This window comes from Papaver somniferum, chromosome 3 (assembly GCF_003573695.1).
Source record: "Papaver somniferum cultivar HN1 chromosome 3, ASM357369v1, whole genome shotgun sequence".
NCBI lineage: Eukaryota > Viridiplantae > Streptophyta > Magnoliopsida > Ranunculales > Papaveraceae > Papaver > Papaver somniferum.
Genome location: NC_039360.1, coordinates 14640688 through 14784866, shown reverse-complemented (window position 1 = coordinate 14784866; position 144179 = coordinate 14640688). Strand labels below are relative to the sequence as shown.

Sequence of the window (144179 nt, the reverse complement as noted above, 5' to 3'; positions counted from 1 at the left end):
CTTTGGTTGCACATCTCTCCGAAGAAAGTCCTGATCCAGAAGATTTTGCGGACATTCCATCATCAGAGCAGTTGGAGGAATTTCGAACTTTGACGAGGTTGAAGCAAGAACCTGCAAAAGATGAATAGAAATTCATCAAGAGGTTCCGCACTCAGGCAAGTCTAATTCATTCCATGTCTATGTCATTTATTTACTCACATGCTATCCTAGCATGAGGACTCAATCCTACTACTCTGCTATTGAAGACGAATGGTAGCTTCACCGTATTAGTATTTTACCAAGTGATTGAATCTGACATTTCTCCGAATCGAGCACTTAGACATTCATTACTGAGATGATGTCCAATCATGGCAAAGAACACTTTGGGAGTTTCTTCATAGCCTTGCAGGAGTGTTCATGTGTGCCACAAAATCAGAAATCTCTGATGTCTGCACAAGTGTTGAATCCCACTACCGCAACGAAAGGAATGATGAATCAACAGAAGATAGTTGGGGCCGAGACGATCAAACCTAAGACATGCTCAAGGGATATAACGCTTCAACGCTCAAGCATCAAAGAAGCCTTCAAATTGTACTCCCAATCAAAGAGTACACCTTCGATAATGGCGCATCTGGCTTCAGCACAAATATCTCGACGATCATTGAACATCAAGACGATCAAAGTGTAAATGAACTACAATCGATAAGTCTTTACTATCCCATGATAAGACTTCTGAAGTAGATGCAACATCATTCATCAATGGATGCTACAAACTCCTTCAACATACACCGGGGACTTGATCTTATCGGATAAATCGATCCAAATCTATTTCAATAAATGATGTCTACATAACAAGCTATTGCAGACTGATGTGATTCCATGAAACTTCATCAACGGAACCTCTCTACATCACAAACCTTGCACGACCAAGGAACTTTTTCTCCTCACCTCCAGAATTGAGACTGCCGCTGCTATCTGCCACAACAACATCGATTCCCTGACGAAGCCACTGTGGAAAACTTGGGTTGAAATCCTAGTACACATTCATCTTACGAATGCTCAACTCACCAATCAGTTCGTGCATATAAAGGAGGATCAATGACTATGTCGATAATCTACCCTTTTCGATCTCTGGAGCAACTCCAACTATAGTATCGGCATCAACAAGGATACGTGGAGGAACTCCATTCATGGTCTCGGCATCAACAAGGATACGTGGAGGAACTCCATTCATGGTCTCAGCATCAACAAGAACGTCTGGAGAAAATTCAGTCGTGATCTCAGCATCAACAACGGTCTCAGGAGCAACATCCTCATAACAGGGCTTCATCAAGTAACCATTCTCTAAAGTGTTACACGTGAAGCGGACTTATCCAAGAACTCATGATTCATATCAAGATGTGTAGACATTATAACATGTTCACTTGAAAGTCTTCCCAAAGCTTACATGACTGACGGGCACAATCCAAAGTCTTCTACAAGATGTTCTATCACCTCTACAAATGAGATACAACATAATTCAGGCCATGGGTTTACAAAAACATACCAATAGGTGAGGAATGGGACAATGCTTTCTCAAAGAAAGATGTTCGTTAATGTCTCTTCTACAATATACCAAAAGGGCGTATCAATAGGACATACGAGATGAAAGATATGGCCTTTACCGTCAGGTCTACGAAATCTGAAAATTTTGTACGGGATTACAAATTACAAATGTGCACGCTTCGTTGGCTGACCTCTACAACTCCAATTTGAGTGATTCTTTTCTCATGCGATAAATCAGTCTCTTAGATTCAAAAGTTAGGGTTAAACATCAAATTCCGACGTCGTATGAGGTTCCTACAGCTTCCAGATCATACAACATGCAAGCATCAATTCTTAGACGGGATTCATCACTTCCACGGTCGATCGGTGTCCACCAGGTCTTTCCACTAAGTCCTTCATCACGGTACCCCCAACTTCGACCACCTAGGTCTTTACATCAATTTTTCTACCTGGGTCCTCTATCTAGGTCTTACCAGAAGAAGGGAAAACGAAAAGGAGAGATTTAACAAAATACTGGGGACTGACGTTCTGCTGGTCATGGCGATCAGTTTCACAGTCCAAGACTCGTGGCACCAGACTCTCATGTGTTTATCATTCATCATAGAAGGAATGCTACCACCGGTACATGCAACCATGTTCATTATATTACCCCCCTTTTGAGAGCAACCTCAATTATGGTCCCGTGACCAGGGTTTCAGAAGTGATGTTTCTACGACTGACAGAAACAAGATGGCACTGCAAGCACCATGTTCATGTATCAATCAAGGGGTCCTGATCTCAAATGAATCAATGACATTAAAACCCTTCACCTACCGTTCAAGACACATGCGAATGGTCTAAAGGCACAACATGAGTGTTTTATAACAAGCTCGTCTGAGATGATTTTATACTGTCCCGCACAAAGAAGCATTCTGGGAGAAATTGGTGAATAATCTAGGTATGGGTCATATACCATTCTCTTTGTATGGATGTCATCTACAACATATCCAAAATTCACAGCAATTGGAGAAAAGAGCAAAAAGATGTGGCCAAAACTTTGGACTAAATGACAACTAAAAAATTTCTGAAAACCTCCTGGAAGTTTACTGTTTCGTCGGTTTCGGTCCGTAAACGTGCTCAAAATCTTAAAAGCATCTATGTTAAAGCTTGGAAATTTTCTAAGGATGAAGAACATGGGTAGATCACAAAATTCTGACATCGGACGAAGATTCTACAGCATTTTCAATGAAGACCTAACTTCTGAATTTTCTGATGACGAATTATGACGAAATTCTTTATTCATCCATGTCAGGAGCTACACCATCAACGCAAGACCGCACTTCATCTTCATCTTCATCTTATAGTCTCACTTGCTGAAGTCGACGGTGTTTCTGCTGATGAGATATGAGCTTTTCATCTTCAACTCTTTTCTTCTGTGACATTTCATCACGTCTCTGCTTTCTCTCCACATCTGCTAATACCAAGAAAGCATATATCTTAGCACGGAAGACTCCCAGGTGATCTAGAGACATACAATGTATCAGCTTTCCAGCGTCTTTGAAAGGTTGATTCACCTTGGCATAAACATCTGCAAAAGTCTTCATCTTTGACTTGATATTTCTGGAAAGTTCCCCGGAAGAACTAGAAGGGTGGTTGTAACTGGAAGTCACCATTATCTGAGGCGAAATACATGGAGTCATGGATATACCAGTAACAAACACGCAACAAAAATGGTAACCATCCAACTCTTACCTATTTACAATTTCACTAGTTATAGAGTGATTATAACGTCAGAATTTCGAAAAATTGCGAGTTCCTTCAAACCTGCAAAGACGAGCATAATTCATTATTTAAAATCATGACTTGATTTTCATAAAACCATGAATGACACTGGTTTTTCAAAAACTGAACCGACGTACATTCTACAATTGTGAAAACTCACATACAGACATTATTTCACCATGTATGTCTACTTTCAACACTTGTTCAAAATCAAAACATTGATTTTACAAAAAATATATTTTAACGTGAAACTCACGTAAATTTGATATATATATATATATATATATATATATATATATATATATATATATATATATATATATATATATATTATTTTCTCCCTCGCACGAACATTCGTCTTTGAAACGAGAGTATATTTTCAAAGATTTCTGAAAGCTCGAAGATAAAAAAAATTTCATGAAACCTCATAAACAAAATTTTTATTACTGACAGACACACGTCTATTCAAAGGAAAAAAAAGAAAACTTTTCTCTCGTACGAGCATCCACCTTTGAAACGAGAGTTTATTCCATTTTGTGAAGTCTCACATATTTAAAAAATAAAAATTTTGGTTTTCGTGAAAACTCATAGACAAAGTTTTTATTATTAGACTCGGGTCTATTTTTGTTTGTTTCTTAAACTAACAAACAAATGAACGTCTGTTCTTAAAACAAGGATTTCCTTTTGGTGGTCGGGCCGCAAACGTTAAACCGACCAAAACAGGACGACCGATCGTCCAAATCAGTAGTGTATCTTCTCTCTATATTCGCGAGATGACACTTTATCTTACTGTCAGATCCTTACCTGAGCATTTGCTCGTACATGACACCATTGGAGCAAATCGAGGATTCTGAAAATACCTTTGTACGACCGAGTTTAACAGCTTATCTCGTCGACTGGAAAATCACCATCTAATGCTTACTGCAGAACAAGACTGTCCCTCACTAAGTAGGGGACTTAATATTGATGGTGGATTTTCGACAAAGGTCAAAATCGTAAAATCATGATACTACATGTTTCTGACACGACTTCAGGAACGCATGTGATGATTCATATTTTATGATCCGTGAACCGTTTCACGAATTCTGAGTGAGTGAGCGTTCCTCTCAGAGCCATGATGAACATGTTTCTCTAAAGGCCTCCCCGGCTGAGCGTTCGATGATGCACATTTCATCATGCCCTCTATATAGAATAACATAATTGGGCGGTCCTCTAGATATAATTGTTTGTCAGTGGGATCAACGCCTTCAGGACGTCGGCGATACTCGTTATTTCCTGACTACATAGAGAGACCCCCTCTACATAGAAGAACGATTGGGCGGTTCTCTGGACATAATTGTTTGTCAAAGGGTTTAACGCCTTCAGGACGTCGGCGATACTCGTTGTTCCTTGACTATGTATAGAGACCGTGTATAGATTTAGGCGGCTCTTTGGACATAATTGTTTGCTGGAGGGCTAAACGCCTTGAGGACACCAACGCTGCATGTTGTTTCCTGACTATGCACTCTTCAGAACGAGTATGATGCTTCAACTATCTCATATCTCGATTCTACAATAGATTATTTCTACCGTGACATTCACCGACTGAATTCCTAGAAAATAATCTATTTTATCTCATTACTCTGTTCCATGGCTATCCCCGGCTGATTCCATGGATTAGTAATAGATAACCATTTTATCTCATTACTCTGTTCCCTGAATCCCCCGGTTGGATTCATGGTGTTAGAGCATAGCTCGGTCGACCTCGCATGTGTTGTTATATCAAGCATTTTTGACAATGTTAGTGATCAAAACTATGAGTCTTGATTTCTAGTCTACATAGCTAAGTCTCGGACTAGGATAGAAAAGTGTAGTTCAGATCAAGGACTTCATGGTGATTCATCATACAACGACGAAGATCTACCCAAGGAACCGTGGAACTTCATCAATAAAAAGGTATGTGGAAACTTGAACTTATCTACCACTCAAAAGTCTATCTATTTTATCTCCTACTTCTTATGAGACAAAAAGTCGTATGCTATATAGACTGGATCATACACATTTGACATTTCGAGTTGAGTATTCACTACTTATCTTTTTCTCGAAATCGTGTGTTGGTAAAGCGTTTCGCTTTGATCAAGTTTATCTTCACCTAGTGACGAAAGTCATGAAAAGTTTTAATTACTTTGAGAATTGCTCTGACGTGAAACGGTCTGTGAATAATAGCTATATAACGTCCTCTGAGAATGTCTCAATGATTGAAATGAGAGTTTAGATTACATAACCATGTATTCCTTAATCTGAAGTTTTCGAACTTTATTGATTGAGAGAAACCGGAGGAATTGGCTTTGCCAAGTCCGCAAACCCAGTCCGCGAACTGACGGAAGTTCTCTTACCGAGAATTTCTGCTGGGATTTTCCAACAACTCGTTTGCGTGTTTAGTCCGTGAACTCAGTCCACAAACCTAGTCCGCGAACTTGCGGAAGTCTCTTTGCCGAGATTTTCAGCTGAGTTTGGAAAACTCTGCCGGTTACCTTAAGTCCGCGAACTTGTTTGTGAGCTTAAGTGGTTATGATCTAAAGATGTGCTCTGAACATGAAACTTAAATTACTACAGAATGCTTTATGCAAACCGTGGCTATAAAGTTCATGAGCCGATTCATCGAATCGAATCATCTTTGTTTCAATTGTGTCTTGTGTAGTTACATAAGATCTCATAGCAATTGAATAACTCTCTAACTAGTTCATTTGAGTCAATTGAACTAGTTATGGTGAAGAAGAACTAGGTTAATATGAAATGCTCATATGGTTAACCTTTTGGGTTACTATGTTGAACCAACATACACATACACGTTTGGGAATGGTTTTCACAAACCCAGTAAACGTCTACCTAAGTGTGTGTGACAAGCTAAGTTTTCGATCTAACGGTTGAGAAATATTAGCTTGAATCTAAATCAGGTTTTCATCTAAAGGTGAATATGGATTGCTTTGTAACTTAGGAAAAACCCTGATTTGAAGGTTATATATAGGAGACATCTAGCGTTGGGGAAAAATAATCCCCACACGTCTATGTGATACTAGTGCGCTCTCTAGAGTCGATTCTCCTTTAACCTTTGTTTTTCTTCTCTAAAACCAGGTTAACGACTTAAAGACTTCATTGGGATTGTGAAGCCAGACCGATACTACTTTTATCGTAGTTGTGTGATCTGATCTTGCATCTTCTATCGTACGAGTACAATCTTTTATTGGCTTGATATCGTGAGATTTCTCCGATAGGCAAGATAAAGAAGTCACAAACATCTTCGTCTCACTGTTTGTGATTCCTCGACAAACCGCTTGTGTAGTCAAGAAGGATTGTTGAGAGGTGATTGATTAATCTAGGCTGTTCTTCCGGAATATAAGACCGGATTATTAATTGGTTCATGTTCACCTTGATTTTATATCTTAAGACGGAACAAAAACCTAGGGTTTTTCTATGGGAGACAGATTTATCCTTTGATAGACTTTTCTATGTGAGACAGATTTGTTTATTATCAAGTCTGCGATTTTGGGTTGCAGCAACTCTTAGTTGTGGGTGAGATCAGCTAAGGGAATCAAGTGCGCAGTATCCAGCTGGGATCAGAGGCGTAGGAGTATAACTGTACCTTGAATTAGTGGGATACTGATTGGGGTTCAACTATAGTCCAGTCCAAAGTTAGTTTGGAGCAGGCTAGTGTCTGTAGTGACTTAATACAGTGTGTATTCAATCTGGACTAGGTCCCGGGGTTTTTCTGCATTTGTGGTTTCCTCGTTAACAAAATTTCTGGTGTCTGTGTTATTTCTTTTCCGCATTATATTTTTATATAATTAAAATAATACAGGTTATGCGTTAAAGATCATCAATTGGAAATCCAACCTTTGTTTGTTGATTTATATTGATTGATCCTTGGACATTGGTCTTTGGTACCGTCCAAGTTATCTCTCTTTGATAAAGACCCACAGATTTCCATTTGCTTGAGTAAAGATCAAATCGAGAGATTGAGATATAAACTCTTTGATATATATTTTTATTGATTGAGTCTAACTGTCTAGTTGATTCTCATAAAAAGTATATTGGAGTTTGTCCATACAGATTGCTAAGCGAAATATTGGGTGGTGTTGTTAGACTCCCGCTTTTTCAATTGGTATCAGAGCAGGCAAACACGTTAAAGACCTTATAAGTCTGTGTTTGTAGCGATCTGATTATGGACGAGTCTATCTCTAATAACGTACCAGTTTAGAAATTACCAGATGATTCTAAAATCTTAGATTTACCTGAGAGAACTGTCATATCTAAGTCAATATCCAAATATTCTCTTGATGTAAAAACTGTTGATTGGGAAACTCTCCTAGAAGAACAGTTGGATGAACTTTCCGATGAAGGTGATTCTTTTTTTTTCCTCAATCAATGTAAATTTTATTAGCTATGATCAAAACTGAAGAGATACAAAAATTTGTAAAGGTTATGTTACAAAAATGAAACTTTAACTAAATTTGTAGTAAGCTTGGAATGGGGATTCTAGTCTAATAGAACTACAATCTGTATAATTTTTAACAATGCCCCTGTTTAGATCACTTTCTTCTTTTGCCATTTGGTCAGTAGAGAAGTTGGTTTCCCTGTAGCTATGTGTAAACTCAATGCTTCTGATGCTGTCAGTAATTATGTTCCATCGTGCAGTAAGAAACCATGGCAAGTTATTATTTTGAAATGCAAGAATAGCAGCTTTTGAATCAGATTGAAATATTACCTCACTGTGACAATTTTTTATAGCCCATTCACCTGCACATATAATGGCCATCAACTCTGCAAAGTAGTTTGTTGCAACACCAAGGCCTCCTGCAACTGTTATCAAGAATTCACCAATCCCTCCATTTATATCTGCAAAGCCATACCCATCTGCCCCTGGATTTCCTTTACTAGCACCATCACAACATATTAGAATCTTGGGTAATTCAGGAAGGGAAAAGTAGACTTCTATAATGTTGCTGCTGTAAGTTTGTCTATACTTGATACCAAAGAAGCTCAGTATTTGCAGATCATATGCTTCATTCTTCATTTGGCCCTTGAATCTGTGTTCATATTCTCTTACAAGAAAAATGATTTTGTACTTTATAAGTTCTTCTCTCTCAGATTCCTCCTCAAACACCAATCTGTTTCTGATAAACCAGATTTCTCTAAGAATGATAAAAGTTGTTGCTATCCACAGTTCTTGAATTACTGAACTCTTATTTTTTTTCCATAACAAAAATATCTTGAAAAGAAGATGGAATCTTAAACATAAAGATATCACAGATCCAGTACCATATTTTAAGACTGTAAGAACAGCTCCACAGAACATGCTCTAAGTCTTCTTCTTCTTTGTTGCATAGAGAACATCTAGAGGCCAATTGAAAAACTTTTGTTTTGAGCTTGAAGTCAGTTGCACATATACCTCTAAAACTTTTCCACACATTGCTGGCAATTGTAGGGTGCACACACGCTTTCCAAATTTTTTTGTAAGAACTAGAAACAGGGAATTTACCTCTAATGCAATTAATTGCAGAAGCAACTGTATATTTGCCAGATAGGGAGCCACTCCATATGAAACTTGCTTGGAAACTCCAAAATGGAAATGAGGAATGGGCTCTGTTTTTTCAAGCAAAGTTCAAAATGAAAAATGGTGCATGGATCACTTACCATAAGCAGTCTTCTATTTGGCCAGGGCTGAAATTGGTCTTAATTGATGTCACTGCCAATTCAAGATGGGTGGTAGGAGATGGAGAAGACATTTCTGTGTGGAATGACACATGGATCAAAGACAAAGCTTTAGGAACTCTATTTCCAGAAGATACTTATATACAGTCTCATCAAAAGCAGAAAGTCAGCTCTCTTATCATCAATAATGAATGGCACAACTTATCATTTTGAACTTTGATGAATGTGATTCAGATATTGATAGAGATGTTGATGAGGAAGTCTCAGAGTATGTTAAGTTTTTGGATTCGTGGAATATGAAGAAGATTACAACTTCTCATGTCACACCTCTTCTGACTCCTCTCTGTCGAGAAAACAAGAAATTGAGAAGATGTTACGCATGTGTTTATTTTTCGAATCGTTCTACCGACTCGATCCTCAAGGATTCTGAGGAAAACCTACGTATGAAGTCACTTTAATGTGATAATGTTTATCAAAAGTACTTTTTGTTAGAAGAGAAACTTGTAGAATCTGAAGCAAGGTTTAACTTCCAGCAAACAAATTTTGACGACAGAGAAAGCGCTTATCTCACTCGAGAAAAACGCCTTGAGGCTGATTTAGCTGCTGCTCTTGATGAAATCAAGATGTTGGAAGATGACTTGAAAAAGTTCAATACTAGTTCAAGCAAATTAACCACTATGCTAGGAGCAAGTAAAAATCATCGTGATACACGAGGATTGGGCTATAAGGGAATAGATGCTCCAAGTACTAGCAAAGAGGTAAAATTTGTCAAGGCTAGTGATTCTTCTCAACAAAAGGTTTCCACTGATGGCAAAAGTGAAATACCTTCTCCGGCAGTTAAGGTTCAAAAGAGCAAAGTTTATCAACCTCCAAAGTTAGCATACACGGGTCGAGGTAAGAACATTCCTTATGTTTGCCACTATTGCGGAAATAAAGGTCACCTGAAAAGGAGATGTCTTTTCCGTATAAGGAATGAGAAACTTCATGATGTTATCGTTTGGGCATCACAAGAAGTTGTGAAACCGAGATCATATGTTAATACTGATCCTCTTAACGTTACAGGTTATAATTGTCCAACCTTTAGGAAAAGGAATCAGTGCTATGATAGACCTAGATTTGCCTTTAAATGTCGTACGAATCCTTTTCATAATCGTAATGGTTATCAAAATGATAACTTCGTAAAGACGAAGACAAGACCCGATGCTCCCAATTAGAGAAAGACTAACTTGTAAAAGAATAGTCAATCCAATTCTCTTCCAAGAATTCTAGAAGAGAGTGATGGGAAGAAGGTTCCGACTGTTCCTAAACGCACTCAGAAGTGGATACCGAAGAAAAACAATGATGTTTTGAGAGTGAAAAGGAATGATCTTCCAGAAAACTCCATGACTATGGAAAAGGCAGTATCTATGATGTTGGAACTTAACAAGTTTTTTGGAAAAATGGAATTGGATGTGAAAGGTTCTAAAAGTGATCTCTTTCATGATAATCCAAAGGTCACTTGTGGTGAGAAAAACTTTGTTCACCCCAACGCAACTTGATTGTGTTGGAAGTGCATCCTCGCCAAGGAATGCCCTGCTTTGTATACGGTGAGGGAAGCACAAGAATTGGGGCACACAGATTATGTTCGGTAAGGCGGTAGAATTCGAATGGATTCATCTAAAAAGGTATGTCAATAAACTTGAGAAAGATTTGTACTTTTATTTTCTTAGAATACTTATAATAATCTTGTTTATCGTTCATTTCTACCTAACTTGATCTCTGTTTAAGGTTCTTAAATGTTTAGGTTTGAAAATAATAGTTCGGGATGTTTGGACTACATGGTATACATACCAAGTATGCATAACAACATTCAAAATCAAAATCTAGGGGTTTAAGTTCGCAAACCCGTATGCATACTTGACGTCGATATTCGGTAAACTTTTTTTGGACGTAACTTCTTCGCCCGAACTCGGATTTACCTCATTCTTTTTGCATTCTCTTCCTTATTGAATTCCCTTCAAAATGTAGATGAGAATTGTTGAATTTGGATGAGTTAATATTGGTCTTTGTCCTGTCTCTTTTTTTTTTAGTGTTTGCTCCGTTTCGTTGCACTTGTTCTATTCTCTTGGACTTGGGCACTGGGATTCTTGGAGAAATCCTATTCTAAGCTATTTTGTGGCTGTTACAAGAGTGATGTTGGTAAATCACAAAGAAGGAAGTTCGAGAATGAGTAGTAGTTCACATTGCTATATATTCTTGAGTGTTCACAATCATCTCATGTGAACTACAGTGCATAGTCGTCAATGACTTTGTATGTTCTTATTTGTTAAGGAAATCTTTTTATACGCTTTTGGTAACCACTTTTGGTATAAATCCATGCGAAAAAGATTGATTCTACCTTCTAAGGGCAAAGATTGTTATTGCAGTATTAATCTATTTTGAAGTATAGCAATATTTTTATGGGATATGTATTGTTTGCGTCCGTGAACTTGAAGGTCCCATATTGTGTCAAAAGTAAAGTCGTTCATAAATTGATATTCGTGATGAAAGGGCGAATGAACTTTTGACAATTACAAAAGTTATGCCTATGCATTGATTTGTTTGATGGAAAATATGATGAAATCTTTTGTTTGACAAAGATAAAGTCTATTATGTCGTTATGCAAATAGTGATGGAAAATAGAATAGATACTTGTATGTTATACACGGTATTGATCTTCATTGATTCACTTTGTTATGTTTTACCGTGAAGGCTCCATTGTGTATCTTATATTGAGCACCTTACAACTATGTCGATTAATATTTGCCTTGTTGGTTGTTCCATGAGATGCTATATGTTGAGAATTCTTGAACTAAATTAATCATCTTGATTGGTTATTTAGTTATTTGCTTCGAAAGTCTTCTTTTGTCGAGCAACACTTTTGAAAATTAAATTGATTACCTTCGTGATTAGTTTGGTTGTTTGTATTACAATTAGATTAATTATAGGTTCTCTTGTAATTAGTCTAGTTGAGTTTTCATATATTCCACAAGTTCTTGTGTTGAGTATATGAACGACTATACTAACTATGTTCTATTGGTTGATGTAGTCGTATATTCCGTAAGGTTTTCCTTATGTTGAGTATGTGAACAATTAAGTTAGTCATGTCCGTATGATTACCTTAGTCGTAGCTCCGTAAGTTTACTTATGTTGAGCACAATCAATTAAATTGATCACTTTTGTGGTTTGATTTAGTTGCGTATTCCAATTAAATTAATCATGGGTTTACTTGTGATTAATTTGATTGAGTTTTGGATATAGAAAATCATTTTCCTATGGTTTTTGGTGTCCAATTAAAAATCCTTCTTTTCCTTCGAAATTAAGGTCGCTCTGTTGTTCTCCCGGGAATGACATCAAATGAGGGAGAGTTCTTTTGAACTTGTGCTTAATGGTAATATCTTGCGGGGTGTGCTGCTGTGAAATTTTATAGGTGTTATCTTGTATCTTAAAACTCCTTGATGAATGCATTTAGCTTCGGCTTTATGATTGCCTCTAAATTAAGTTGGTATGTATTTTTCTTTTAGTCTATGAAATGTCTCTTGTGGAAATCTCATTATGATCCCGTTCTTTTACCTTTGCCAATTTTATTGACAAAAAGGGGGAGAAATAATGTAGTTCACACTACAAATACATATGGTTTTCGGATCATTGTATAAGGGGGAGTGGTTTCCATGATCGAGAGGGAGTATTGACTAAGGGGGAGTGATACATATCACCATAGTATTGTTGTTAAAGTAGTGATGCAATTGGACTTTGATGTTACATAATGATACTATGACACTGTATAATAATGATCGAGAATCTCGATTTCTCTCATTGTTATAGCTACGGATCTTCAACAACGGTGGTGCTAAACTTACAACCTTTGGGATCATTGGAGTACTTAGAAGGACGAAGATTTCAAGAAACGTTGAAGATTAGACTACGGAATAGGAGCCACTAAAGTTTATATTTTTGTATTCCATATGTATTAATAGTTTTGTCACTAAAATTGACAAAGGGAGAGATTGTTAGATCATAGCTCGGTCGACCTCGCATGCGTTTCTATATCAAGCATGTTTGTAAATGTTAGTGATCGAAACTATGAGTCTTGATTTATAGTCTACATAGCTAAGTCTCGGACTAGGATAAAAAAGTGTAGTTGAGCTCAAGGACTTCATGGTGATTCATCACACAACAACGAAGATCTACTCAAGGAACCGTGGAACTTCATCAACAAAAAGGTATGTGGAGACTTGAACTTATCTATCACTCAAAAGTCTATCTATTCTATCTCCTACTTCTTATGAGACAAAAAGTTGTATACTATATAGAGTGGATCGAACTGAGTATTCACTACTTATCTTTTTCTCGAAATCGTGTGTTGGTAAAGCGTTTCGCTTTGATCAAGTTTATCTTCACCTAGTGATGAAAGTCATGAAAAGTTTCAATTACTTTGAGAATTGCTCTGACGTGAAACGGTCTGTGAATAACGGCTATATAACGTCCTCTGAGAATGTCTCAATGATTGGAACGAGAGCTTAGATTACATAACCATGTATTCCTTAATCCGAAGTTTTTGAACTTTGTTGATTGAGAGAAACCAGAGGAATTGGCTTTGCCAAGTCTGCAAACCCAGTCCGCGAACTGACGAAGTTCTCTTACCGAGAATTTCTGCTGGGATTTTCCAAAAACTCGTTTGCGTGTTTAGTCAGCGAACTCAGTGCGCAAACCTAGTCCGAGAACTGGCGGATGTCTCTTTGCCGAGATTTTCTGCTGAGTTTTGAAAACTCTGTCGGTTGCCTTAAGTCCGCGAACTTGTTTGTGAGCTTAAGTGGTTATGATCTAAATATGTGCTCTGAACATGAAACTTAAATTACTAAGGAATGATTTATGCAAACCGTGGCTATAAAGTTCATGAGCCGATTCATCGAATCGAATCATCTTTGTTTCAATTGTGTCTTGTGTAGTTACATAAGATCTCATAGCAATTGAACAACTCTCTACCTAGTTCATTTGAGTCAATTGAACTAGTTATGGTGAAGAAGAACTAGGTTAATATGAAATGCTCATATGGCTAACCTTTTGGGTTACTATGTTGAACCAACATACACGTACACGTTTGGGCATGGTTTTCACAGACCCAGTAAACGTCTACCCAAGTGTGTGTGACAAGCTAAGTTTTCGATCTAATGGTTCAGAAATATTAGCTTGAATCTAAATCAGGTTTTCATCTAACAGTGAATATGGATTGCTTTGTAACTAAGGCAAAACCCTGATTTGAAGGCTATATATAGGAGACATCTAGCATTGGGCAAAACTAGTCCCCATACGTCTGTGTGATACTAGTGCGCTCGCTAGAGTAGATTCTCCTTTAACCTTTGGTTTTCTTCCAAAAACCAGGTTAACGACTTAAAGACTTCATTGGGATTGTGAAGCCAGACCGATACTACTTTTATCGTAGTTGTGTGATCTGATCTTGGATCTTCTATCGTACGAGTACAATCTTTGATTGGCTTGAGATCGTGAGAGTTCTCCGATATGCAAGATAAATAAGTCACAAACATCTTCGTCTCACTGTTTGTGATTCCTCGATAAACCGCTTGTGTAGTCAAGAAGGATTGTTGAGAGGTGATTGATTAATCTAGGTTGTTCTTCGGGAATATAAGACCGGATTATCAATTGGTTCATGTTCACCTTGATTTTATATCTTAAGACGGAACAAAAACCTAGGGTTTTTCTGTGGGAGACAGATTTATCCTTTGATAGACTTTTCTGTGAGACAGATTTGTTTATTATCAAGTCTGCGATTTTGGGTTGCAACAACTCTTAGTTGTGGGTGAGATCAGCTAAGAGAATCAAGTGTGCAGTATCCTGCTGGGATCATAGGCGTAGGAGTACAACGGTACCTTGAATTAGTGGGAGACTCATTGGGGTTCAACTATAGTCCAGTCCGAAGTTAGGTTGGAGTAGGCTAGTGTCTGTAGCGGCTTAATACAGTGTGTATTCAATCTGGACTAGGTCCCGGGGTTTTTCTGCATTTGCGGTTTTCTCGTTAACAAAATTTCTGGTGTTTGTGTTATTTCTTTTCCACATTATATTTTTATATAATTGAAATAATACAGGTTGTGCGTTAAATATCATCAATTGGAAATCCAACCTTTGGTTGTTGATTTATATTGATTGATCCTTGGACATTGGTCTTTGGTACCGTCCAAGTTATCTCTCTTTGATAAAGACTCACAGATTTCTATTTGCTTGAGTAAAGATCAAATCGAGAGATTGAGATATAAACTCTTTGATATATCTTTTTATTGATTGAGTCTAACTGTCTAGTTGATTCTCATAAAAAGTATATTGAAGTTTGTCCATACAGATTGCTAAGCGAAATATTGGGTGGTGTTGTTAGACCCCCGCTTTTTCACATGGATTAGTAATAGATATTCTATTCATTGTTATTACTTCGTTTTATGAACCATTCTCCGCTGAATTCCATGAATTAGTAATAATTACTCAACAACCGGGCATCTGGACTGTCACCGAGTAAGCCCCAAGAAAATGGTGCAAGTGTACTCAACAATGATGCACGAACGAGCACCCAAATGCACGACCGGGCATTTGAAATTATGGAAAAACGAGGAATCATACACAAAATAGTAGAGAGAAAATAATAAAAAAATATAAAAAAGAGGCGCCTAGGAACGGGCCCATCGGTCGGCCGTTATGCCCCCTTGGCTGATCCCCCACGCCTCTTCCTTTATTTTTTCTTATTTTGTTATTTTCATGAACTCATGATGACTCCTTCATTCGAGCAACTTTCCTTGTTTGAGCAAAACTCACGGTTTCTCCATATTTTTACGGTTTCATGAAAAATAATAAAAATAGGGAAGGTGTCGTGGGACCTGGATACCTAGACGGCCGGCCATGCCCTAGCCGTGGCCGGTCCCACACCTTGCAATCCTTTGTTTTCATAATTATTATTTCCCTCATCTCATGAAACTCCTCCGTTTGAGCAAAAATCATGGTTTCTTCATATTTTCTCAAATATTGCTCAAACCATGAAAAGGCCAAAAAGTCAAATGGTCACATGACCAACTAGGCTACTCACGTCAAATATTAAAATATTATTATTTTAATATTCTCAAAATTTTGATGAAACGAGCAAAGTTTTACTTGCTCATTCGAGCAAAAATCAAGAATTTCAGTCAAAGATCAAACTCTTCTGAAAATCCAAAATATTGCTCAAACGCATATCAGAAAATACCAAAACTCTCAAGATTGAGATACATGCATTATGGTGACATGGGCATGCTTCCTTGACCTACCAAGGACGTTCCTAAGGCTCGCAAAGAGCCGATCCCACACATTTTCATGATTTTGACCTAATTTGCTCAATTGCTCATATTGGGTCCAAACTCTTTTCAACCAACTTGGAATTTGCTCAAATTACCAACAGATGGTCCCACGACCACCAAGGGCCGGTCTCATGCCATCTTGGTTGGTCCCTCACTTCTCCATAATTAGGTTTTATCACCTAATGCCCAGACGAGCACTATTCTAATAAATGATCAACACCAGCATTTGATTATTCTTTCACCAACCAGTCAACTAAGGACTCTGGTGCACTTAATCGAGCATTTGGGCACTACATGGCCGTCCATCATCCCGTGTGGTCGGTCCCTCCTTCACTCAGTGACCTGTTTTCAGCAATTCATCAATTGACGAACAATTGATCAAAATTACAGTTTCGAACAAACGCTCCACAAATCATCATTTTGAGCAGGTCAAACACTAATAATTTTATGTTGATCCAGTAATCAAAATCCAGAGTAATTATATAATATTTCGTAGGCTACCAATATTTTAATTAACATTTTATTGGGTCACGTTACCAATAATTCGCCGAATTGAGCAATACTTGCTTAGTTGCTCGAATATTGATCCAACTATCAATATTCAGTAATTCGTCGATGTAGATGGGGCAAAACGATTTGCTGGTTTTTACGGAATTAAGGAGACGACCGTACGGAGGAGACTCCTTGAACCGAGCGAAATGTTCAACCTCACATAGATGCACTGCAAGAAGGGAGTGCATTGAATTCGAGAGATCAATCTGTAGTACTCCGACCTAAACCAAGACAATGGCCGTTCCAGAGTAAATTCGGTCACAAGAGAGGATGGGTAGATCTGTAGGAGGGAAGCTGAGAAATGTGTGAAATCAATGGTAATCAAAGATTGTAGATGTGTTATGTATTCTGAATAAGATAAGTTCTGAATGATTGAATCTCTGTTGAGAGTGATTACTCAGATGTTGAGTTGTTAATATCGTGTTGTCTGTTTGACGTCAGATTCTTGTATATTCAATCATGATTCCGAGACTTATTTATATTGCTATAGTTGTAGACACCATGATCCCATGAAGTGTGACAGTTGATGGAATCAAAGAGTGGGGAAATGGAAATCGTGTTTGAAACCAGTTTCTCATCGTGCGGAGACTTGGTCGATTTTCCATCCACTAATTTGTTAACTCCTTCAACTGATTGCACGACTTGCTCACATTCCATCGTGTGTATGAACACACGTGCCGTAGACCGCCAGACCAAAACCCTAGTTAATATCCACCCATGTGACAAGATTGACGTCTCGTGGTGTAATTAGTCAGTTGTTTGACTTCATGACTTCATGGGACGATGAGTCCATGTATTTGCTGAGTTAAACATGATTTTGCAAAATGTTCTGAGACTCATGAATTGAACGTGTCTGTTGAGACATAGGTATAATTCTCACGTTGATAGTTGAGGCGAGCAAGTATTGCTCATTCGATAAATTGTTGAAAATTGGGGGTTGAACCAATATTACTTGGTTTGAGCAAATATTGCTCATCTGAGCAAGTGTTGCTCGTCTGATGAATTATTGGTAGCATGACCAAAATAAAACATTAATTAGAATACTGATAGTTGAACCGAGTATAATAAAATGATGATCATGAGATCGTCGCAAAATTATTAGCGTTCGAATCTGGAATTATGATTCTTGGATTCAGAAACCCTAATTTGATCAATTGATGACTAATTTAATGGTTTATTGAAAATTCAACCATGGAATGAAGGAGGGACCCGCTACATGGGATCATGGATCGACCATGTAGCGCCCATATGCTCGAGTTAGCAATTACCAAGATCTCTTGAAGAGTTGGTGAAAGAATGATCAGATGTTGGTTCAATCATTCCTCATATAATGCTCGTCTGAGCCTTAGGTGATAAAACCTAATTAATTATGAAGAGGTGAGGTACCGACCAAGGGGTCATGAAACCGGCCCTGGATGGTCACGGGATCGAATGACGATCACTCTATGAAAATTCCAAAATTATTTGGAGGGGTTTTGGACCTAATATGTGCAATTAGGTCAAATCATGAAAATACGTGGGACCGGCTCCTTGCGAGCCAAAGAGCCAACCTTGGTCGGTCAAGGTAACATGCTCACCTCGTCAAAACGTCTGTATATCTCAATCCTGAGAATTTTGGTATTTTTTGGCGTGCGTTTGAGCAACCATTTGAGAAAATATGACAAAATCAGGGTTTTGCTGAAAATGAGGAAACTTCATGAGACGAAGGAAAATAATTATAAAATGAAGGAATGATAAAGCGTGAGACCACTGAGGTCAAGGCATGGCCGACCGGTCAGTGACCACGGTCCCATGGTGCCTTTATATTATTTTTCATGATTTTATGAAAATATCATGAAATCAAGGAGTTTGTTGAAATTAAGGAGTTTCCTTGAAGTGAAGGAGTTTCCATGGGATCAAGGAAACAAATAATATTAAAATAATAAAATAAGGGCATGTGGGACCGGCTTTGAGCATGGTCGTCCGGCTGGGGCCCGGTCACGTGTGTTTCCTTAATTTTATGTAATGTTTGTGTATTATTTCCATGATTTGAAGGAATTTTCATAATTTGAGAGAAATACCATGAAATCAAGGAATTTCATGGGATCAAGGAAACTTAAAATAATAATAATAAAATAAAGGGACGTGTGGGACCGGCTAGGGCATGGCCGGCCGACAGGGACCCGGTCCCACGAGTTTCCCTAATTTTATATTATATTTTTCATGATTTTATGAAAATACCACGAGATTAAGGAATTTTCATGAGATTAAGGAAATATTAATTAAATAATAAGGAACCATGAGGTGTGGGGCCGGATGGGATCAAGGCATGGACGGTTGGCCAATAAACACGGCCCCACAACATTTTTCTCAATTTTACATTATTTCCTTGGTGCGAAGGGAACACCATGAAACTGAGGAGTTTCCTCAAAACGAAGGATATTTGTTCAAATGAAAGGATTTTCATAAGATCAAGGAAAATAACAAAAATATGATAAAATATAAAACTAGCGTGGGACTGGCCACGACACGGCCGGCCGGCTAGTGGACCCAGTCCCCCAGCGCCTTGGTCAATATTTTATTATTTATTATTTTCTTTCCTATTTTGCATAGGTTCATCGTTTCGTTGTATTTTGAAATACTCGTTCGTGCGTTCAGGTGATTGTTAGTGCATCATCGTCGAATACACTTGCACCTTTTGAGTCGGGTCTTACTCGAAGGTAACTCAGACGCCCGTACGTTGAATATTTATTACTAACCCATGGAATTCTGCTGGGAAGAACCATAGATTGAAGTAACGAAATATTACGAAAATATTTGAATATTTTCAGAAATTCAGTGGATGAATCCAAGAATTTAGGAATAATTAATTGATGGCTCTATACTACTACGATCGTCTAGGAGCATTAATTATTCTGAGCGTCATGAGCTAGTTGAAGCGTCATATCCTTTATATAGTTAGGGAAAACTGTTGTTTGTATCCTGAACACGTTATTGCTCTATTCTAGAAGGCAAGCTGTCTAGGAGCCGTCCAATCTCGTGATTCTATATAGAAGTAATTACTGAACTGTTCAGTATTCATGAGATATGTCGTTGCCTAGCCGAGAGACTACATATATGCATGTACTCTGAGAGACAGTATTCTCAGTCAGAGATTCGACGAGAGACCCGTGTCTCGATACTCGTGTCTGATTGCTGGATCAGAAGTTCATATAATTATGGGTTTACGATTTTAGCCTTTGTCGAAAATCCACCATCTACATTAAGTCCCTTGCTTAGTGAGGAACAGTCGTGTTCCTCAGTCAGCATTAAATGGTGATTTTCCGGTTATAACAATATAAGTAATTGAACTTAGTCATAAGTTAAAACGTTACCGGATTTTGATAGTACGAGCAAACCACGACTTGAATGAAGATCCCAGTGGCATGATAGAGCATCGTTCGAGGAGCATAAATTGGTGTTGAACCGCTGATTTGGACGATGAGACCTTGGTCGTTTAGGATTCGCGGGCCGGGCCAATAAAGAAATCCTTGTGAAATTAGGTTTTGGAAATAAAATTTGATATAAAAGGGAATTAATACCCTTTTTTTTTACTTCACCTAAACCGACCACCACCTTCATCACGCCTTCATCACCTTCACACCAGGGAGGAAGAAAATTTTCGCCGGAGTTTCCAGCGCCGCCGACCATCGCCGCCACCGGCCGGCGCCGACCAAGCACGGAATTTTTTTTTTGTTGAAGTTCATAAGATTTCCATGAAGTGATCATGATTGGGTTATATATACATGTGCATATATATGAGTGTGAGTTTTGTTGAAAAACCCCTTTTTCTTTGAAAACGTATGTTCATTTGATCGTTAGTTTGAGAAACTAATAAAAATCCCTGATTTAGGAGAGATTTTTTTAAACATAGTCCTAGGTCCAGTGATAAAACTTTGTTTATGACCTTTCATGAGAACCAAGGTTTTATCATAAAAGGAGTGAACTTTCACCAAACCGAAATAAATCCTCGTTTTAAAGAATGACGATAGCACGAAAAAAAAAGTTTTTTTTTTATATATAGACTTGTGTCCAGTGATAAAATTTTGTTTACGAGCTTTCATGGAAATCAAAACTTTATCTTATAAGGTGTGAGCTTTCACAAAAATTGAAATAAACCTTCGTTTTAAAGACGGACGATGATACGAAGGAAAAGATTTTTTTTATATAAGATCGTGATCTATCTACGAAAAATATCTTTGTATACAAAACCGTGACATGCTCACGGATTATTTTTTTTGCGTGTATCACTCACAAAAATAAAAAATGTGAGTTATTGTTCATGTTTTTGTAAACATATATTTTCAAAAACCCAAGTTTGATTTTGAGTAATATTCAAAGTAAACAATTATTTATGATGAAATAATGTTTTAGTTTTCATAATTCCATGGTGAATGTTCACAAAGTAGAAATGTTCATGGTTTTATGGAAATCTGAGTTTCGTTCGTTTTTTGTAGGTTTCGAAGAGACGAACGATTTTTGAGGTGTTTAACTCTCGCATTACTATCACTATTGTTAGTGGAATCGTGAAAAGGTAAGAGTTAAGAATTACCATTTTGTAGATGCTAGTATTTCCATTTGCATGATTCCATCATCTTGTTGAATTTCATATCTGGATGTTGTACTGAAGTAGAACGTAGTGTGAATTTTACAGCTACTCCGCAAAGATGTCCAACTCCCAGGCTAATGACGCTTCGAGAGATAAGATGTGTGTTGATGATGATATCTCCAGAAATGAAACATGTATAGATGAGACTTCCGTTGGCGAAGAAGAGGATGAATCCCCTGGAATTAAGAATGTCCAGAATGTGGATGATGCATTTTTTGAGGTTCAGAAGGAAGCTGAAAAACATCTCAAATCTTCAGTGTATCGTCTTCTGATAAATCCCAGAAATGTTACTCAGAAGAAATTGGTGACTCCTAAGACAGTGATCCGGTTTTTCCTTGAACGAGGGATCTTCTTTGCATCAATCATAGAGTTTAAGCTTTCTCTACGACCTTTGGAAAAATTCTCTGGATGGGAAAGACATATGTTGGGTTTCCCTCATGTCAGGGCTATGCTCGATCTGGCGCAAGTGACGAGAGCTATTCAGGCTTATGGAGACTTATTCATTTTTCATGATGCGATAGGTATTGTGGATCTACTTGCTCGTTGGTGTATTCCCACTCACACCTTCATATGTAGATGGGGAGAGTTTACCATTACCTTAGAGGATGTGGCTGCTTTGATGCATCTCCCAATCACGGGGAATCTCCCTGGGGATCTTTCAGATGAGGAGACTGCAGTTTCTAACATCTTGACAGCTACAATGGAGGAAGTGAATAAGGCGTCTGGAAGTAAAGGATGCTATGCTCACTGGTTAACACGCTGGTGGACAAAAGACGAGGTTTCTGATAGTCTCATCGACGGTATGTTACTCATTGCTGCTTTCTTATGTTTATGGCTGTCCAGAGACATATTTGAAGACAGTGGAAACTTGTTGAAGCCCTTTGTGATACCCTTGGCTATCAAGATGGCTCAAGGTGAGCAACTTCCGATAGGTATCTTATTCCTGGGTTCTTTGTATTCTAACTTGGACTCCTTGATAATAGACTCCAGCGTGTAGAATGGCTTTATGAAGATTGAGTGCTATGCCAACACGATGTTTCTTCAAGCTTTGATGTGGGAACACTTCAATAACTATGCACCTATTCCACGTAATATTTTGCAAGGACCGAATGCTGATGCTCGTCACATCTTCTCTAAGAAAGATAATACCAGGATCATGCGCTGGTCTACAGAGCATCCCTGGTCTAAATCACGCCTCATTGATGTGTTAGATGATGAATCTGAGTTCAACTTCCGCCCGTGGGTGTCAGTTCCTGCTTATGTTTCTCAGCCGACAACTTTCAATACTGGAGAGAGTGTGGTTCTGACGTCTGGTGCGAATCTGAATGATAGCGAGTTGCACCCCCGGTCATTTGCAATCGGCCATGTATGGAGAGTTTTCAGTGGAGGAATATAACATTGATAGGACGACTCGACAGATGGGTATGGATCAGTGTGTTCCAATTATACGGAGAAGGAAGCCATCAATTGAGCAGCTTAAGACTCATTTGGACCATACTCATGTGGAAGGAAGTAATTACTGGTTTCCTTGCTCCGAGAGATTTGCGTATGTAACTACAGGTTATGTAGACTTTTGGGATCAACAACTTGAGCGGTTGCATAAATTCGTGATGGTTGGTCAGCCTCCAGTGAAGGATCCCCCTTCTACTTAGATGATTTCTGGTCGACCAAGATTGAAGTATCTCTCTGGTGATAAACGAAAATCGTCTCCAGGATTTTCTCAGGTATGTTTCTTCATATAATCTTCATGAAATTATGATAATTGTATTCTAATTATGTTACTGAATTTTACCACAGGACGGTCGTAATGTAAGACCTCGAATCCGTGTAGATTTCTCAGAAACTGAAGCGATTGTTCACGGCGGAGAAGGAAGGAAAAAAAGTTATAAGCTGTTACCTAATACCGTAAAGCCCCCAGTTGGTTCTTTGGTGAGTTCTTAGTATTTCCCTTGTTGTGACTTTTTCTCGCCCGCATTATTAGGATCATGAAACCAATGTTGTTATTCCGTTGCAGAATTTTACTCCATCAAGTATCGACGGTCTTCGGTTTTCTGCTACTAAGCAAACAATTCCTGATTTGAGCGATGAAGAAGAAGCCGTAAGTATTTCTTCGCATATTCAATTATGATGCTTTATAGGTAAAACGTTGATTGTTGAGGATGTATCCAGGAGGATGTCGTCATGGAGACGGAGAGTGCTGATACCCGAACATCCTATGAGAATAGAGACGAAAGCACTTCCAAAGATTCGGAGCCGAATAGAAGTAATGAGCCTTTTGTCATTAACACGGACAATCCCAAGTAAGTACATGTCCTGTATCCTCTTCATAGAAGTATGAAAGTGCTGATTTGTGAATGAATGAATGAGAATACATGTGTATACACGAAAAACTTAGTCGAAATTCGTCGTCAGAAAATTTAGAACTCAGTGTTTTAGCAAAAACGCCGTAAAACCTTCATATGGAGTCGGATTTTCATGATCTGCATATGCATATTCAAGCCCAGAAAATTTCCAAGCTTTAGCATTGAAGCTTTTTAAGTTTTGAGCACGTTCAGGGCCTGAAAAAGGCGAAGACAGTAAACTTCCAGGAGACTTTCAGAACTTTTCAGATGGTATGTTGCTCAATGTTTTGACCACATCTCCTTTATTGTTCATCGGATTGTCATGAAATTTTGACACGATGTATAGGACATCCATACGAAAAGAATGGTATATAAACCATCCTCATATTCCTTGTATATTGCTCCCAGTTAGTCTTTTAGTACAGAGCAGAGTACAGGTTTTCAGACGAGGTTACCGTAAAACGTATTTTCATGACTTTCATGCTATTTGCTCGTGTCTTGGGTGTATAATGATGAACTTTGATGATGTTGCATTTCATATATACTGTACTTTATAATCTCACTTGGTTTCATGCTTAAATGAGTCTAACCTCATGTAATCTTCGTATTAGGTGTCAAATACCCGAAGTTAAGGATATTGAAACCAATGAGGATAACTCGAACTGACCTGGAGTTATTGATGAAGAGTCAACCATCCCTTCACTTCAAGTCCATGAGAAGGTTGTCACTGAAGTTATGGAAAACCATATTGTTGCTGCTTCAGTGATAGAAGAAACCGAAACACCAGTAGTAAATACTGAAGAAACTGTTGCCCCGATTGTAGAAGTTGCTCCAGTAATTGAGAACCGTATAGTGGTGCATGAATATCCAAGTGCAGGAGTTTCTTTTGATCCTCCATTTGATGCTTCACTCCCGTATTATGAACTAGTTGGTGGATTCAGCGTTCCCATTGGATATGCATGCTTGTACGAGAAATTATGGAAGAAGTTTGGTCATCTGATTATTGACATGGATCCTGGACGTGCTTATGATTTAACAATGCAAGTAGGTATTAACTTGCGTGTCGTAAGTGATATATGCACTAGGGCCAGAAATACTGTGACTCCAGATATACTCTTTGATTGGGAGTTTAACTTGGAGAATTCAGAAAGACTTGGCTTCAATGTGAAGTGGTTCGTAAGAAAATGAATGCTATCAAGGACTCATGTGAGAACAACATACCCTTTCCCAATGATGCTATGATGGAGAAAGAAGAAAAGATTGCCAGACTGGCTGAAGAGTTGAACAAGGAGAAGGCGGCTTTGCAGGTCTTGAAGAATGCAGAGGAGCGCAAATCCTGTTTTGCTGATTTTCTTTGATTTCCCTTTCATAATCTCTTGAACTTCTGAATTTCTGAGAGATGTGAGGTTTTTATTTGGGTTTTGATATTAGCTGGTTTTGGATTGGTAGATGGTTAAGGATTTTCTTTTGGATTTGATAGAGATTTTCTTTAAGAAATATGAACTGAATTTTGATAAATTGTTGAATTCAAATATTGATTGCAAGTATTGCAAACTTTTTAGAGGAATTGAAATACAATGAAAGAAAATCCTAAATGCCAAATCCAGACGCCATGAATGCTCAAACTCCCAGTACCTCATATCCTAATAATTTCAGACGAACACTTTAAGCCAATTCTCATGAATTACTGGCAGGGCTATGCCGTCTGTGTTGATTAATTTGTAGTATCCTCCGGTTATGGATTTAGCAACCATAAATGGTCCTTCCCAATTAGAGTTTCTTGCAGAGTGAAGACCGCGTTGAACTGCTTTGAGAACCAGGTCTCCTTCATGAAATTTGTTAGGTTTGGTTGACCGCGCCTTGAATATCTTATGTTGATTCAGAATTCCTCGTGTGATGAGATTCCGTGGTTGTGGCACATATGGACACTCGTGCAGAAAGGAGTATCCTTCATAATGTCCATCATGCTTAACCACATCCTCCGCAATGAATCTTTTGATTGGATGATCAACTTGAAGAGATTTTGGACCCAACCATTGGGTGAAATATTTTTGTGGCGAGATTATCCACTCATAGCATTTTGCAATTACTAAATTGTTTGTGGAGTGAAGCCCTTGGACCAAATAAGCATATTTGAAAACTGACGATATGGGCACATGAGAAGTAATAAGACTTGCCTGAGTGCGAAATCTCTTGGCGAAAGCATTTGGATGTTCCTCAGGATTTTGTGTAAGTTATGTCAAGATTTGACCTCCTCCAGATACTCGAATGGTGAGATATCTTCTTTTTCTTCCTCCGAGTCAGAGGTTTCTTCAGCAGAGAGATGTGTAAGTGAAGGTGTCGGTGTCACCTTCCCATCATGAATCCATGTGCGTCCAAGAATCATATCATATCCTGGATCTTCTCGGATTATGTAAAACTTGGTCTCAGTGCAGACCAAATTTTCTTTGACTTTGAGGATGACGTGTCCATACGCATCTCTGGAAAATCCTTCGTGATCTCTGATTGCCATGGGGGCATGAGTAGCTTCCTGTCGAGTAATGCCAGCGGCTCTGAGAGTTTTCAAAAGGATGATGTTGACGGCAGTGCCGACATCAACAAATGCTCTCTTGAACTCGTTTCCTTTGATGTGCACTGTGGTGAGCAATCCCCAGTCATACATTTCTTTGTCCGTTGCTGGAGGCTCAGTGAGTGTCTCTTGAATCAACAGATGCTTGCCTGACATGATGTGGTTTAATGAAACAAACATGTATTTTCTTTGAGCTTTTGATAAGTATAGCAATTCGCAGACATGCTCAATTAAGGATTGAACTGCTTCTTTGACGGGAGGTTCAGAGATAGTAAAGGTTCTGATTGGAAGGGGGTTTCTGTGTACTCCTTCAGTCCCCAAGTTGAGTTCTCCCGATTCGACCTTTTCTTTAAATATGCGCTTCAAAGTTTTACAATCACTTGTGGGATGGCTGACAAATCTATGAAAGCGACAATACCGAGGATTTTCCATGGCCTCTTCAGTTGGTTCCTTCTTGACATACGACAACTTGATTGCACCATCTTGAATCCAGGCATCCAGCAATTCGATAACTTCTTCAATGGAGCAAGGGAAATCAGGTGCTTCTGGATCTTCCGTGTGTTGAGGAGGAGCTTGCATGTTATCCTTCTTTTGCGCCTTTAAAGGGGTCGAGGAAATATGCTTACGCTGTGGTTCAGCTTTCTGTTTGCTCCCTTCCGCGACAACATTTGTGGAAGGTTGAAGGTTGTATTGTTTGTTGATCAAACTTATGCTGCTGCCTCTAGCCTCTCGTGGTTCTTCAGCTTTTGCAGTCTTAGTCCTTTCTAATAGAGCAGGTGCAGTGGTTTCCGACCTCTTGGCTGCTTCATGGAGTTCTGAGAAAGTCTGAAACCTGAGATTCTCCAATAAAGCTATGTAGACTGGAATCATTCTGTTGATGCTTAAGTCCACAAGTTGTTGCTCCGTGATATTTGGATCATGGCAATCCAACGCTTGAACTCTGAACCTTTTCACATAATCGTTAGGATGTTCGTTGTTCTTTTGAAATATCCTTCCGAGATCAGATAGGGTAATTTGCTCTGAAACGAATAAATACTTCCTATAGAAAGCATTAACCATTTCTCCCCAACTGTTGATAGTTCCTGGTGCGATGTTGTTGCACCAGGTGTATGCTCTGCCTTTCAAGGATTTTGAAAATTCTTTGAGGCGAACAACATGGTTATGCTCATGTTCACCCAAAGCTTCCAGGAACCGAGAAACATGTTCCCGAGCATTGTCGGTTCCGTCGTACAAAGTAAAGGTTGGAGATATATAACCTTTTGGAAAAGGAATCCTTTGCGTAGCAGCAGGGTATGGAGGTTGGTGACGATGGACATGTGGGGTCTTGTCTTTTCCATGGTTCTCCAGAAGGCTTTCCAAATCTTCCCGAGTGATAAAGTTTGATGACTCCTTCGCTGAATCGTCCGCAGCTTTGCAGACTTCATCATCATCTATTGTGTGAATCGGAATTACCTCAGGATCAGCGTCTGAGGATTTTTCCTTCTCTTTTCCTTTTCCTTGGGTCTTCCCTGACATTGTATCAGTGAGAGCCTTCAGTTGATTAAATAGCTCCTTCTGTGTTGTAGCCATATCGGTTTGATTCTTTCCAAGAATCTTTTGCACTTTGATGAGATCAGCAATGGGTAGGTGGTGTATTTTCTCTGACTTCCTCAGGGTGTCGGCCGAACAAAGGATGACCCTCCGCGTTGACGTCAGGAGGAGTAACATTACCACTGTCATTGTTAGAGGCCGGAATCTTTCCCGGGATTTCCTCCTTGTCATTGTTGTTGCTAGTGCTAGCGTCGTTTGCGTTGGAACCTGTGACTAACCCAGACCTAAGACTAGCCATCTTGTGGAGTTGTGAGATTTCAACCGAGAGAATGATCTCTCACTGTGGTCGTCAATCTGTAGATGGGGAAAAACGATTTGCTGGTTTTTACGGAATTAAGGAGACGACCGTACGGAGGAGACTCCTTGAACCGAGCGAAATGTTCAACCTCACATAGATGCACTGCAAGAAGGGAGTGCATTGAATTCGAGAGATCAATCTGTAGTACTCCGACCTAAACCAAGACAATGGTCGTTCCAGAGTAAATTCGGTCACAAGAGAGGATGGGTCGATCTGTAGGAGGGAAGCTGAGAAATGTGTGGAATCAATGGTAATCAAAGATTGTAGATGTGTTATGTATTCTGAATAAGATAAGTTCTGAATGATTGAATCTCTGTTGAGAGTGATTACTCAGATGTTGAGTTGTTAATATCGTGTTGTCTGTTTGACGTCAGATTCTTGTATATTCAATCATGATTCCGAGACTTATTTATATTGCTGTAGTTGTAGACACCATGATCCCATGAAGTGTGACAGTTGATGGAATCAAAGAGTGGGGAAATGGAAATCGTGTTTGAAACCAGTTTCTCATCGTGCGGAGACTTGGTCGATTTTCCATCCACTAATTTGTTAACTCCTTCAACTGATTGCACGACTTGCTCACATTCCATCGTGTGTATGAACACACGTGCCGTAGACCGCCAGACCAAAACCCTAGTTAATATCCACCCATGTGACAAGATTGACGTCTCGTGGTGTAATTAGTCAGTTGTTAACTTCATGACTTCATGGGACGATGAGTCCATGTATTTGCTGAGTTAAACATGATTTTGCAAAATGTTCTGAGACTCATGAATTGAACGTGTCTGTTGAGACAGAGGTATAATTCTCACGTTGATAGTTGAGGCGAGCAAGTATTGCTCATTCGATAAATTGTTGAATATTGGGGGTTGAACCAATATTACTTGGTTTGAGCAAATATTGCTCATCTGAGCAAGTGTTGCTCGTCTGATGAATTATTGGTAGCATGACCAAAATAAAACATTAATTAGAATAATGATAGTTGAACCGAGTATAATAAAATGATGATCATGATATCGTCGCAAAATTATTAGCGTTTGAATCTGGAATTATGATTCTTGGACTCAGAAACCCTAATTTGATCAATTGATGACTAATTTAATGGTTTATTGAAAATTCAACCATGGAATGAAGGAGGGACCCGCTACATGGGATCAGGGATCGACCATGTAGCGCCCGTATGCTCGAGTTAGCGAATACCAAGATCTCTTGAAGAGTTGGTGAAAGAATGATCAGATGTTGGTTCAATCATTCCTCATATAATGCTCGTCTGAGCCTTAGGTGATAAAACCTAATTAATTATGAAGAGGTGAGGTACCGACCAAGGGGTCATGAAACCGGCCCTGGATGGTCACGGGATCGAATGACGATCACTCTATGAAAATTCCAAAATTATTTGGAGGGGTTTTGGACCTAATACATGCAATTAGGTCAAATCATGAAAATACGTGGGACCGGCTCCTTGCGAGCCAAAGATCCAACCTTGGTCGGTCAAGGTAACATGCTCACCTCGTCAAAACGTCTGTATATCTCAATCCTGAGAATTTTGGTATTTTTTGGCGTGCGCTTGAGCAACCATTTGAGAAAATATGACAAAATCAGGGTTTTGCTGAAAATGAGGAAACTTCATGAGACGAAGGAAAATAATTATAAAATGAAGGAATGATGAAGCGTGAGACCACTGAGGTCAAGGCATGGCCGACCGGTCAGTGACCACGGTCCCATGGTGCCTTTATATTATTTTTCATGATTTTATGAAAATATCATGAAATCAAGGAGTTTGTTGAAATTAAGGAGTTTCCTTGAAGTGAAGGAGTTTCCATGGGATCAAGGAAACAAATAATATTAAAATAATAAAATAAGGGCGTGTGGGACCGGCTTTGAGCATGGTCGTCCGGCTGGGGCCCGGTCACGTGTGTTTCCTTAATTTTATGTAATGTTTGTGTATTATTTCCATGATTTGAAGGAATTTTCATAATTTGAGAGAAATACCATGAAATCAAGGAATTTCATGGGATCAAGGAAACTTAAAATAATAATAATAAAATAAAGGGACGTGTGGGACCGGCTAGGGCATGGCCGGCCGACAGGGACCCGGTCCCACGAGTTTCCCTAATTTTATATTATATTTTTCATGATTTTATGAAAATACCACGAGATTAAGGAATTTTCATGAGATTAAGGAAATATTAATTAAATAATAAGGAACCATGAGGTGTGGGGCCGGCCGGGATCAAGGCATGGACGGTTGGCCAATAAACACGGCCCCACAACATTTTTCTCAATTTTACATTATTTCCTTGGTGCGAAGGGAACACCATGAAACTGAGGAGTTTCCTCAAAACGAAGGATATTTTTTCAAATGAAAGGATTTTCATAAGATCAAGGAAAATAACAAAAATATGATAAAATATAAAACTAGCGTGGGACTGGCCACGACACGGCCGGCCGGCTAGTGGGCCCAGTCCCCCAGCGCCTTGGTCAATATTTTATTATTTATTATTTTCTTTCCTATTTTGCATAGGTTCATCGTTTCGTTGTATTTTGAAATACTCGTTCGTGCGTTCAGGTGATTGTTAGTGCATCATCGTCGAATACACTTGCACCTTTTGAGTCGGGTCTTACTCGAAGGTAACTCAGACGCCCGTACGTTGAATATTTATTAATAACCCATGGAATTCTGCTGGGAAGAACCATAGATTGAAGTAACGAAATATTACGAAAATATTTGAATATTTTCAGAAATTCAGTGGATGAATCCAAGAATTTAGGAATAATTAGTTGATGGATCTACACTAGTATGATCGTCTAGGAGCATTAATTATTTTGAGCGACATGAGCTAGTTGAAGCGTCATATTCTTTATATAGTCAGGGAAAACTGTTGTTTGTATCCTGAAGACGTTATTGCTCTATACTAGCAGGAAAGTTGTCTAGGAGCCGTCCAATCTCGTGATTTTATATAGAAGTAATTACTGAAGTGTTCAGTATTCATGAGATATGTCGTTGCCTAGCCGAGAGACTACATATCTGCATGTACTCTGAGAGACGGTATTCTCAGTCAGAGATTCAATGAGAGACCCGTGTCTCGATACTCGCGTCTGATTGCTGGATCAGAAGTTATAATTATGGGTTTACGATTTTAGCCTTTGTCGAAAATCCACCATCTACAGTCGAGTTGAGCAATACTTGCTCATTTGCTCGAATATTGATCCAACTATCAATATTCGGTAATTCGTCGAATTGAGCAATACTTTCTCAGTTGCTCGAATATTGATCCAACTATCACTATTCAGTAATTCGTCGAATTGAACAATACTTGCTCAGTTGCTCGAATTTACAATATTTGCTCAGACGAGCAATATCCACATAAGAATTGTACGTCTGACATGTTCAATCCATGAATCACTGAGAATTCGTCACTCATGCTCAATTCAACAAAACTTAGACTCATTGTCTAATAAGTCAACGACTGACTAATCAAATACACTTCTTTTTTGCAGACTCCACGTTCATGAGACATCAATCACGTCACATGAGGGATCACAATTAGGTTTTTGGTTTGGCGGCCTACAACATGTGTGTTCATCCACGATGAGAAATGCGAGTAATTCGTGCAAACAGTTGAGGGAGTTATCAAAGTAGTGGTGGACGATCGACCAAGTCTCCACACGACATGGAACTGATTTTACCATGATCTCCCACTTTCCCACTCTTTCACTCAAGAAACCGTCACACTTACTGGGATCAATGTGTTCACTATTCTGACAATATAAATAAATTCTGAATCGATGAATAAGAACAACATCTGTCTACATAAAAATTTTCTCTCGATCAAAACTTATTCACGGAAATCAACACTCAGCAGTTCATCAATTTGCAGAAACCCACAATACATCCACAATCCTTGATCATCATTGATCTCACACACTTCTCAACTTCCCTCCTACAGATCAACCCATCTCCCTCTTGTGACCGAATTGACTATGGAACGACCATTGACTTGGTTTAGGCCGAAGACGTACAGATTAATCTCTCGAACTCAAAGCACCCCCGTGCAATGCATCTGTGTGAGGTTAAGCATTTTGCTCGGTTGAGGAGTCTTGTCGGAACCGTCGTCTCTTCACTTTTCTAAAAAACCAGCAAATCGTTTTTCCCCATCTACAGTAAGCTTGCTTCAACCAAGTTCATCTTATATTCTTGACGAAAGTCAAAAGATGATCATGTGAAAATCGCCGAGTAACATCTTACATGGTTTGTGTGATACAATCATTTGGTGTAGACTTGGAATGTTTCGATATGATTATTTCAATAACTTGAAAATTGCTTTGATGCTAATGGTGTGTGAAAACGACTTTTGTCATCCTATAAGAAAGTTTCAATGATTGAAATAGAGTTTAGAATACTTAACCATCATTGGGTTATAAAAATAGTGTGCATTCTTGCATGTATGTGATCCATGACCGGAACTAAAGTATGCATACCCGTATGCGTACTTGTAGTTGTGAAATTCCGTGTACCAAGTACACATACCGGTACGCATACTTGCGTAAGGTATAGGCCCGGGAATTTCTGCTGGGTTTTGGAAGTGTACTTAAGTATGTGTGCCCATTCGCATACTGGCAAACCCAAACTCAGACCGGCTACTTAGGTATGTGTACCCGTATGCATACTTGAGTGGTTAAAGTTCTTATACCGGTTGGCTCATGAACTAATGCATTTATATATTAAGGAATGCATTCTTTGCAAACCGTGGATATAATGTTGATGATTTTGCTTCAATTGTGTTCTTGTATACTTCTATGAGAATATAGTAATTGAACAACTATTTAGCTAGTTTCATTTGAGTCATTTGAACTAGTCATGGTTAAGATGAATAAGGTTGATATGAGAGTGTTCATATAGCTAACCTTGGTTAACTACTGTTGAGCCAACATGGTGTACACATTTAGGTACGGTTACTTAAACCTAAATGAGGGTACATTTCATTTGTGTATAACAAGCTAAGTTCGATCTAACAGTTGAAAGATATTAGCTTGAATCTAGTCAGATTTTCATCTAACGGTGAATATTGAATGCTTTGTTACCAAGATAACTTAGATTGCAAACCCTGATTTGAAAACTATATAAAAGAGAACTCTAACAATTGGGAAACCTAATCCACACACCTCTTGTGTGATACTAGTTGTATAATCTAGAGTCGATCCTCCTTTAACCTTAGGTTTTTCATGAAACCCTGTAGGTTAACGACTTAAAGACTTCATTGGGATTGTGAAGCAAGCCCAAACTATTTTCTCTGTAGTTGCGTGTTCTGATCTTACTTCTTCTATCGTGATTAAGTATTATCTTTTCTAAGATTTTCTTGAGATTTATCTCCGATAGGTAAGATTAAAAGTAGTCACAAACATCTTCGTCTCATCGTTTGTGATTCCACAATATCTTGTTTCGCTACCATACGATTAAGATTCTTGTGAGGTGATTGATAATACTAGGTTGTTCTTTGGGAATATAAGTCTGGTTTATCAATTGGTTCTTGTGCACCTTGATTTATCAAAAAACAGAACAAAACTCGTAGGTATTTCTGTGGGAGACAGATTTATCTATTCCAATAGACTTTTCTATGTGAGATAGATTTGTTTATCAAGTCTTCGACTTTGGGTCGTAGCAACTCGTTGTTGTGGGTGAGGTCAGCTAAGGGAATCAAGTGCGTAATATCCTGCTGGGATCAGAGACCTAAGGAGCACGATTGTACCTTGAATCAGTGTGAGATTGATTAGGTCAAGTACATTCCAGTCTGAAGTTCATTGGTAGTATGCTAGTGTTTGTAGCTGCTTAATACAGTGTGGTGTTCAAATATGGACTAGGTCTCCGGGTTTTTCTGCATTTACGGTTTTCCTCATTAACAAAATTTTGGTGTCTTTGTTATTTCTTTTCCGCATTATATTTTGTTATATAATTGAAATATCACAGGTTGTGTGTTGAATTGATCAATTGGTAAATCCAACCTTTGGTTGTTGATTGAAATTGATTGATCCTTGAACATTGGTATTTGGTATCGATCAAGTTACTTCTCTTAAGTTCAATCGGGCTCGCAAATTCCTATTTGCTGATTGCGGATTGGATTGAGCGAAAGAGATATACAACTCTTTGATATACTTTTCTCTAGATTGAGTCTAACTGTCTAGTTGATTCTCATGAAAGTATATTGGAATTTGTCTATTCAGATTGTCGAACGAAATATTGGGTGTGGTTGTTAGACCCCCGCTTTTTCAATACCTATAGGAGAATTTTGTAAACTAAATGGCATCATTCATGAAACTATTGTACCTTTTTCACCTGAGTCGAATGGAATAGCTGAAAGGAAAAACCGAACACTCATAGATATGGTGAACGCTACTGATAGGTGTCTAAAACACCGTGATATTTATCTATTGTTTATGCTTTCTTTGCGAGTTTTCGTATGAATTATGTATCTTATGTTTACTTTTGAGTGTTTAGATACTTTGGAGTCATCATGAACAAAAGAAGGAAAAATCATTCAATTGAAGCTAAAAGGAGCAAAGTCGTCACTTCGCAGGCGACTGATATTTGGAGCCTGCTAAAGTTGCAAGGTGGAAGCGGAGTCACCACTGGGTGGCCCATATCCATCAGTTGGGTGCTAATCCTTCTCATGTTATAACCTAGCAGAACTAGGTCTGGGTTCATTTAGCCGCGTTCAACATCAAGACCAATGTCCCAGCTGCCGGTTAATCAAGTTTTCTGGTGGATGTTGCCGTTAATACAGAGAAAAATCGTGGTTTGTTTTTGAGATCAAGAAGAACACAGAGAAGACAGAAATGGAAGAGATCGATGGGTTTTAGTAGCTGTTAAAGAAGCCAGAAAACACAGATGACGATGCAATGATGCAGTCGATGATTATTAATGAAATTGCTGGGATTTTGAAGTCAAGAGGGAGATGGACATTGGGTACAAACCAATTGGCAGAAGACTGAACTGTTGCCGTGGAATTTTAAGGAAGAATAGATGGGTTTGTTGGTGGATTTGAAGTTAGGGTTGGAGGTGAAGAGAAATTGATGGGGTCTTGCTTTGAATTTGAAGTTGACAGTGAATAGATGAAGAATATCAGAAGATCTGAAGAAGAAAAGATGAAATTGAAGACGGGTTATACTCGAAGTGAATTCTGACCCTGGTATCTGGCAGAAATTGAGATGATTTTGATATCGGTGGATGTTTACTGAGAATTCAAGAAACTGTTGCAGGTGGTTTGAGAAATGGGCACTGGTTATGCTAAGAGAGAAGATGAGATACAGGCCATGATGTTGCAACTGGTGGTGCCGTTGATATACAAGGGTAAGCTGCTACTCTTAACTGTTGGCGATGAAGAAGTGGAGATATTCCAAGGTTTGGTGGTATTGAAGATGAATCTGGTGATGATTTTTAGTGAGTTAGGAATGCATTGGTTGGTATGAATGCTTTGCAGGGGAGTTTGTGTAGCTGTTGAGTCTGGTAGTGCAATACTTAAAGTCGAGATGCACGACGATATCCAATGAGTTGCAGCTGCGATTGCAAATAAAGAGAATTAAGCTGTATTGATAGGATCCGGAGATGCCTATATGTAATAACCGCAATCGCACGATGTCTAGCTAGTATACAGAGGCAAGTACGGGTCGAATCCACAGGGAGCGGTTGAAATACTGATAATCAATATCTCTAATCAGAAACAAGAAATGATATTTTTGGATTTTTGGAATTAAGGATGAAATAATAAAATTAAACTAATAAAACGAATCCAATGCAAAAAACGGTAACCAGGGTTTTATTGGTATCCACCATTATTTATGTTGAACTATTGAAATGAAACATAATTATGAATACGTGTTCATTGTTCGTTCTATATACATCACATATTATATATATTAGAGTCGCAAACATCACTGGGACATCCTAAGCATGACACATCAAAAAATTAAACCTAAGCATGCACCATCAAATTGCGTTGGTGAGAAAATTACACAAAACTAAATATAGGTTCACGAGATTTATTTGGCTTTTCTAAGCATAACCCATCAAAGAAATTAACAAAGCATGGATCATCAAATAATAAGACAAACGTACTCGTAAAACTAATTTGTTATGCACAAAGGTTTTTAAAACCGGTGAGCAACAACTAATTTTCAATCAATCAATAAACTATAATCAAAAATTAATCTAATTCAAATCATAACGGTCCCTTGCTCAATTAATCAATCAAAGTAGCCTAATATCCCAAGTGGTTTCTACCATAAACCCTGATTACAAGGGGCTTAGCCAAAAATGACTTTCTCAAATACCATAAACAAATATATTAGAAATTCACTAGCTAATCGAAATGGAATTGGAAAACGAAAGAATGCAAACCCTTCTGCGTCCCGTCGTCGGCCTCCTCTTTTCCTCTCTGTCCCAGTTCACGGCTCTTGGCCGATCCCCCTTCCTTTCTCCAGCTTCTGTTTTCTTATATCTTTGTGTTGCGAAGAAACAAGACCTAGCCAATAATATCCAACCCGGTCCAATATCACTGAAACGGACGTGCAGATCCAGGCCTTTCAAATCCGTCCAACTCTGAACTCATCCATCGTGTCCGAGTGTGCCAAGAACCCCCTTCTTAATCATTCGAGAACCCACTGACTATCATCCTCTGCCAGAATCAACGGCTCAACCATCTTTTCTGTCACCTTCGTTCACCGGCAAACTCCAGCGAACCCCCATAACACTATCCAAAACAGTGAGTTTCGATATCTCACCTTGCTGCTGCCAAGTACGGTTGATTTCTCAAGCGCAGACTCTCTTCTCTCGGTGATATTCCTCTTTCTTCACAGGCATGTTGATGATATTACTTCATCATCTGCATCTTTAAGGCAACTGCAGCCTGACAACAACACTCGTGCAATTCTGGCCACTGCATCAACTTCTTCCTCACCGAATACCAACTCCACTCGAGCACAAACCATCATCACTGCCTACATCTGATTGCCGAGAGCTGCTACCATCGTTGTTGCTGTAATGAATGAACTCGAGAGAACGAACTCGAGCTAACCAAGAACGGACCCATTTCAGTTCGAATCCATTTTCATCACCTCCAAACTCCATTCTCTCTGGCTATCTCCACCAGCTCAAGCTCAAAACCAAACAAGTCGAGCTCCTATATCTCAATATATCAGTGCATGCATCTCAAGTAGTTCCAACCAGTACCAGTTCATCTTTAATCTCTACCCCATTTGACTCGAACAACAGCTTAATCTCAGTAAACAGTTCAATCACCCTGGAAACATAATCCCGTTTCACGACTACTCCATCCACATTCCCAACTGATCGTTTATCCAGCCACCACCAATCGATACTCCCTGAACTTCTAAGCCTGCACTGCTCGGACCACAACACCTGATTCAACTCTTTCACGTACGAATCAGTTCATCTACAAACATCTACGTTTCCTGTTAAAGTCACGCCCAAGATCGATCACAGAATCAACCCATTCATGCTTCGATGAGGGTAGTCCCAGCCACAGATTGGCTTGAATCTCTACCCCAATGGTTACTTGTATCACCAGTTCTTCTACATCTCATACCGATAAAATCCAACAACACCAGATGGATTCATGGCTTGCTTTCGTTTCTTCCATGTCCGATCTCATTCATCTTCTTATCTTCGTCGATGCCACCTGCAACCAACTCCATTTGATAACCACCAGCATCACTGCCTCTTTTTACATGCCGGAACATCTGTGCACCGGTAGTGTTAGGAGTAACCAATACTGCCTCATCGCCAGTAGAGTCGAAGCTTCAGTCCCTAGCCATTCACGTCTTCAACTAGCATCGAGCAGCTCCATTACCAACTCCATTTGTCAACCCAATCAGCGGCAGCAACATCATCTTGAACCCACTGCATTGAATTCATCTCCTAAATCCATTGTAGCTGCTGCTTCTCAGTTGAGGAGTTCCAATCAATCGAACTAATACGTAAGAATTGATGTTGCCGGTGATGTCATCTGCTTCTTCATAGGTTGATCCGAGTCCCGATCTTGCGTTCCTGCCAATCTATTCTCCATCTCGGCTTCAAGTCAGTTCACTTAGGGAACTCGAAATGCTCAGACCCATTTTCATTGAAAAGAAGAGGAAATGTTGTTTCATGCTTTGTAGAGTATGACAAAGATATGTGGCTGGAGAGTTTGCCACATCGCCCTCTTAGTTCTTTAACCCCTTCAGTGTCTTCACATGCATAACCACCTGGACTATCTCCTGGCCGTGAAATGCGTGCACTAGCTTAAAAGGTTAACTAGGCAGCCCACAGTCCATTAAGCCCCTTGTCTCGCATCGTCGATGCCTTTTGTCTCAAATGTTATTATAACTTCTAGTTTAGCTAGTTATTTTCTGGGTTGTCGGAATTCACTTGAACTTTCTACAAAAGTACTAAAATATTGTTATTAGCCAATAAATCGAGTCTTAGCTAATATAAATATGGGTATAAAATATAGCACTTACGTGCTTATCATGTATGCAGTTGAGAGCAAGTGCAATGCAGGCCAGTGGTGGAATCAATATAGTGTGTTGCAACCGAGACAAGAGAGCTAGAGTTGTAGAAGTGTGCAGTGGATGGCATTTGTTTGTTTTTTGCTGCAATGGAGCTGTGCTGCGGATCGATGAATGCTAAAACTGATTGCAGGAGGACTTGTTGCTGCCAGGGATTTAATGGGTTTGTGTTGGAGCTGAGTTGCAGCTGTAGGATGTGCATATTGCAGGATTGTGGTGCTTCTTGTTGTTCAGTTCAGTGGAGGAAAGAGAAGCGGAAACCATAATTTGCTGAGTGCTGGTAGTGGTTGAACTGGAGCAGCTGGTGAATATCCAAGGACTGGTAGTGATGCAGTGGGTGATTGAGCATAGTTTGGTAGGTTTGAGGTGAAGTATGGCAGAATGGTTGGAAGTATTGGTACAGGAATTGAATGAATTCCCAGAAGCACTAGATGTATGTTAGGATTGAATATAGGGTAGAACTGAAGTAAAGGGCCTGAAATTATGGCCGGGAACATGCCAGAAACAAACAGAACTCTTGATGAATTTCAGTTAACCGAGTTGACTCACCGATCCACTTACTCTGATGAACTTGGGCTCTGATATGTGGGCTTCTCTTTGTAGAAGAAACAACATTTAGCCTATGCGGTTGATTATGGCTGAGGTGGAGAAATCGGAAAAGGGAGGAAAGTATAAAAGGAAAACGTGTATCTCTCTACATTTTTTTTTATCTTTTCTTCTATTTTTGTTCTAAGGTTTAGACATGGATATTCTTCTCTTTATTCTTGTTATGAACTCCATGAGCATGAGTACTTAATTATTTTTGGTTATGGATTAGTTGGATTTCACATAACATGGTTCTTTGATTCAATATATTAGTTTTGTCTCATATTTATCGTTCATAATTCTCTGAAAATATAGTTGCATGATTGATGTATTGCAACATGATTTGAGTATTTGTTTTGTCAAGTTGCAGATTGGTAGAACTCATATCCATATCTATAGCTAGTTTAGGATTAATCATCGGGCGATAATCCTTGAACACAAGTAGCATAAATATGATTGTAGGTTATAATGATATATCCTTGTAATCATATGTGAATCGTGACCTTTATTCGAATTGTTTGCGCAATGTATTTCAATTGTAAAGATTAGCCTAATTTCATGAATCTTAATGCTCCATGGGAATTGAACTTGATTAGCGCAAGGAGTTAGGTTATTCTTTTGGTAGAATTCATACTTGCATCGTTTTAGTATATGTGATGAAATCAGGAAATTGCGGGATATTCTTTCGACTAGGTATCTTAGGGCTTTTGATAATTAGAGATTAAATATCAATTCTAGTTATTAAGATAAGAACATGTGAGTGAATGAAAACGAAATCCTTAACCAATATTTTTACATCTTTGATTTGCTTGTTTATTTCTTTATTTACTTCTATTTGAGTTTGGTTACATAAAATCCCCCCTTGTTTTACATAAGAAACCGAAACATATTGACAACCTAGTCTTCTCTGTGGGAACGATCCTTTCTTACCCTTGCTATATTTTATATTCTGAGTAGTGAGAAAGTAAATTTATTTTTGACGCATACGACAGCGATCATCTATGTTAGCTAGTTCAGGTTTATCTTCGAACCTGTAGGGGGGCAATTCTCTCTGCATGCTATATCTTGAACCGAGTTCCACTTAAGAAATCTGAAAAGACTCCATATGAGTTATGGAAAGGACGATAACCTTCATATGCATACTTTAATGTGTGGGGGTGTTTGGCCAAGGTGGTCGTTCCTCGTTCCAAGAGAACCAAAATATGACCTAAAACTGTGGATTGTGTTTTCCTAGGATATCCTGAGCATACTAGTGCATATAGGTTCATGGTCATCAGTTCTGACCTTAATAACATTGGTTTAAACACCATAATGGAATCTAAAGATGCAGTGTTTTTTGAACACATATTTCCTTTAGGGTCTGGACCTCGCAAAAGGGTCCATGATGACCTCACAGATGTTCCTTCGACTAGTCAGCCCCCGTCTCTAGAAGTCGAGACTGAACCCAGAAAAAGTAAGAGGGTTAGAACTGTGACAAGTTTTGGTCCATATTTTGTGACTCTTACGGTAGAGTCTGAACCTCAAACCTATAAGGAATCTATGACTTCTCCGGAAGCTCCCTTCTGGTAAGAAGCTTCAATAAATGAGTGGGAGTCCATTCAGAAAAACGAAACTTGGGAGATTGTAGACTTACCTCTTGGTAGTAAAGCCATAGGTTGCAAATGGGTCTTCAAAAGGAAGTTTAGAACAGATGGAACTATAGAGAAACACAAATATAAGTTGGTAGCTAAAGGCTATAGACAAAAGGAAGGATTAGATTTCTTTGATACTTATTCACCGGTCACTGGGATCACTTCTGTTAGGATGTTGATTGTGCTTCTATTTATGATTTGCATATACATCAGATGGATGTTAAAACTGCATTTTTATATGGTGAATTGAATGAAGAAATTTATATGGACCAACCTGAAGGTTTTGTTTTGAAAGGTTGTAAAAACAAAGTATTGAACAAATCTCTCTACGGTGTAAAACAAGCACCTAAACAGTGGCATGAAAAATTTGATCATGTAATGATATATAATGGCTTTAAGGTTAATGAGTCTCATAAATGTGTTTACATTAAATCTTTGGATGATGCTCATGTTATTGTGTGCTTGTATGTTGATGATATGCTCATATTAGGCAGTAACATTGATATTATTAATACCACTAAAAGCATGCTTCGTGAAAATTTTGACATGAAAGACTTAGGCCCTGCTGATGTAATCTTAGGGATGAAAATCAGAAAGACATCTGATGGATATAGTCTTAGTCAATCTCATTATGCTGAAACTGTACTTAAGATATTTAATCATGAAAATGCTAAACCTGTATCTACTCCTTATGATCCCACTTGTAACTTGAAAAAGAAAAAGGGTGAGGGAATTTCTCAACTCGAGTATTCTCGCGTTATTGGTAGTCTTATGTATTTGATGAACTGTACAAGACCTGATATTGCCTATATTGTGAGTAGATTGAGCAGGTACACATGCAACCCTGGGCGGGATCACTAGAATGCTCTCAACATAGTTCTTTGCTACCTGAGAGGCACTTCAAACTATTGCTTAAGTTTTGGGAAGTATCCTGCTGTGATGGAAGGGTATTGTGATGCCAACTGGATATCAGACTCAGATGAGTGCAAATCCACTAGCGGGTACATCTTCACACTTGGAGGTGCGTCTGTGTCATGGAAGTCTTCCAAACATACATGTATAGATCGATCCACTATGGAGTCTGAGTTTATAACCTAGGAAAAAGCTGGAGAGGAAGATGAACGGATACGAGCTTTCTTGGAAGGAATTCCACTCTGGCCCAAGCATGTGTCTTCAATCGCAATCCACTGTGACATCCAAGCTGTTATTGGTTGCGCAAGGAACAGTTTATACAACGGAAAGTTTATACATCTAAAAAGAAGATACAAGACAGTGAAACAACTACTCTCTACTGGTATTATCTCTATAGACTTCGTAAAGTCTAAAGATAATATTGCAGATCCTTTGACGAAAGGATTATATAGAGAGGTAGTTAGATCAATATCGAGGGGGATGAGACTTAAGCTCATAGAATAAATAACCATGAAGGATACTCAACTTTGTGAATGAAGCTCCAAGATCAAGGTTTAATGATACAAGTAGGAGAGCATGTAGGAGAGCCTTGATAAATTTCATAATCACATATGAACAATCTTTCCGAATGGTTGAAGGTGAAGGGTTCATAGCATTTTGTAGGTATCTTGAGCCGAGGTTCAAACTTCCATCTCGGATGACCGTCAATCGTGATATATGCAGGTTGTTTGTGACTGAAAAGGCCAAGTTGGTGAACTATTTCAAGGTGAACAAGGTTAGAGTTTGTCTCACAACAGATACTTGGACGTCCATTCAGAACTACAACTACATGGTAGTTACTGCCCACTTTATCGATGACCACTGGAAATTACACAAAAGAATCATATGTTTTTGTTTAATCACTAGTCATGGAGGTGAACATATTGGAAGAACATTGGAGAAGTGTTTGATCGAGTTGGGGCTTGAGAGAGTGTCCACCATCACTCTCGATAATGCATCTGCAAATAAAAAAGCAATAAAATATGTCAAGGAGAGAGTTGTCAGTTGGGGATCATCAATTGTTGGAGGTAAACATTTGCATGTCAGATGTGCTGCCCACGTATTAGCTTTAGTTGTTAAGGATGGGTTGAAGAAGTATAATACTTCAGTGGCAAGAATCAGGTCAGTGGTTAAATACGTCACAGCCTCTCCTGCTAGGATGAAGAAGTTCTTAGAAGCTGTATTTAACGAAAGAATTGAGTATAAAAAGGGATTAATATTAGATGTAAAAATAAGATGGAACTCCATTTTTTTGATGTTGGATTCCGCGGAAAAATATGAAAAGGCCTTTATAAGGCTAGCATGGTCAGATAAAGCATTTCGTGAGAGGTTTATCTTCGATATTCCCGATGAACCAGAAATGGGTGTTAATATTGATGCTATTGACAGTACAGATGTTCCCGATGAATATGAATCTACTTCATCTGATTCTGATGCTCCTGAAGAACCCGTAGCTGGTCGGAGAAAAGCCAAGAAGAAAAAGCCTCATGTGCATGCTCCTGAAAAGTATGATTGGGCTAATGCTCGAGTCCTAGTTCAGTTTTTATAGGTATTTTATCTTTCTTTATCAACCATTTTAGAACTGATTGCATGAAACAAAACAAGGTATGAAACTTAGAACTGATTGCATGATATAAAACAAAGTTTGAAACCAGTAGATGGATTGTAGACTGCGATAGTCAAGGTGGTTAGTCTTAACTTTTGTTGATTACTCGTTGAATCTTTCCTCGTCTGTCACTTGTCAGTAATACAAGATCTTCAAACTAGTATCACACTGGGTCCATTCCTATGGTCCATTGTAAAAAACAAATAGCGTAAACAGGGTTGTATATGTTCAAATATGGGTAGGATTAAGACTATAAAACTTAGCTTTATTTCTTTCATTACCTTTACTGCAATGTAGTTAGTTTTGTCACTAAGGTTGAATTTATCACTAGGAATAACCCTATCTCAATATATGAGTTACTGTAGTGTTGCTCTTTACACCATCCATGACCTCTTTTGGTATTAGTTTACATTGTGGATGCTTAAAATGTGAATTAATCAATTTACTTCTTTTTCCATGTATGATTTTTTGCAGTTCATGAATTAATAATTGCGTTCACTTTGAAGTGCAATGTACTGATTTTGTTGTTTGTTCATGTTTGGAATGTCCAACATTGCATTTATCTATGCTAGTATGTTCTGGAATATATGCTTCAGAGTGTGAAGTGTAATCATTGGGAAACTCACATTTGACGCATGCTCATATCCTTGTAATTGAAATTGCTCATTCCAAGTGTCTGTGTTTGTGATTTTGTGTCTTGTTAGAATAACATAGTTTGAATGGTACAGGCCCTGCAGGGTGTTATTACTGTACATGGTTTAATATGTATTATCAACTGGAGCAAATTTATTGCAAGTTTTGTTATGACAACATCCATCTCTATGGAAGCAACGGTCGATAACAATTAGTACTGTTTCTACAGGTATTTTATGAAGCAACTGTTGAGTTTTCTGGTTCTACGTATGTCACTTCGCATACGTACGTGGAGAGTTAAATGAATGGCAAAAAGATCATTATGATCCTCACTTAAGCCATATGGGTGAGAAGATGTTACTTAAATACAACAAGTATTGGGGTGAGTATAAAAACATGAATCCTTTATTGTTTATTTCTGTGCTTCTTGATCCAAGAGAAAAAGAACGTGGACTGCAAGTAATACTAGAAGATTTGATTATGCATGATATTCCTTGGATGAAACAAAGATTGGTAAAAAAATTGGTTAGACAAAGTGAAAGAGGATTTTAATGAATTATTTACAGCTTATAAGGCAGAATATGCAGGTGTAGGAAGTGTGTTAGCCTCGTCAAAATCTGTAGGTGAAACTGGTGGTAGTCCTAGTCAAGAGAGCTCTAGTTCTAGTTCTACGTTACATAGAAAGAGAAGATATAAGGCCCATAAAGAAGAACGTAAAACCCAGTTGTTTATAATGGAGGATTTTGACAAATCAGAGGTGGAAAGATACTTATCGGAACTGATTTACTCACCAATAAAAGACAAGAAAGAAGGTTCAAAGTTTGATATATTGACTTGGTGGAAAAGCAATGCTGCAAGGTTTGATATTCTATCACTTATAGCAAGAGACATACTTGCTATTCCCGTCTCTTCAGTTGCAAGTGAATATGCTTTCAGTACTGGAAAGTGAATACTTGGTCATTTCCGTAGTTCTTTAAGACCACGAACTGTGGAAGCATTGATTCTCCTACAGAACTGGTTGAGGACACCGATTGATATGGATCCATCTATACTTGGAGCTGAAGAGAAAGAGGATGACGTCTTAGAGTCAGGTATGGAACTTGCTGCTATGGATCCTTCTAACTCATTATACTACTAGCTACACAACCAACTTTCCCTGCTCATTAATTGTATGTAAATACACTATACTTATGCTACCTACATCAGTGCATTGAGATTCTCAATAGTTGTTAAGCTACAGAGATAGTGGATACATTAGACGTACAAAACTATAAATGCATAATTATATCTTGAAACATACAGTTGAATGCCTGATTCAGAGTGATTAGAGGTACTCCACCGTTATTTTATTACTTCATGTAATACTTCTTTATATAGATGATGACCAAAGAGCAGGTTTTAGTGCATAAACATTTTTTGCGTAATTATGTATCCATTTTATAACTGTCCAAGACTATAATCTGGAATTAGTTTAAAATTGATACTTGGTCTTTTGTCTACTTGAAGAGTACATATTGATATTCCACGCTTTGTACTTCTACGTGTTTATAATTGCATATAGAATCAAAGATCGTTCTAAATAAAAGAAATGAATTTTTGATACAATTTATTTGTTATGCAACCGCAACTGATTCCATTAAATTGAACTGATATGTTCTGCAGATTTGTTTGGTGATCTTAGTACTTATTCCATCATCGTAGATGATGATTGAAGAAGAAGGTCAATATGAAGAGCTTTTGGTGATATACTGTTATATGAAGAACAAGGTCACGTGAAGAACATGGAATTGGGCTGGGATTCATCGTCGATTTACTCGTTTCTTGAGACTATAAATGGCTTTGTGCCTAGCAGGAGACTTTTGTTTGTTCATTTTTCCCTAGTTAGATTGGCAGTACCATTGGGTACATATTTAGATAGGTTGGATCATATTTTCTCTGTTGTTGCAAGATTTATTTCTTTTGTTTTTTGGAAGTATTTTCTGTATTTACTGCTGACCATATACTTTGTTTTCTGTTTTTTTGGAAGTATTTGCTGCTGACCAGAAAGTCCTGAAAAAAAAACGATTATACCCGCCACCCTATCCTACCCGACCCGCCAATTAATGGGTAGGGTAGGATCTTACCCGTTTAATGGCGGGTAGGGTGGCGGGTAAAAAATTTCTTACCCGCCAGTTGGCGGGTAGGATGGCGAAATGGGCCATATCCTACCCACCCTACCCGTTGTGCACCCCTAGATATAACTAATTTATGGTGATATTGAGACATCACTATCTTTGTTCCTCCCTGTGGTGTAACTGCGTGATAGTGTTACATGCATGAGTTAGGATGATCTGTTGAGATATTAGTGGGTTCCATGACTTTGTTTAAAGCTGGGTGTGGCAGGACACTCTTAATGGACTCACCTGTGTGGATGTTGGAAGTGGGGCCGCTTCCTACGAGAATTTGAGCTGATTCTCTAGAGACATTCATTAAGTCCAGAATTTGGCCCTGAATTGCATTTACTGTTGGCGGTTCAAGACATTGTGTTCACCGTTACAATAAGCAGTTCCGGTAACCTCTCACTAAGTTAAGGTTCAATCTCTGGGACACTTTAGCCTAATTTTGATGTATTATGTTCTCTCGCAATTTATCAATATGTTTTGTCATTCATGTGGGGGATTGTTAGAAAAAATGGGTTTTGTTTTTAAAACCAGAAGAGTATGAACCATGATTTGATCTGTAGACCTATTGCCCACTAGTTGTTTTTTCATTTGAATAGATAAAACATTAGTCCCACATAGACTAAAATCTTAAGAGTTTTAGACTTAAATACCACGGGTTTGACTAAAGGGTATGGCCCTTTGGGTCTACAGACTTTTGTGTGAGGGAGAAGAGCTAGACGAGGGCAAGGTTGCCTTTCCCTACGCGTGGTTGATAAGTGCTTAATTTACATGTTTAGAATATCAATTTTATACTGGTTATATTAGGTTGATCATCCGAAAAGAAGTGAAAATAGCTACAAAAATGAAGTTTACATGTGGACACCTGACAAAGATCAAGTGAAACTCGTTAAAATTGAAGATTTATAGTTATCATTTTATAGAGGACGAGAAGACGAAGTCAATGGCAAAAGGACGGAGTCATTCTGAGTTCGTATGAAGAAATGATGAGCAAAAGAAGAACTTGGATGACTAGAAGGGCAAAATGGTCATTTCATAGGTCAAGTGTTATTGGCACCCCACTGTACGTTGAGGGGCAGTCACTCTGTTAAGGGGTAGACTGTTTCAAAGAAACTACTAAAGGCAGTCGAGCCATTTACTTGGGGGAAGCCGAACACTGTTAAAGGCACCCGGCCTATTTAGTCAGGGCACCACCTTCTTCTTTCTCCTCAATACAAACGACGGTGATTGATGGAGTTGTTGCTAGGGAACTGAATTTGGTTGTTGCCACTGCCGAGAGGTGAAGATGGGTTATGACTAAGTCTCGAGTGTTACTGTCATCCATGGCGAATGGAGAAGGAACCGAGAGCTCGAGTCCGAGCTGGGTCTGCTATACTGATGTTCGTGGCAGTGAAGATGCTGCTCGAGTGTATCGATGAAGTTGGAAGAGAAAGGTGAATGAGGCTTATGGCTTGCTGCCATTGTTGATGCTCGATGGACTTTAGCTATAGTTTGCAAAACAACGACGGTATGGAGAAGATGGGATTACTGCCACGGATTGAAGAGTTGATCAACGGAGGGGATGAAGTGCTGCTGTTGAGATCAGTTAAACCGAGATGAGGAGTGAGTCCCTTGACCGAGAATTCAGTTACGATAAGTTTCCGGCGATGGAGAGAGTTTAAGAAGAACTGGAAACATGGACGAAGAATTTATCTCTCGGAGAAGTTATCTTACGCGGTGAAAAGTGGGGATTCACTATATCACCGTACGGCGAGTTGGGTGCATGGCTAGTGTTAAAAGAAAACACTCAGTCTAGAAGGTAAATTACCAGCCAATCAGAAGCTGTGCTTATTCTAACACGATGCTTCCTATTACACCAAATAACAGTACATGTTTCTATAAACTAAAAAGACCATGTTGACCGACTAGGCAGTCCTTATCTAATTAAATTTTCCTGGCGTATTTAGGGGCCACCCCAAAGGATTTAGGGGCCATCAATTTATACCCAGCCAAAGACTCTAGTTAAGGGGTACCCTATATGATATTGAAGTTACATAAATGCCCTTCTGGTAAACTGTATAAAAACCAAATCAAAAACAATTATACTCATTTCAACTATTCTTCTTCCAGTTTCATATTATCTTCCGATTGTGGAAGAAAAAAAAAATTTCCTCGTTCAACCGAAACATCGCCGCGAATCGTAAAATCAAAACATCGTCGATTCGATTATAAAACAATGGATAAGAGAAATGAAACCCACAGACCTAGAACCAAAAATGTTGCTCGGGGTATCGATCCAAACATTGGAATTTTAGCAAGAAATAAAGAAATTCTTGCTGCAAATGAAGAAGAACGCGAAGAAGAAGTACCCGCAATGTAGTCGTTGGTGGCGATTCCGAGACTCAAACACTTCGTCAACTTCAAATGGCCCAATTAGGTAAGAATCTATCATTTTTGGGGTTTATTTCGCTTTAATTCGTCGAATCGAGAAAAAAAAATTCCTAGGGTTTTCGGTTATTTATCCAGATTCGGACGATATGCATGCTCATTTACTTCCGAATGTAGTCGTGTTCTTCATTTTTCAAGAACATCGACAGTATTCGGGAGAAAGATTTGATGATTATCTGCCGAATATTGGTGGCCATATCTTCCTGGATACAAACTGCTAATAATCGGTAGTTTAATGAATTTTTTTGGCTACCGAATATATTTAAGTAGACACACAGTATTCGGAAGAACACTCACTACCGAATGTATATATTGAAAAAATCTCAAGGAAAAATCCCATTTTGGGGCCAGTATTTATTCGGAAGACAATATAATGTTTTATACCTCCGATTGTGTAGGATAAAATTTTAGAGTTTCTGAACTCCAGTTGATGAATATTCGGTTGTAAACATGTTTAGTTATATTCCGATTGTTTTTCATTTGGAAAAAATATGTGTCTTCTTACTTCCGAATTTGTACATTCGGGTTATAGATGTGCACTTTGTCTTCCGATTGTGTAGGATGAAAAATTTACAGCTTCTGAACTCCAATTGATGTATATTCGGTTGCAAATATGTTTAGTTAGCTTCCGATTGTTTTGTATTCGGGAACAATATGTGTCTTCTTACGTCCGAATGTGTTCATTCGGGTTATATTTCCATACTTTGTCTTCCGATTGTATAGTTTGTAAATATTGTTCATTTCTTTGTTGTTTAGACAAAGTCGAGAAAGGAGGAAGAAAGTGACAGCTAGTGCTAGGAGGGAAAGGAGTGCCAAAGATAATTCAAGTGCTCAACAAAGCTTACAAGAACAAAGCAGTCAACAAGGAGTGCAACCAAGTGCTGAACAAAGTGTAGAAAAACAAGGCAGTGAACAAGGGGTGCAACCAAGTGTTGAACAAGCCGCTCAACAAAGTGCAGAACCAACTGCTCCACAAGTTACACCCCACCATGAAATTGAACCAGTTGATCCAGTGCCAAGAGTAGAAGAAGAAGGACAACCAAGTGGTACCCAAAAATCCAAAAAAGGAAAAGATGGTGTAAAGAAGGATATTGCTAAGAAAGCATCACATCTTGTCCCTCAGCACTTGAAGAAGAAGGGTATTCCAGCAGGCACAATCCTTGGGCTACCGGCGGATGGAGGAAAATTTCTATTTGGATACAAAGACTCATGGGCAAGATAAATATACGAAACCGAGGTAATAAAATTACTATTTTTTATTAATGTATTGTCTATGTGTTATATCGTAATATTTGTATTAAGGATTTTTTTATGTACTTTAATAGGATCATCAAGATGCGGTCCGTCTACTCAAACCTACCGCCGCACCAACAAAAATGCTTGCGTGGCCTTTATCTGGTGAATGTGAAAGGTTCAAGACAATTGTTGCCAACTCGGGGTTAGCTAATGCCGCCGAGAATTCATTGTTGGAACATGATCGTGTGGCCATATCGGCGTTCGTGGAGAGAATGTTTCCTGAGACCGATACTTTCCATATGCCGTTTGGGGAGATGACGATCACCCCGGATGATGTTGTGCATATTCTTAACCTTCCCGACCAAGGCACAGCTGTGAAGTTTAACTACACAAAGCAGTTAAGTTGGGCACAACTTTATTCTCTAACTAACAAGTGCTTAGGTTGGGATGAAGAGACAACAACAGCAGAGTTTAGGAGGCATGCCAGTTATAGAACAAGACAGATCAACATTACAGCTTTGATGAATATGTTCCGAGGCACCTTGGAGAAGGAAAAGAATGGAACGTTAACTGATGAGCAAGTGAACCACGCTGCCACTGCATATCTCCTCTGTGTATTGGGATGTGTCATATTCCCCAATACTTCTGGAAACCGGATTGACGCCAACCTTATACAACTTTTGGATCCTCTCCATGAAGTCGGTGACTATTCTTGGGGCACGGCATGCCTAGCATTCTTGATGGAAGAGTTGAGAAAGGCGTCGAGGCTAGGAACCTGCCAAGTTGCCGGGAACGTGGCTCTATTGCAGGTTTTTTCTTTAACTCTATAACTCACTCTATAGTTATTCGGTAGACAATACATATGATGCATATTCATAACTCCAAAGGACGCATATTCATAACTCCAAAGGACGCATATTCGGTAGGAATTGATCCATCTTATTTTCCGAATGTTTGTTATTCGGTGGCTAGGTACTTAGTTTTATTTCCGATTATATATAATCGGAAATATGTTTTTGATATTACCACCGAATATACAGGCCAGAAAAACTAGAGGTTACTGAACTCCAAATGACGCATATTCGGTAGGAAATGATCCATATCTATTTCCGAATGTTTGTTATTCAGTGCCTAGGTACTCAGTTTTATTTCCGATTATATATAATCGGAAATTATGTTTGGAAATTACTACCGAATATACACAATCTATTTACTAAAACTTGATTTCTTATGTATATAGGCATGGATCTATGACCACTTCCCTATCATGAAGTTGGCCGGAGAGAACCCGGGGTGGTGCAAAGGTACTCCTAGAGGAACAAAGTATATATTTGAAGACAACCGTTCTAGGACAAAAGAGCAGCAGTTGATTCGCATGAGGGAGATTTTGGACCAATTGAAGGCCTCGGACGTATGCTTTGATCCATACAAGGAAGATCGAGCCAGTGGGCATATAAATTTTCGGTTGGACTTGTCCATTTATTTTGGACCATTGTGGCACCCCACAGGATATGTGATGTATAACCCCTCTAGGGTGATGCGACAACACGGGTATATACAACAACAACCTCTGGAGAAAATGGGGGATTACTACAAATTGGAGTTGGAGTTGTGCTCTTCTAGTGGTGATAATCTTACAATTGTTCACACAGGCCCACCTACTGTTCTTGATAACTGGGATAAGAGGAATGACTTCATTATCGACACTGGTAGACGAACCAACCGAGGTGATGAAATTTCTCCAGACTATATGAGTTGGTATAACAAGGTATCACATCCTTTGGTTATCCGTGAAATCAAATCCAACACTACTGCGGCGGGTTCAAGTTATAATTGTATCATCAAAGACAAACTAGCTGGTTATGATAGACTGGTGCGTGTTCTTATATTTTTGTTCATTTTATATGATTCCTATAAATCTTAGGTAATTACCGTTTGATGTTATGTCATTACGTATAAAAAACAGGTGAATAGGTTCAAGCGTGTTTCCAAAATGTTAACTGCATGCCTGAAGAGCGGAGATTCCATGCCAGCTGAGAAGATCAAAGAGGCTAGAGATCTAGTTGATAATATGGATAACGAAGATTATGCTGCCCAGTTTGGGGAGAAAGTCACGAAGAGGCATCCGCCCAAGGTGGCAGTATCAAAGACGGGTAAAAGAACTCGAGCTTCATCGAGCGCTGAAGCTGCTCCAACTGAAGGTGCTCAAACCCGTGGTCGTGCAGGACTGGGAGGTAGTCACGGTCGTAAAGTAAAGAAGAACAGATAAATGACAATGATTTTTGTTGTACATTCGGAAATTTGTTTGGGTAACTAAGTTAGACAAGTTCAAATGACAATGATTTGTGTGTTATATTCGAAAGATTTGGTAACTAATTTAACTTCCGATTATTTCAATTTCAAAATTTTTGTTTTTCCCAAATTCTGATTTTTGGGCCATCGTACAATCGGAACTTTACAAAAAAAATTATCCTTCGAATATTACAAGTTCAAAACAAACCACGCCATGGCTCTAGGTGGTTCCAAGGGCCAATATAGAAGGTTAGACAGCCCATATTCGGAAGTTTGGGTAACTGTTTAACTTCCGATTATTTCAATTTCAAAATTTGAAAAGTATCAGTTTTTCCCAAATTCTGATTTTTGGGCCATCGTACAATCGGAACTTTACAAAAAAAATTATCCTCCGAATATTACAAGTTCAAAACAAACCACGCCATGGCTCTAGGTGGTTCCAAGGGCCAATATAGAAGGTTAGACATCCCATATTCGGAAGTTTGGGTAACTGTTTAACTTCCGATTATTTCAATTTCAAAATTTGAAAAGTATCAGTTTTTCCCAAATTGTGATTTTTGGGCCATCGTACAATCGGAACTTTACAAAAAAATTTATCCTCTGAATATTACAAGTTCAAAACAAACCATAATCGGAAGTTTAGTTTTTATTACCCTTTCGATTATTCTAACCGAATATTACAATCGGAACCAAACAACACCATAATCGGAAAGAAAGTTGACTCATAACATAACCGAATATTACAATCGGTAGTTTGTTTAACAAAATAATCTACCGATTTCGTATAATCGGCTAGTTTTTATATTAATAATACTCCGATTACATCCATTACATAAAATTCAAACGGCCTTAACCTTACAATTTCGTCAAAAGCACCTAAATCCATACTCCTAATTGACCATAAAAGTATTAAAACAGATCATAACTTCCAGTGACCATAGAAATTGTCCCTCTTGATTTTGTAGCATCCTTCATGTTCAAATTGTTTCCCGTAGAGGTCCACATACCGGCGATCCGCAAGATTTCTCTGAAATTACGAATGAATAACAAGTTAGTACTAACTTTTGTTAATGTGAGTTGGAGTTACAGAGATACTTACTCGTTTTTCATACGTCCACCAAGGAAAAGCGTTCCTAACAAACCGTTCCTCATCTTCAAGTTTGTCAATCTCCTTATCGAGCGCATTCTTTCTCATCTTAATGTCATTGGATGATCTTCGAATTCGATTACCATCTAAGGCCTCAAATACCATTAAGATACGGTTCCATATCTGCTCTTCGGATTCCGATTTGTGGAGCTTGTGAACACGATCATGAGTAGTTACCACAACCCACGCTCTATAAATAGCACAATCTTCTTCTTCGGCAAAAGCAATATCCATGTTTTTTGTTATGAAAATTAAAACTGAAGAGAGGAAAGAATTTGGTGCAATTGGGGTGATAGATATGAGTTTCTTCATATAGGTTTAGGGTCCAACGGCTCTTTTTGTTTTTCCCAAAAACTCCAACGGCTAATTTGACGAAAGTTGAATGTGGAGAAACCAATAATCGGTAGGTATTGGATTTAGCATATCTACCGATTATGGTAGCTTTCAAAATTTGAATTTGCGGCAACTTATAATCGGTAGGTTTTGTAATATATTTAACTCCCGATTAACGCTGAATCCAAAACACGAACCAAGAAATACTGCACCGACTACAATCGAAAGTCTGGGAAATATTTTGGCTCCCGATTGCATTCGGAGGGTAACAATGTTATCATATCCTCCGAATATATAAGGGTAATTTCGCCATTACGAATTACGCGAGATAAGGGCTGGCTACATTTTCCCTTTGGGTGACCTTTTTTGTTTTATTGTTGGCCCCTAAATCCTTTTGAGTGGCCCCTAAAAACGCGAGGTAAATTTTCACGACGAGTGGGTTTCGTTGAATGCCTGTATAAAGGCTTGAGAAGCCGAGCTTCAGATTCAACTTTTTGGGAGAGAATAAACACAGAGAAAAATAAGAGAGGGGAAAGGTTTTATTCCATATCTTAGGGTTTACCCTTTTAGGGGGAGACCAAGTTATTTTCTTCTAATTTCATATATTTTTTATGAGTTTAAATCCATATATAGCTAATTTTTTATTGGTTAAGGATGATTTTAAGTCCTGATTCTTCGTAATAGAATTCTAATTCTTTTTACAAGTTTATTTTGAGTTTAACTTTCTTGTCAATTGTCTCCATTATTTTTAGTGTCTAAGATTATTATTGGGTTGTTCAATTGGCCGTTTGAATTAACCGAATAGTAATTCTTCTACTAGTATTGAGGTTGGTGATACGTGTAATTGTCACTCAATTATTTACACGAGTAGTAAATTGCAAAAGCTGACAGAGGGATTCTGTTAAGTAGTTGTGTATACAGATGACACTAGTAAGCAGACCGAGCTTATGCGTCTGATGGTAGGATCAACCTAATTCACAAAACGTAAAGCATCCGACTAATTTACATCCTGAGTGTGCTACTTCTTGGTGGGTTAGTTGGATATAATCTGGTAGTCGAGTGTTTCCATATCTAGTGGCAATAGGAATTCCGGGGATAGCAGAGCTTATTGCTATTCTACGGATGGTGACAATAGAAATTTTACAAGAAATAAACAAGTACTTTTATTAAATTTATGTTCAGTGGCGGCGAATGATTCCCTAATCATCTTTGCTTTCCTATTATATTTTTATTTTACTTTTGTCAAACCAATTCCCCCTTTTTACTTTATTTTTGCTCATTCAAATAACATATCAATTACACAACTCTTTGTGGGAACGATCTCTTACTATCGCTATATTACCAGTTAGTTTGTAGGAAATGTCTTGATTAATTTGTTGCACTTACGACACGCATCAGCGGTGCTTCGCACCGAAGCACACACGCCGCCGTCCGGTCGGGCGTGGATGTGAGTTCATTAGATCCTATCTTTTTGCTGAAACTTTTGGTACGTGTTTTCCGCACATAAAGTTTCATCAGGTTTTTTTTGTCTTGCAGAATCTTTTTCCCCCATAATTGTTGCATCAGTTTTTTGTTGCATCCGTCTAAGGGTATTTTTTTTTCAGGGATATATTTTATCATTCCCACTTTTTTTTTCTTACTTGATTAATTCAGCTTAAATGACTTCATTAAAAGTGTGTCAATTAACTCAATCAAATTTACTTATCAGTTCTGAATTGTTATCTCAAGCAATTTTTGGCTTTCGTTGGTGAGTTTGTAAAGATATACTTAATGCGCTATACTTACACTACCGAACTAATCAACTTCCCACAACTGAAAGACACAATATACAACAATTGGTGGGTTAGTTTGTCAGGCGATTTCGGGCAGGGAGAAAAAAAAATCTGGCATCCTTAACTGCTCAGATCCGCTTGGATCTGGGCAGTACCAGTCTTAAACATCATATATTAGCTTAGATTTATTACTCTAGTAAAGAAATCAGGAAAATAAAAGCCTAAACCTAACATCAATCTTCACCTTTAAACCCTAAATCGCCGCCATGGATTTAGCAGACCTCATAGGCTAAATCCTCGATTCATCGACCCTTCAAATTCATTTAGGTTGATTGCTTGCTAGTTTATTGTGATACCCCGTATTTACAGAAGATTTTAGAGGTTCCAACTTGTGCTTCTTGATGGGATTGAATTCAATCGAAGTTTTATCGATTATTATCTTCATCAATAACATATCCAACCTTGGTTCCAGATGCTATAATCACTCCATTTTTGAGTTATGAGGTAATATTTCAGGTTTGCCTGCCTATCTCTCAGATTCAGTCAAATTTCTTGATAATTTTTAAACCTTGATTCGCAAATCCCTAGTTTTCTGCTTTGTGTAGGTTGTTAGCTGTTCTTGCTTTTGCGTCTGATTCCTTTCCTTTGAAAGTTGTCTTGGGCTGGTGAAGCCCCATCTCCCCTGTTTTTTTTCCGGTTGTTTACCTCTTGAATGTGTTGTTTGAACGCTGTAAGGTAATTGTCTAAAACTACCAGTTAATTTCAGTGTTAAGTTTTGGTTTAGGTGTGTACTGGTGTTGGTGGTTATCCTATCGTGTTTTTCCTCTCAGTGCCTTGTCTATTTTAGCTTTGTGTTACTTTGTTATTTGTGTTTTTGAACTCAATTCTGTTTGCTAAGGTTTAATTGGCTCCTTTTGTTTGTCAGTTTTCTTCCTAGGACGTGGAGCTTTCTTATAATTGATTTCTGATCTAGATAGGACCTTTTGATGGCTAATTTTGAACTGGATTTACCTTTTTTAGTCTCTGGGATAACATTATTAATTGATCTTTAACCTTGACATCCACTGAGAACAACATTATTGGTTTCATGCTCAGCATAATACCTCTTCTGCACCAATATCACTCAGCCAAAGGATTTCAATTCCTAACCCCATCTATATTGGCAGTGCTTAACTGCATCTTCACAATTATGCTCATAACTCCATGGTTGGATAATTGTTAACCTTGGTTTACCTCTTGCGGAACAGTAAAAAGCCTGCTCGGTGACTCTATCACCTAGTTCTCTACTATAATTTTGTCATCTAAGTCTTGACCAAGTTGGAATTTTGGTCACTTTAAGCGGCACAATCAGCAGGTTGGAAATCTAAGTTATAATCCCGGGAGTGTATCGTAGCTTCAACGTTTCTTTGTATCTCAACAGCAAGAAAAACTTATTTGGTATGCGAATGGATCGATGAATCCGACACCTTTAATTAAGTCTTTGTCAGTTTCTTTGTTTTTTAGTTTTTCAGCAAAATTTAGTGTAACTGAAGTTTGTATTTCCTTTTCGTTCCTTTTCAGTTTAGTATATTTTAGTTCTTTAGCAGTAGTAGGTTTAATAGTTGTAAGTGTGCTTGTATTTTGATATTAGTTTTAATAATCTCTGTAATAGCACTAGTAGGTTTAAGATCTAAATCCTTTGAGGGCAAAGACAAGATTCTACTTCATGTCACCTTCAAAGCCAAAGTTCAGATTGAAGTTATGGGTAACGCCAATAAACAAGAATGCAGACAGATATCGATGGAGCAGTACTCAACAACATCTGGATACATCTCGGATCAATTGCATCGAAAACCACCAACAACATCCAAGTTTTTATGGACTCGGCTATGTCCATCAAAAGTACAGCTTTTCTTGTGGAAAGCATTCGTCGAAGGCTTTTGTACCATCGACAACCTCATCCAGATCCACCCCATCAATCCCAACATCCATCCCCGCTGCAATCTCAATCTGGAGACTGATACTCGAATTCTGCTTCATTGTCATGATTATGTAGTTTTCTGGCGTTCTTTTACGGGTATTACATACACTCTTGTAAACAGCCCTTTAATTGATTAATGAATATCATGCTTCAAAAAAAAAAGAAAAAATACAACAATGGGTGTTTAATGTATTCAGATAGTAGCAATTTGCCATCACTTAGGGGGTACTCACAATTCCTTATAATGGGATAGAGGGAAAACAAAAGGAAAAGATTACATGGAATGTACATGCAATTATGGAAATGTAAGCATATATTCAGTTTTTACAATAGACAAGTTGAAAACCAGCATATGCATTCGAATTCTTTAGCTCCTGGCGCTGTTAATCCCAGCATGGAGAGCACCCGCGCAAAACAGTTGAGTACCACTTAGGATGATCGTAAATGTCTCCAGAGCTCTCTGCAAAGTTTTGAACCAAATAACAAATAAGCTCATAAGACTTTATATGATTAATCTGAATCTCAATTTATCTTGATATGTTAATCTTGCTACGTACCAAGTTTGAACTCCTATATCCAATATTTATCTCTTTACAAGCCAATCTGCAACGGAAAGCGGTGTAAGATGTTTTGATTTCGTTATCTGTTCATCCGGAGCTATGCATATATTGCAAATATATTAGTAATTACAGTTTCCTTACCCCATGGCCAGAAGAGTAAGAGCCCAACTGACAATAGAAGTGGTAGCTGCTGAATATAAGTTGGGTCTTGTGAATTGAAGAACGTTAGTGATTCCAGAAACCGAAGTAGCGATACCCACAAGTCCAGCGATGAGCGAGAAGATCACGAAAAATCCCGTTGCCATGTTTCCAATAGGAAAGTATATTGGAAATAAGTAAGCCGGCATGGACGAACTAGACGCTGCAAGTTCATCAGGAACCACGTTTAAGTAATTACTGTATGCAAGTGTTCTTAGAGCAACTGCAGTGGACGACTAAACCCAAATTTGGTGTCGAGTGGGCTGGTGTAGTGGGACGGACCATCGATCAAAATTTGATCAAAGAGTAAAACTCGGACCAAATTTGGTCGGCGATTAAGACCAAATCCAAATATAGTCGGGCGTTTATATAATGTCCACCTATCAAAGAGTTAACGCATGATGCAGGGCGTTGGTATAATGTCCGTCTGGATGGGGCGTTGGTATAATGTCCGCCTGGATGGGGCATTGGTATAATGTCCGCCTGGATGGGGCGTACGTAAAGTTAACGCCGCACACCCAGGCGTTGATATAGTCATATACTGTTGTTCACAAAGTTTTGAAAACTTTGCTTGGGGCGTTGTCTTTATCAACGCCCCATTTTTTTATTTTTTTTTTGAACCCGGGCGAACGTATAATCTCCGTCCCACACACCAGGCGTTGCTATAGTTCACGCCCCATACAGGCGTTATCTTTATCAACGTCCCATACCAGGCGTTATCTTTATCAACGCCCCATGCCAGGCGTAATCTTTATCTACGCTGGACGATGAAGCGGACTTTATATCAACGCGTGACCAAATTTACTCGTCACCCGCTACGCCACAGGACGGACTAAACCCAAATTTGATCTTTTTTTTTAGTCTTTGGTCTTTAGTTATGCTCGCACCACTGTGGACGCTCTTAGAAATTCAAATGTTGTTATATGTTAGTCATGCATCTTTCGTCAGATTGATAAATAAATTCTCTTAGACAGTTACGTTCTTACCTTTTTCGTACGCGTTGTCAATTCCATACTGGAGAGCCCATCCAGAAATGATTGAAACAATTGCATACATCACAAGATTGATAAAAAGAAGGAAAAATGCTAGTGATTTAGATGCTCCAGCAGCCATTGCTTTGGTAAAATATTTGGAGCAGAAAATCAAACAGTTCTTAATTGGAGAGTTGTGTTTTTAGGCCTCTGCTTTAGTCCTAGGTGCATTTATATATAGCTACTTGAAAGAAATTATGGTGTGTCTTGAATTGAAAGAAATGGTTTAGATTCTTTGCTTCTCTTCTTGGGGTTGCACTGTTGTTGAAGAAAGGAATCACTAACTAAGAAATATTTAGAATACTTGGAAGAAAGCATTTTAAAGAAGCATGCCTAATTTAAACCATATCAAAAGAGTAGAATATTTTTGCTTATGCTTTTTATGTATTTGGTTGGATGCCACGCATAAAAAGTAGCCAAAAGTCAAGAGCTAGATTGAGAGTTAAAAATTCCAGTAAAAAGTATTGTTGATTCCGGAGAAGTAGAGGCACTTAATATTTTCGTTTGTACAACGTCGTCATGCTTAATTTAGTACTCATGAACAAATCTTGATCGAACCCAATGTAGATCGAACTTGTCGAAGACGAGTTGCAGTGCTGTCATGGTCTTCCATGATGGTTTATAAGTTTTTATGACCCAAAAAGATGTTCTTGGTCTGCACGTCTTTCCGTTCGATATACAACAAATGTTTATAATGTTTTGAACGTTCTATCCGTTTATTTTTACCGCACGATCGGCGGCGGGACCCACTTTTTAACATTCCCTATCCAACGGTAAGCAAAGAAACCCTAATAGGCGGTGGGAGTAGTTTTTAAGGAGTGAAACCGGCCTAGTAGTTTTTTATCATCGCCGTTTCAGCTTAGGGCTTCTCATCCTTCCATCTCTTCTTCTTCTCAGCAGGTACAATGGAAAAAAACAGATGTCGGAAAAGCGGACAAAAAGCCACAGTTGAAACCACATAACAGACCTTTTAACGTTTTTGATGCTAAAAATACGTTTGCTTCCATCATTCCGATATCCGCCAAGAAATTGCGTAAACTGTGTTTCCCAGACGAGGACCAGAAACTTTCTGGTGAATTTGACGTGTTAAATGTTTTATTATCCAACACCGAAATAAGCATTTCGTCTCTGGTGCTTTTCAAATCCGATAAGATCAGAGTCCAGATTCCAACCGCTGAACCAATATCCGTTGGGATCTATCTCAGAAGTTTTAAGAGAGCTCTGAGGATCATGGCGGTATCACGCAAGAAAATTCATCGGATCCTTATCGCTTATCAAAAGGAGGGAACCGGCTGATCATTGCGGATGGCCGGGTCGAGGTGTTCATAGAGACCGACAGACACTTGCGAGATGAATATTTCTAGAGCCAGAAATTTTTTATTGTCCGGTTGCCAACAATGCAAGCAAGTACACATGTTTTTGATATTATGTATTAATTGCATTTTATTTTATTTTTAATCGTTTCAGAAATTAAAAACCGGTGGTGCTGTTCACAGCATAAAAACACCACACTACTCACAGCTCAGAATATCAAAACCCTACATCTTTAAAATGGTGAACCCTTTTATCCAGTGGTGGGTCCTGACTGAAAGCCATGAACCAATATCCTTGCAACACCTAGCATTTCAGATGTGAATATCCGGTTAAAAACAAGTACACCACTGCACTTCTTGTAATGATGGAGATCAGCAATGATTAGATTCCTCTTGATTTGGACCATCCACCTACCTAGTGACGTGATGTGATATGAGACGTTCCCGTTACGGTAGAACATCGCATGATCAACACTCCACACCGCAAGAAGTTCTTGGTTTGCACGTCTTTGATTACAGAAAATTGATATGCAAAAGGACTATCCATCCGTCTCAAGCAAATTTAAAATGAAGGCTATTATTGTGCTTCACATTTCATTATAGAGGGGTCACCTAATAGGACAAAAACGGATCACCCAAAAATAAATTTAAAATGTTTCGTACGTTCTCCTTTTAGTGAAACACCAAACACTGAGAGTTACCCTTGCCCCTTCTTATAATCTGGCCTTCCTTCTCTGCAAAAGAAAATGATACATGACTGACGTTTGTTTTTATTGGATCTAATGATGGTTGATAGATACCATTGGACCAAGGTTAACAAAACTGAGGAACAATGATTAGATTCCTGATCTGGACCATCCACCTACCTAGTGATGCGATAGGATAGGAGACGTTCCCGTTACGATAGGACATCACATGATCCCCACTTCCACAAGTGCGGGTGAGGTCTCATTTTTCTTTGAGTTAATACTGATCGGAAACCAAGCTATCCGGACTCAGCCTGAACGGGCCATTGGTAAGTCTGTTTTGAGAGGAAAGCGACAGGGAAAGGAACCCCCGGTTTTTAACCCCGATGTTTGACAACATTACATTACGTGGCGTGCATCTAAGCCCTAAATCCGGAGCGGCGAATTTTTTCGGATCCTGCGGTCGGGTACACCGCTGAATGCGTATAAACAGTATATGTGTGACACGGCCAAGGATATGACGTGGTCGGGCCGCATACTTGAAATATGGGGTCCCTCTTAATTTTGTAACATCTATTATAACTAAAAACCTGCCCCCTCTAAATCCCTGTCAACATTTCACTTTTTGAGAAAAAGTAGGGAGTTAAGAAAAAGAATTAGTTACACTTTCTGGTATTCAACTGTTTTAAGACTTTATTTTTTTCTTTATAATAGGTGTCACAAAATTAAGAGGGGTCACATACTTGAAGTATGTGCCCTGACCACATCGTAGTCGCACCGGTGTGACACATAGACGTGATATTATTTCGAGAATGAATGACCGAGATTGTTATCAAATTTTTATGATCATTTTCGTATGACAAGCCAAAATGATTCACACCCCACCCTTTCTGCCCCATAATGTGTCGCCAGGACAGGGTCTGATAGGGAAGCAGGCAAAGTGGAGCTTGCAGGCAACAAAAAGCCTTGTGATAATATGGGGTTTTTATTAAAAAAAATCTTTTGGACTAAATTGTTAGTTACATTAAATTGAAGGGTTTAAAAAAATTATCTGAATAATTGAACTTTGAGAAGTAACGTCTTTTAGTTTTTTTTCATCTCGTTTTTTCCTCTTCACCTTTACGGCTTTACTGCCCCCATTCTTTTCAGATCACGGCGCACTAGATTTTTTCTTTTGTTTTCATTTCTTTTCTCACAAAACTCATAAAAACAATCAATTGGAAGTCTGAAATCTGGATTGATGTCCTAATTGAACATTTCTACAAGGATAAAAGGGACTATTTCTTATTTGGACTTAGAGAAACTAAAGTCTATGAGTGATGATTGTTTGTTGGCATCATGTATCAAACTTGAAGATTATTTAAGTTATGGAACACATTCTGATATTGATGGCAGAGACCTCTACACCGAATTAAAGATCATGAAAAGGACTTTGCCGGCTGAGGCAAAGAAACCACTTGAGATATTACATTATTTGCAAAAGTTGCAAGCTTGTTTTCCTAATGCTTGGGTTGCTTATAGAATTTTGCTGACAGTTTTGGTTATCGTTGCCAACGCAGAAGAAGTTTTTCCAAGTTGAAATTAATCAAGTCTTATCTTCGATCTTCAATGTTACAAGAAAGGTTGGATGGATTGGCTATGATATCTATTGAAATAGTCATAGCCGAAAAAATAAATTATAAGTTGATTATTAAGAGATTGCGTCTAGGAATACTCGTAGGGTAAAGACATTAAAAAAAAGCTTTGTAAGTTTCCATTTTATTTATTTATACTAGAGACAATTGATGATCTTTAGTAGTTGAATTTGTGCAAAAAAATAATAATTTAGGGGGAAAAAAAAAACGAAGTTCACTTCAGGGCAAATTTTCCACAGGAACGGCCCTGTGTGTCGCGTACCTATTCGTGGCTCATATCAGTGAGGTATCCATCACGGGTTCCAAAGGTTCAAAGCTCCTAGGTCAGATAATTTTTGATTAATCTCAGGTCAGAGTAGAAGGCTTTTTTTAAATATAGCCACATTTTTATTATTAATAACCCATAAAACTAAGTCAACCAAATTGACCCACAAATCAAATTTAATCTTTTCAGGTTATCATCCATATCCCACGAAATTAAGCTTATATAATTAAAAGGCCGATCCAACTCGTTCTTCATTATTATTTTTCTACGGTTATTATTATCCTATTTTGATTGATATCAAACTATAACAACACGTTTTTTTTATTTTATTTTTTTTTGTAAAAGTATAAATTATAAAACAAAAGGATTTTAACTGATCTAGCTAGCTGCAAGAATTTGGATTCTGTTATCAAAAAATTAACATAAATTACCATGTCCTCATCAGGCCATAGAATATCAAATTTTCATAGAATTTTTCCCATTTGCAGTCTGTCCTTTTTGAATTCCTTCGAGAAGTTTAATGGGTTTCCACCATTTGATAAGGATTTTTCATTCTAATCCTTTTTCTCGAAGATTTAAATGTGTTTGTGGCAATGTTGAGTATATGTTAGTAACGAGAGTTTTGCATTTTGTCCATGATTTCGTTTATCGATAATCCCTGACGACTATCGTTTGCATAAACGCATCTTGTGAAAAGGAATTAAGAAGCGTTGGCAATGGTGATATAACACCATTCCTGATTCTAAATTTGTTAAACAAAAAGATAGAAATTCATGAAATTTCTTTTATTGGTTTGCATGAATCATTTGCAAAGAGAAAAATTTAACCTGAAACTTTGTTGGATTTTCTGAAAAGATAAAAAGAAAAAACTGGTAGTGTTAATCATAAAAAATGGGGAGAAAAAAAATCTGGAAATACTTTCAGGGTTTAAGGCGTCTTGATTCTTGATGGAATATAATGAAGAACAACGAGTTAAATATTGTGGGCTATAAATAATACGGCAATGCTATACTGCGCCCTACTCACCGCCCATGCTGATGTGATGTGTTACTAGATCATGTGAATTCTTGGATTCTCATTTTTCTCTCTCTTTCTAAGTTCTTCAATTCTATAATCAATACTTTGTCATCTGGATCTGAATTTGTTTATTTTGAAAGTAAATGCATTTAAATCAACAGATGCATATTCAAAAACCCAATTGAGTGCTCTTGAATAAAGTATGAATGAAGTTTTTCAATTGAAGTTCTGTATTGTAATCACGAGAACCTTGGTCAAATCTCGGCAGCCATCTATTAATAAGAAAAATTCTTTATCACGGGAATTTTTTGCATACAAATTTTGATCAAGGAGTTGGAACTTTTTGCATACCATTATCTTCCTTCTTCATTTAAATGTTTGCTTTCTTTTGTTTTTCATAAAGAGAGAAATCTGAGAACTAATCTTTGATAAATTTGAGTTGATGGTTGAATTTAAAAACTCGAGCTCCCAAGATTATTCCAAGTGTAAGAAAATTTCAGTACATATCTCATGAACTCAAACAGGTTCTACCATGAAATGTTCAAAAACCCACCTTTCACTTCATTTTTCTAAGAAACCTAGATTTCAAACCTCTATTCAAATCCTTAAAATCAGTGACTTCACTCTAGTTAAACGGGAGGAATAATTATGATGTGCAGAATTCAATATTTGAGTGGGAGGGGTGATTATATTTTGATTTGATTCTCGTTAAAATCTTAAGAATTCAATTGTTCTATTGTGCAGGATAATGAACACATACAAACAATCTGAAATCAAAATTCGATTTCCAAAAACAGGAAACTAAAAGTGTTCTGGGTTAATAAGCTTTGCTTAGGATCTGTTTGGGAGCTTGGAAACGGGATAACATATCCTGGAAAAGTTTATCTTAATTTAATTTATGATAACCTTGTTAATGGTTATTTTTAATAGTGTTTGTCTAAAATTCTATCATATCTTGGGTTAGGTTAATTTGTGTTTGTTTGACTACAAAAATAGGTTAATATAAATAATTATTTCTTAGATAAATACTTATTTTAAAGGAAAATAACTGTCTAACCCAGGTGAGGATACAGGTAACCCAGGTATTTGGAAGAATACCATAACCTCACTTTTTATACTTCCTAAAATCAAGGAAGGTTTAGTAATCCTTATCCAGGATTGGAATTGTAGTGAGACAAACACATTTTAACAGTTTTTTGCTGGATAACCCAACCTAAGATGGGATATCCAGGATACCAAACACGACCTTAGTGTTTTTAATTCCTTCAATGGGGGGAATAATTGGTCTTCTCATTAGTTTCACCTTGGATTGTAAGAAAGATGATCTAATGATTTTTCAATACGACGAGGATCTGTTTTCAGGGAGGAAAGAAGATAGACGAGAGTTCTCAATAATGGAGCAGAAGAAGAAGTATGAGAAAATACAAAGAACAGAGAAATAATACAGACGCGTCAGCTAGCCACGTTGGACTGGCCGTAGAATAGGACATAGAATCGGACTCCGAATAGCATTTCGTAAATAATAACGATGAATGGTCAAATTCGATTTATCGGTTAGTTTGATCGACTAGGTCCCCTGGGCCATCAATAATGAAAGTGTAGCTATATTTAAGAAAAGCCGAGTAGAATACCATGCTTTTCGAGGGGAAGGCTTTAGCCACATGACTCAGACACAGTGGGACATTTACCGGCAGGCATTCAGGCTAGTGGGACGTATTAGAGCTTACCGGCAGGCAGGCATTCAGGCGGAAACCTTGAAGGGTCACCGAACGTGGGTCCCACTATGATGTTGCTTGGTGGTCTCTCTCTCCCGGAGTTTGTGTTTTGTTTGGGTTGTGGAAGTAAACAACAACAAAAATAAAATAAAAACGATCAAATCAAATCAGATAATACCAACAAAAAAAAAAAAAAACAGAATTCCGTTCTGGTTTTTTCTTCTCAGAAATCTCCAATTCCTTGTACTTCTTCTTCTTCTCCATCTTGTCTTTGGGAAGTCTAGAATTAGGGTTTTTGAAAATTGAGGTAAACAAAAAGATTTCTATTGAGGAGGAGTAAGTAAGTCTCCTATGGAACAACTTGTTAACTTCATCATTCGACCTCCAAGGTAATTAACCAACACTTTCTTCTTCATCTTCTTTTAGTTTCTTTTTTATGATTATATTATTTGTTAGGTTTTTCTTGAGATCGGATCTTGATTGGTCGAAGTTAGGTTTAATATAAGAATGTTAGAATTTCCATCTTTGCTTAACCTGAGTTTACTTTTTTCAGTGAAATAATTTTCGAATTATTACTCAAACTTAAATTTTATTGCTTAGTTTTTGTAATTATTAGTGGTATAGTTTTTGAATTCGACTCAAACTTAAATTTCTTGCTTAGTTTCTGTAATTATTAGTGAAATTTATTGTTTCTTATACTAGATTAAGAGAAACCTCAACTCTTTGATCTTCTTTGGTAGTAAGTCGTCTGTTAACTGTATATAAGGCTTATAGGGGGTACACATTATTAAGTATGTCCAATGAATTTTGAGCTTAAATTTTTGGTTAGGCATGATGGGGATGTTTGATATGGAATTTGGTATTTGTTCTTTATTAGGCTGAAGGACCAAAACTCAATGTCTCAAACCACATATATCTTCTCTTTAGGAAAAACACACACAGCATACTACGTGGTTTATTACGCAGAAGTGTGCACGCTGGAATGTTGTTGACTTCATAAATCACACATGATTTGATCATTTTTACTAAAGAGATAATATGTGCGAGTTAATATCAGTAATTGATTTTGATCTTTGATCCTTGAGCCCAATTGACCCTACAAATCTCTTTTACTCGTGCAAACAAATGATGACCTTGTGTATTTTGTTTGCAGAGCGGAGTATGACCCGAAAAATGATTTGTTGGAAGATGAGTTTATGCTAAAAGGACAGTGGTTCCAAAGAAAAGACTTGGAGGTAAGCAGTCGTGTTGATACTAAGCAATGAGCTATATTGGGCTCATTTTCTTGTAAATAAGAAAGGTAACATAGCATAGCCTTAATGCTCTCATGCTTGAACTTTTTGCAGGTCACAAATAGCCGGGGAGATGTACTTCAATGTAGTCATTACATGCCACTTGTTATTCCTGACGGAATAACACTTCCATGTGTCATATACTGTCACGGAAACAGGTAATCTGGCATGTAACATTTTCAATTTGTCTAGGCTTATCCAATGCATTTCTTGTTTGCAGACTGGTTTGTATTTTGCTGCATCTTCCCTAACTATGTTGCCTAGTCATAGAGACATTTGAATTATAAATCTCCGTGATTTTAAATTAGTAGTGAGAGCTTCCCTTGATCTCATTGAGTTCGGAAAATTATCAATCATTAGCGGTCCTATCTGGTTAGAAGGGGCAATGCATCTTTAAGTCTTCTATAAATTCCTCTCATCATGCGGTTTTCTTCATTCCTGCTCTTAACAAAGCAACAAATCTGTTAAGTTGACTTTCTGACTTTCATGTTATTTTTTGCCTCACTGATAATCAATATTTCTTGGTTGCTCTCAGTGGTTGCAGAGCTGATGCCAGTGAAGCCGCAATTATTTTGCTGCCCTCATACATTACAGTCTTCACCCTTGACTTTTCAGGATCTGGACTCTCTGGAGGAGAGCATGTCACTCTGGGTTGGAATGAAGTAAGTGCTTTGATAATGAAAATTCTTTCATAGTCAATCTTAAGAAACCTAGACTTAATTTTGTAATTAAAACTGCAGTTACTAGAATTTTTTAACTCAAATTTGCAGTGACATGCTTTATGCATGTGAGAACTGTGGTGGGAGGACCTAAGTGGTCCTCCTGTCCCTCTACTACTAAGATGTATTTTGTTATGGTATGATGTCTAAGGATCTGGATCTGAAATCCTCAGTAGGTATGTTAAGCTTTAGGGTGTTCCTCTGTTAATTAATGGCTATAAGTACCTCACTTCTGTGCTCGTGCCTTTGGTTCATAAGAGAAATATGCTGTCTCCATTCTGTATGTGTCACGTTCTTGTATAAAGCTGTGATGTTTGGGAGCAAGCTTGCTTGTCTACAGAAGATAATTTTATTTGATTTTCAGCAATCTGTTGGACAGCAATTGACATTCTCGTCTATCTGCATGAGGCTTGAGAAGCTTACTGGACAACTGTTAATGGGATGTCATGGTCAGTATTATTATAAGCTATATAGGTTGGTGGAGACGTGGAGTTGAAGGTAGTTTACTAGTTTCTTTCCTAAGGAGATATGAGGCATACCTTTGAGTCAAATTCTGATACTTTTGAACATTGTGAATCACGGAGTGGAGGTTAGAATCTCTTAAATGTTTTATTGAAGAAGGATCTGATTGGGACTAGGGGAGAATATTGGGTTGGTGGCTTAGGGAGATAGGATGTAAGCTAGAAATCTATTTGTTGAAATCTGTATAGGCTCCAGCACTGAGGAGTTCTTAGGCCAAGGCCTCCAACATTAGGAGAATGTTAAGCTAGAAGGATGATGACTAGAGAAATGCTGCACTTGCATTGGCTGTGAGATTTGGGACAAAAAAAACAAAACATGAAACACACAATAATGAGAACAAAGCAGTAGAAGGATGAGCAAGAATTTGTGGTTCTACTGTTACTTGATCCGTTATAAGTTTTCAAAAAAAAGTTACTTGATCCGTTATTAGTTAAGGAAGCCTTGGCTTAGGACACAAAGTGAAATTAATACATGTTCTTTACCTTCTTTAGCTTTTATTTTCCCTTTTTTCTTTCGCTTTTTTTTTTTTGTCTATTTTATTCAAAGATGATAATGCTTACGAAGTTACAAGGTGAGGTAACCTACCGTTGGCGAACTTCTTCTCCCTTGTTTAGACTTTAGATACAAGTTTTGAAGTATTCAGTGGTAGCCGTTCATAGGATTATTGTATAATAAACTAGATGGTTTTCATTCCCGATAAATAGTTTGTACTAGTCATATGACATATTTATGGAAACTGTGTGTTAAATCTGTGATCGTGTTCAGTTGGACTAGCAACTTATGGCTTAACAGCTTCTGTGATATTTGTACACAACCTCCTGCAACTAATACTTATTTATGTTTGGATGCCCAAGTAATTGAAGATAATATGTGTAGTATTTCAAATGCGCATATGGTTGAACAATCTATATGCTATACTGACTGGTCACTATAAACTGCATCAAAGTGTTATTGGCGATACCCAGATTTAAAATATTTTAATCATCTAATTTGATTTTGTTAACTTTTCAGAAGGATGATCTGCAAGCGGTGGTCAATTATCTTCGCTCAGATGGCAATGTGTCTTGTATTGGTTTGTGGGGTCGTTCTATGGGTGCTGTGACCAGGTTTATTTCGTCGGTTAGCTTTTTATGTTATACCTGGACTAAGTATATACATTTCTTTTCTTCTTGAACTGTTTTAAAAGACAGCCTAAAACTAAAATTCGAAAGTGTGGCAGTTATTTGGAAGTACTTCAAAAGTTTAAACTAATTTGAATTTGTGAAATATGCTCTCACAGCTTAATGTATGGTGCTGAAGATCCTTCAATCGCAGGAATGGTTCTTGACAGCCCGTTTTCTGACTTGGTAGACTTGATGATGGAGCTTGTGGACACTTACAAATTTCGTTTACCCAAGTTCACTGTCAGTAATGCTTTTACTACTTTCTTTCTCTACTTTCTGATGTGTACTAAAAAATTGGTTAATATCTCGTCCACTGATAAATCTTTAGTTGCTTCATCTAGGTGAAGTTTGCTATCCAATACATGCGGAAGGTTATCCAGAAAAAGGCGAAATTTGACATAACAGATTTGAATACCATTAAGGTACAGACTATGTTATAGCTGACATTCCAACTCATGATCCTTCCTGGTTTTTCCATAATAGTAGTTATTATTTTCCTATTCTCTCAGAAGTACACCTAGGCATTACATCTAGTCTCACTTTTTATGGCAGGTGGCAAAGTCATGTTTTGTTCCAGTTTTATTTGGGCATGCCGTTGATGATGATTTTATCAACCCTCACCATACGGATCGTATTTATGAAGCTTATGTGGTAATCTTTGTTTGTTAGATAGTCAGAGGTCATTCAATTGGTAATTTGCCTATGTGTTTATCCTTATCTTGTTTCTTCTGTGGATGCTGCTAAACAGGGAGACAAGAATATTATCAAATTTGAGGGAGATCACAACTCTCCACGCCCTCAGTTCTACTTTGATTCGATAACCATTTTCTTTCATAATGTTTTAAACCCTCCTACAGAGGCATTTGAGAAAAGTTATTTTGACACTATGCACGATTACTTTGGGAAGGTAATAATGCTTGTTGTCATCTCCCCCAATTTATGATGTTTATTCATTACTAGAACTTCCTTGGTTTCAGTTCTTAATCCTGACGTTACAATTTTGTGTTCAGGCTAGTTGGGATTCCGCGCGTAAATTAGGTCAAACAAGCCACACTCAGATGAAAACATCTGAAGGTATGAATTAGAAACTGTTGCTGCAAAATTTTCAGTCTTTTTGTTAAAGTGCTTTATATGAATCTCTGCATCAAACTGGGCATGCAGGAATGGGTTCAAGTAGCACTGAAGAGGCTATAAATGAACTTCGGTCCAAAAGACAAATGAGTCGGACGGAGGTAATTGCCTTGCATAATTTTACTACATTTTTTAGTCTTTGAGGCACTATGTATGAAAAACCACATTGAATAAACCAACTTCCATTAGGTCACTTCAAAGAGTGAATTTCTGGTAGAGCAAATCATGTGTAGGCTAGTTATGTGTAGCCGCTATCTGCAAGCAAAAATGGTGGACTCTCTAGGAAATATTTTAACTATCTTTTGCAGTTTGGCTGGTTTTCACACTTAAAGAAGTTGCGCCAACATGCATCATCTGTTGACTCTTATCAGGTCCCTTCTGATAACCCCTCTGGAGAAAACCAATCTGCAAGTGAGTTAGGTGGAGAAAAGGATCTGGTCTCTTCATCTGCTGGACTGATTAGCTTCGATCTCTCAAACGGTCATCTTCATGAGCCAACAGCTCCAAACACGACAGACGATGATGAGTACATTGAGTACCCACTCGATAACTTATCAGATTTTCCATGCAACATGGAAGAAGAAGAGAGGGTAAGTATTGTTTCCCCTTTCCATGTTCAAATGGTTTTCTCGGGATTTGCTCAGTGTATGTGATTCCTTTGAGGGGCGCAATTTTGTTCACCTGATTGATCTTGTCTCTCGATCTCTTAACTTGAAATTGGTGGTATATTTTTTCAGATGCTCATGGAAGCAGTGCTACAGTCATTGAAAGACTTGGATAACAAACACACAAATGAAGCACAATCACCTAGTGTAGACACCAAATCCCCTGAATCCTCTTCTTCACGGAAAGACAACTCGAAATCATTTCAAGAAGAAAATAGTCGATCCTCGGGAACAGACTGCACTACTTCCACGTCAGAAAACGCAAACGATTTAGCTTCATCAAATATGAAAATCATATCTGCAGCTACAGAACAACAACAGCACACAGTCCCCACAGGTCCATCAACCACTGAGTCGAAATCTTCTGCAGCACTTTCGAAACTAAGAAATGCTGTTAAAAGTTCTAGTCTTAGTAATGCTCCAAATACATCTGGCAGCAAAAGTCCAGCTCCACCAACCCAAGATGAAGACATCTCAGGTGGAACTCGAGCCACTATAACAGTGCAGAAGAATCCAAGTAGTAATATAATGGACGGCTTGATGCATCGTTGGGGTCTTAATTTCTTTAAGAACAGTTAATATTGTGATTAAAACCTTGAAGAAAGAAAAGCAAAAAGAAACAAATTTGTGAAGATGCGAGTACAAAGCTTTGATTTTTATTTGTTGGGGGGTGGGAAAGGAAAAAAAAATAGCAAAAGGGGATCTGTAATATTCTTGTGAAAAAAAATGTGTTTATGTTAGTAGGAGTTCTGATTGTGATTGAATGACTGACTGATGTATTTGCTTTAGCAGCATTAACACAAACAATTGACCAAATTCTTGAAATCATTTTTTGTGAAAATATATTTTTCGAAATTGTTGCTTCCTTTTATTCCGCAGGACAATACAACTGTTTATAACTTGCAAGTACAATCCAAAAGGAGATAGTTAACAGTTAGTTAACATTTTCTCCTCAAATTTACGGGGCCATTTAAGCGAGTGCTTGGTACCGCAACAAGTCGGACTTCTCTTGGGGCAGTGAGTCCAGGCACATCGTTCATATTCATATCACTAGGCTCCAGACCATTAGGCAACTTCCATGAGAAACTATGAAGAAGATGAGCCAAAGTTAATTCCAACTCGTACATCCCCAGCTGCATACCAGGACGAGAACGTCTACCCGACCCAAATGGTATAAACTCAAAATGACAACCTTTAAAATTAGCAGCACCTTCGTCAAGAAATCTCGATGGTTTAAACGCATCAGCATCAACCCAAGCATCTTTATTGCGGCAGATAGCATATGTATTGATCATTATGCGTGACCGGGAGGGTATTGTGTACCCTGCAACTTCAGTTTCTTGAGAGTTTTCATGGAGAAGAAGTGGAACTGGTGGGTGAAGTCTTAGTGTCTCTTTGATGCAACATTTTAAGTACGTCAAATTGTTCAAGTCGGTTTCTTGCACTCTGCGGTTTAGTCCTACTACCTCATTTAGTTCATCTTCTACTTTTCTTAAATCCTCTGGACTATGCAGTAGTTGTGTCATTACCCACTCTATTGTAGATGCAACTGTTTCTACTCCACCGAACATTACATCCTGTGTTGCGAAAAAATATCAGTAGACAGAAGTTAATTTTGTTATAAGTAAATACTACCCGTCTCTGGAAAAGAGGTACTATCACTTTTTCATTTTAGTAACTGTTTTCCAGAATCGAAGGGCATAATATAATATGTTCTGTTACTTACCATGATAATACCTTTGATGTTATCTCGACTGAGAGATACAGAAACCTTCACATCATCATGCACAACATCCTTCTTGCCATCTTTGCCGTAAAATGCAAGTAGCTCATCAACCATATCTTTATCCACTGCATCCCCATTGCTATTGGTTTTCTTTATATGCTTATCAATAATTGTAGCAATGAATTCATCTATTGACTTCCTGGCCTTAACTAGTCTCCTGCTAAGCCCTTGTGGATCCATCCAGTTTAACCAGGGGAAGAAATCGGCTACATTTAATGCACCCAACAGCTCTGAATATTCTTGTAATATGGATATGAAGTAGTCCTTGTTACCATCAGCTTTCGCGTCAGACACCCCGAAAGCAGCTCGAAAGGTTACGTTCATTGAGTGTATGAACGCTAGTTGGCCAACATTTACAGGTGACCCGGTTTGACGTAATACAGTTGCAATTGTAGAATCAACCTCTTCCCTTACAGCATTCCATGATTCTTCACGTTTCCTACTGAAGAGTTTCATGACACAGAGTTTACGCATCTGCCTCAAAAACGGACCGTAATTCGCAAACACCATGTCTGACCGATCGTAAGTTAGGTACTTGATTGCACCATTTGCGGGTCGATCAGAGAAGACGCTGTCTTGTACTTGGAGTACTTGACGAGCGATTTCAGGCGCGGTAACAGATACCATATGAAGCTTACCGATGCGAAGGTGAACGATTCCGCCGTATCTCTGGCCTAGTTCAGCTAGACTTTTGTGAGTCGAATGACCCATCATTGATATATTTCCTATCAGTGGTAACCCTTTTGGTCCTGGTGGGTATGGTAGTTTTGAGCAACTGACCTTAAAATGAACTAAAATACTTAACAAGAACATAACAGGTAGAAGAACAAAGAATACTAGTATGGACATGGAATCTAAACTGTTCAACTCCATGTCGACACTAGGTGATCCTCACTCTTGATCCATCTTTGTGTTTGTGTCCAGTGATTTATACACTTTCTAAAGTTGGTCTCAGACTCTCAAGAAAAGTGGGTTACCAGATAACATTAACATATCAGTTCACGTGAAACATGCATTATCAAGATCTGATATTTACACTGAAAAAGTAGGCCTATTTCACTATTTCATAGTCACTATGATGAAGCATCTCAATTATTAAGAAAGTTCCAAGTAATCAAGTGTGTGATAATAATTAAATTAACATTGTTGTCTCCGAGTTCATGAACCTGCGTAATATCTTCATGGCCCTAGCAATCAAATAACCGCAATAACAACTACTACAATAAACAAAAAGGTTAAGTGGTTTTTGAGCTGTTCATTTCTTTGGCAAAAGTTTTTTTTTTTTTTTAATCATAAGAGGCCGGCCGAAGAAACCAAGCCACAGTCAGACTGAGGGGGAAGAAAAACGAAGCCACGGAGGAGAAGAGGACGACAAGCTCCAAAAGCCATACGAAGACAGGTACTAGGCACAACTCAATCCGCCATGGCCATTGCACACAAAACAAGTCATTGTTCCACTAACTTCAAGATTTTGTTGATAGACTTAGGTCTACTTTACAACTGTTGCATTCATCTCATTGTGTGACCATGTCGCAGACATGCATAGATTATGCCCAGTCGTCAATACATTTGGAATATTTTTTTGCCCTGTTCAGAAACTTGCAACTATGCATTCCAGTCAAGCCAATGAAAGAAAATTTTACAGGACAATTCATAAATTGAGACACGCACAGGACAGCAGTCTATAGTGGTGAGAACCAAACAACACCAACATGAGATAAGTTGAGACGCGATGGAGCGTCAGATAACATACAAACACAAAATCAAACACTAATACATGTCGGGAACCAGAATAAACTGAATATCATGATGTGAACATATGAAAAATGACACAAAAATTGATTATTGATATCGACATAATAGCGATCAAACTGGAAGGACTGGAGCTGCAACTCACATTTGTCATCCTTTACAAGCCAGATTCAGGATAATTTTACTGCAAGCACCAACCAAAGAACTTCTACGTAAGATGATGATCCCATAAAGCAGCCTTAGGATTCGGTTCACATATTCTCTTAACTCATGGCAGCACGATTACCCATTCATCTCGGCACATTGATTAGTTCTTTCAAGCCTCCTGCAGCTAAAAAACTTTCCCGTTTCATAACAGTTAAGAGAGTCTGGTTCAGCAGTGCATTTTTCGTCTCATAGTTTAATCACGCAGGTGGTCTAAGCTTGTTCCTTAGTTTTAACAACTTGACAAAAGCAAGGCAGGTGAGAATTAGAACTTATCGTCATCCACCTCGGCAATATGCTTTGCAAGTTCCTGCTCCTGTTGTTGTCTCGTCCTCATCGTTTATGCGCTTTACTTTTCCCTCTCATGTGAATCAATTATGCATGTTCGGGAGAAGGCAACCCTCGAGTTGAAAGCAGATTGAGGTTCATTTGTGGAATAAACATCCCCAGTCTCCTTCGACACCATCCACCCATTTGCATGGTCCAAAGTTGCATCTATGGCACCTTCTCGGATTGCCTTGGCTACAATGCTCTCAACAGCCTGAAAACCAAAAGAAAATTTGAAGATCTCTTGTCAAAATCCTTAAATAATGTAAACAGTAACATTTAATCTGATCGATGGATTCCTACTACACTAGTAAAAGGGCTCACATGAAGCTGACTTAATATTACAAGTTCAAATGTATAAACCATATTGGGAGGTCACCAAAAAACATACATATATGCAAAACCAGAAAATATCTGGAGAAGAGCAAGCCAGTGTCTAATAAACGAGAGTGGAAAAATAGGCAACAACTCATTTGGTGCAAGTTTGAACAGTCAAGACTCACATTTGTAAGCTCAAAGTATGGCCTCAAAACTGTTCTCATGCCTTTCTGCATGAAGACACTTCTGCTCTCTAGTATTTCCCCCTATGGCAGCCCCATTGGTTGTATTGAACTCGGAAGGGCTCCAACAGGAGCTTTACGAGCAGCTTGCAAGAGGCTCTCTTTCACATCAGTGTACTCCGTCTGAATAGTCCCATTCTTTCCAAAGTAAAAGAGGTATCAACAGTACTGCATAAAGAAAGTACAGTTAAATAACCTGGCAACAAGTGCCTCTTAATTGATCATTATTATATAATAACTTACTGGGACACTTTGAGGCATGACAATGTTATACCATGTTGATTTTACTGTGATCTCAAAATCCCAGAATTTGATACATCGCATTATTGGCCCAAAACTTAGCCTTCCTAAATGGGATCTTCTTTGCGTACTTAGAACTCATTACAATAATTTCACAAGCACAAAAAGATAAGGCACGAGTGGATAAAGAATTACAGATCAACAGGCACCATTCTTACTTAGACTGAATATCAGCAGCCTTCTAACACAAAGTGTACAATCATTGCACAAGAACCATTCAGAACAGAATTACCCTAGTACTATTATTGGATACGAAACTTATGTTTATTAGATTCTCAGCTCCTTTATCATTACAATTTAACCACAAATATCCTAGTATTATACTCTACAAGTGAACTTAACAGACAGTGCCATACTTGGCTCCAAAACTACATATGGTCCCTATACGAAGGATGTCAATCCTAGTTGAAGCTAAGCAAAGCTAGAACATCTTGGGCTGAAGTTATTGATTTACAGTAAAAATCCCCAAATTTAAAATTTCAAAATGAGTGATTTTCTTGTTGTCTTGTGCACCAGATGCAGAACAGAAAATTCCTCTACGGATTTTCCTGAATCGCAACTTTGTTGTTAGCATGTTTATCAAAATGCTTCTGTGAGATTTGATTCAAAAATAGGATTTCAAGCAATTGACAACTGAATCTGAATTTAAAGATTGATGATTCCATTGATTTGATATGAACATGAAAACCCACTACAGAAAGAGATTACAAACCCTAAAATCTGAATCATTTAAATCAACAAAATGACTTCATAACCCCAAAAAGTTGAACCCTACATTTCATTACAGATTACTTTCTAGATCTAGAAGATCTTACTTCTTCTTTGGAGATTTAGCAGCAGTAGATTTTGATGGAGATTTTGGAGTACTGGCAGCCTCATCCTTCTTCTTTGGTAACAAAACTGAGTTGATGTTGGGAAGAACACCACCACTAGCAATAGTAACACCAGAAAGCAATTTCCCCAATTCCTGGTCATTCCTAATTGCCAACAACAGATGTCTTGGGATGATTCTTGATTTCTTGTTGTCTCTGGCAGCATTTCCAGCTAATTCCAATACCTAAAAACCCAATTTAAAAAACAAAAACCCAAATCAGAATCAAAATCAAAATCAAATTCATTGAAAACCCAGATTCAGAATGAAGAAAAACAGTAAAATTAATAAAAACTAGGGCTTGTTTGTTTGATTTTTTTACCTCTGCAGCGAGATACTCAAGAACAGCAGCCAAGTAAATTGGAGCACCAGAACCGAGTCTTTGAGCATAACGACCCTTCTTTAAGAAACGAGTGATTCTTCCAACTGGGAATTGAAGTCCAGCTTTGGCTGATTTTGTTACTGCTTTCTTTCTATCACCACCTTTCCTTCCTCCCTTGCCAACCTTTGCTGTTCCTTCCATTATCACTTAAAAAGTTTCTGAAAATCGTTATGAATCGTTTGAGAGATGGAGATAAGATTTGTGAGTCAAAATGTTCTTGGTTGCTGCTTATTTATACTGAACTAGCGATCCGTATGTTTCTTTATTAACCAATAAGATTTGTTCTATAATTGAACAGTGAGGATTGTATTACTCACTTCAGATGAAGATCTAACGGCTAAGAGATTAAGACACGTCATCGATCCGTATGCTTCTTCATTCTGGGTCAAGAAGGCGGGACTGGAGTGAATAAAGTTTTGTCCCTAAGACCAACTGCAGTGGTGTGAGTATAACCAAAGACCAAAGAGGGAAAAAAAGATCAAATTTTAGGTTTAGTATGGTGTGTGACGCTACGGTGAAAAGACTAAATTTGGTCAGACGTACATTATACGTTCGCCTGGTGTGGGGCGTAGACTATACCAACGCCTGATTGGGACGTGCACTAAAAAAAAAAAAAAAAAAAGAAAGAAGTGGGGCGGAGGTATAATGCGCGCCCCACTAAAATGATTTTGGAAACAAAGAATGGGGCGGGGTATAATGCCCGCCCCATACAAAATAATTAAAAAAAAAAAAATGGGGCGTAGACTTTACGTACGCCCCATGTGAAGCGTAAACTATACCAACGCCTGGTGTGGGGCGTAGACTATACCAACGCCTGATGTGGGACGTGCACTATATGTCCGCCTGGTGGTGGGGCGTGAAGTATATCAACGCTCGACTATATCTGGGTTTAGTCTTGGTCCCAGACCAAATATACTCTGGGTTTTAGTCGTTGATCAAAATTTGATCGATAGTACGTTCCACTACGTCTGTTCAAAAGACCAAATATTTGGGTTTACTCTCCCACTGTGGACGCTCTAAGGCCAGTTCCTGTGGGTGTGGCAAACTCTCAAGTTTGCCATTTTTGCACTCATTATGGAGCTGGCAAACTGGCAAATCGGTCTGGCTAAGTGGCAAGGCCATGTCAAGCTTCTACCGAGCGGTCGAGTCTTGACCGCTCGGTCAAGTCTACACCGTTAGGTGTTTACTACATCGCTAGCGGCTATTATAAAACCGGTCGGGCTAGTTTACACCGCTGAGTAGAATCTAATCCAACGACCATAAATCTTCCTCCTATAAATATCACATTCTTCTACCATTTTAACTCACACCATAGATTTTCCAATGGCTCAAAACATGTATATGGCTCAATTCATAGAAGAGCAACATGCGGTCAAAATCAAAGAGTTGCACTTCGAGCTAGTGTGCAAAATGAATTAAGAAGAGAAAATAGTTGGAGAGTTGCACAACAACGCAGTTTTAGCACGTTAGAAGATGAATGCATCTGCAGGAATTATGTTTTCTACACTAATCATCCAATCGTTGATGGCGCATTACGGCTTATTCCGTTTTGGGAACACGTTTTAATGAAATTTGAAAAAGAAACAACGAACCTCTACAATCGCAATTCGATGGTGTTGGGTGCTCGGTTCTCCATAATTTCTAAGAATGTTAACAAGTATATTGGTATGATAAGGAAGAGGCTCGAAACATGAGAAGTAGTGAAACCCTAATGGAGATTGATCAAAGATGTCGTGCAAAGTGGTTCCGTGACAACGGAGAGAAGTTTCGATGTGCAAGTTGTTATGAAATCTTAAAAGTGTTGCCCCAATTTAATCTAGCTTATCAATTCTAAGTTCTCAATATTTACTTATGTAGAAAACTTGAAATGAAGATTATTATTATTTATCAAACAAAAGTGCAATTACATTAACGATTTAAACAAGCCACGATTCATATTAGGACTAACAAAACTCTCAAACTAACGATTACCACCAAATACATAATCCCCTAAGCCTGTTGGATCTTGTGAAAACTCATTATCTGGACTCTGAGATGGTGGTTGAGTAGCATCAGGTGATTCATAACCTTGAAATGGTACCGGAACCATTTGAGGTGCTTGAAATCGGTGAAATGCTGAACTTGTTGGGGTATAAATTACGGATTTCTTAAATGCATCCAAATTGACGTGTCCACCACCAGGAGTAAGTACAGGACCTTGAGGAACGAAACCAAAAGGAGACTGGAAATCCGTCTCCAAGTTTGTTGTTGTTGGTGGTAGCTGAGTCTCTTCCACCATAGTCTCTTCCATTGGAGTGTGATGACGACTTCTACTACCTCCACGACTTCCACTTGCACGATTTTTTGTATTTATCTCACCGGGTATTTGAAAGCCTTATGTATTATCATCATCTTCATCTTCTACCCAAACACGATATGGGATGTTTTTTTGCAAAGTCTACTTCAACTAAAACACTAGCGAAAAACCCAAAATCCATTGCAAGAGTGTTGTGGTCTACCTGATTGGTTTGCCGAATGCTTTACCCATAGTCAGTAGATTTTCTTCTGTCCAGTATTCCAAGCTGTGACCTGGAAATTTAATCCATACCTTAGCTAGTGAAGTTCACTGATTTTCCAGACTGAATTTTGGCTCCTATTCTCTGACTTGAAGATACTGATCATCAACCTTCCAGCATCCTCCTGAACTTATCCTAATCTTGTCTTTTTCGTTATCAAGCTTAATAGCAAAAAACCCTTTTCGCAATGGAATGAGCTTAACTTCACTTTCAATGTTCCACTGGAAACACAAAGTATCTTTTGCTTATTCTAGCTTAATTCTGTTAAGATCAAGTCTTCCAATGAGGCTGAATTTCCATTGATTCAAACCATTGTTATTCATGCTATTGGTTAACGTAATGGCTGGAAATTCTCCTTTTAAAAAAGGAGAAGGGAAAGCATTCAACATAGCTGAGGAAACAACACTTTTGGGATTAGTTTTTTCCATTAACAAAGCTGAACCTAAAGGTCCATTGCTAGATAAAATCGACATTGGGAAAACGCAGAAAATAGGGAGGACTACTGAGAACTAGCAGATATCCTAAAAAAACCCGAAAGACATTAGGAAGAAAGTAGACCAATAAGACACATGAGAACCACTTGATAAAAATGTAAACAAGAACATAAAAGATACAGGGAAACAAAAGCAAGCCTTAAACCAAAAGAAAATTAGAAGAGAAAATCAGAAGAAAACCTAAAAAAGATAACAAGTTAAGGAAACCCTTAACTCAGATAAGAAAAGAAAAGATTAATTAGAACACAAATGAGAAAAAGTGAAGACAAAAGGGGATTACCAGGAAAAATCAGAAAAACTATAAATCCAAAGAAGCTATAGATTTTTTGAAGAAAAACTCAATTAAATATCGCAGCATAGGAAAGAAAGTACCGATTATAAGAATCAACTCAAGAAGAAACTCGATCTATCAAGTTGTCTCCATTAAAATCGATCTCTGAGATGAAAAAGATCAAGCCCTAGACCAGTCAAAATAGCACGACTTGGTCAAGAAATCGCCCTATTTTTCTCTCTCCAAACGTAAATTCGAGTAGTATGATTCTGCTTTTAAAACACGAAAGAGTCCTTATTGTCATACAGTGGTGGTAACATGGATGTTTAAGAGAACCACCGGAATACCTTTATACTCCTTTATTTCTTAAAAATCTAGAGCCTTGAACTTTGAATTTATTCTTGAGAAAGACTTATTATAGGCTTAAGGGGTGGAAACCCAAATTATTATCCCCAGCACGGAGGACTATCTTGATTAACTCAGTAACCTCCACTTACCCATCCTTTCAAATGAGTTGCATTGAGTTCCCTATAAAAAAAAACCTTAGAAAAATTGCATAAGCTTCAACGAGAATTTTGGTTGAATAAGTCTAACCCTAAACATAAGATTTACACAGAAGATTAGAAATCAATATGTTTACTAAAGTCTAGAGGAGATGTGGGTCTTAGGAATCCTAGAATGTTTATTTTTCCATGTTAACGAAGCTAACATGGAGAGTGCTTTCTAACCCTTGAGCTCTTTGGGATCAAGTTTTGAAGTTCAAGTATTTTAGGAACACCAATGCTTTACTTAGCTTTAGATACTCTAAAATATCTTGGATATGGGATAGCATAAGGAAGGGTATGGAAATCTTAAAACCAAATTGCATATGGGATTTTCCTATGAACTTTATTCTTGATATATGGTCTAAAAAATGGATACCAAGGGTAGAATTTCCTATTTTCCATCTGTTATTGACGAGGAAACTTCATCGAAAATCTCTGATTTGATTTCTTTAAATGGGCAATGGAATAAAGAGGTTATTGATGTTTATTTTTCTCATGATGTTGTTTCAAAAATACTGACTCTCCATATTCCTAATGCGGCTTTTAATGAATAGAATTGGCTTCACAGTAAAGATGGAATTCCCACAGTCAAGTCCATTTACAAAACTGTGACAAATAATTTGGGGACTTCTAATCCAATATGGAAAAATATTTGGGGTTTAAAATGTCAACCTAGAGTGCAACTATTCTTATGGAAACTTTACTCTAATGTGCTTCCTTTTAACAGCATGTTGGCTGGGTTCACATATCAAGCATCACCCATATGTTGTCTCTGTAATAATAATCAAGAAGAAGATCATGTGCATATTTTTCTCAACTGTCCTTTTTCTGCAGCTGTTTGGTCTGCCTTTGGTCTACATGTCAGGAATTCTGCTAATAACTTTCACACTATACAAAATTCAATTAATAGTCTATTTTGCTCCTAGGTTGAAAACTGACCTGAAACTGCTATTATCATTGCTTGGTTTATCTGGAAGCATAGGTGTAAAGTCATTTTTGATAAGCATTAACCAGATTCTTTGAAATCAGTATATCAGTAATCCAGTTTATAATAGTTTGGAATGTTTGTTAAGGGGGAATATGAAGCTTATTCTGTTTGATGCATATTTTGACTATTTTACAGGGAAAGATGGATCAGGAGCAATCCCTATGGATGAAAATGGACGATGCAAGCAAGCCGGGGCATCCTCTGGCCTAATTACGGGTCCAGAAGAAGCGGAGTGTATTGCACTAAAGGATGCTATTATATGGGTCTTGTCTCTTAAGGAAACTTTTAATATCTTTTTTGTAGGAGATTGCAAGAGTGTCGGTCTTTATTTGGTTGTTTCGAAAACTGTTTTTCTAATTTTTTTAGGAGAGACTTTATTGATCTAGTTGATACCTTTGCTAAAGGATTAGAAATTCTACAGTACTATCTTTTTCAACTTTGGATATGTCACATGCTGACAATACTAGTTTCTTTGAAACCTTATATGAAGGACAATGTCCTAGTTTGGATTAAGTAGTGAAATTTTCTTTTTCAATCCAAGAAAAAATGAACCACCAGAATCAGTGAAGATATTATAAATTTAGAATATATATCGAGTGTAATACTTTGTATTGCAGAAAACTGCACTTAAAACTGATAAATAAAAAACATTGTGTATTTTACATGTAGTCTTCAGTTATCCAACACCCGATTAAACTTCTACGTATGATGAATTTCCTTGACTATCATATAGTTGGCATTCCTGGGAATGAATGTTGTTGAACCATCTGATTTAGTTAATATGATTATTAAGGGATTAATTCACTTCAACTTGAATTAAGGCTTCTGCTTCGCCAATTATACTGATAATCTTCCTTGAATGATTTTCAAGTCTTTGTTATGTTTGCTTGGTATTTCTTCCTTCTCCCTTTTCTACAATTATTATCTATTAAACGACCCAACAGATCTCAGGATCAGCCAAACTTTTCCCCATTTTGAGAGGTGGAAAAAGACTTATGTATTGTTGTCGAGAGTAACATGTCTTCTGAAAAAAGCCGGGGGGGTGTACCATAATATACCACAACTTTTTTCTTAGGCAATCTGTATGGAAAAACTCGATACAACTCCGAGAGTTAATCTCAATCAAGGAATGATATCTTACAATTATATCTCTATCTCTTGCGATTAGAATGTTTACAGAATTGAATATGTGAACCTAATCACAAAGAGATAACTTGGACGGTACAAAAGACCATTGTCCAAGAATCAATCAAGTCGTATCCAACAAATTAGGTCGGGTGTGAAAAGACGAGGGTACCCAAATACACCACAATCTTTTTGTTTCAACCTATAAGTCCTCTTACCAAGTGTAATTTTCTATGGACAAAGTCAAGACAATACAACAACTTCGGTATTCACACGTTATGATTGTTTATGGATACGAAATCGAGACAATACAACAACCAAGTGTGATACTTGATAATAAGTTCGGACTTAACTAAACTCTATAGGATCACTATCAAGTATATCGGAGTTAACATAAAGTGCAATTTACTTTAAATTATATAAACAAGTATATAATTGTGAAAAACAAAAGTAAATCACACAACAAGATTTTGTTAACGAGGAAAACTGCAAATGCAGAAAACCCCGGGATCTAGTCCAGAATTGAATACTCTCAGAATTAAGCCGCTATACAAAATCTACACCAACTTCGTATAGTTGAGACCAAGAAACTACCTCTAGTTCACTCAGTTTCCTAAGTATCCCTGCGCTTACGACTTCAATGAGTCACCCACTGGTACAGTTCCTTTTTATTGTATTCCAAACAGCAGGAACAACGAATCTGTTTGGTAATGCCTCTATTGATTATTTAAGATAAAGATATCTTAAGTCATACGCAAAGGCTCTTCCGTTTAATCTAATAAACTCCTTTGCCTGGTTAGATCAATCTATCCAATAACTACCAAAGTAGTTAAGTTTAGATTCGCAATCAATCAATATAGATTTCAAAGAGAAAACTATAAAGTGATGCCGATCTCAGACAACTAATCAATTGAATAAATCTGATTCTAGTTGGATCCCAGCCGATCAAGGTTTGAGCACACGCAAAGATACAAAACGAATAAGAAATCTTCTTTGTATTCAAATCTTCTTTAATATTCAATAATAACCTGCATAACACCACTTGAATCTCTTGTGATCAATCACACACATAACGGAGTCTGTTAACAATGGATTATCACAAGATGTTTTTAGATCTAACAACAGTTCTAAAGATCCCGTCGATACTTCGATCTAGTTTGAGTGAATCTTATATCAGAAGAGAAGATTCCCAAGAATAAACAAACTAGGTACAATCAAAGTTTCAACAACAGTTAGTCAATCAAATCAATCAAAAACTAATAACACTGCAATTATCTAGTTTCCCACCAGCGGTACTCGTAGAGCTTCTAGATCCCACAGAAGTATTTAAACGAGTGGTCGTAAGAGATTTCACCTAATTAGGATACTTTCCTCTCCGATTAGACGGCTCCACCAGAAACAACAAGAAATGAAGTTTCCTGGCTCTTAGGATAGTTTGATAGAAATGCAAACTTAGGTATTTATAGACCAACGATGTTTGGACATCATGGAATTTCCAAAACCAAATATTCTCAAGATAAGCAATGAATGGCAAAATTCAGTTTTCCTAATTCCAATAAATGCTTGTCCAATATTTCTAAATCTCCAATAGGAAATGCATACTACTAATTTTTTATCTCTAGAGATATGCATTTAATTGATGGTAATTAAAGCATATAAAACCAAAAACCTTAATTAAAATATTCTTAATTTATCTCGACACATGATCTCCTTGAGTACTAAGGAATATCTTTGAACAATAAATGATAAGAGTTATTGTACGTGTTCAAAGTATGTTGACATCTTTTCACTGTAAATCCTTATTCATATTCACATGGATTTACATTCTTGGAATCGGTTATACCACACTTCCAAACAAGTTTAGAATTGGTTGACCTGTATTCCAAGATAACCATGTAATTGATCAAATATCAAATCACATACATGGGTTCAATCGGTTCTACGAATCAATATGATCAGTTATACCTTATTATGGAAATACTTGTGATCGGTCACACCAGTCACTAGAATCGGTTACACCAGTTACAAGGATCGGTTCCATATTCCCATGGTATTTCTTGTGACTGATTACACCAGTTACCAGGACCGGTTACCAATTACAAGGATCAATTACACAATAGTTGTGATCAGTCACACCAATTACTAGGATCGGTCACACCAATTACAAAGATCGATCATACCATCACATGGTGATTACTTAGGATTGGTTACACCAATTAATAAAAACTAGTCATAACAAATCATAAGTTAGGCATTATGTTTAGTTATACCAAGATACATAACCAAGGTTAAGATCGGTTCTACCATCTCACACATATTGGTCATCCAAAGATTTACAATGATTAGTCGAACCAATAAGCCTAATGATTTCCCTTTCGATTCACGAAACAAGTTCATGAATGTACTTCCTTTAAAAAAATGTACAACATTGTTTCCTAGGATAAAATATTTACCATAACCCATTCACATAATCATTAAAGTATATACAAGATTATGTCGATGTCATACCTACGAAGTTCAAAAGATAAGCGATATACTTCGTAGTCTAATTCCCTAATACTACGACCATACAATTATGACCATGTCACATCACTAGAGTATTATACAATATGTACTATATATACAGCTTCATAGTTATGTTTTCAATATAGCACGACTTGAAAGCTACGTTAGGAATGAAAAAGTTCAAGTCAATATTACTAACCTCAAGTGGAAGGATGATGTCGTTCGTTGTAGTTCGTTAATTCTTCACATTCTTCAGGTCTTTGTCTCAACATTCCTAGACTTTCTAGTCTAACCTAAACGAAGTTGACTCTAGTATATAATCAAGCGACTTTATATGAGTTTTGACACACTAAAATATAACAACCAAACTTGGCATACCAACGCTTGGTGAGTTCAACCGAGCTATGCTCTAACAATCTCCCCCTTTGTCAATTTTAGTGAGAAAACTCTTATTACATATGGATAAACAAATTACAAAAGAATTCATTTTACATACGCTTGATTCCAAGTTTCAACAACACAATTGCTTGCATATATTTAATCAATAAATACCGTTGTTAACATTTGAATAACAAAAGATTTTACTCCCCCTAAAGGTAAGCTAGCTAAATATTTAATCTGAACATCTTTGTTATTCCCCTTTTGTAGTAATAATTACTACTCAGCAGTTAATATGATATGTTTCTCCCCCTTAGTCAATGCTTTACTCTCTCTCGTTAGATATAATGTTTAAGCACAATTGTCCTTTCCTTAGTGATTAAAAATCACTTGTTTACTCCATATATGTCTCCCCTTTTTTGTCACAAAATGACAAAGGTTCGAGCAAATAAAGGACAAACCGAAAAAATCTTACAAATCTAAAAGACTTGTAAACAACCTATAAGAGTTAAGCACGAAGGTTTCACATACCACTTTAGATAACCAATATTAAAACCGAAACTACATGTAATTTAGTTTTAATATGTTATCAAGAAAACAATTGCCTGAAGAAATTTTCCCTAATAGTCTAACAAATCGACTAAGAAACTTTATTCCCTTGTTAGACCGATTGCAAATCCACAATCCCTTATTTCATAAGACCAAAATAAAGATCAGAATTAACTTTATTTCTCTCATCAGGTTCTAATTATTCAGAAAATAACTTAGACCTTTCTCTTTAGACAAGACAAACACTAGGTTAGTTAACTAATTTTTTCTTGTCAAGGCATTCAATTAGACTTGAATAACCGAATCCTCCAATTTGATAAGTCTAAATAAGATCAGAATTAACTTAGTTTCTCTTATCTGGAATCGAATTGGACAAAAAATGATCTCGTATTTTGTTAATCCATAAACAATACATACAAACCAAAAATAAACTGACTTGCACAATTATTTTCTTAACCGAAAGCAATTGAAACAAACATAGACATTATAACACCGCAATTGGACCGAATTTTGTTAAGCAAAAACACTTGATACCCAACAATAAAAAAGATACCAAACAATAAACCAAATAAATTAACACATTTTTCCTTAACCGGAAACAATTGAATCATACATACACACATACATCTACAATACAAAACATAATGGGTTTTTGAGCCTTGGACGGTTGGATAACATTTTGAGAGACAAATGTTGCATCCGACTATACCAATCTCATCCCAGCCAAAGACATCCAATGGTTGTCGTTTTGTAACCTATATCATTATGAATTCAAATTTATTAACCTTTAATTAGTGGATAACCACTTAACTCAAGATATTTAAAGAAACATTAAATGTAATCATAATATCATTTATGCATTGATTGTATTTGGTGGTGGCAATGTGAATCTGATGGGAAGTGAGACTTTTTTTCTTCTTTTTCTAAAACATAAGTGAGATATATATTTATAAATATACGTACATACTATTATTTAAATGATTAGTGTTTGTTTTTGGATGATTTATATGACTAATTTTACAGTGTAGGTATGCACATTATTTTGGACAAAAAAAACTAATTCAGCTTAATCTTGGGTTTCAGAATAATGGTTCCCGGTAGCAGAGGGAAAGAATTCATCCCATTCAAAGACATCCGATGGATGTAAGATTTTAACCTCCTTCAATTATGGATATATACATTGATGACACTCATAATTAGATCATAACCAATTAAAAATAATAATATGCCAATGAAAAATCCTTACCTTTAATTGATAAAAAAAACTAAAAAATAATTATCCTATGAAAAGCACACAAAAAATTATTTATTAAAAGATATCTTAACAGATTAGCTATCTTTTATCAACCTGGAAATAAAGAACATCGTTAGAACTTTTTCCAAAATAAAAAATAAATTATTTATTTCATATACAGTTAAATATGCTTTTGAATAATAATATGCACGTATGTTGATTCAAATAAGTCGAATGCAAAAAGATACGAGTCAAAAAAAAAAAAGAATTACAAAACAAAAAGGGTTTTTGAGGCTTTGACGGTTGGATAATATTTTGAGAGACAAATGTTTCATCCGACCATCCCAATCTCATCCCAGCCAAAGACATCCGACATATGTAAGATTCATAACCTCCTTCAATTATTGATATATGCATTGATAACCCTCATAATTAGTTCCTCACCCGTTAAAAAAATTTGTATGCCAACAAAAAAAGTCCTTAGCATTTAAATGCTACGACTATGTAAAACTCATATTTTTTTTGACTCATATCTTTTTTAAATCGGATTATCCCACCTTCGTCAACCTACAACAAATAACATTAGAACATTTGCGGTTAAAACATGTAAAACCATTATTTCTGCCTTGAAATAAATTAACTGCCCTTCATCAACCTGCAAAGAACAAAGAACATTATGTTAAGAATACAGAAAATTCATTTTCATTTGATTCATTTTTTTATTGGAAATAATTGAAAAATAAAAATAAATACATACAATTGAGAACTGTCCAAATATTGAATCGCCAAAACTTTTCACTTCAATCGTAGATCTAATTTAATTTTAGTGAGAGAAGAAATATTATTTTAAAGCCATGAAGACTCGCAAGCTTGCGTTCTTTGCAGCCTTGCAAATGAGACAATATCTAGTTTGGAGTCGCATTCCTTTTCAAAGCTACGCTTACATTGAACCTCAATCTTTTCATAAACCTTCCTGACTTTTTGGGTGGTTTCCTTTTTCCTCTGAATATGCTAAATTAATTTTTTTTATCTCCTTGATCATGATTGTCTTTTCCTCCATAACGACACGATTGAGAGTTGTCATAAAAATATTCAATTACTGACCCATCGCTATCACCAAATCTTTTTTTATTCTCATGATTCACCTCCAGCTTTTCAGCTCCTGATTTGGTGTTATGTTATGGAGAAGATTAAGAGATTCAGCAGATTTAAGGCTACAAGAAATACCTTCATCATTCTCGGTATTATTGAACGAAACAAAACCCAATTCTCTGCATTTAACTGTTTTAATTTCTCTAAATCAGCCATTTGGTATCTCGGTTACTTTTGCTGCTAGCCTTTTCAGAACTTATATTCCACAAATAAACGTTACAAACATGGGCATCATAGTTGAGGCTAAAGTTTAGAACGCGCATTACATAATTAGGGTTCATATAACTCACTTTTTTTCTTCCTATTTTGTAGATCGAAGACAAATATTTATGGACGAAATAAGGGCAGAGTAGACTTAAGGCTAAAACCAATGCCTTGAACACGATCTAACTCCTCTGATATTCCTCTCCACTACCGGTTTTCTTCTCTTGATTATACTCCGGATACGCATCCCCATAATCATCCTCCTCACATACACATATTATCCACCTATAATCACTAATTTATCATCACAATTCATTTCACTGAAATACTTACCAATTAAGAAAATAACGTTCGTAATACAAAGTCTGCATGAAAAATCAAATGTCAAGGATGAGGGAAACAAGTCAAGAGAGATAAAATAAGAAACCGCGGCTACGACAACTATACGTCCAAGACTTTGCAATCAACAATGAGGCATACAAACACTTGGAATCCATGAACTAATATGAGATGAAACGAATGGTTCTCCTGCCAAAATTTAGACCAGGACACCCTCTGGAGACGTCTAAATATGAAACTGACAAAAATATAACGAAACTTATCGAGACTGCTGAAAAATATCGTGAGGACTCGATACAATGATATCGACGAGAGAATATCGATGTTCCTTTGAGGATGAAAATGAAGGAAAACCTTACTTCATGCATCATATGTACACGAAAATATTGATAATCCGTGAAGAGAATGAGAGAATGGATTTTTGGCTTCGCCGAAACCATGCAATGGAGATGACCTGGAATAACATGAACAGAATCACCAAAACATATGGATAACGAACACATGACGATAGTGCCAGCGATCGAGGAAGATTTTATGAGAGGATGTAATTACATGTATTTCTCATCCGATAAAGATTCGGCATAAAGATCTAAATACAACACAAATCAGTATCAAAGACCGCCAATCTTTGAGGATCGACTAAAAAATTATTATTTTAGGGAAACATAAAATAATCTACCCAGCATTTTTATCATAAATTATTATTTTAATCAATTGCAAGTGTAACTGAATTTATAATTATTTGGATGACAATGTAGATGGGGAAAAACGATTTGCTGGTTTTTTAGGGAAGTGAAGAGACGAGCGTGTTGTCAAGACTCCTCAACCGAGCAAACTGCTTAACCTCACACAGATGCACTGCAAAGGGAGTGCTTAGATTCGATAGATCAATCTGTAGGACTCTGGTCTAAACCAAGTCAATGGCCGTTCCAGAGTCAATTCGGTCGCAAAGAGGGAGATGAGTTGATCTGTAGGAGGGAAGCTGAGAATTGTGTGGGATCAGTGATGATCAAGGATTGTGGATGTGTTGAAGGTTTCTGCAATTTTTTGGTGAACTGATGAGTTCGAATAAGTTCTGATAGATTGATGAATTCTTGAGAGCATTTACTCGAGAAATTCGACAATTGCTGATAGCTAGTGATCATTCGTTGTTTTTAATCATGGATTCAAAGACTTGTTTATATTGTCAGAGTCGTGAACACCTTGATACCTGTAAGTGTGACGGTTTCTTGAGTGAAAGAGTGGGAAAGTGGGAGATCGTGGTAAAGTCAGTTCCATGTCGTGTGGAGACTTGACTGATCGTGCACCCGCTACTTTGCTAAATCCTTCAACCTTTGACACGACTTACTCACATTTCTCGTTATGGATGAATCCGTTTGTTGTAGGCTGCCAGACCAAAACCCTAATTGATATCCCCTAATTTGACGTGATTGATGTCTCAAGAATCGTGGAGTCTGCATGACAGACGTGTATTAATTAGTCAGCTGTTGACTGATTAGACAGTGAGTCTAGGTTTTGTTGAATCGAGCATGAGTGATGAATGCTCAGCGATTCATGGATCGAACATGTAGTTCTCTGAAATGATGTCAATAATGTAGATTCAGTGATGAATTATTGACCAGTATTTGAACGACTGAGCAAGTATTGCTCAATTCGGAATATTGAGAATTTGACGAGCATTTGAGCAAGTATTGCTCAATTCGACAAATTAATGATTATTGATAATTTGATGTGCAATTGAACAAGTATTGCTCAATTCGAAAAATTACTGATAAATTACTAAATATTGATAGCTGGATCAATATTCGAGCAACTGAGCAAGTATTGCTCAATTCGACAAAATACTGAACGTTGATAATTTGATCTGTAACTGAGCAAGTATTGCTCAATTCGACAAATTACTAATATTACTAAATATTGATAGCTGGATCAATACTTGAGCAACTGAGCAAGTATTGCTCAATTCGACGAAATATTTATTGGTGGCGTGACCCAATAAAATGTTAAAATATTGGTAGATTACCAAAAATTATATGATTAATTCAGATGTTGGTTGCGGAATCCATCATAAATTCATTAGTGTTTGAATCTTGCTCCGAATGATGATTCGTAGAACATTTATTCGAAACCCTAATTTCAGATCAATTATTTGTTAACTGATGAATCGCTGAAAATAGGTCATGAGTCATAGAGGGACCAACCACATGGGATATGGTGTCCATGTGGTGCCCAGTGCTCGAGTGAGCATGCACCAGGGTTCTCAGTTGGAGAGTTGGTGAAAGAACGATGATTAAATGCCAGATTCATCATTTATTAAAAAAAATTGCTGGGTTCAGCATTAGGTGATAAAACCTAAGTATGAAAGATGGGAGACCGAACAAGAGGGAATGGGGCCGGCTCTTGGTGATCACGGGACCAGTTGTTGGTCGTTTGAGCAATCCCCAGGTTGGTTGGAGAGAGTTTGGGCCCAATATGAGCAATTGAGCAAATTAGGACAGAATTATAAAAACATGTGTGACCGACTTTGTGCAAGCCCTAGGGATGAATCTAGTGGTCAAGATGGCATGCATGTATTTCCTTGGTGTCCGTGTTTCCATACTGAGAGTTTCAGTATTTTATGATGTGCGTTCGGGCAACATTGTGAATTTTCAGAAGAGTTTCATCTTGACTGAAATTCTTGATTTTTGTTGGAATGAGCATGTATGCTCAATTGATCAACATTTTGTAAATATTAAAATGAGGGCACTTTAACATTTAAAATTTCCGTAAGAGGCTAGCCGGTCATGTGACCATGTTGGCTTTTAGTTTTTCATGATTCGAGCAAAATTTGAGAAAATATGAAGAAATCATGAATTTTGCTCAAACCAAGGAGTTTCATGAATTGAGGAAAATAATAATTATAAAAGACTAGGGATTGCAAGGTGTGGGGCCGGCCACGGCTAGGGCATGGCCGGCCGACTATGTTGCCCGGTCCCGTACACCTTTCCCTAATTTTATATTATTATTTTTTCATGAAACCATGATATTATGTAAAATCCATGAGTTTTCGTTGAAACAGAGAAGTTTCATGAGTTTAGGAATAATAATTATAAAAATCTAGGGATTGTGAGGTGTGGGACCGGCCACGGCTTGGGCACGGCCGACCGACTATGTTGCCCGGTCCCGCACACCTTTCCCTATTTTATAATATTATTTTTCATGAATCCATGAAGTTATGGAGAATTCATGAGTTTTGCAAAAACAAGGAAAGTTGCTAAAACCAAGGAGTTTTCATGAGTTCATGAAATAACAAAAATAAGGAAAATAATGGGAGAGGCATGGGACCGGCCACGGCTAGGACATGGCCGGCCGGCTGGTGGGCCCGGCCCATGGCGCCTCTTATTATTTTATTATAATTTATTATTTTCTCCTGTTTTGCGTAGGATTCCTCATCTGTCCATGTTTTTGAATGATCGTTTGTGCATCCGGGTGCTCAGTCGAGCATCATTGTCGAGTACACTTGCACCATTTTTGTGGGGCTTACTCAGTGATGGTCCAGATGCCCGGTTGTTGAGTATTATTATTAGTTTATGAAATTCAGTGGAGAATAATTCATGAAACTGAGCAATAAAAATGAGTAGTTCTATTATCAATTCATAGGATCAGTCGTGGATTCGACCATGAATTCGGAATAATAAAGTTAAGTATTACCATTCCATGGGATTGTGGATTCGACCATAGAATCAGAGTAATTAAATATTACTATTTCATGATATTAGCCGTGGATTCAATCATGAAATCAGAGTAATAAAATTATCTATTATCATTCCATGAGATTAGCCGTGAATTCGATCATGAAATCAGAATAATGAGATGATACAATTGTTTATTGCAATTCCATGGGATTAGGCCGTGGATTCGACCATGGAATAAGAGCCATTGTTATTGCCATTCCATGGGATCAGGCCGTGGATTCGACCATGGAATAGGAGCAATTGTTATTGCCATTCCATGGGATCAGGCCGTGGATTCGACCATGGAATATGAGCAATTGTTATTGCCATTCCATGGGATCAGGTCGTGGATTCGACCATGAAATAAGAGCAATAATAGATCATTCTGGGAATTCAGTGGTAAATGTCACAACATAATTTATCTATTACAGAAATGATATTAGCCAGTTAAAGCGTCATACCCATTCCGAAGGTGTATAGTCAGAAGACACCGAGTTGTCGAAGTCCTGAAGACGTCGTTGCTCTCAATCTACGGAGAGCCGCCTGGATCTATACATGGTCTCTCTACATAGTCAGGGAATAGTGAGTGTCACCGACGTCCTGAAGGCGTTGTTGCTCTCAATCTACGGAGAACCTCCCAATCGTTCTTCTATGTAGAGGCGGGTCTCTCTCATGTAGTCAGGGAACAGTGAGTGTCACCGACGTCCTGAAGGCGTTGTTGCTCTCAATCTTACGGAGAACCACCCAATTACGTTATTCTAATAGAGGACATGATGAAATGCATGGAACTGAACGCTCAGCTAGTGGAGGCCTTTCAGGAAACATATTCATCATGGCTTCGTAAAATATGAATCGTCACATGCCTGAAGCCAACTCAGAAACACGCAGTATCATGATTTTACGGTTTTGTCCTTTGTTGAAAATCCACCATCAACATTAAGTCCCCTGCTTAGCGAGGGACAGTCATGTTCTGCAGTAAACATTAGATGGTGATTTTCAGTCGACGAGATCGGTGGTTGAAATAAGTCGTGCAAAGGTAGCTTCAGAATCCTCGATTTGCCCTAATAGTGTCATGTACAAGCAAATGCATAGATAAGGACCCTGATAGCAACATAGAGTGTCATATCATGAGCACGGAGAGATGAGTCACCGCAGATTTGGACGCTCGAAGGCTCGGTTTTGGTCAGTTTAGCGTTCGTGGGCCTAAAACCCAATAGAGGAAACCCATGTGTTTCAGGTTTTGGAAATAAAATAATATAAAAGGTAAGTAACCCTAATATTTCTTTTAGCCGTGTACCTCCTCCTCTCTTCACCACCTTCACGAGTTCAGCAAGGAAGGAAAAAGTTTTCCGGAGAACCAGCGCCGATCAACGTCCGTCCAGTTTCCGGCCGGTCGACAAGTCAGTGAAATTTGTTTTTTGCTTTTCATTTTATGATTTCATGAGTTGTTCAAAAAAAAATCCTATAGTTGCGATCATGCGTAGGATTCATGAAGATTTTTTTTTTAGAAAACGTATGTATTCCCGTTTTTCGTTAGTTTAGGAAACGAGCAAAAATCCCTAATATGGAAGAGATACACAAAATTTTGTGTAGACATGGTCTAGTTGCAGTAGTAAAAGTTTCTTTTATTAGGTTTCATGAAAACCCAATTTTGTTTTCGAAGCATGAACTTTGTAAACACTTTTACAAACGTAGATTTGTTCGTAAAAAGTAATAAACAATGATCCTTAGGGTTAAAGGAAATTTTGAAAAGACCTGGAGTTCACGGTGAAATTTTGTTTATGAAATTTCAAAATCTTGTTTGGAATATGTGGACCTTTGGAAAAATAGAAAAGACCCTTGTTCCATAGACGAATTCTCAACCGAGCAAAAAAGTTTTTTATTTTTTTATATATTCACGTAAGTTATTTAACTCACGAATTTTTTAAAAAAAAAAAGGTTCGTGACTTATTCACGTTCTATTAAATAGAAATCAAGTTTTGATTTATGAAAAATTGTTGAAAGCAAACAACTTATGAGTTGATGAATTCGTAGTGTATGTATGAATTTAGTGATTTTATAGTGTATGTACACGTAAAAATCAGCGAATGTTCACATGAGAGGTTATGTGAATTATTCATAGTTTCATGAAAAGCCAATGTTGACTTTAAATAACAAGTTTTTTGCTCGGCTTTGCAGGTTTGAAAGAACGAGCAAGTTTTGGGGTTTTACGCTATTATCACTAAGTTCGTGAAATCGTAAATAGGTGAGAGTTAAGGATTACCGTTTTTGTAAACATTGATATGAGCATCATAATTGTTCTGTTGCTTTAATACCATTGTGCTGATGAAATTCGTGTATGGATGTGGCGGAAACTTTGCAAAGATGACTCAGTCCCGTAACACTTCTTAAGACGATGCTTCTTATAGGGAGGATGTTTCCACATAAGCATCTTCCAGAGATGATGGTTTCCTCCAGAAATGATGATTATGAGATTTCTAACGATAAAGAGGAAACTTCCAAGACTAAGAACATTCCAATTGCTGAGGACAGGTTCTTTGTGTACCCGTATAGACCCGAAAAGCGTCCCTTAGGCTCCTCGTTTCGGCTGCTCATAAATCCCAGAACCACTGCTCAGAACAAGTTGGTGGCTCCTCCGGCAATAATTGGATTCTGTTTGGAAGGAAAGCATTATTCGACTTCTCATGTGGAATTCAAACTTTCTCAGAGGCCGCTGACAAACTTCTCTGGATGGGCAAGGCATATGCTAGACCATAGTCGTGTAAGGACCTTGTTGGATAGTGCACAAGTGACACGAGCCATTCAAGCTGCTGGGGATTTGATTATTAATCATGACATACCAGGTATTGTTGCTTTGCTCGCCCGTTGGTGTGTTCCTACTCACACCTTCATATGCAGATGGGGGGAATTCACTGTTACCTTAGAAGATGTAGTTGCTTTGTTGCACCTTCCAGTTACCAGTAATTTCCCTGAAGAGCCTTCAGCAGAGGAGAAGGAGATATCTAACATACTGGAGGCCAAGATGCACGAATTCAATGAGTCTCCCAAGTCTTTCTATGCTCAATGGTTGTCATATTGGTGGCCGAGGGATGGAATTCCTAAAGAACTGGTTGATGGTACTTTAACAATTGATGTGTTTCTTGTGCTTATGGCTCTCCAGGGATATCCTTGAATATTGTGGACACTTGTTGAAGCCGTTTGTGATTCGTTTCGCCATAAAGATGGCTAAAGGTGAGAAACTTCCAATTGGTAGCCTATTTTGGGTTCGCTCTTTTCCAATTTAGATTCTTTAGTTATAGACTCCAGTATCTCCGACGGCTTCATGAAAGTCGAAATATACGACAATACCATGTTCCTCCAAGCCTTGATGTGGGAGCATATTGAGAGTTACGCCCCAATTCCTCGTAACATCTTGCACGGACCCAAGGTCGATACTCGTCATGCCTTCCTTGAGAAGAATAACGCCAAGATCATGCGCTAGTCTAAAAAGCATCCACAATATAAGATATGTATTACTGACATTCTGGACATTGAATCCGAGTTCAACTTTCGTCCCTGGGTGTCGGTTCCTTCCCTTTTTTCGGAATTGATCACTTTCAATACTTCTGAAGAGAATGTCATGTTGAGTACTGGTTCTGGTCTGAGCGATGGAGAAAGATCTTTTATATTGAGTTGTACTCCCAGTTTCTTAGTATCAGTGATGAATGGAGAATTCCAGGTAGAAGAATACAACATTGATAGAGCAGCTCGACAGATGGGTCTTGACCAGTGTATCCCGGGTCATCGAATGAATAAGCCAGAGATTGAGTATCTGAAGGCTCATTTAGACTGCACGCATGTGGAAGGAAATGATTATTTATTTCCATGTTTTGACCGAGCTACCTTCGTAACTCCAGGTTTCATAGACTTCTGGCGTCAGCAACTTGGGCGCTTGCATGAGTTTGCGATGGATGTCAAGTCCCCAGTTCGAGAGTTTCCTTCCCCCGACATGATTTCTGATCGACCAAGATTGAGATACCTTTCCAATGGTGACAATAGGAAAGCGTCTCCAAATGCAACACATGTAAGTACTTTCCTCATGATTTTAGTAAAAGCATGACATTCACACTTTTAATTGTATTGTTGACTCCATGGTAGGATGGCCGTGCTGTGAGACCTTGAATTGATATAAACTCTCCGGACCTCCAAGAAAGTCCCCAGGGTGGAGAAGGAAGGAGCAAAATAGCTCATAGAATGATACCGAATAATGTGCAGTCCCCTGCCGCTTCTTTGGTGAGTTGTTAACACTTCTCTTATCGTTACGATTTCCTTGTCCATGTAATCAGGATTTTGAATACTATCAATTTGTTTCAGAATTTTGCTCCATCGGTTATTGACGGTCTTCACCTTGTTTCTAAACGAACAATCCAGGAATCCAGCACCTACGATGAAGTGGATGTAAGTATCCTTTGCGTTAGTCATTATGAATTTTCCTTGATTGAAGTAATAACGATTATTGTTGACACGTACAGGAAGAGATTTATGTGGAGATCCATCATGGTCATGCTATTTGTTTATCTTCGAATGGTGGAGGGAAAGAGAACCTTCGAGAGTCGGAACCAAATGGAGATAACAATGCTACTAATTTAATGCCGACCATTCCAATCCTTCGGACGACTTGGGAAGTCCTCAAGTAAGTATATATCTTGTATTATCTTCATAGAAGTATAATGTTGCTTATTTGTTGAGAATCCAAATGAATATATGATAAATTTTGCCGAAATACGTCACCAGAAAATTCAGACCTCAGTTTTTCAGTTAAAATGTTGTAGAATCTTCATTCGACGTCGGATTTTCGCGATATGCATATGTATCTTCAAGCCCAGGAAATTACCAAGCTTTATTAGAGAATATTTTTGAGTTTTGAGCATGTTTAGGGCCTGAAAAAGGCGAAACAATAAACTTCCAGGAGACTTTCAGAACTTTTTCAGATTGTATGTTGTCCAATGTTTTGGCCACATCTCCTTGCTCTTTCATCTGATTGTTATGAAATTTTAACATGTTGTAGAGGACATCCATACGGAGAGAATGGTATATGACTCAACCTTAGATTCCTTACTAATTGCTCCCAGTTCACCGTTGAATACAAGGCAGTGTAAAACCTCCTTAGCTGAGCTTGTTTGAAAACGTGTTTCATGACTTCTACACTATTTGTGCATGTCTTAGGTGCATAATAAGGAACTTACATGATGTTAGTTCACTTACTTTCTGAATTTTATGGTTGTATTGGGTTTCCATGCTTGAATCATTCTAATCCCATGTAATCTTCACATTAGGTGCCAAATGTCGAAGTTGGGAATAATGGATCCAGTAATGATGGTTTGGGAAATCCCGGTGATGGTACCTCCATCCCTGCACCTCAGGGTCATGAAACGCTGGTTTTTGATGTTGTGGAGGTGGCGGAAACTCCAATTGTGCCTTAGATGGTGGAACCCGAATCGAGAATGGAAGAAGCTGCTCCTATTGAAGTTGTCCCTATGATTACTGGTGCTGCTACTCCAGTGACTGAGAACCGGATAATAGTGCACGAGTATCCAACTGCAGGGGTTTCTTTTGCTCTTTCATTTGGTTAGCTACTCTCATATCACAAGTTTGTTGGCGGATTTAGCGTTCCCATCAGATATGTTGCTATGTACAAGAAACTGTGGGAGATGTATGGGCACATCGTTGTTACTCAGGATCCTGAGCGTAGTTATTTCTTGACAAGGAAAGTAGAAGCCATCCTGCGTGTTATAAATGATATCCGCATCACAGCTAGAAATGCTGTCACCCGGGATGTACTCTTTGATTGGGAGTACAACTTGAAGAAAGATGAAGAACTTGGCTTCAATTTGAGGTGGCTTCGTCAAAAGCTTGATGCTATTAGGAAAGCAGTAGAAGGTGACACTCCTTTCGCCACCAGTGATGCCGTGCTGAAGAAGATGAATGAAGTTGCTGAATTGACCAAGAAGCTGGAAGCGGAGAAAGCTGCCTTGCAAGTCTTGGAGGATACAGGAAAGCAGAAATCTTATTTTGCTGACTTTCTTTAGTTCTTTTCCCCTGATATCTTGAACCCTGGATTTCTGAGAGATGTGAGGCTTTTAGATTTTGGTTTTGATTTCTTGATTGGTTTTGAATGGTTGAGGATTTTCTTTTGGATTTTGGTATAAACTTTTTCTTAAATTGAAAAGACTCTGATAAATTACTGAATTCAAATACTGAATGCAAGTATTGCAAACGTTTTGGAGGAATTGAAATTACACGTAAAAGAAAATCCTAAAGTGCAAACGTCAGATGTCTTGAGCGTTTATCTTAGACATAAAACACCTAATGTTGAATGCTTCATGCGTCAAAAATCTTGAGCCCATTCTCATGAATCACTGGGATACTTGTCTCTTCCTTGATGCTATCCAATTTGTAGTATCCTCCAGCAACTGACTTGGCAATCATGAAAGGTCCTTCCCAGTTAGAACTCTTTGTGGAATGCAAATTGCGTCTGGTTGCCTTAATACCCAAATCTCCTTCATGAAATTTGTTAGGTTTGGTTGCTCGTGCTTTGAATATTTTCTGTTGGTTCGGAATTCCTCGTGTAGTGGGATTCCATGTTGGTGGAGCTTTCCAATTCTGTGGCACATGTGGACACTCGTGCAAAAGAGAATATTTAGGATATTGATTGTGAAACTCAGTCATTATCCTAGCGATGACCGTGTTTGTGAGGTGATGGATTTGGAGAGGTTATGCGTCTAACCACTTGGTGAAGTATTATTGAGGTGAGACTAACCACTCATATCGCTTGGTGATAGTTAGGTTTTGAGCAGAACTGAGTCCTCGGACTAGGGTAGCATATTTGAAAGTTGGTAATACATATGCATCAGGGGGAATAAGACTTACCTGAGCGCGAAACCTTCTGACGAATTCGTGGGCGTTCTCCCCAGGATTGTGTGTGAGTTTCATCAAGGCTTCGACTTTTCCCAAATGCTCGAACGGTTGGTCATCTTCCGAGTCATAGCTTTCTTCAACGGAGAATTGTGCAACTGAAGATGAAGACATTGCAGTAACTTTTCCATCATGAATCCATGTATGTCCCATAACCATGTCATATCCTGGATCTTCTCTGATTATGTGAAATTTTGTTTCTGACCAGGTTTCTCCAACTTTCATTTTGAGGATAATATGGCCGTAAGCATATCTAAAGATTCCTTCATGGTCTCTGATTGAGACAGGAGCATGAGTTGCTTCTTGTCGGGTGATGCCAGCGCCTCTGAGAGTCTTCAGAGGAATGATATTAACATCAGTGCCGACGTCGAACAACGGTCGCTTGAATTAATTTCCCTTGAGGTGAACTGTGGTGAGAAGTCCTCAGTCGTACATCTCCTTGTTTGTTACCGGAGGTTCAGGGAGTATCTCCTGAATGTCTAATCGTTTTCCAGACACAACGTGGTTCAATGCAGCAAACATATCATTTCTTTGAGCTTTCGATAAGTACAGTAACTCACAGACATGCTCAATTAGGGATTGGACTGCTTCTTTGACCGGCTGTTCGGAGATTGTAAAATTTCTGATTGGGAAAGGATTCTTGTGCGCTCCTTCAGTCCCCAGCTCTCCTGAATCGGCTTTTTCTTTGAATATACGTTTCAAGTTTCAACAATCACTGGTCGGATGACTGACATACCTATGGAACTGACAGTAACACGGATTCTCCACTTCCTCATCTGTTGGCTCCCTTCTGACAAGAGGCAATCGCACCATCTTGAATCCAGACTTCCAACAACTCGATCACCTTTTCAATAGGAAAAGGAAAATCTGGTGCTTCCTGATCACTCTGTTGACGTTGAGCCGACGTTTGTGCGTTTCGAGTCTGGTTGTCCTTCTTTGGTGCCTTCGTAGACGTTGGAGGAGTATTCTTATGTTGCTGCATGTCAAACTTTCTTTTGACCCCTTCGGCGACATTCATGGAAGCCTCCACATTGTATTGCTTGTTGATTAAACGTCTGGGGGTGGTGCTTCGAGTGCTCGACTCCTCGACTTTGACGGTTTTGGTTCTTTCTAGCAAAGATGGAGCAGTAGTTGCCGGTCGCTTGGCCGCTTCATGAAGTTCCGATAAAGTCTGAAAACGAAGATTTTCCAGCAAGGCTTTGTAGACTGGAATCATCCCGTTAATGCATAAATCCACCAGTTGTTGTTCAGTAACATTAGGATCATGACAATCCAAAGCTTGAATTCTGAATTTCTTCACATAGTCGTTCGGATTTTCAGTATTCTTCTGAGCCATCCTTCCTAAGTCGGAAAAAGTAACTTGCTCAGAAAGGAAGAAGTATTTTCTGTAGAAAGCATTAATCATCTCTCCCCAATTGGCTATGCTTCCTGGTGCAATGTTGTTGTACCAAGTATATGCTCGACCCGTCAGGGGTTTTGAGAATTCCTTCAAACGGACAACATGGTTGTGCTCATGCTCTCCTAATGCTTCCAAGAATCGAGAGACGTGTTCTCGAGCATTCCCCGTTCCATTATAGAGTGTGAACGTTGGAGAAGTGTAGCCCTTTGGAATAGGGATTATTTGCGTGACAGTGGGATATGGAGGTTGATGACGGTGCACGGACGGTATACGGCCTTTTCCCCGATTCTCCAAAAAACATTCCAGATCTTTGCGAGTGATGAAACCGGCAGGTTCAGGTTCTGCAACTTTGCGGGCTTCATCATCGTCAGGGACTGGAATAACTTCGGGATCCGTAGTTGGAGATTTTTTCTTTCCTTTTCCCTTCTCCTGAGTTTTGTCGGACATCTTGTCAGTGAGGGTTTTGAGATAGTTACATAGCTCCTTCTGAGTAGTATCCATATCAGTTTGATTCTTGGCGAGGACTTCCTGGACTTTCATGAGATCGGCAGTAGTAGGTGGATTTTCTCTGATTTCTTCAGGATGTCGGCCGAAGAGAGGATGATTTTACACATTGGTGTGAGGAGGAGTAGTGTCACCACCACTGTTGGAAGCAGGAACAGTTTCTGGAATTCCATCATTGTTGCTAGTGCTAGCGTCATTTGCATGTGTAACCAACCCAGACCTAAGACCAACCATTTTATGAGAATGTGAGATTGCAATCGAGAGATTAATCTCCCACTGTGGTCGCTAATATGTAGATGGGGAAAAACGATTTGCTGGTTTTTTAGGGAAGTGAAGAGACGAGCGTCTTGTCGAGACTCCTCAACCAAGCAAACTGCTTAACCTCACACAGATGCACTGCAAAGGGAGTGCTTAGATTCGAGAGATCAATCTGTAGGACTCCGGCCTAAACCAAGTCAATGGCCGTTCCAAAGTCAATTTGGTCGCAAAGAGGGAGATGGGTTGATCTGTAGGAGGGAAGCTGAGAATTGTGTGGGATCAATGATGATTAAGGATTGTGGATGTGTTGAAGGTTTCTGCAATTTTTTGGTGAACTGATGATTTCAAATAAGTTATGATAAATTGATGAATTCTTGAGAGTAGTTACTCGAGAAATTCGACAATTGCTGATAGATAGTGATCATTCATTATTTTTAATCATGGATTCAGAGACTTATTTATATTGTCAGAGTCGTGAACACCTTGATCCCTGTAAGTGTGACGGTTTCTTGAGTGAAAGAGTGGGAAAGTGGGAGATCGTGGTAAAGTCAGTTCCATGTCATGTGGAGACTTGACTGATCGTGCACCCACTACTTTGCTAACTCCTTCAACCGTTGACACGACTTACTCACATTTCTCGTTGTGGATGAATCCACGTGTTGTAGGCCGCCATACCAAAACCCTAATTGATATCCCCCAATTTGACGTTATTGATGTCTCATGAATCGTGGAGTCTGCATGACAGACGTGTATTAATTAGTCAGTTGTTGACTGATTAGACAGTGAGTCTAGGTTTTATTGAATCGAGCATGAGTGATGAATGCTCAGCGATACATGGATCGAACATGTAGTTCTCTGAAATGATGTCAATATTGTAGATTCAGTGATGAATTATTGACGAGTATTTGAGCGACTGATCAAGTATTGCTCAATTCGGCGAATTATTGAATATTGAGAATTTGACGAGCAACTGAGCAAGTATTGCTCAATTCGACAAATTAATGATTATTGATAATTTGATGTGCAATTGAGCAAGTATTTCTCAATTCGACAAATTACTGATAAATTACTAAATATTGATAGCTGGATCAATATTCGAGCAACTGAGCAAGTATTGCTCAATTCGACAAATTGATAATTTTGACGTGCAACTGAGCAAGTATTGCTCAATTCGGCAAAATACTGAACGTTGATAATTTGACGTGTAACTGAGCAAGTATTGCTCAATTCGACAAATTACTAATATTACTAAATATTGATAGTTGGATCAACACTTGAGCAACTGAGCAAGTATTGCTCAATTCGACGAAATATTTATTGGTGGCGTAACCCAATAAAATATTAAAATATTGGTAGATTACGAAAAATTATATGATTAATTCAGATGTTGGTTGCTGAATCCATCATAAATTCATTAGTGCTTGAATCTTGCTCCGAATGATGATTCGTAGAACATTTATTCGAAACCCTAATTTCAGATCAATTATTTGTTAACTGATGAATCGCTGAAAATAGGTCATGAGTGATAGAGGGACCGACCACATGGGATATGGCGTCCATGTGGTGCCCAGTGCTCGAGTGAGCATGCACCAGGGTTCTCAGTTGGAGAGTTGGTGAAAGAACGATGATTAAATGCCGGATTCATCATTTATTAAAAAAATTTGCTGGGTTCAGCATTAGGTGATAAAACCTAAGTATAAAAGATGGGAGATCGACCAAGAGGGCATGGGGCCGGCTCTTGGTGATCACAGGACCAGTTGTTGGTCGTTTGAGCAATCTCCAGGTTGGTTGGAGAGAGTTTGGGCCCAATATGAGCAATTGAGCAAATTAGGTCAGAATTATGAAAACGTGTGACCGGCTTTGTGCAAGCCCTAGGGATGACTCTAGTCGGTCAAGATGGCATCCACGTGTTGCCTTGGTTTCCATGTTTCCATACTGAGAGTTTCAGTATTTTCTGATGTGCGTTCGGGCAACATTGTGAAGTTTTAGAAGAGTTTCATCGTGACTGAAATTTTTGATTTTTGTTGGAATGAGCATGTATGCTCAATTGATCAACATTATGTAAATATTAAAATGAGGGCATTTTAACATTTAAAATTGCCGTGAGAGGCTAGCTGGTCATGTGGTCATGTTGACTTTTAGTTTTTCATGATTCGAGCAAAATAATAATTATAAAAGACTAGGTATTGCAAGGTGTGGGGCCGGCCACGGCTAGGGCATGGCCGGCCGACTATGTTTCCAGGTCCCGCATGCCTTTCTCTAATTTTATATTATTATTTTTTCATGAAACCGTGATATTATGTAGAATCCATGAGTTTTCGTTGAAACAGAGAAGTTTCATGAGTTTAAGAATAATAATTATAAAAAGCTAGGGATTGTGAGGTGTGGGACCGGCCACGGCTTGGGCACAACCGGCCGACCATGTTGCTCGGTCCCGCACACCTTTCCCTATTTTATAATATTATTTTTCATGAATCCATGAAGTTATGGAGAATTCATGAGTTTTGCAAAAACAAGGAAAGTTGCTAAAACCAAGGAGTTTTCATGAGTTCATTAAATAACAAAAATAAGGAAAATAATCGGAGAGGCATGGGACCGGCCACTGCTAGGGCATGGCCGGTCGGCTGGTGGGCCCGGCCCATGGCGCCTCTTATTATTTTATTATAATTTATTGTTTTCTCCTGTTTTGCGTAGGACTCCTCATCTGTCCATGTTTTTGAATGCTCGTTTGTGCATCCGGGTGCTCAGTCATGCATCATTATCGAGTACACTTGCACCATTTTTTTGGGGCTTACTCAGTGATGGTATAGATGCCCGGTTGTTGAGTATTATTATTAGTTTATGAAATTCAGTGGAGAATAATTCATGAAACTGAGCAATAAAAATGAGTAGTTCTATTCTCAATTCATAGGATCAGTCGTGGATTCGACCATGAATTTGGAATAATAAAGTTAAGTATTACCATTCCATGGGATTGTGGATTCGACCATAGAATCATAGTAATTAAATATTACTATTTCATGAGATCAGCCGTGGATTCAATCATGAAATCAGAGTAATAAAATTATCTATTATCATTCCATGAGATTAGTCGTGAATTTGATCATGAAATCGGAATAATGAGATGATACAATTGTTTATTGCCATTCCATGGGATCAGGACGTGGATTCGACCATGGAATAGGAGAAATTCTTATTGCCATTCCATGGGATCAGGTCGTGGATTCGACCATGAAATAGGAGCAATAGTTATTGTCATTCCATGGGATCAGGCCGTGGATTCGACCATGGAATAGGAGCAATAATAGATCATTCTGGGAATTCAGTGGTAAATATCACGGCAGAATTAATCTATTACAGAAGGGATATTATCCAGTTAAAGCGTCACACCCACTCCGAAGGTGTATTGTCAGAAGACAGCGAGTTGTCGAAGTCCTGAAGACGTTGTTGCTCTCAATCTACGGAGAACCGCCTGGATCTATACACGATCTCTCTACATAGTCAGGGAACAATGAGTGTCACCGACGTCCTGAAGGCGTTGTTTCTCTCAATCTATGGAGAACCTCCCAATCGTTCTTCTATGTAGAGGCGGGTCTCTCTCATGTAGTCAGGGAACAATGAGTGTCACCGACGTCCTAATAGCGTTGTTGCTCTCAATCTTACGGAGAACCACCCAATTACGTTATTCTACATAGAGGACATGATGAAATGCGTGGCACTGAACGCTCATCCAGTGGAGGCCTTCCAGGAAACATATTCATCATGGCTTCGTAAAATATGAATCGTCACATGCCTGAATCCAACTCAGAAACACGCAGTATCATGATTTTACGGTTTTGTCCTTTATTGAAAATCCACCATCAACAAACAAATATCTAATATTTTCATAGATACAATTTCTCATGGGTCAAAATACATCTTTTCATAGTTTGTAGTATTTATTTAAATCATTCTGACCAAAAATTATTTCGTCTCATGGCGTGTCGTTACGGAACGGGTTATTTCTACTACACAATAATGGAACATATCAATTGTACCGAATTTTTTTTAAGCAAAAGCAAAATATATGCAATATAAACCACGCTTTTCTTAAACAGGAAAACGATTAACTAACAAATTCGTTACCTCAAATTCCGCAGCCTCTTCTTCCTAGCAAGATATATCATTAAGCACAAGTTCAAATAAGAACTTTCCCAGGTGTGTTGTCATCCTCTTGCAAAAATAAAAGAACAACAACAAACCCAACCTTTACCAGAGAAAGGTTGAAACGGTTTTAACTAATGCGTGTCAATAGCAAAAGTTGAAAACCCGAATATTAATCTAAACACAACTCATGTAAATACACATTTGTTCAACATATTGTGACTTTTCACATATGAGTTTTAATCAGAACACCTTATGATCCTTTGATAAAGCCTACTAACATGGGCTAGAACTTAATCCCACTAAATCAAAAAGCCACAAAAATCATAAGGGTTACATCATATGAGATCGAATATTAAGGTCAATAAAAATCGAAACCAGACATCTCATAAACCGAATACACATAGCAAAAATATAAACATTCATTCACGGGCTATGTAATCGACAACTATCATATATAGATTATAGAATAATAATTTTATTCATAAATAACTGGTAGTTTTATTCAAAATAGACCTTATGCAATAATTGAAGTAAATCAAAACATTGATGTCTATTTTCTCTAAATAAGAATCTAATCTTATTTTTCATCTCAGAGTTTCTCGCTTTGCTTTGGAGTCATATCAGGAGATCTCACATGATTCCAATCATCTTCAGTGATCACTAATCTTGATTCAAGACTCATCAGATTGTTATTGACTACCTTTACTTCCTTTCGCAAATTACTTTCCACGTTCCGTACTTCACATAAAATCAGATCTAGTTTTAGTGAAAGGTTCTTGAGAAGATTATCATCAAGATATTAAATCTCTCCACTAGGAACATCTTGATTAAGTTTTAGAGTAGAGTCTGAATCACCATATGAAGATTCGAGGCGAAGTTTCTTGTTACGAAACGATATAGTCCAAACTTTTTCAACTTTGTGATAGTTGCAGCTAGAGGTAGACATTTTGTCATATCTCTATGAAATGAAATGTAAATTTCATTCTCCTATAAATAAGAGAAGTTTTCTCATAGCCCTTGAGAATATTATTTCATTTAATACATTAACCGAAAAAAATATTTTTATTAAAATATTTACACACATATCCTTACTGTTTATTTGGAGAATAAATAATAAGGACATATGTTTACGATAACCAAGTTAGGTTATCAATTTTCGGTTGTTGAATTTTCTTCCCTTAGAAATTCCAACACTCTTACAAATTTGAGGATTTTTTACTTTTGAACTGTTAGGTTCTTTCCTCAAATTTGAGACAAGATCATGGTATCTAAAAATCACATTATACAATTCCCTTAGTTGATTTTCTGAAATGATTTTTGATTTAGGTTTAGATCTTGCCTTTTTATATTGACAGAGTTCGTCTCTCTGTGAGTTAATATGACATAGTTTCTGATAATTCCCCCATTGTTTGCATCGGAAACATGGTCCAGATGTCTCCCGATTACAACCCTTAGATTTGATAGGTTTATCCAACCTTTTCTTGTAACCAATTTTTGGTTTGTTCACACCAAGAGTTGTCTTACAAGAACAGATAAGTGTATTCCTCAATTTCGAATTTTATACTTTTAACTTTTTGATTTCATCTTGACAACAGTTGATGTCATTGATGAGCTTAGATACTTGTTCTTTTTCAGAACAGAGTGAGAGTTCATTTTTCACAAGACGCTTGTTAAGTTTTTCTTTATCATGCAGATAACTTAATCTGATTTGATCAACCAATGATTTTATTCCTTTGATTTCATATTCAAGAGACAGAATACTTTTATCATGACAAAGAAACTCTTGTTGAAAAACTTTAGAAGTGAACTCTTCTTGAGTATCTACCATTGAAAGTATTTCCACATCATATATTTCTGTAATGGTTGCAATATGATCTATCATACAGTCGTGATTGTCCTCGTCAGGGGAATAATCAAGAGTAGCAGTATATGCATTTATCTTCCATCGAATATCCTTAGTAGGACAGTATGGAGAAATATGACCAAAGCCTTGACATTTGTAGCATTGAGGAATATTATCATCATCACCCCATGTATCTTTAGTCTTTGGGGTAGAAATATGATTTCTTCTTGATATAGGGAGATTTCTTTTTCGATGTCTCAAAAATTTCTTGAATGGTTGCGTAATCAATGAAAAATGATGATTTAATCCAGTGACATCTTCTTCATCTAAAGCTTCTTGATCTTTGGAGTTTTCCGGACTCTGATTCAGCAGATTTTTAATGGCTTTATATGCCAAGTTTTTGTCTTCCCTTTTTGACAAACACTCCTGATTAGTTTTCCTACAAGAGAATTTTTTGATAAGGAAGGAAGATTGTTAGCTTCGATGATTGCATGTTTCTTAGACTCGTATCTGGATGACAACAATCTGAGAATTTTTCACACTATATCCTTTTCAGAAACAGTCTTTCTAAGAGAGAAAGAACCATTTATTATCTCAGAGAGTTAAATATGAAACTATTCAAAAGTATTACTGTCATCCATTCAAAGGTTATCCCAATCAGAGGTGAGAGTTTGAAGTCTATCTTCCTTTTCTGATGTGTTACCTTCGAATACGATCTGAAGATTATTCCAAGATTTTTCAGAAGTTTAACATTTAGAAACATGATGCTGTAGATCTCAGCTTACAACATGTATGATTGCATTTAAACCATCTGAATTCTGCTTTGCAAGTGTCTTTTCTTTACTTGTATAATCAGCTAAGCATTTAAACTCAATTTCCGATCCTTCTATTTTCGGACAAAGATACCCATCAACGACCAATAGCCATGTATTAAAATCGCGTGATTGAAGAAATGATTTCATAACAGACTTCCACCATAGATAGTTTGTTCCATTAAATATTGGTGGTACGTTAACTGATATCGATTCATAAGAACCCGAGTTCATTTCTTATAGGTTGGATCGCACCAAACACATATTGTTAGATCTTTTCGTGTTTGCATGCTCTGATACCTATTGAAAAGACGAGGGTACCCAAATACATCACAATCTTTTTGTTTCAACCTATACATCACCAAACACAGATTTTTAGATCGTCTATGGACAAATTCGAGACAATACGACAATTCGGTTCACACTTCGTGTGATTGTCTATGGATACGAGATCGAGACAATAAAACAACAAAGTGTGTTACTTGATAATAGTTTCGGTAATAACCAAACTCTATAGGATCACTACCAAGTAATGCGAAGTTAACATATATGTGTATTTTACTTTATTATAATAAAAAATTATAGTGAGGAAATCAAATTAAAATACACAACAAGATTTTGTTAGCGAGGGACCTAGTCCAGTTTTGAATAGTCTCAGAATTAAGCCGTTATAAAAAATATAATACCAACTTCGTATAATTGGGAATAAGCATACTACCCCTAGCTACTTAGTTCCCTCAGTATCCCTGCGCCTTCGACTTCTAGATTCACGCACGTGAATAGAAAGTCCTTTGGATCGTATTCCAAAAATCAAAGGAAGGTTCGCACTCAATCTACAAGATTTAGATGAGTCGTTGACAAAGGCTCTTCCGTTTAATATAATAAACTTCTTTGTCTGGTTAGATCAATCTAACTTTAACTACCGAAATAGTCAAGTATAGATTCACACTCAATCAAAATAAATCTCAAAGAGAAATATTGAAAATGTCGACCTCACGCAACTAATCAATCGAATAAATCTGATTCTAGTTGGATCCCACCCGATTAAGGTTTATGCACAAACAAAGATTCGAAAACCAATAAGAAATCTTCTTTGTCTTAAAATCTTCTTTAATCTTCAATAATAACATGCACAACACCACTTTAATCTCTTGTGATCAATCACACACAGAACTGAGTCTGTTAACAATGGATTATCACAAGATGTCTTTGGATCTAACAACAGTTCTAAAGATCCCGTCAATACTTCGATCTAGTTTGAGTTAATCTTATATCAGAAAAGAAGATTCTCAAGAATAAACAAACTAGGTGCAATGAAAGTTTAAACAACCGTTAGTCAATCAAATCAATCTAAAACTAATGACACTGCAATTATCTAGTTTCCCACCAACGGTACTCGTAGAGCTTCTTGATCCCACAAAAATCTTAAACGAGCGGTCATAAGAGATTTCACTTAATTAGGATACTTTCCTCTCCGATTAGACGACTCCACCAGAAACAACAAGAAATGAAGTTTCCTGGCTCTTAAGATAGTTTGATAGAAATTCAAACTTAGGTATTTATAGACCAAGGGTGTTTGGACACCAAGGAATTTCCAAAATCGAAGATATTCTCAAGATACGCAATGAATGAAAAAATTCATCTTTCCTAATTCCAATAAATTCTTGTCCAATATTTACGAAATATCTCAATAGAAAGTCTCCAATTAGTAAATGCACAAAACTATATGTTATTCTCTAGAGATGTGCATTAATTGTTGGTAATTAAAGCATATAAAACCAAAAACCTTAACTAAAAGATTCTTGATTTATTCCGGCACATGATCTCCTTGAGTACTAAGGAATATCTTTAAACAATAAATGTTAAGAGTTACTGTTCGTGTTCAAAGTATGCTGACATCTTTTCACTGCAAATCCTTATTTCATATTTACAGGGATTTGCATTCTTGGAATCGTTTATACCACACTTCCAAACAAGTTTAGAATTGGTTCACCTGTTTTCCAAGACTACTATGTGATTGATCAAATACCAAATTACATACATGGGTTCAATCGGTTCTACCAATCACTAGGATCGGTTAAACCTAATTATGGAAACACTTGTGATCGGTCACACCAGTCACTAGGATCTGTTACACCAGTTACAAGGATCGTTCCATCTACACATGGTATTACTTATGATCGGTCACACTAGTTACAAGGACCAGTTACACCAATTATAAGGATCGGTCACACATACACACTCATGATCGGTCACACCAATTACTAGGATCGGTCACACCAATTACAAGGATCGATCATACCATCACATGGTGATTATTTAGGATCGGTTACACCAATAAACAAAAACCAGTCATACTAAATCATAAGTCTGACGTTGTGATTAGTTATACCAAGATACATAACATAAGTTAAGATCGGATCTACCATCTCACACATATTGGTCATCCAAAGATTTGCAATGAATATCCGGACCAATAAGCCTAATGATTTCCCTTTCGAATCACGAAACAAGTTCATGAATGTACTTCCTTTAAAAAAATGTAAAACATTGATTCCTAGGATGAATTCTTCACCATAGCCCATTCACATAATCATAACAATATATACAAGATTATGTTGATGTCATCATATCTACGAAGTTCAAAAGATAAGCACTATACTTCATAGTCTAATTCCCTAATACTATGATCATACTATTATGATCATGTCACATCACTATAGTATTTTACAATATGTATAGTATATATAGCTTCGCAGTTATGTTTTCAATATAGCACGACTTGAAAGATATGTTAGGAATGAAATAGTTCAAGTCAATATTACTAATCTCAAGTAGAAGGATGGTGTCTTCATTTTAGTTCTTTACTTCTTCACATTCTTCAGGTCGTCTAAGTAATACTTGTATGTTTAAACATTCCTAGAATTTCTAGTCTAACCTAAACGAAGTTGACTCTAGTATTTAAGCAAGCGACTCTAGATGAGTTTTGATACTAAAATATGACAAACAAACTTGACATACCAATGCTTGGGGAGTTCAACCGATCTATACTCTAACATGATGTCTCTACTATGATTGATCAATGCACAACCTGTGATATTTCAAATATAAAGATAAACAACATAATGTGAAAAATTAAATAACACAGACACTAGCCTACTACCAATTAACTTCGGACTGGAATAAAGTTGAGCCCTAAAAGGTATCCCACCGGTTAAGGTACAGGCGTGCTCCTTGCGCCACTTGAATCCCAACAACACTCCGCGCAATTGATTCCCTTAGATGACGTCACACCAACTAAGAGTTGATTCAAATCAATTGAAGACTTTAAACCAAATCTACCTCCCACAGATTAAACCTATATAATTAATTTCCTGATTATGATCGAAATGTATGATCAAGGTGATGGAAATCGATAGCAATTCGACAAAGTCTAGCTATCCTCAAAATCCTGACTTATGCAACCCGAAGTGCATCCTAGATTATTATTCACCTCACAAGCATAAAACCCGTGGAATCAACAAAGTATGAGACGAAGACAACTTTGATGATTACTATTGATAAGTGCATAATTCATATGATTTTAGTATCCATTCCATACTTGTTTAAGCTATTATTCTTGCATGTATTCGTATTATTACTCTTGTTTTCTCTTATTTGTCTCTATTAGGAGAATCATCCACAAAAGAGATACAAAGTGCTGAAAAGATCTAGGAAGAGAAGTATTCCAAGTATTCAAGTGCCCAAGTCCAAGACAAGTAGAAGAAGTGCGACGAAAAGGAGCAAAACGCTCATAATCAAGACACAGGCCAAAAACCAATCTTAACTCATTAAAATTAAGTATTTCTCATCACTATCTTTAATATAATTTAAAGATAAAAATGATGAAAAAAGAATGAGGTCATTCCGAGTTCGGATGAAGAAGTTGTGGCCAAAACAGTTTTCATGGAATACCGAAGACAGTGAAGTCCGCGAACTGGGTTTGCGAACCGAGTTCGCAGACTTATTTCCGAAAATATCTGCTGGAATTTGAAGTTTGCGGACTGGGTACGCTAACTTATAAAATGGGAAATGTGTATTCACACCTTGGAAGGCCTAAGGGCACGTTTGGAGTCGTTATGTCATATTTTCGGGTCGGGTTCCTAAACCTAACTAAATACTTGGAGACCAAGCAATGTAAACCTATAAAAAGGTATTAGGTTATGTAAAAATATCATAGAATCTCATATCACAAGTTCTACATCAAAACCTAGGGTTTACCCCTTTAGAGGGAAACCACCATTATTCATCTTCTTTGTAATATGAGTAGCTAAATCCTTTGTTGAAGAGTGAAGCTTTATTAATAATACAAGTCTATTTGAGGTTTTAATCATCATCATTTGTTTTCATTATATCTAGGGTTTATGATTGATTCTTATATTTATTTGGGTGCGCAACCAGACTAGTCTATTAATCATTCTATTGCTAGTAGTGAGTTAAACGATCCGTAATTGTCGTGCATCTCCTACACAAGTAGAAAACATGAGACCTTACAGAGGGATTCTGTAAAGCAATCGCGTGTGGAAACAACACCAGTAAGTGAACCGAGCGTACTGAGTTTAACTGCTGGAATCAAACCTAAATTCACAAACCCTAAAGCATTCATTGAGTTACACCTTGTAAGCGTACCTCAAGGCGGCTCAGTTGGATAGAATCCGGTGACTAAGCGTACCTGTCTAAGCGTACCTGCTATTCTACGGTTGGTGATGAATGATTCTAACGGAAGATATATAAGTATATTAATCCAGTTATCGCTTGGTAACGGCGAAGGATTCTTTAATCATCCCTTTCTTCTTATTGTTTCTTTAATTATCTTACAACCAAAACCCCCCTTGTTATTTACTTTATCTTGCTGATCAAATAACATATCAATTACACAGTTCTCTGTGGGAACGATCTCTTACTACTGCTATATTACCAGTTAATTAGTGGGAAATACATTTATTAATTTGTTGAGCTTACGACAGCCCATCAAATATTGGCGCCGCTGCCGGGGAGCAGTTGCTAATTGATTTGTTATTTGTTTAGCTTGTTTTTATTTTTTTAGACTTTTGTTTTGATTTTCTCTTTCTTGTGAGTCGTCATGTTTCCTTACGGAAATAACATGTACGGAGCACAAGATCAATCATATAATAGTGGTAATCAATATGGTTTTCAATCTCATTCATATGACAACTACCAACCATCCTATGGGTATAATCAAAACCAATATTTTGGCTATGATCAATATCCCACTGAACCTTATGGATATCCTCATACATATCAACAACCTTATGATGGGTATGTAAGTGAGCAAACACAAGGATTGGGGGATAGTTGTGCTTCTAATGATAACTCTTCTAGTCTTGCAGATCTAATGCAACAATTTATGGATAATTTGGATCGAGATATCCAAACAATGAAAGAGTACCGTCAAACTATGGATGAGTACAACAAAAAGACTGAAGATACACTCCAAGAAATTCAAAGGAATGTGGACAACTTAAAGTTACAACTTGCTCAACTCAAGGAGACAATGAATGAAGAAGAAGTTTGGCCTCAAAACCAAATTAATTCTGAAATTCCTATGGACGACAAAGAATATTTTGAGGATGAGCAAGCTTTAGAATTTCCTTGTAGCAATGATGAAGTTATTCCAACTCCGGGTCGTAATAATGATCATTCGCCTATTCAAAAGGAGGAGCCTTGGTATGACCGAACCATTGTTATGAACGGTGTGACATACTCGAATGCATATCAACGTTACAATGAATATCCGGATTACAATATTTTTAGGACGGTTGATTTGCAAGAAGTAGACCCGATTATTCCATCGACGGATACTCATACAGAATACCCCAAAATATACACTGAAGAAGAGTTCATGAGAGCGGAATTTGATTTGGATGATGAGAGTGTTGAAGAGATTGAAATTGAGAATGGAACCAAATTGATTAAAGTCGTGGAAGACCCAATTGAGATAGATAATAATAGTTCGATAGAGGACCACGATATACTTGAGGTAAATAATTCACTGTTAGTTACGAATGAGGATCACGTACAAGGTTTGTCTAATCCTTTGCATAGTTCTATATCTATTGATCCTTTACCTCCAATTGAAGTAGCTTCTCAAAGAGTTGTTAACCCAACTTTTAAGAAATTACCTCACTTAGGATTGGAGTTGTGTGCTTTCAAATTTTTAACGGATTATTTTGCTTCTAAGTATCCACCACTTGATATGATTGATTCGAGCATTGTGCATGTTCACAAACTGAGGAACCCTTTGAAGTCCCCGAATTCTATGTTCTTTATCCACTTCCGAGTGTAGAAAAGACTAAGTGTGGGGGAAACTTCAATAAAGTGATAGCTTCAATATTTATCTTTTGTGCTAATGTTTTTGTGAAGCTATTTTTTGAATTGCAGATTGTTATTTGGAACGACTACCAAATTTTCAGATTATTGGTGTACGGACGATAACAATAACGTCGGGTTTTGACGACGTTAAACCAAGCGTTGCGTGGGAGGCAACCCATCGGTTTTGTATCTCTATCCCTTTTTATTTTCATTTTATTAGTTTTTCATATCATATCTTGCATTTTCATCTTAGATTTTACAAGTCCTATATCTATTATGAAAGTTTTGACGAATTCTCGTCAGAAAATTCTGACTGCGCACTTGTCACCAAATAGCTCTCGAGACTTCATACGGAGTCCGATTTGAGTGATTGACCCCAAATTTTAAAGAGGACAGACATACCTTTCTTTTTCAAAAAGAAAATATGAATTTGGAGTCTGTTAAGTTGGAGCGATAGGCCTGGACATTTGAGTTTCGGTATTTTTCCAGAACTTTTTCAGATTGCATGTCAGTCAGTCCGGAGGCCATAAAAGTCTGACCGTTTATCGAAACATTGTGAAATTTTGACAAGTTATAGAAAAGACGTAGGTGAAAAACTTTTGTTTAGGATATTTTTCCTAGTTCCCTACCCATTGGTACAGTTTTTGAGTTTTTCAGGTATGTTGTGTCGGAAATCAGAATTTTCGGTTTTGAACATTGACAATGTTGATTTTAAGTGTGGGGGAGTAGTTAAGCATGTTTGGTTTGCATGTAAAATAAATAATAATACTCTTTGATTTCTTGCATTATTGAGACTTCATCTTTTGAAGTTAATTATGAGTTATTTAGGATGACACTTTAAACCTTTTCAGGTTGAAACAGTTCTTACGGCTATAGATTAAGTTCCATTTATTTCAATTCTTAAATATATATATGTTCATAATTGAATGTGAAACTAAGATATGGTAGTCATTTGAAAGATTCATCCTCGCAATTAATCATTACTGAATCACTTTCTTTTTATTTTTGCAGTTTTATATTTCTCTAAAGGGATTTGGTGGGATCCTGATACTGCCGTGGATGTTGTAGCAAAGTAATCATTGGTTGAGTTTATATAATAGCCCCATAAGACAATTGTCTTAAACTCATAAAGAGTGAGCCGGAAAAAAGAAAAGAAAATAAAAGAAAAGAAAAAAAAGAAAGAAAAATAAAATAAATAAGGCTCCTCTTCATTTATCGACATTAATAAATGATAGGTCCGGAATTGCGGATTAATCATAGTAGATGAAAACAAAAACCATATCATCACTATATAGCAAGTCAAAAAAACTATTGATGAGGTTCTTGACACTTTGACAGCAGTATGTGTGAAACGTTGTCCCTGTCTCCGCCGCCTAAGAAAGCATGGAGTGCAGGATCCAAAGCAACTATCACATACTTGCTGAAAAGGAACATGCGCTTAGAGTATCTAATCATGTGGTCAAGTTAAATGGGTGCTTCTCTCAACTAGTGCGCTATAAATATATATCCTTTGACGACATTCATACAAGTATTATGGGTAACATCTTTCACTTTAGTCAACATTTGCACACTTCACTTTTCTATTTCCATTTTCTTATCTATCCATGTGATTTCAGTATGCGAGTGTTGTGGCAAACGTTGCAACAAGTACGATGACTATCTTAGTAGATTTTTGCAATCATGTTGAATGTCACACGCAAGTAATTGCTTATGTGTGATGATTGGAATGTATGTGGGATGTTTGCAGCTAAAGAACTTATGCAAGCAATTATTTGGATTTCTACTTTGTGTCTAACCTTAGTGGTTCTTCCAAGGCGAGAGATTGGAGTAGGTTTTGTGGGTATACCTCTTGTAAGCCCTCACGAGACTATAACTCGTCCACTAGGGACACCTAGGAGTTTAAAGGCCTGTTATTCATGCTAAGGGTAACTGTATCCTTAACGAGATGGAGTTGTTGTATTTAGGGTTAGTTTTATTTAGTTTTCTCGAGTACTAGAAAAATCTAAGTGTTGGGGAATTTTATAAGTGCATAATTCATATGATTTTAGTATCCATTCCATACTTGTTTAAGCTATTATTCTTGCATGTATTCGTATGATTACTCTTGTTTTCTCTTATTTGTCTCTATTAGGTGAATCATCCACAAAGGAGCTACAAAGTGCTGAAAAGATCTAGTAAGAGAAGTATTCCAAGTATTCAAGTGCCCAAGTCCAAGACAAGTAGAAAGAAGTGCGACGAAAAGGAGAAAAACGCTCATAATCAAGACACAGGCCAAAGACCGATCTTAACTCATTCAAATTAAGTATTTCTCATCACCATATTTAATAGAATTGAAAGATAAAAATAATGCAAAAATAATGAGGTCATTCTGAGTTCGGATGAAGAAGTTGTGGCCAAAACAGTTTTCATTGAATACCGAAGACAGTGAAGTCCGCGAACTGAGTTTGCGAACCGAGTTCGCAGACTTATTTCCGAAAATATCTGCTGGAATTTGAAGTTTTCGGACTGGATACGCGAACTTATCAAATGGGAAACGTGTATTCACACCTTGGAAGGCCTAAGGGCACGTTTGGAGTCGTTAGGTCATATTTTCGGGTCGGATTCCTAAACCTAACTAAATACTTGGAGACCAAGCAATGTAAACCTATAAAAAGGTATTAGGTTATGTAAAAATATCATAGAATCTCATATCACAAGTTCTACATCAAAACCTAGGGTTTACCCCTTTAGGGGGAAACCACCATTATTCATCTTCTTTGTAATATGAGTAGCTAAATCTTTGTTGATTAAGGATGAATTCAATGTTCCAAGAGTGAAGCTTTATTAATAATACAAGTCTATTTGAGGTTTTAATCATCATCGTTTGTTTTCATTATATTTAGGATTTATGATTGATTCTTAGATTAATTTGGGTGCGCAACCAGACTAGTCTATTAATCATTCTATTGCTAGTAGTGAGTTGAACGATCCGTAATTGTCGTGCATCTCCTACACAAGTAGAAAACATGAGACCTTGCAGAGGGATTTTGTAAAGCAATCGTGTGTGGAAACAACACCAGTAAGTGAACCGAGCGTACTGAGTTTAACTGCTGGAATCAAACCTAAATTCACAAACCCTAAAGTGTTCATTGAGTTACACCTTGTAAGCGTACCTCAAGGCGGCTCGGTTGGATAGAATCCGGTGACTAAGCGTACCTGTTATTCGGTGATACAAGGATTTTTGGGGATAGTTAAGCGTACCTGCTATTCTACGGTAGGTGATGAATGGTTCTAACAAAAGATATATAAGTATATTAATCCAGTTATCGCTTGGTAACGACGAAGGATTCTTTAATCATCCCTTTCTTCTTATTGTTTCTTTAATTACCTTACAACCAAAACCCCCCTTATTATTTACTTTATCTTGCTGATCAAATAACATATCAATTACACAGTTCTCTGTGGGAACGATCTCTTACTACCGCTATATTACCAGTTAATTAGTGGGAAATACATTTATTAATTTGTTGAGCCTACGACAGCCCATCAACTATCTATCTTGATCGGTTGATCAAGATATACAAACAATCAAGATCAGGATACTCGAGTTATCACGGAAAGATAACTGGACCTGGCTTCACGAATCCCAATGAATTCTTTATAGTTGCAAAACCCTAAAAGGGTTTCCGGAGAGGATGACTTTAGATACAACTATGACATACCAAAAAGTAGTGTCAAGATTCAAAGATACCAATTGCTTGGAATTCCCCTTTTATGGACATTCAAAGCATAAGTTGATTTAGGTTTTAGCTAAGATAGCTTTGGAACCAAGCAAACAATATCCACCATTAGATGAATCTTTGAATCTGATTTACATAAGCAAGATATACACTCTGTTTAGGTGAGACCACAACCGAACCGTGTACAAAGACTATGTTCAACATGGATAGCCGAAACTAGACGGTTTGAACTTAAAAGCTTAATCTTCATTTTCATGAACACATAAGACATTAACTCTGAGTCACAAACATGTGATCAATTAAGTCTAGTATTTGTAGAGAATTAATAAAATGTTAATTATCTCGAAGAAATAATTTAAACACACTTGAAAGTATAATCGACATGATTAGTAGATGTACGAGTACAAATACATAGTAGTTCGTGAGTCGGTTCAGTCACAGTTCGCATACCGGTTTAAAAACTTTAAACCAAAACCGAGTTCCGGAATTCACAGAACTTTTTAGGTTTGTGTACCAATTTGCATACTTTCCACCAAACCTATGTTCTTGTGTTCACGGAACTTTTAAGGTTTGCATACCGGTTTGGAAAACTAAAGACTGTCGCCGGTTCTGAAGTTCATAGAACTAAATCAGTTTGCGTACCGGTTTGAAAATGCTACCGAGTTCAAAAACACAAATATTTTTTAGCTTGCGTACCAATTTGGATACTCACCCCCGGTTCCGTATCCACAATACAAGAATGGTTTGCATTCAAGTATGCATACCGATCCGGTTCACGAGTCACACCGATTTTCATATGATATACGTAAGAATATGTTTACCACCAATCCGTAAGTCGATATGTATATAGCTACTCCGGTACTTGTACAAATACATGTAATACGAGTTCAGACTTATAACACTCTTCCCAGTAAAACTGATACCACTGTCTTGTATCTGAACCAATAGTAATTCTATATTTTTCTGAATCCATTCAAAACATTCCTGAATAACATCAATGACACATATCACTATTTCAGGCTATTTTTAAATGATAAACATGAATCATGATTTTGATTTCGAACAATAAATTGTCCTTAACCGAAATTCATCAAGTATGAACAAATGTTCATTCAGCTTAGTCATTATATTTCGAGAAATTATCAAGATAAACTTGACTCAGAATTCTTGCCTATGCATACTAGTCTAATTAGTTATGCGACATCGTCTCAAATGATAGAAAGTGAATATAACTTGAGATATTAGGTGGTCCAGTCTTCACTTACCTTTTGTTGATGAAGTTCTCCAAAACCTTCAGCTGATCTTCGCTTTCAAATGGTAGAAGCAATGATGACTGTTGTGATCCTCTGTTTCTCAATTACATTTGTATCCTAGTCCGAGATTTAACTAATTGTAGACTAGAAATCAGTATATAGTTTGACAACCAAATTTGACAACAATCTTGAGATAGCTAAACTTGTGAGTTCGACCGAGTAATGATCTAACATCTTCCGCATGGACAACGTAGAAAGCTATCTTTGGATAAAATTGAAGAAACTTCAGTCCCATTTTGGCTTAGTTTGTTTCTTCTTCCACATATTCTTGCGTTTCACCTTTGGATTATCATAAAATGGGTCACTTTTAGAATCCTTAAGATATATATCCATCTTTACCATGAGATTTTTAGCTTCCAAAATCACAAATTCTGCCTTTTCCATCATCATGGAATTTCCTGGGAGATCATTCCTCTTGACACTCGATGCACCATTGATGGTCTTTGGTACCCACATCTTATTGCGTTTGAGAATAACCGGAACCTTCTTCCCATTATTCTCTCCACGATTTCTCGGAGGAGAATTGGAATAACAATTCTTTTTCAAGTTAGTCTTTTTCCAAATGGGCGCATCGGATCTTGTCTATGTCCTTATCCGTTTGATAATCACAATGATTGTGAAAAGGTTTCGTATGACGTTTATAGGAAAACTTAGGTTTATTACAACACTGATTCCATTGCCTAAAGGTTGGACGTTTACGACCCATAATGTCAAGGGGGTTAGCCTTAACATATGATCTAGGTTTGATCACTTCTTGTGAAACCCGAATAAGAACACCGTGAAGTTTCTCATTCCTTATGCGAAAACGACATCCCCTTTCCATATGACCTTTGTTTCCGTAATAATAGCAAACATAAGGAATGTTCTTCCCCAGATGCAGGTGTGCAATATTTGGAGGTTGATAGACTTTGCTCTTTCAAAAATTAACTACTGGTGAAGGATTTTTACTTTTGACTTCAGTGGAAGTCTTTGGTTGAGAATAATCACTAGCGTTGACAAATTTTACCTCTTTGTTAGTACTTGGAGCATTTATTCCTTATAACCCAATCCTCGTGTATCGCGATGATTTTTATTTTATCCTAGCATTGAGGTTAATTTGTTCGAGCTAGTATTGAAATTTTTCAAGTCCTCTTCCAACATCTTGAATTTATCAAGAGAAGTAGCTAAATCATCCTCAAAGCGTTTTTCTCGAGCGAGACAAACACTTTCTCTGTCTTCAAAACTAATTTGTTGAGAGTTAATCCTTGCTTCAGAATCTGTAAGTTTTTCTTTCAACAAAAAGAAATCATGATGAAGATTATCACATTCAAGTGACTTTTTACTTAACTATTCTTCACGATCTTTGAGGATCAATTTGTTATGGTGATTCCAACCATAAAAACCTCCGTAAATCCTTCTCAATTTCTTGTTTTCTCGACAGAAATGAGTTAGCAAAGGTGTGAGATAAGAATTCGTCAACTTTTCTTTTCCAAAGGTTTCAACATCTCGACATACGCTGAGATTTTCTCATCTACATCTCTATCAATATCTGAATCACCTTCATCAGAAAGTTCATCCAATTGTTTTCCTAGGTGTGTTTCCCGGTCATCAACAATTTCTACATTATTAACAAGAGAAACTTGTTAGAGAACTGCTCGGTCGAACTCGCAAGCATTGTTATCTCAATCTTGTTTGTCAAGTTTAGTTTAGCAAAACTATATACTTGATTTCTAGTCTACTTATAGCTAAGTCTCTGATTAGGATAGAAGTGTGTAGTTGAGATTTAGACTTCACGGTGTTCGCCAATTGAAGAAGAAGATCTACTGAAGAGCTTGGAGGAACTTCATCAACAAAAGGTATATGGAGACTAAAACTTATCTATCACTCAAAATTCTATTATATCCTATCTTCTAAAGAATTCTGAGTGATATGGATACTAAATCGTATGGAGACGAGACTATGGAGACTATTATATGGAGACTAAGTCGTATATCTATATAGACTTTTACATTAGACACATTTGATATTTCGAGCTGAGTTTAACTCATATATATATATATATATATATATCTCGAAATACGTGTTGGAAGCTTTTAGCTTTAGCTAATTTCATCGTATTCTTGACGAATTTAGTTGGAGACAATTTATTTATTGGAAACTAAATATTAAGTCAAAGATGATCATGTGAAAGTTACCTTGAATATCTTGTATGATTTGCCTGAGACAATCATTTGATGTCAACTTGGGAAGTTTCGTATTGATCGATGAATCACTTGAAAATTAATTGAAGCTAGTGGTATGTGTGAGATTACCATTGTTGTCTTCCGAGGATGTTTCAATGATTAAATAAGAGGTTTAGAACGACTAGCATGTATGGATATAATCCAGGATGTATACTTCGTATGCTGACTGTGCAAGTTTAGTTCAGGTCCGAAACTATTGTTTGTGAACTGGTTTACCTGTGAAAAGTCCCGGAGATGTTGTTCGCGTACCCTATTTGCGAACGGCTAGACAAGGATAAGTCTGGAACTGTTGTTCGCGTATGCAGTTTGCGAACAGCTGTACAAAGCCTAAGTCAAGAAATATTGCTCGCGTACTCAGTTTGCGAACAAAGTAGTTAAGTTATAAAATCGTTAAAGTATGTTTTTCATACTTATGAACTCAGGTTCGTTTGCGAACTCAATTTACGAACTAAAGTCCCTGAAACTTTAATGTATTAAGGTATTCATGAATTGGTACTTGTATAAGTACTTTGTAAAATTACAAACCAAACCGATTGTTTCAAATAATTCATATATATATTTCTATAAGATGATGAACATTTGAACAACAACACATTTAAATTCATTTGATTATTTATCATGATTGATTGATCATCATATTTGATCTAGAAGTGTTAGATGAATATGACTAAGTTATAAGTGTTATTATGGCTAACTTCGGCTAACTATTATTAAGTCAACAAAGTATACACGTTTGGTTACGGTTCATCCATATCTAAATATATGTATATTTCATTTGTGTGTATCAAGATAATACCATCTAACGGTGGAGATTGATTGCTTAATTTCTAAGCAGACTTATCTTGAATCTTAAATCAGGAGTTCATCTACCGGTGAATATCAATTGCTTTGTTACTAAGCTATCTTAGCTTTGATTATAAGCAACCCTGATTTTAAAGACTATATAAGAGAGAATTCTAGTATATGGGAACCTAATCCCGACACTTTTGTGTGCCCTAGTTGCAAACTAGAGTCGATTCTCCATTAACCGAGGGTTTTCCAAAACCATTATTAGGCTAACTACTTGAAGACTTCATTTGGGATTCGTGAAGCCAAATCCAACTATTTTCTCTGTAGTTGCGTATTCTGATCTTACCTTTTCTATCATATTGTTTTTTATCTTCTCTAAGATTTACTCGAGATTTATCTTCAATAGGTAAGATATAAAAAGTAATCACAAAAGTTCTTCGTCCCAGACTCTTGTGATTCCGCAATAACTTTTTCTGTTAATCAGTTGGGTTATTGTGAGGTGACTGATATTTCTAGGCTGCTCTTCGGGAGTATAAGTCCGGGGTATTAGTTGAGTTTCTTGTTCACCTTGATTTATCTTAAGACGGAAAAAAAACCTAGAATAGATATATCTGTGGGAGACATATTTGTTTATAAGTCTTCAATTTTGGTTCGTAGAAACTCTTATTTGTGGGTGAGATCAGCTAAGGGAATCACATGCACAGAATCCTGCTGGGATTCAAGAGGTGTAAGGAACGCGACTGTACCTTAATCGGTGTGAGATTTGGTTAGGGCTCAACTACATTCCGGTCCGAAGTTAACGTGTAGTAGGCTAGAGTCTGTAGCGTCTTAATACAGTGTTGTGTTCAATCTGTACTAGGTCCAGGGGTTTTTCTACATTTGTGGTTTCCTCATTAACAAAATTTCTGGTGTCTGTGTTATTTATTTTCCGCATTATATTTGTTTATATAATTGAAATATCACAGATTGTGCGCACTTCAATCGCAGTTGATAAATACGACCTTGTTTGTTGGATAGAAATTGATTGACACTTGGGGCATTGGTCTTTGGTACCGTCCAAGTTATTCTCATATCAATCAGGCTCACGGATTTTTATCTGTTCGATTTGCTGATTGCATTGAGAAAGAGAAAAGCTCTTTGATACTTTATTGATTGAGTCTCACTTTTAAGTTGGTGATCTCAGAATTATATTGAAGTTTAGTCCATACAAATTGTCGAACGAATTATTGAGTGTGGTTATTATACCCCCGTGTTTTCAAAACTTGTCTAGTATATTCACGTGAGGTGATTTCATGTGGATGTTCAGATATTGATTTAGGTGCGACAGTTCCCTCAAGTGTTACGTTGAGACTTTCAACAAAATCAAATCATGTGTGTTCCATATTCGATAATATGTTTATAGGTCAGATCGCTACAAACACCTACTTATTAGGTATTTATAACGTTTGACTGCTCGGATACCAATTGAAAATGCGACACCGCCAATTTTTTCGTTTGGACCTATAAGACAAAACATAATACAATAGCAAGTATACCAACTTAATGATCCTTGAACAATATGTATATACGGTTTATCTTTCGTGTAACGTGAACCTCATTGTATACAAGAACTCTTGGACAATCTCAAAAATCAATATTTAAGAAAAACCTAGTATGTACTAGAACATTCCACGAACCGAGTTCCAACAAGACTAAGTCTTATAATCTATATTTCAAGATAAGAATTCAAAAGAACAAGTCTTGTAGGTTCTATACAGTTTTAGTTAAGAATTGTCTAGGCTGAATATCAAATCACTTGTTTTTAATTTAACTACATCAACATAAATATAATGCGGAAGTAAAAATTAAAGCAAGACAGGGAGCAATTTTGTTAACGGGGAAACCACAATAGCATAAAACTCTGAGACCTCGTCCATATTTGAACACAAGAAGTTACACCAAACTCCTAGTAGAACACCAATTCTCTTTAGGATTTTCTCTTGTAAATCTTATAGCAGAACACCATTTCTCTTTAGAAGATACTCTCGAAAAAATTCTAGCAGAACACCAATTCTGTTCAGAAGATACACTTGAAAAATCCTTTAGCAGAACGTTAGTTCTCTTTATAAGATGCAAAAATACCATTAATAATTTTTAATATTTTGCTTTCACAAAACACCGTTTTGATTTCCCTTTAGATGTTAATTAAGGTTTTGGAAATCTTATGTTTGTTTTAAACAATTACTAGGTAAAGTAATATCAAAACAAACTTGTAGATTAGGGTTTATTATACTCTTCAAAACTGGAAGAGAACCCTAATTATTCTACAATTGCTGGAATTTTTACAGTAGTTGTAGAAGTGGTAAATAAAGTGGTTCGTTAAGAATTGTGAAGGTTGTGCTTTTAGATTTAAATTTTAAGAATAAAGAAAATAAAGCAAGTAAAAGTTGATGTAAAAATTAAATTAGAGAAACCGGGGCTCAAGATTTCACCATTCACCAATATTCATGTGATTCAATGTTAATTATTATCATGCAATTGTAGACAATATAACTCCAATTAAAAGAAATTGTGATTCTAATCATTGCCTTAATTAGATTTTCAAAACATCAATTGTTAATCGCAAGCATGAAGTATCAAAAGTCCTAAACTAAGCATACTTCATCAAGAGAAAACACAACTAATTAATAAAAATAATTTACTCAATTTTCATTCGGTGCAAATAATCATAAAAGAATTGCATAAATAATTTTAAATAAATTTTACCACATAATTAGTGGAAGAATGGCTTCCTCCATCGCCCCGAGGATTAGGTTTAGCCTCTCATCATGTTGGATACACGCTCAAAATTCATTTTTATTGCTCAAAGTGTTGAAAAATGATGAAATGGGAGGAAAAATGAATAAAATCACAGAGAACGATAAAGGTAAACTGTCGCTGACACTGTAGCTTACGACCCTCGGCTAACTGTCGTTCTCACTGTAACATGAACGACACTTTTTGTAAGTCTTATGTTCTTCGCGTTCTTCTTCAGCAACAGCAATGGAGTTCTCTGCAACTTGATTTTTTTCGTTTTGTGATTGCTTTAAAATCCTACCCAAACTTTATGTCCTCTTCTATTCACCCAGCAACCTGTCTATACCCATAACAACTCCAAATTTCACGAGTAATTACATAATATTTTTCATTATTCTCCATGCAAGATACGGGGATTTTCTTTTCTTTTATCTCCTCACACGCTCTGCTGGTGTTGATATGTTCCATGCACGTTTATACACGACTCTTGAATAAATTGGTATCCGTCCAGCTACACGCTACTACCAAAAGTATACCAAAAATATCTCCCGGATATATTCTTTCCCTGTTTCATCAAAACTCCACTCCACGTGACAACCTTTATCTTCGATTCCAAATCAACCACCAACCCTGTTTATGTGAAACCAAGCAGTCCCAACTCATTCCCATGCAAAAGTCCGATTAAAACTCTACCATATCTGTTCCAGGGAACTACGTAGAAATTGGTTTCTTTTCCCGCCAAAAAAAGCTTCAAAAGAGGAAGGAGATGGGTGCCCCCTAACCAGAGTAGGGGTGTCGATAGCACTACAGTGTAAAATAGAAAACAGGTAGCCCCTTAGTAGTTGGACGCCCCTTATCCAATCTGAGAGTCCAAATAGCAAATGTTGTCCGGGGGTGCCCCGGGCAACTTTTCGAGCCGAATTTTCCAAAAATGTTTATTTACCAAAAATACCTACAAACACATAAAACACCATAATAAGTACGAAATCGAGTACCAACACTACAGAAAATTGAGGACTACTTAGACACAAAAATGTGTCTATCAAATACCCCCAAACTTATTATTTGCTAGTCCTCGAGCAAAACTAATCTAGAAAATAAAATTTTAAATCACTAGGTGTCCCTAGTGATCGAGTTAATCTCGGGAGGGTTTACCAGAGGTGTATCCACAAAACCTTGACTTCTAATTGGTCACAAGTATCCAAAGAGCTACGAGGACATACAAATCCTCAACCTATCTCCAAGTAACTAGAATTACCAGAGAAATTAAAGGTGACAGCTCTAAAGCTGACTAAAGAAAAGGGGAGACACATCCGCAAGACTGCTAGATAAAGATATATCCGCTACACAGCTAGATAAACATTGTAAGATGCATCCGCTTTACAACTAGATAAGATTAGGAGAGAGATAAAGATGAGAGGGACATCTGCTACACAGCTGGACTAATTACGTGTGATGAATTGAACCAGTGCTAGAAAGATCTTGTGCCAGATGGAAAGCGGACTAACAAACCAACCAATATGCATTTCTCTTCGACTCTCCCATAGTGCTCAGTAGAAACAACGTCTTCTTCGGCTTCAACCGTTGATGATAAACTATCGAACCTCGTAGGACCTTGACAATTAACTCTTCTCCTTAATTTCTTGCTTGAAACTTCCTTCTAGATTTTTACTTCTCTGTGGCCTTATTGAACAAAAAACAAAAATGTAATGATGATTTTTTTTCCTTTTTTTTTTTTTGAACAAAAATAACGAGAAAACATTTACACGGACATGAGAGAAGGACTTTAGAACTTGGGTCTTCGCACTTGTAATGTCTTGGTAACATGAACTTCAACAACTTATATCGTTTGATTTTCTTTGCTCTTGTAACTAAGTCTTCAACTTTGATTTTTGAATTATTATTTTCTATTGTTGCTTCTAAATCTTAAACGTCTTTAACTTTCTTCATAGATTTTGATGTCGCTCCGCATGTTGATGATGATAAGTTTCTACTGAGAGAGTCGCAATCCAGTAACTAAGACTACATTGTGAGGTTGCTTTGTCTTTCTGGCATTTCCTTCTGACCTACTTGCCTTTCCATCATGGATGGTTAGGTCCATCACGGTTACCCTCTAAAATGTACATGTTCTCTCTTGAATGTCAAAGATCTCAATGTCTTTTTCTCTAATGTCTCAGTAGAAAATTATCCCTAGCAATTCCAATTTCCATCTTTTCGGTGAGAAACCATATGTAAACTTAGCTAACCGGATACTATGTGATGCTAGAAGTTTCTCCCTTACCCCCAAACTTAAATCTAACATTGTCCTCAATATTCTAAAGATGAAATTAAAAGCATGAACAAGGAGAAACTGTTACCACTTGAGGGAAAAAAAAATAAGGAAGGATATTACCGTATCCCATGAGCGCGGGTGCCTCCTAAAAAATGCTAAATTTAAAGTCTTTAGCTAGACATCAAATACCTCACAAAGAATTGTCACCTTTCCAAAGTCGTATACCAATAGTCGAAACAATTGTGGGTCCATAAGACCAAATAGGGCTAACACAAATATGAAACAACTACACTGGTTCAGAAAAATGAAAACAAGGAGTACATCCTCATCCAAGGTTTCTATCAAGACAATTGGGTTTATCTGGGGTGCATAATTGAGCTTCATATGTGTGTCTCGATAAATAGATTCATCCGAAAAACGGGTTTCTAATACCTGGGTTGCCTCTGATAAGCACTAATGTGCTACATTTTATACCAATATTTATATTAGATAGGACTCGATATTTTGGCTAATCACACTGTTTTAGTGCTTTTGTAGAAAGTACAAGTGAATTTGATCATTCAGGGAATAAAGGCATAAATTGCATCTTAAATGGCATTTGAGTCAACAACGAGAAAAGTCATTCAAAACATCAAGAGAAGCCAGAGCATAAGGTGAAACCAGGGTTCTCTTTGTTGTATGCCAAATGCCAAGCACGTGAGTCCACCAAGAGCAACATATGCAAAGCATTAGGATGTCAAGTCCTGTACACCTAAGGACTGACACTGTTCAACCCCTTTGAATGACACATGGCCTAATGGAATATATACTACCTAGTTGTACAAGAAGAATACTTATTATCTTCATCATTTGAGGCCTGACCAAGAGAATATACTAATAGTCTCAGGCACTGGTAGTGGCCGTGGTAGTGAACGGAGAAGTTACAGGAGCAATTTCGCATCAACGGAGTTTTGAAGTCTTGAGCTGAAACAAGAGGAGGAAATGGAGAGGAATAAGGAGCAGTTTGGTGCTCGAAGTTTATCCACGTGCCTTGTTGGTGAATGAAGGTGACAGAGAAGAACTAGTGCAGCGAAGATGGATAGTTGGCGATTAATGAGAAAGTTTAGGGTACATGGCTGAACTAGTTTACCTGGACGAAAAGATGAAAGAGGCATTAAGAGACGGGATTGAGTTGTTGTAGCTCGATTTCAGTCGATGGAGTTTGTAGCTGAGATGGATAATAACTTTGTGTGGTGGCTGAGAGCTCAGACGTGAGTGGAGATGATTGAAGCTTCCTTTAGAATGGCGATGGCTGAACACAGATGATGAAGAATCAAATGGATGGGTTTGTACGAGGGTGTTGGTTCGAATGAAGATGCTTATGACCTGAATTGATCTTGGTTGAGCAGTGGTGATGGAGACTTCAAGGATTCATACAGGCATAAAAGGAAGATGGGTATGATCTCGTACCCACAATGGGATTTGTTTGTAGTTGGTATTGAATGATGGTGCATGTGTATTGAGTTGAAGATGGCAGCATACATTACAAAGGAGGTTAGAGCTGAGATGATTGCCATCGGAAGTGGAGAATGGTTTATATCTCATACGGGTGTTAATGGGATGGAGAGTTAGGGGTAGAAAGTAGCGAGCACAGAAGGCTGCAGAGAGTTGTAGTCGGAGTTCTTGCACTTTCAGGCGAATAAGAAGAAGAAGACGAAGAATAGATCATTGTTTGTGTAGTACCTGTCATCTTTTCTTTGTAACAGCAATTGTAATAGAAGATTCTGTAACGCCTTTTAACCGTTGCAAATCTCTGCTCCATTATAATCCTTCAATATAAACACATTTTTGAGCAATGAATTACATTTTGAACGTGTTTTTCACTATGTGGATCTAGACCCATCACTGGGAAACGGAGGAAGCAACTTTTCATGATTGTGGTAATTAATTCTTTTATTGACTTTTTGCATAGATTCAATTGCTTTATGATTTCTATTAATTACTTGTTATTTTGTCTGATGTTGCATGCTTGGTTTAAATTACTTTTGATGCGTCATGCTTATGACTTACAAATAATGTTTTATGAAATCTATTTTTGGCAAAGAATTAGAGTCACAACTTCTTTTGTTTGAGCTACATTGTTTAGAGTTAATGATTGAACCACAAGAATATGAAAAGTAGTGAAATCTTGCGTCTCAGTGCCTCTTCATCTTGTCACCATATTTGTATATATTTTCCTTATTTCGTTTATTAAAACTTAAAATCAATCCAACAAAGTCCGAGTGAACGACAACCTTTACCACTATCTAAATCTCATCAATTTTTGGCGGCGCTGCCGGGGAGCGGTTGTTGAATATTGTAATTAGTATTTTTGATTTTGTAAATAGTTAGGTGTTGATTTATATTTTTGTACAATATTCTTTTATATTAAGATTTCTTTTTTCCTTTTGACTGTTTTGTGTGTTAGAATTTTATTTCAGGTACCTTTTTGAGGATGTTGAGTGCTTCTCAGGAGACGTCATCTAAGATGACACTTGGAGAATATATGCGTAGAAGTTCACATCCTCAGGAGACTTCATCTCAAATGACGCTTGGTGAATACATGTATGGGTCACGGTATAAGGAAGTTCTTGCTTATATTCGTCTCAAGTATGGAACTTGGAATCCACGTAATTTCGCTATGGGTGGTTATTCAGATGAGTATCAACCCCAATACCATGAGGGTGAAAATGAACTTGACATTAGAAGTGATTTTAGGAATTATGATATCGATATAATATCTGAGTCTATTGTATCTTATCCAACTCATGATCATTTTACTGATTATTTTTCTATTCAAAAGGACGAGAGTTGTGTTAGAGACGCCATTTATTCAGATAATGATGATTCATAAGAACATATTTATACAGAAGATACTATTGTTGAGTCTGATGACTTAGATACAGTAGACATGCATAATGAGATATTTTCTAATCATTCAAATAATGAGTTTCCTATAAGTCACTTAGTTGCAGATAGTGATGAGGCGATTATTCATGATATTGTTGCTCCATTGTGCTCTTGTTTTTCTGATCCATCTAGTGATTTTCTGAATGCTGATGTGAATGTTGAGCATATTGATATTGGTCAGATAACTTGTGTCGATGATTTTGAGCCTTTATCTGTTTGTTTAGTCCACTTTTCTGATTCCGATGACCCTATGATTATTGATATTATCAATGCATTGCGACCTCCAATAGTTAATCAAGGTAACTCAACAACGGAAGTTATTTCTGCAGACTTAGAACCAAATTTAAGAGTTACTGATTTTGATAAACTTGAACCACAATATGCATACTTAGTTAATTGTGCTGAGTTTGATGATTCTTTGCCTTTTGAAAATGTCAATTCATTACCTCCTCTGATTTCTAACGAAGATAATGTGTCGACCGAATGTATTTCAGCTGATTTAGAACCTGATTTAGAGTGTGCTTCTCGAATAGAAACTAATATGTATTCTATGTTGGTTGTCCATGTGAGTGATTTACTTATCTCAACTAAGGACTATTTCCTATTGAGAATAGATTTACACATCTTTTTGGAGATTTATAGTGCTTACAGGTTCATATTCGCAGTTGAACTGATTTGTTGGATTGATCCCCAACTTTTCAGACTTTATATATATGCTTTGCAGGGATACAAAGATTACGCTTTATGGGAGTCAACCCGTACGATTTTGCTTCATGGGAATCAACCCATCAGATTTGTTTTCCTCTATCTTTTATTTGTTTGCTTGAATTTCCCATCTTAATTTATACGTTGGATGACTCAATTACATTGAGGACAATGTAATGTTTAAGTGTGGGGGAGTGGCATTTTCTAAAAAAAAAATAAATTTTTTTTGCATATTATGACCAGTTGTTTAGCGGGTTTTTCTGTCTAGCTGTTTAGCAGACATCTCTCGATCTTGTTGTTTAGCGGATCCGTCTCGCTGTTTAGCGGACAACACTCTTCATATCCAGCTGTGTAGCGGATATATTCTTTATTTTGCTCGAGGACTAGCAAAATATAAGTGTGGGGGTGTTGATAAGCACTAATGTGCTACATTTTATACCCATATTTATATTAGTTAGGACTTGATATTTTGGCTAATCACACTGTTTGAGTGCTTTTTTAGAAAGTAAAAGTGAATTTGATCATTCAGGGAATAAAGGCCTAAATTGCATCTTAAATGGCATTTGAGACAACAACGAGCAAAGTCATTCAAAACATCAAGAGAAGCCAGAGCATACGGTGAAACCAAGGTTCTCTTTGTTGTATGCCAATTGCCAAGCACGTGAGTCCACCAAGAGCAACATATGCAAAGCATTAGGATGTCAAGTCCTGTACACCTAAGGACTGACACTGTTCAAGCCCTTTGAATGACACATGGCCTAATGCAATATATACTACCTAGTTGTACACGAAGAATACTTATTGTCTTCATCATTTGAGGCCTGACAAAGAGAAGATACTAATAGTCTCGGCACTGGTAGTGGCCGTGGTAGTGAACGGAGAAGTTACATGAGCAATTTCGCATCAACGGAGTTTTGAAGTCTTGAGATGAAATAAGAGGAGGAAATGGAGAGGAATACGGAGCAGTTTGGTGCTCGAAGTTTATCCACATGCCTTGTTGGTAAATGAAGGTGACAGAGACTAACTAGTGCAGCGAAGATGGAGAGTTGACGATTAATGAGAAAGTTCAGGGTACATGGCTGAACTAGTTTGCCTGTACGGAAAGATGAAAGAGGCATTACGAGACGGGATTGAGTTGTTGTAGCTCGATTTCAGTCGATGGAGTTTGTAGCTGAGATGGATAATAACTTTGTGTGGTGGCTGAGAGCTCAGACGTGAGTGGAGATGATTGAAGCTTCCTTTAGAATGGCGATGGCTGAACACAGATGATGAAGAATCAAATGGATGGGTTTGTACGAGGGTGTTGGTTCGAATGAAGATGCTTATGACCTGAATTGATCTTGGTTGAGCAGTGGTGATGGAGACTTCAAGGATTCATACAGGCATAAAAGGAAGATGGGTATGATCTCGTACCCACAATGGGATTTGTTTGTAGTTGGTATTGAATGATGGTGCCTGTGTATTGAGTTGAAGATGGCAGCATACATTACAAAGGAGGTTAGAGCTGAGATGATTGCCATCGGAAGTGGAGAATGGTTTATATCTCATACTGGTGTTAATGGGATGGAGAGTTAGGGGTAGAAAGTAGCGAGCACAGAAGGCTGCAGAGAGTTGTAGTCGGAGTTCTTGCACTTTCAGGCGAATAAGAAGACGAAGAATAGATCACTGTTTGTGTAGTACCTGTCATCTTTTCTTTGTAACAGCAATTGTAATAGAATATTCTGTAACGCCTTTTAACCGTTGCAAATCTCTGCTCCATTATAATCCTTCAATATAAACACATTTTTGAGCAATGAATTACATTTTGAGCGTGTTTTTCACTATGTGGAGCTAGACCCATCACTGGGAAACGGAGGAAGCAACTTTTCATGATTGTGGTAATTAATTCTTTTATTGACTTTTTGCATAGATTCAATTGCTTTATGATTTCTATTAATTACTTGTTATTTTGTCTGATGTTGCATGCTTGGTTTAAATTATTTTTGATGCGTCATGCTTATGACTTACAAATAATGTTTTATGAAATCTATTTTTGGTAAAGAATTAGAGTCACAATTTATTTTGTTTGAGCTACATTGTTTAGAGTTAATGATTGAACCACAAGAATATGAAAAGTAGTGAAATCCTGCGTCTCAGTGCCTCTTCATCTTGTCACCATATTTGTATATATTTTTCTTATTTTCATTTATTAAAATTTAAAATCGATCCAACAAAGTCCGAGTGAACGACAACCTTTACCACTATCTAAAATCTCATCAGCCTCCTGGACAATATCAGGAGGATCGGGTTGCGGAGTCTGAATAGACTCAAGTAAAATCTCAGACGCACAAGGCTCGAGTCCCAAGTTAGGGACTCTAATCAGGGATACGTGACGATCACAAGAACCATCACTACCCCCAAACTTAAGGTTTTCACTACTCACAGACAAACCTCTAACTATTGCTTGAATTTACGGATCTTCAGAGTCCTTAAAATACTCAAGAGATTCTTCTAGTTCTCTACCCCCAAACTTAGGGTCATCATTACTCTCAGAAAGACCTAAAACTAGTGCCTGAATTTCTGGGTCCATAGAATATTTAAAATACTCAAGAGCTTCTTCTAAAGATTGATCACACATCTGATCTAAGAGAATGGTTTCCTAAAAATCATCTAGAGAATCTACCAGTAAAGTGTCAAGCCAATTATCCTGAACTAAAGTGCTAATCATATTCACTTCTTCTAAATCATCGTTCTCATAAGGTTGTCTAGTAACATTAAAAACATTTAGTTCAGTGGTCATATTACCAAAGGATATGTTCATAAGCCCAGTCCTACAGTTGATGACAGTGTTAGTTGTGGCTAAAAATGGGCGACCTAAAATCACTGGGATTTGAGAGCTTGGGTATTAAACATGTTGTGTGTCTAGAACAACAAAATCTATTGGATAAATAAACTTATCAACCTCAATCAGAACATCCTCTATGACACCACGAGGGACTTTGACAGACCTATCATCTAATTGTAGTGTCATTTTAGTCGGTTTCAACTTACCAAGACCTAGCTAGGTGTATACATGATACGGGAGTAAGTTAACACTAGATCCTAAGTCAAGTTATTCCTTATCGACCATGTGATTACCAATCACACAAGATATGGTGGGGCAACCAGGGTCCTTATACTTAGGGGGGTTTGGTTCAGAAGAATGGAACTTACTTGACCAGCTAAAAAGGCTTTCTTTTGGACATTAAGATTACCCTTTTGTTGATGGTGGATTTTCATTTAAGGCTAAAATTGTAAAATCCAAAATTATGCGTTGATATCCTGCAAAGGATAAAGCCACTGATAAAATGATGAATACTTCTTCACTTCGCTAATTTACTTAGAATGGAGCATGTAGCAACAATCCCATGTACCCTATGAATTTATGGAATCATGCCCAGCCTTGTATTTCCTGCGTTGTTCCCAATGAACTCTCATTATTGGTGCGGCATAACGACTGAATGTTACTCTCAGCAGAGTAACACGAATCTCCAAGTGTCACTAATGAGGCATGCACGAAATAGCCGTACAGGCTACAACTCTCGGTGTGTTATACTAACCCGATTGAGCATATTTGAATCTGAATTGTCCATATCAGTCTCAGAAACAATCATGACCACGCAAGTTGGCCGCACGATTTAACCATCCTAGACGATCCTCAGCAGGAGCAGGCTACTACATTAATGACCACCAGCGAGCCTACTTATGCCCTGGTCGGTCGAATACCTACCATGCCTCTCAAACTACCATTGAACACCAGCCTGAAGTTGGATGTCCAGACTGGTATGGAGCAGCTTGGAGGAATCGTACAAACAAAGGACGCCTATGCCATTCTCAAGTTCATCACGTCCTTCCAACTTCACCAGCGTGGTTGGACGGCGTGGATCATCTCAAAGCCGGTCGAACAAGCGTCGTGGTGTACACCGACGGACCTTCTTCCTACCTGCATGACCGACTCTTCCTCAACCTGACCAGATTGCAATATACGATTGTCCGAAGTTGTGTCAGCGTGAAGAGTTGAGGGTCGCAGGAAATTCCACTAAAGGTCCCAAATTGATCACGACCATCCAATTTCACCGGCATGATTGGATGGCTTAGATCGGACCCATAACCACCAGGCAGGTATTGGCGCGTTCACCACCGGCCCAACGTGGGCCCCACATGGTCGGCCTCCCCATGTGTCGCAAATCAGTCTCAACCATCCATCTTCGCAGGTATAGATAGAGGGTGTAGATGTAGATTCAAAGGTCCCAGAGCATGTCAACACAATCACCGTGGGACCACCTACATACATGACTAATCGGTCAAGACCAACTATAGTTGGTAGTCTCGATTTTTGCGCCCAAACTAGGCATGGCCACGCGTTTTCAATAGCAAATCCATCTCGACCACTCAAATTTGCCGGAAAAATTGAGTGGCTTAGATCACATCTTCATGGGACAGTAAAGTACGGACGTGTACACTGGCATGCCGACTGCACGCCTGACTGATTGTCCAAGACCGACCATGGTTGGTCGTCTCGAAACGCGCGCCCGAAGTAGGCACGACGTGCGGTCTTCAATTCCTTTGCGGCATGGGATTTCTGTCGTAAATCGATCTTAACCACTCCTCTTTGCCAGACAAATTGAGTGGCTTAGATCGCATCTCCATGGGACAGTGAGGTACAGACACCTATACCAGCATGCCGTCTACACGCATGCCCAATCGGCCCTGCCAAAAACGTGTCCCATGCTTGGACTCGACCAAGCTAAAGGTTGGTGTTCGAGAACCTCCTAAACCCTAATCCGACGGTCGCAGATGTGGGTCGCAAGCCATCTCGTCCTTCCAAGTTCACCATCTTGGACGAGCAGCCTAAGACAGGAGTTAGGAGACCAGTGAGGCATCACCACGATCACCGTCCACCACTCTTCAACACAAAGTGATCAGCCAAGTTAGGACTTACCTGTACAGCCTCCAAACGATCACTCGAAGATGCTATTTTAAGATTCTTAATCCGCGACTTACTCCGTTAAGCCTTAAAACAGCGATGCTTCACACATGCTGAATATATTCGATGCATTACCTGCATAAAATACACACGATATTTCACAAGTATCGACTTCCTAAATAACTTAGTTATTTAATCTAGCATCACATGCTACTTTTTGTGGGTCCCACGATCCACACATTCGAGACATCAAACATGTCACAAACTGGGGGATACTTATTGGGGTATTGGTCTGGCGGTTTACAGCATGCAGTGCACAACGTGCCATCACAAGAACGTGTCAGGAAGACATGGACGGTTAGTGATGATGGGAGAAGTAGGCAAGACTGATCGTGTGACACTAACACACGCAACTCCACTACTCCATCACTCTACTTTCTCCACTTCCCATGAGATACGTGGGTTAGGCTCAATGACTTGTATAAATAGGTTCTCCTCCCTATTTCCAAGACATAACAAGACAAGAGAAACCAAGTGTTGATACAACCGTATCCAAACACCAGAACTGATAGCTTACATTCTGCAAGCATGTTTAGCTTTCTGATACAAGTCATACACATCCAACACCTCCACAATCTCAACACCTTCTTCGCTTCCCTCCCTAAGATCAACCCCTCTTTCACTTTATGACCGAAGCAAGTCTAGAACAGCCATTTTTTGGTTTAGGCCGGAGTTGTACAGATTGATTTGTCGAATCACAAGCACTCCCGGGCAGTGCATTTGTTTAGGGTTTAGATTCATTTCTCATTCACACACCCCAAATTACCGAAACCGGCAGAAATAGTTTTCACCCATAAACAATTGGCGACCACAGTGGGAGGTTAATCTCTCGATTGTAAAGTCAATTCCTTCAAAATCTAATTCAATCTTGTCAATTTCGAAGGGGTAGATCTTGGATTCAATTCAATCATCAATATGTCTCATGATGGTAGAACTTAGGTCAGGATCAGCAATCAATTCTGATGGAGCTAGTGCAGATAACACTCTCGGTGTTGACGTACCTGTCAGTGGAGCTACTGTGGTCAATACGTCGTGGAGTCGTCTCTCCTACCACCAACGCCGGCGGAGCAGGAGATGTTCCAGTAAGTGCAACGCCTCCTATCACCAGAGCCAGAGCAGCCTCGAATCCTGGCATCGCCTCAAGTGTAACGCCTCCGGCGATCACCAGAGCAACAACTTCCACTCCTTCATCAGGACGAGGAGCCGGAGGAGCAAGAGGAGAACCATCTCCTATTACCATCGCAGACTTAATGGAGAGGCAGGAATCTCTTGCTAAGACTCAAACGGATATGGTTGCAACTCAGAAAGAGGTACTCACTTTTCTTAAAACCTTAACTGAACGATTTCCACAAGACTCACGGCAACCCCTGGAGCCAGCAAGGGATGCCTTCAATACATCCAGAGCAGGTGTTTCCACTCAGACCCACATGTATGAAGAAGCTCGTGTTACTCCTGAACACCCAAGGTAGATGGACCGACCATCCAACTTCATCACGCGTGAAGACCTGGAACGACTTTTCCAAAATCGAGGCAAAGGAAACATGATGGAGGCGCACCAACATCAACCGACGTACCCTCAAGATGTGCAACGAATTCCTCTTCCAAGAGGATACACCTCTCCTCAGTTCTCCCTCTACGATGGTACTGGTAACGCTCATGAACACATATCTCGATTCTTGGAATCCTTGGGAGAGCATGAATACAATTGTGTTCTCCATCTGAAAGAATTCTCGAAATCACTTACGGGTAGGGCGTACACCTGGTACAAAAATATCACGCCTAACAGCATATCCAATTGGGACGAGATGGTCAGCGCTTTCTATAAAAAATACTTCCTCGTGTCCGAGCAAATCACCTTTTCAGATCTGGGGAGAGTCTCTCAGCAGAACAAGGAACATCCGAACGACTTCGTCAAGAGGTTCAGAACTCAAGCACTAGAATGTCATGATCCGAACATCACTGAACGTCAGTTGGTATAGTTGTGCATCAACAAGATGATACTCATATACCGCGCCTTACTGGAGAATCTGGGCTTTCAGACGTTCTCCGAACTCCATGAAGCTTCCAAGCGTTCAACTACAACTGCCCCGGCGTTGCTAGAGAGAACCAGGGTTGTTCGAAACGAAGATCCACGTGAGAGTCGAGGAAGCAGGCGTCTCACAAAGAAGCAATACAATACTGGTCCTTCTGTGAGCGTGATAGGCGAAGGAGGAAAAAGTAAAGCTCCATCAACAGAACGACAACCCAAGCGTGCAGCTCCGGCACACACGACCTCGTCTCAAAAAGGAGCGGGCAAGACTCCTTCACAAGACACTGAAGATGCAGGATTCCCATCCCCATGAGTGAAGTAATGGAACTCTTAGAAGGATGGATTCAAGACGATGCTATCAAGCTGCCTCCTATCAGACGCCCACCAACTGAGAAAGACATGGCGGACCCCAAGTGCTGCTGCTACCATAGGTTTGTCCATCATCCGACCAAAGAATGCAACAGGATGAAACAAATCTTCAGAGAAAAGATAGAGGCAGGAGAACTCCAGCTTGGAAACGAATGTGTTAATAGAGATCCTCTCCCTATCAGGAACTGCATGATTTCCGGTAGGGCTGTCAATGGGTACCCGTTACCCGGAACCGGAACCGGACCCGAGCGAATAGGGTCCGGTTCCGGGTCCCAAAATTGGACTCATTAACAAGTTAGGACCCGACGGGTAATTACCCGATTGGACCCGAATCTAAACGGGTTCGAACGGGTAATACCCGATGGGTACCCACGGGTAACGGGTACCCGGTTATTCATTCTTTTATCCCTCTTTTTAGCAAAATTACAAGTATTTTGCTAGTTTGGTTTTGAATTTTTTTTCTCATTTTTCATTTCTTCTTACATTTAATCTTTATTTAGTACATTAATAAAGAAATAATACCAATTTTTTATAGAAATAAGTTTGATTCAAGCAAAAAATAGGGAAAGACATCAAAATTTTGAACTTTTATGTGTGTTTTCTTAATACCCAACGGGTACCCGGAACCGATGGGTACCCGGGGTTTTAAACGGGTCCGGTTCTGGGTCCACTAGTTTAGGAACCGGACCCGGAACCGCTAGTAACCGGACCCGACTTTTATAAATAGGGTCCGGGTCCGGATCCATTGATACCCGGGAGGACTCGGACCCGTTGACAGCCCTAATTTCCGGGGATTCTGTTTGCAAGACTGTACAATCTATGATGGAACGTTTGTGCGAGATTTTATAGTTCTCCAATGTGCAGCGTCAGGACATATTTGCAGCCCTCAACCGCGTTGTCTCAGGCAGGCGTTTGTATCTGGAAAAGGAAGCAGTCTCGAAACCTCAGTCTTTACTGGAAGATGCAAGCAAGGGAACCTAGGGACTCCTAACCGTCGCTCGTTTTAAGGATGTTGAGTTCGATAGCACATTGATTGATACAGTCTCTGAATTCAACATCATCACTTTCAAGACCTTGAAGGCAGCAAGGATTTCAAAGCAAGAAGCCACTCGCATCCTAACTTTGATTGAGAATACAGAGGGAGAACTTAGATATGCATATGGATACATCGATCTTGAAGTCAAATTGGGTGATGCCTCGACGCAAGCAAGATTCTACATAGTCAAAGAGCATCTCAATTACGACATGGTTCTGGGATGCTCTTGGATACATGACAACAAGGCAACTCTGAGAGCTTGTCCTCTACCGGCTACGATACCCGAAAGAATCTCCAACAAGCCGTCCGAACCTGAAGACTGTCTGTTACCACACCTGCAGCTTGCCAACGTGACACAACTTCTTGGAGAGAGCCCATCAGCATACATTAAGAGGTTCCGAGCTCAAGTAAGTCTCACCACAACCCTTTTTGCAACCAATCACTCCTCACTCTGACAAGTCCTGGGGACTGGTTCCTACCAACAAACCAACCCCGGCTAGGAGATGTGAATGGGAGGCCGGACCCTTCAAACGTTTTATCAAGAGCTTAGAGGTTGTCTCGATCAAAGACGATAAGGCCAAGGTCCAAGTATCTGTACGCCCTAAGCCATTTGGAATCGGAGATCTGGTGACGAAGATGACTACATTCAAGGTTGGGAGCATGACGGTGAAAATGACCACTCCACCTGACTCACCCACCGAAAGAGAGGATGAATCATACCTGGTAGCATATGTTATCCTAGGAGGCTACTGCAAGCTCATCAGCACTGACAAACTGGAAGGTATAGCAATTCACTCACGATGGCTCAAACTCTACCGTACTTAAGACGTTGTGCTACCACTTTTCAGCGTCCTCCACACTTTAAAAATGTTGTGATATTTCCTCCAACGTGTTTCTTTTACAATTACCTTTTCATACCATATTTGTAATTCCTCCAGAAAATAATTGCAATACTTGCATTCATAATTAGGGTTTCAATGTTCAATTTTCAAGTTAATTGAAATATTATTTCCATCTAAGAACTTATTTACCCTCTAAAGGAAGACACAAAATCCTGAGTCAGCCTAAATCAACCCACTAGAGCAAGCCAGGAAAGAAACCCTAAGCAAACATTTCGTAAGAAGTCAAGAATATATGCAGAAAAGAAGATGCTTTGAGCCATTTATCCCAGAAAGACCAGGGATATCTCGCGTCAGGAGCACATACAGGTCCGTGGTATTCCATTATGGCATTATTTCTTTTATCATGAAAAATCACATACATATGAAGGCACACCATTGTGCCTGAAAAGGTTCAGATGTAGTCTTACGAAAGATTATAACATAAAAACTTTTATTCAAACGAGCAAACAAAAGAAGAAGATCTTGAACTCAGCCGCCACTGAGTACAAGGAAGATGTTCACGAATTACGAGAATATATTTGAAAAAAAAAAGAGGTTTAGCCATCAAGAAGGTCGACCGCGCCTACACCACCGCTAGGACCTGCTTCAACACCATCGTCATCGTGGACCGCTACTGCTTCTTCCTTCGGATCTGCCTCAGCTTCCGCTTCGGATATTTCTGCAGGAACGCTATCCGCCTCAACATCATCAACAGAGATAGCTTCCACATCTTCCTCAAGAACAACGACAGCGTTAGGAATTGTGTTGAGCACTTTCAGACACTCAGGTTCGTCTGTGTCAGAATCGAGGATTATCACGCCATCATGGATTGGGTAATCACATTTATCTTCACCGAGAGGTCGTTTGTATTCAACCCTCCGCCTCTTTAAGCCATGCTGCAAATCTCTCAGCTCTTGCGCTTGTTGATTCTCGCAATGCTTCATCGCGCCTCCATTGCTCCTTCATATCGATCACAGCTGAAAGGGCACAGATGCATCCCCTGGTAATAAGCAGGTGCAGAATGGACATCCCCTGTATAGCACGACCGACTTAACGGAGTGGGAGATCAATTTTATCCATTACCTCCTCATGTGCACCAGCCTCCTCAGGCTTATTGACTTCGAAACTTTTTTCTGGGAAGTTACAGAGTGATCATCACCAATCGCCTCCATGATAAACTGCGAAGAATAAGAAGTTATGGTTACAAAAAAAAATCATCATTATTGTTGATCGATCAGAAGATCAGATAAGCGCAGAGCAGTACCTGGAATATAGAAGAAAACGATTCTGTGATAGGAGTAGTCCTTAGAATTTTCTTTATATTTCACGAGCCAATAGAATCCCAGGGAGAAAGGGAGTCTTCACTTGCCACCTATAAAGGCTGCTAATTTGGGATAAATATCAACAATGCTTATCGGATATATTTGAGAGAAGCCGCCGTATAATGGAAGGGAGTACACCCAGTCCAAGAAGCGGTCCAAGCTCTATCCAGATATGTGCGGAGGAAACCAAAGGGAACCGGCTCACCTGACCAAGTCCTGCTTCCCCCCACAACCCTAATCAGGTTCGACCAGCCAGACAGCACCTGACGATATCTATCTATGCGGTAAATGCGTATTTACTTTATCTTAATCATTTCAGTATACAAATTTGTCACCATCTCATGCCTACCCCACAATAGTGTAACCATTATGCGCTAGGCAGGGGACTTAATGTTGATGGTGGATTTTCATTTAAGGCTAAAATTGTAAAAGCCAAAATTATGCGTTGATATCCTGCAAAGGATAAAGCCACTGATAAAATGATGAATACTTCTTCACTTCGCTAATTTACTTAGAGTGGAGCATGTAGAAACAATCCCATGTACCCTATGAATTTATGGCATCATGACCAGCCTTGTATTTCATGTGTTGTTCCCACTGAACTCTCATTACTGGTGCGGCATGACGACTGAGTGTTACTCTCAGCAAAGTAACACGAATCTCCAAGTGCCACTAATGAGGCATGCACGAAATACCTGTACAGGCTACAACTCTCAGTGTGTTATACTAACCCGATTGAGAATATTTGAATCTGAACTGTCCATATCAGTCTCAGAAACA

General features: G+C 38.0%; 4 protein-coding genes and 1 long non-coding RNA gene across 7 annotated transcripts; 2 read left to right on the top strand and 3 right to left on the bottom strand.

The window, feature by feature from the left end:
• Positions 1–55483: 55483 nt before the first annotated feature.
• On the top strand, positions 55484–57297 carry LOC113355368. Of its 2 annotated transcripts, none has more exons than XR_003362383.1 (2): positions 55484–56145; positions 56230–57297. It is a non-coding gene; the product is annotated as an uncharacterized LOC113355368 (long non-coding RNA). The 2 variants fall into 2 exon arrangements; XR_003362382.1 differs by having other exon boundaries at positions 55485–56145; positions 56247–57297.
• Positions 57298–57770: 473 nt separating this feature from the next.
• On the bottom strand, positions 57771–59527 carry LOC113355367 (membrane protein PM19L-like). The gene is made up of 4 exons (XM_026598204.1): positions 59346–59527; positions 58303–58522; positions 58159–58204; positions 57771–58061 (listed from the first exon to the last, which is right to left on the bottom strand). Exons 1-4 carry the CDS (start codon positions 59470–59472, stop codon positions 57969–57971), a joined length of 486 nt encoding a protein of 161 aa, XP_026453989.1. The 5' UTR covers positions 59473–59527; the 3' UTR covers positions 57771–57968.
• A 6664-nt stretch (positions 59528–66191) lies between these two features.
• Positions 66192–72357, top strand: LOC113355365. Of its 2 annotated transcripts, none has more exons than XM_026598200.1 (13): positions 66192–66409; positions 67174–67255; positions 67367–67470; positions 67848–67974; positions 69565–69659; positions 69833–69956; positions 70058–70138; positions 70269–70367; positions 70465–70623; positions 70727–70790; positions 70878–70948; positions 71219–71437; positions 71585–72357. In XM_026598200.1, exons 1-13 carry the CDS (start codon positions 66372–66374, stop codon positions 72089–72091), a joined length of 1770 nt encoding a protein of 589 aa, XP_026453985.1. In that variant the 5' UTR covers positions 66192–66371; the 3' UTR covers positions 72092–72357. The 2 variants fall into 2 exon arrangements, with proteins under 2 accessions (XP_026453985.1, XP_026453986.1); XM_026598201.1 differs by lacking the exon at positions 66192–66409 and adding an exon at positions 66946–67060.
• An 18-nt stretch (positions 72358–72375) lies between these two features.
• LOC113355366 (cytochrome P450 84A1-like) lies at positions 72376–74183 on the bottom strand. The gene is made up of 2 exons (XM_026598202.1): positions 73239–74183; positions 72376–73089 (listed from the first exon to the last, which is right to left on the bottom strand). Exons 1-2 carry the CDS (start codon positions 74169–74171, stop codon positions 72451–72453), a joined length of 1572 nt encoding a protein of 523 aa, XP_026453987.1. The 5' UTR covers positions 74172–74183; the 3' UTR covers positions 72376–72450.
• Positions 74184–77067: 2884 nt separating this feature from the next.
• LOC113355363 (histone H2A.1-like) lies at positions 77068–77887 on the bottom strand. Its single transcript, XM_026598199.1, has 2 exons — positions 77635–77887; positions 77068–77498 (listed from the first exon to the last, which is right to left on the bottom strand). The coding sequence occupies exons 1-2, from the start codon at positions 77833–77835 to the stop codon at positions 77253–77255; spliced, it is 447 nt and encodes a 148-aa protein (XP_026453984.1). The 5' UTR covers positions 77836–77887; the 3' UTR covers positions 77068–77252.
• Positions 77888–144179: the final 66292 nt, after the last annotated feature.

What these genes read in the sequence shown, in the direction of transcription:
- LOC113355367 (XM_026598204.1), bottom strand. Translation starts at nt 59,472, where the DNA reads ATGGCTGCTGGAGCATCTAAATCACTAGCATTTTTCCTTCTTTTTATC. An exon ending in TGACAACGCGTACGAAAAAG is followed by an intron (nt 58,523 to 59,345) that starts GTAAGAACGTAA and finishes ATGAACTTGCAG; the next exon opens with CGTCTAGTTCGTCCATGCCG. An exon ending in GATATAGGAGTTCAAACTTG is followed by an intron (nt 58,062 to 58,158) that starts GTACGTAGCAAG and finishes AAAACTTTGCAG; the next exon opens with AGAGCTCTGGAGACATTTAC.
- LOC113355365 (XM_026598200.1), top strand. Translation starts at nt 66,372, where the DNA reads ATGGAACAACTTGTTAACTTCATCATTCGACCTCCAAG. An exon ending in TCACTCTGGGTTGGAATGAA is followed by an intron (nt 67,975 to 69,564) that starts GTAAGTGCTTTG and finishes TTAACTTTTCAG; the next exon opens with AAGGATGATCTGCAAGCGGT. An exon ending in TCTATGGGTGCTGTGACCAG is followed by an intron (nt 69,660 to 69,832) that starts GTTTATTTCGTC and finishes ATGCTCTCACAG; the next exon opens with CTTAATGTATGGTGCTGAAG.
- LOC113355366 (XM_026598202.1), bottom strand. Translation starts at nt 74,171, where the DNA reads ATGGAGTTGAACAGTTTAGATTCCATGTCCATACTAGTATTCTTTGTT. An exon ending in ACATCAAAGGTATTATCATG is followed by an intron (nt 73,090 to 73,238) that starts GTAAGTAACAGA and finishes TTCGCAACACAG; the next exon opens with GATGTAATGTTCGGTGGAGT.
- LOC113355363 (XM_026598199.1), bottom strand. Translation starts at nt 77,835, where the DNA reads ATGGAAGGAACAGCAAAGGTTGGCAAGGGAGGAAGGAAAGGTGGTGAT. An exon ending in TTGAGTATCTCGCTGCAGAG is followed by an intron (nt 77,499 to 77,634) that starts GTAAAAAAATCA and finishes TTGGGTTTTTAG; the next exon opens with GTATTGGAATTAGCTGGAAA.